This window comes from Salvia splendens, chromosome 17, assembly GCF_004379255.2.
Source record: "Salvia splendens isolate huo1 chromosome 17, SspV2, whole genome shotgun sequence".
Taxonomy (NCBI): Eukaryota; Viridiplantae; Streptophyta; class Magnoliopsida; order Lamiales; family Lamiaceae; genus Salvia; species Salvia splendens.
The window spans coordinates 22,247,349-22,364,721 of record NC_056048.1 but is presented as its reverse complement, the minus strand read 5'-3'; the positions used below and the strand labels follow the sequence as shown (position 1 = coordinate 22,364,721).

Genomic DNA, 117,373 nt, shown 5'->3' with positions numbered 1-117,373 from the left:
TTCTCGTGTTTACTGTTTTCAAGTTCAGTTCAGCTTTTTAATCTTTGACCAAGTGTTTAATCATGTTGAGTGGCAAGGTGTTTCATGTTTTCCGTAGCATGCTTAGTTAGTTGAGTTCTTATTTTCAGCCTGACGTTTACTTGATCCAGTAGTAATCAGTGACTTGATCCAGTATATAGTTTACTTTGTGCCTAGTGTAAACTCAGTAGTTAAAACTCCCAAAATTAAAGCGTGGCAGCAGCCGAACCCTATTCACTACGCACACACTCGATACACTCGCTTCTCTGTGAGATCGACCCCGAACTTGCCGCTTTACTGTTAAAGTAGTGCAAATCGAGAGTTATATAAATTACATTGGTTGGCTGGCGAGAGCGAGATCGCCTTGATCAAGTGGCAACGACATTTGCTAACTGATCCATCCGGTTCAGTTATCTTCCATATAGCTTGATCCACTCACGCGAGAACGACAAAGCCATCCCCAACCAAAATGGCGCCGTTGCGGGGAAGCATGGTGTTATTTTATGTTTGTGTGTAGCGCATAGGTGTAAATAGTTTTGTTTTCTTTATTTTCCCATTTGTTTTTCTTTCTGTTCATGAGAAGGTACCAACACGGTGGACACTGGAATCATCCTTTCGTATACAGAGATACTAACGCTCATTGGAAAGTCTAGGAAGCCGGTGTTGTTACCACGCGATACAGAGCCGCATTAACAGCAGCAGCGGCCGCTGATCAACTGACCAGCGAAGAAGAAGAAGAACAGAACGCACCACCCCAACCACCACCACTTGAACAAGCAAAAGCAGAGATGGCCTCGTCGATAACGACTCAGGAATTGGTTCTCTGGGGGTACAGACAACAGGGCCCCCAATCAAGCAATCAGGGAAGGCAACCGGGCAACCAGATGGTGAGTTATGTCCCGCCACACTAGAGAGGCAACCAACAGCACACCCAGCCGCCATACCAGCAAGAGCAGTACGGACAGTCCGACTACTCACAGCCCAACCACGCAGGGGGCCGCCAAATCAGCGCTATAATCGGCACCCCAACGACGGACCAGGAGATATGATGGTCCCGCACCAGCCAAATGATGCAATGAGGGAAATCCAAGAGGCCCAGAAAGAGCAGCGAGCGGCGTTGGATATGCTTACAAAGCAACTTTCTCAAGTTGCGATGACGCTGGGAGAGCTGAGGGGAAATGAGGGAAAAATTCCTGCTACTGTGCAGCCACCTGGTCGTGAAAACATCAGCGAAGTGTCCCTAAGATCAGAGAAAGTCTACCAAAGCCCTAGCCCACCTGTGATGTCTCCAGCATCAATGTCTAGACCAAGCCATGAAGAGGAAGGAGAATCCAGTGGGGTGGATCAAGCAAAGGGGACAGACAAGGGCAAAGCAAAAATGAGAGGTGAATCCTCATAAGGAAGTCAAGAAGAAGAAGCAGAGAAAGTAAAGCCATATCCGTACCGAGGAATGGTGACAAGGAAAAGAGACGCCACAATTGACGTGGCTAATATGTTCAAGGAAGTGGAAGTGAAGGTGCCGCTCTTGATGGCCTTAAAGATGCCCCCGATCAGTAAATTCGTCAAGGACTACCTGGCGGGAAAAATCAACGAAGAAGGGAGGCTTATTACAGAGAAGAGACCTCCCCTCCAAGAAGACTGATCCGGGAATGTTCACGCTCCCAATTTCGATTGGGGAAATTCAAGTGGAGCACGTGATGTGCGATTTGGGGGCGTCTATCAACGTTCTACCATAATCCATCTATAGGAAGCTGGGAGCGGCCAAGCTCGTCGAAACTGACATCATGATCCAATTGGCCGACAGATCGTATATTCACCCGGAGGGAATTCTGGAAGACATGATTGTGAAGGTGAATAACTTTCTGTACCCAGCTGATTTTTTCTTAATCAAAATGACAGAGCCCGCAGCAAGGGAATCGAGTGGAGTCCTGTTCGGAAGGCTGTTCCTGTCTACGGCCAGCACCATAATAGACGTCCGTAATGGGACGATCAGCTTGGACTTCAATGGAGAGCAATTCACATTCAATATCGATGAAGCCATGAAGAGGCCAGCCGACAACGAGAACGTGTACTCGGCAGATGTGACTGAGCCCTTAGTACAAGAATAATTGGAGGAAGAGTTCTTGAAGAGACAGTTCACTGATTCCGCTGTTGATGAAGAAATCGAGAGAGAAGTTGCAGAGTGGTATGAGACCATGAATGTCGGAGAAATGGACGACCAAGCCATTGCGAAGGCGATGATGGATTTTTGTGAGCTCCCACGACCAGCTGGGTCAAGTGGGAAGGCTCAAGTGTCTAGCCTAGAGAAGCGGCTTGATCAAGGAAAGCTACTAGAGAGAGAAGCGGCAGAAAATCCTCTGCCTACTGAAGAGCCAAAGCCCGCGAAGGAATTGAAGCCACTTCCAGCATATCTTAAGTACGCCTACCTGGAAGAGGAAGAAAGGAAGCCTGTAATAATCAACAGTCAGTTGACCCAGAGTAGGAAGATAGATTGCTGGAGGTATTAAGAAAGAATCAGAAGGCTATCGGCTGGAAACTGACAGACCTGGTGGGCATCAACCCAGACTTGTCTATGCATCATATCCGATTGGAGGAGGGAGCCAAACCACACTGCGACCAACAACGGAAACACAATCCCAACATAAGGGAAGAGGTGCTGAAGGAAATTGTCAAGTTGGTATCGATAGGAATTATCTACTCCATTCCAGACAGTAACTGGGTCAGCCCAGTGCACATGGTGCCGAAGAAAGGGGGAATCCAAGTAGTAAAGAATGAGAAAAATGAATTGATTCCGGCAAGGCCAGTTACTGGGTGGAGAATGTGCATTGACTATAGGAAGCTGAACGCATCCACGAAGAAGGATCACTTCCCTCTGCCCTTTATTGACCAGATGCTGGAGAAGTTGGCAGGGAAGCAGTACTTCAGCTTCCTGGATGGTTATAGTGGTTACTTCCAGATAGCAGTGAATCCGGATGACCAAGAAAAGACGACGTTCACATGTCCTTTTGGCACATACGCTTACAGGAGTATCCATTTGGCCTCTGTAACGCCCTAGACACTTTCCAGAGATGCATGATGAGCATTTTCTCTGATCTGATAGAAGACTGCATTGAGATCTTTATGGACGATTTTATTGTCTACGGAGATACATTCGATCAAGGGCTGCACAGCCTGAATAGAGTGCTGGAAAGATGCCACCAAAAGGACTTGGTTTTGAATTTTGAGAAATGCCATTTTATGGTTACCGAAGGAATCGTCCTAGGGCATGTGGTGTCGAGCAGGGGAATAGAAGTCGACAAGGCAAAGGTAGCGGTTATTGCTGGGTTTTATAGAAGATTTATCAAGGATTTCGCAAAGATAGCCCAGCCCCTGACGAGGCTACTCAAGAATGAGGTGGAGTTTGAATTCTCCGATGATTGCAAGGCCTCGTTCCAACTGCTGAAGGACAGGCTGATAAGCTCTCCAATTATACGTGCCCCCGACTGGACTCACCCCTTTGAGGTGATGTGCGATGCTAGCGACTATGCTGTGGGGGCAGTATTAGGTCAGAAAATCGAAGGGAAGAGTTACGTAATCCTCTATGCTTCCAAAACTCTAAATCAAGCACAGAAGAATTACGACACGACTGAGAAGGAGATGCTATCGGTGGTCTACGCCTTCGAAAAATTTAGGCCTTATCTGCTAGACTCGAAAGTGATAGTGTATACTGACCATGCGGCTATTAAATACCTACTAGAAAAAAGGAATCGAAGCCGCGACTGATCAGATGGGTCCTCCTCTTGCAAGAATTCGACTGGGAGGCAGTGAATAAAAAGGGATGTGAGAACAGAGTGGCTGACCATTTGAGCTGAATTTTGCAAGAAGACAGCGAAGAGGCTATCTCTGATGCTTTCCCCAATGAGCATCTCTATCTGATCAAGTCAACATCTGAATGTCAGTGGATCAACCAAGTGGAAGGAATTGATCAAGCCAATCAAGGAATGGAGGCATTTGTGGTGGACGAAATTTCACTACTCATGCCTTACTCTCGCCAGTAAGCAGGTAAAAGGAGTGGTCGGGTACTCACGGGTAGTCTGCTTGATCAAGCGACAGTTTCTTAATCTGTTAAACTGATCAAGTGACGTCATACGGGAACCCGGTCAAGTCCTTAGTAATTAGTGTAAATATTTTCATATGTTAGGTTTTAAATCTTAGGAAAATAAAAGTTCAAAGGAAGGAAGAAACTGATCAAGTGGTACTATTTGAGTTGTCATCTGAAATTAATTGACCACTTGATCATATTGAATTTGAATATAATTTATGGGTACAGTGATTGCATTGATCAGGGCAGGTGATGATAGGATGTGCCCAGTCATTGAAAAGAAAGAACTAACTGTTGCATTGGACAAAATGGTACTGGAGAGAAGAGGCGTATCGGAGAAGCTAAGCCAGCTGGCTCTCTGAAAAGGCGTGCCTGTACGTGGGGATTCCCAGGGATCTCAACACTCAGGGATCTCAACAGCCGGGATATCAGTATAAAAGGCGGTTTTCAGATCCGTATATCACTTTTATCCAAACCGCCTACAGTACTTTACATTTGCTTTCATCCGATTTCTCCAAAGAATTAAAACCTTTGCCCAAATTATCATCTTCTCCACCAAGACCCATCACCATTACCAGTATAAATGCAGATCACCCAACTTAGCACTTCATCATCTTCTTCCGATGCCGGCACCGACAGTGGTGACCGGAGATCCGTCGGCCCTTCTACACCAACAACCACCGCCCCCACCACAAACAAGTGCCGCCGCTCCACTGCCTGAAGTGGATGAAGAGGCCCTACGGCGCCTAGATAGAATCCTCCGGAGTATGCCCTCCGAGATGGATACTGCGACGGTTGGTGGACGAGGAGGAGTCAGAGAATCAAGGGGCCGGAGAGGCCGTTGAGGAGAGAGCAGCTATTGAGGACAGCCCCGTGAGAGCCGAGAGAGAAAGGAAGATGAAGGGGAAGGAAAATGTTCTTCCTCTTCCTAAGAGGATACTCCCTGCAACCCGGGGCATTGTTATAGCTGATGCAGACCAACCTGTCCCTCCACAAGAAGGAAATGAGGCAACGAATCTGAGGCTGGAGAGCTTCAATGGGCCCGAACATCCCGTAGGAAACAAGGAAGGATTGCAACACCTCCCACCACCGACTATTCCAAGCAGACTGTGGTACTGACCACGGACCTCCTCCAGCAGATGCTGGAATTCGATGACCCCAAGTGGCAGGAAGAGGTCCACCAAAGGGTGACACCCCAGAAGAGGTTGAAGGCGGGGAGGACGTTACACCAGCCATCCCTAGAAAAGATCATGATGAAAGAGAGGTTTACCGAATATATTGCCAGCATTGGATTTGAATGGTTGCTAGAGGTTGATAAGACCCCCGTACCGGAGGTCCTGGCCAAGGAGTTTTTCACATCTTTCTGGTTCACCGGAAGTTCAGACCCGGAGGCCAGGAGTGTCTCCTTTAGGGTGTTTGGCCAGGACCAACTGATGAGCCTCAATGAATTCTCCATCTGAATGGGCCTCTACACAGAAGGCCAGATGGCTAACGGGGAGTGGCTTGGGCGCGATATCGGCCTCCCTCAAAAGAAACTCGATTTCGATCAGTAGGCCGTCTGGAAGGCCCTATGCAATGGACACGCCCCTGCCTTTACAGCATCACATTGTTGATCCTGCCCTCCGCCTAGCCCAGGTCTACCTAACCTGTAATCTCCTCGGACAAGCCAATACGCTGTCAATCATCACCCTGCCCGAGCTCTACTTTATGTGGAGTATGAGAAAGCAGAGGAAGGTCCATCTTGGGTTCTGGTTGGCCTTCTCCATAAATCAAATTACTACCCGCGCTGTCCGCCATTTGAACGTTTGCCACCTCCTTGGGGCCTATCTGAGGAGAAACTGGATTGTGAAGTATGCCGGAAGTCCCATTCTCTGCCCCAGTCCCGAATTATTTGACCCTGATTTCTTTGTTAGAATTCAGGTACTCGAGAAGACGCAAGGAGGGATGTTCCAATTTTATGCAGCCGGTCGGCGGGAGCAACAGAGAAGCCAACCCAGAAGGAGAACGAGGCATGAGCAAACCTCAGCAACCCCTACTGAAGAAATAGAGGAAGGTACACATTGGGTGCCCACCCCAAGGATGGAGCGTGAGAAGGCTGCACGTGCTGACGACGCATGGAAGCTCCGAGTTGAGCAAATGTTGACGCAGCTGGTGGAAAATTGAACTCTCAACTGGTCCTGCTGGCCAGGTTGCTGGGAGCCACCCACAATCAGACGCCTACCAGGCAACCACCACCTCCCTCTACAAGCTCTCCTCCAACTCGTCGCCCATCGTCCTCCAGGCCACCCTCAGCATCTCCTGGTCAACCCTCCAAGCAGCGCTAGTATACCCCCCTCCTGAACTCATTTAAATTTCAAACAATTTATGTTTTTTTTATTAGTCTGTAAAATTTGTTATTTTTGTTTTATCTTACACTTAGAACCTTGTTGGGTCTAAGTGTGAGAAGGTTATGCATGAATCGTCAGTTTCTGTCTGCCCTTGTGTTTTGTTATTTTCTGTGTTTATCAGCATATTTTGATTGATTGACACTATCTCACACTTAGCCCAGTGTCTAGTCTAAGTGTGAGAAGTTTTCCTTGGTTTGTTTGCCTATGCCTAACCCTTTTTCCACTGCATCCAGTCCTTCGAGGTCGAGTTCATATGCAGTGGGAGAGAGGAGGGTTAGTTCCAGTAAAATCATACGTGTCAAGTTTTTTTGAAAAAAATACAAATATCTGTTAGTAATAATTAGGGCAGTATGCATGAAATTGGATAAGTGGAAGACTTGATTGCTTTGGGAAGAGTTAGAAAACGGACTCAGTATGCTTACGCGAAGAAACTTGATTACTAAAACTTGATCAGTTTGAACGACGCAAGTATGATGGAAATGCTCAATTTTAAAAATCATCTGTGAAGCCTCTTTATACGTGAGTTATAAGCCAAAGTAGAACACTTTCTACTATTTTTACAAAGAAATTTTTTACGAGAGGCTACTTTTTTATATTTAGTTGAAAATCGCACAAGTAGTAAGGACTAAAGGTATTAGGACTTAACCATTTGAGTGTTTTCTTCTTTCGTTTCATGAACCCACCTCATCAAGTAAGGCACCCCCTAGTTAACCAAGTTGAGCCATATACACTCTTACCCGTTCTTTTGAAACCAAAACCCACATCCTTATATTTTTACAAACACGTGAGGAAAAGAGGTCAGAGAGATGAATCAATTTCAAAGGAAAGGGGGATGATAGAAAATTGGAATAAAAGGGTAGCCGGGTTGAGCAATTTAGTCAATCAGGTTGATCAAGTTAGACATCAAGTGAAAAAAAGAAAAATGTTGGAAAATATATGTCGGGAAAAAGAATTGAGAAAAGTTTGGGAAAAATAAGGGTAGGAAAAAGTTGTAACCTGACCCAGTAAGTCGAAAGTTAGAGAATAAGCCAAAAGGGTCGCGACTTGACCCAGTGAAATATCTAGAGGCAGAATTAATAATTCCGACTGATCCATCAAAGTTTGTTCAAAATCTTTGGTCTCTTGACTCATGTTTTTTTTCCTTCTACAGTATATAATTTTAACTTATAACCCCTAGGACCCTACCCTAATACATTAATCCCTTAAGCCCCATTACGCCCGAAACAAAGACCTTAAGGAACTATCTTGTGCAGTCTGATTCAAGGTATTAAACTTGTGGCAATACCGAGTGAACAGTCCTAACATCTCTGGTGAGAAATGAGTGACTGGGTGAATCCAACAGTTGTTTTAAATTAAGCAATCTTGACAAACTGGCACCTTGATCAAGTATACGCGAAAGAGAAGAAACATAAGCTGCTGGCAAATGGATTGACCTCGACCTCGGGTATGATTGTTGGAAGTTTATTCGGTCTAATGCATTTAAGTGAATATGTGTTTTTGTTTTAAGTCTGTTTTCCCTTTTCGTCTTCTTTTACTTTTTTGAAATGAGTAAACCATGCCTGAAATTTGCCTTATCTTTTTCTTTTCTTCTTCTTTATACTTGGGGACAAGTATGTTTTAAGTGTAAGCAGTTTGATAAGGCTTATTTCATGCATTGGTTTAGGGGTAAAAAGTACGCTACTTGATCAGTTTATCGCGCAAAAGCAAGTGTTAATTGTGCAGGAATGCCGCTTGACCAAGGCAACAAGGCCAAACTGATCAAGCTAGTACTACAGACAAAAAAGGCCAAAAATCGGGGAGTTGATCAAAGGGAGTAATCAAGCAGTTAAGGAGGGGACCACTGGATTCTAGAAGGAGGACACGTGAGGCTAATGAGCTGGATGGTGAGCATCATTCTGTTAGCAAGGATGACGTTCTAGAAGAGGGACACGTGCTGATACATGAGACGCAAGGACGGAGATGAGTCATGAATCTGTTATTGAAAAGCGACGTCATTCTAGAAGGAAGGCACGTAGCAATCGCTGAGTTGCTCGCTCACAGCGTGAGCGAATATCCTCTGCCAAGATCGTTATCCAGCTGGAGATTGTGTGAAGTGCCTATAAATAGAGGATGTGCCACCATAATAAAAGGATCTCTCCTTTACTTTTTAGTTGACGTTTTAGTTTAGTTTACGTTTTAGTTTAGTTTCCCATTTCGAGAGATAATTTAGATAGAGAAATGTTTAGTTAAAAAGGGCGACCGAAGGAAGCGCTACAGAATTCTCGATATCTGTCAGTGTTATCTCAAGTTTCCCGCCGAGGACCTGTAACGACCCGCTAAGCCGATATTATTAGAAACAATTTTATTAGCTAAATTACTTATATAAGTAACTTTTACTGCGATTAAATCCGAGCCCCGAGCTTGCGCCGTTTGTACCTACACCAAAAAAAAAAAAAAAAAAAAAAATATATATAATAATAATTAATTAATATATTCTCTGATAGCTTATCCGAGAAGGGCATGACAATGCATTTAATGTTACTTGATGAGTAGTAAAAGTAATAAATGCTGCATTTATGAATGCATTAATGAAGTATGGAAAAAAAAAATTCTCATTCTCTGACAAATGGTGAACATTCTCTCCAAGAATAATTACCGCTTACGTGGCCATCTTTTATTGCCATCTTCTATAGATTAGTATATTTCCTCACTTTCTTTCACCAGAAAAACGTTACCATCACATATCCTAATCACCCCTTCCCAACCCCACTTAATTCCTTCACAAACCCCACATACTATTTCCTCTTCCTACTTCAATTCCACATCGGACAGAGCCTAAGGAGGAAGATTTACACACACTTGTAGAATCAAGTCACCAATCCAACACCACCTCTTTTTCCCCCACATAAAAGGTAATTCCAAGTTTTTTTATGCATATACATCAGATTATAGTAAGAATGAAAATGGAAACATGCTAGGTAACCTTTATTTTCCACATATTACATCAGGGACTCCAAATTTCACCCAACACATACAAGTAGCATGCCAAAACCAGAATTTTTCCCCAAGCTATTGAATGATAGACATAACATAGGACTTTTAATGATGCTTAGACAACACCAAAAAGCCTGTGACTCTTATAACAATTCTATGTAGACCTCTGAAATAAATATAGAAACTCATCTTGAACCAATCTGTAAATCTGCCGCGAGGAACTTCCGGCAGCGAGCTCGGCGCTCCGTCGTCAACAATGACAGCCCACGCTCCAAAAACGCATCCTTGCTTTCTTTCCATGAATCTAGAAATCTTGGAATGAAATTAACAAAGTCTATTATCACAAAGGTATTTAAAACCTAAATAAAAAAAAAGGGGGAGGGGATGAAGAAACCGATCACCTACCTGTCGGAAACGGCGTCGGCCGCTGGAGATGAGGGTCTCGACGGCGACGGCGCTGGAAGGGAGGGGAGGGCTGATGGATACAATCCCCTCCGAGTTGAAACCTCGGCAAGAGCCGAGCATGGTCCCCGCCGAGCTGAAACCTCGGCAAGAGCCGAGCATGGTCCCCGCCGAGTTGAAACCTCGGCAAGAGCCGAGCATGGTCCCCGCCGAGCTGAAACCTCGGCAAGAGCCGAGCATGGTCCCCGCCGAGTTGAAACCTCGGCAAGAGCCGAGCATGGTCCCCGCCGAGTTGAAACCTCGGCAAGAGCCGAGCATGGTCCCCGCCGAGCTGAAACCTCGGCAAGAGCCGAGCATGGTCCCCGCCGAGCTGAAACCTCGGCCAGAGCCGAGCATGGTCCCAGCCGAGCTACAACTTCGGCATGAGCCGAGCAGGGAGTAGGAAACGATTCCGGCAGACCTACAGCCTCGGAAAGAGCCGGTCAAGGAGCAGAGTGTAGCAAGGGAGGAAGTATCCATTGCGAAGACAGGGCCGGCGAGGAACGTGAAGCCTCCGAGCCGATTCGGCGACCTTGGGGCTGTAATGCATATTGATTTGAGGTCCATTCCGAAATTAAAGTATTCCGGGCCTAAGAATGAAATGGTTAAGTAAGCTAAAATAAATAGTTGTGACCCAAATTGTTTTTTTTAGGAGTAATTAGTAAAGTATAGAATATCAAATTTTGGTTGGAATCTAACTAGCAAACGAACTAGTAATAAATAATGTAAGTTCAAATAATGTAAGTTTAGAAATTTCGTAGTAGTAGTAATAATAATATTAATAATGAAGTGCTATTAATTAAATTTCCCAATTTAATTAATATGCAAGTTTCTAAAATTTTCTAACGGTGAGCAAATGATAAAAGAAATAAAGTAGGGGCATGCATTCCTATAAGTATGTGAATTTCTCGAGTCTTATTAGTACGTTGTTTGTTTTCAAAAAGGTTGTCTCCGCAAGTAAGGTCGGAGTAAGAATTCAAGATAAGAAAACTAAGCGATCAAGGTGAGCTTTCTTATACTAAAATACAAATCGTATTTTATGAAAACAAGAACACATGTTCGTGATTTTAATGATGTTGTCATGCCATAAATGTTTTGTGTATGATGCCTATCTGTTGGCTACGGCCAAGTGAATTATGAATGATGATACAAGTCGAATTCGGGTCCCAGTGAGGGTGGTGTCCCCGCTCGGACTAGTGTACACAAGCTCCCTCTGTCATGTTGGGCAGAGCAGGTGACCGAGGAAGGTGGCCACCTTCCCGGCACATGCATGTAAGGTGACCGTGCGAGAACACCATCTCGACGGCACAAGGTGATCAGATATGGCTAAGTACAGGAAAAAGGGCCCAAAGTGAATATTTTAGTAAGCTTGGGTCTTTTCAATAAAACCCCGAGTATTACTGCGATGATGGCTTGACAATATTTTCAAATGTATATTTGTAATTTTCGGCATTATGTTCACTGAGTACTTTTTGTACTCAGCCCTGCATTTTTTTCTAAACGTGCAGGTTGAGTCGTGGAAAGGGGAAGGGATAAGAGCTGTGGAGAGTAATCTAGTAGATAACTATGAACAAAACTCTCGGAGGTTCATGTCTCCATACATGGACCGCGTTCTTTCGTTTCCGCTGTGCCGGTTAAGAGGCAGTGTCTATCTTACTCTTTACTCTGATAATCAGAACTTGTATGAACGGTCACTCGATTCTACATGATCGAGTGTATTTTGGTTATAAGTATTTCCGTATTTAAGTTGTTATGTGCGTCTCGTTTTGCTTTGGCTTTAATTTCCCCTAAATTCTATCCCCGCTTCTTATAATCCCTCCTTAGTCGCGAATTCCCGGGTTATGCTATCCTTAGCTAACTGCGGTCGTGACAGAGTGGTATCAGAGCGTTCTTTCTCGCTTTGAACCCGAGAGTCTTTTTCAATAATCCTTGGTCTAGCATTGATTCGCTGGGCTTTTCGACTAACAAAAGAGACTCCCAGCACCTACCCCCAACACGCTCAACCAAAGCAACGGTAAGTGAGTATATTTTGTTTTAAAAGCAAGTGTGTATAATTTTTACTGATTTATGTATAGAAATTTTTTTTTTTTTTTCCTTTTTGTATACATAGCCCTGACAGAACAGCAATTGTTAATTTGCCAACTCTTTCCTGAGCTGGGCAACAATACCAGAAACATTATAACAAGTAGTTCGAACTATAGTGAACGTGCATGATGGGACGTAGAAGTGACTTTTAGGACTGCTTCTAGTACCCAAATATAACATAGTTGGATACGACTCGTAGGAATGACCAAGCATCCGCATCACATCACGTTTACTTCTTTATGTTTTATATGCATATTTACGTACCGCGATACGAGGGGGGGGAGGCTGATCGATATAGGTTCTTTTGCAGATGGTCTATCCTACAGTCGAGGACATTCTCCTTGAGTACGTCACATTTGTGATACTCGTAGGAGAGGATCTTGGGATATCTCTAGCACAGTTTAGGTGGCTATGGGAGAGAGCGCACCCCTTTGGAGTGACTCACTATGACGGGATACAGCGACTTATCAGACTTCTACCCTCGGATTGGGTAGGCTTTGCCATCGATCGATCCCGTGATTATATATTTTCTGTAGCCCCTTTCTTCGACTCTTTTGGTGATTTTCCCGAGTTCATCGGGGAGATCCACTCGTGTTTTATCCTACATGGTCAGGCACCGAGGGGGCCATATATGCGGCCGGGCGATCTAGCCCCGGTAGGAGACCCAGGGGTCCCGCAGCCAGCAGACCTTCAGCCCGAGCCGGTCATTCAGCAGCCCGACCTGATTCTCCCACCTCTGCCCTCTCCACCGAGGCGTCGGACTCGCGGAGAGTTTGAGGCTGGACCATCTCGTTTCCCTTTGGGGGATGAGGAGGATCTCTACCTAGTCAGCCCTGACCCCGCACCGAGCCTAGAGGGAGTAGGGTCGGAAGGCACCGAGGCGAGAGAGTTACGAACTGCAGCAGCCGAGAGGTGTAGGAGGGGCAAGGCCCCCGCCACTCTTTCAGACGGGGATGAGTCAGTTGAGCAGAAGATCATAGTAGGTACCAGTCGCCTACAGCCATTGCCCATTCCCTCTGAGGCATCTCCCGACGCATTGCCAGGAGCGACGAGTCGTACTATTCCGAGTCGCCACGAGCCTATATCACTAGAGCGTGGACCCGTCGCATGGGCTATACGCCATTGGGGAGCTGTGACCAGTGGACCACATCCTCCGGGTAGCACTATTGAGTCAGCTATTCGCCTTGATGAGAGTTCGGACGAGGAGGAGCCAGAGGAAGGTGAGGAGGACCCAGGGACCGGTGCGAGTGCCACTGAGACACCAGCCTGATCGTTGACTAGATAGGGATGTCACCTTTGTATATATGTGTGTACTCCAGAGACGGATTCGTTATGAGACCGTTCTGGTTTATGTTTTGACTAGCTATAGTATTTTGATATCACAGAAACATTCATGTGAGTGTTCTGTGGCTTGACATATTTTGACTAACATCTGTTTAGTAACAGATGTGATATTTTGCGACACCAAGAATGGTTGTACGAAAGTCCTCCGTGGAGGCAATTTTTCCCTGTACATAAACTTTATATGTATATATATACATGTTTTACTTCCTGTCTCTAGCAGAATTTGATAATGATTGGTTGAATAAATTGAAGTTCTCTACTCTCCTAATCTTTAATATCTTTCCAACAATAGTAACTTATAAGGAAGTGTTTTATCAATAGAAAATGCCGCCAAGGATAGCTGGGCGACCCCGAGGAAGAGGAAGAGGACGTGGTAGAAGGCCGCACCCTGAGCCCGAAAGACAACACGTAAACCCTCCGCCACCATCTCCACCTCGATCACTTTCACCCCCCCCTACCCCGACAGTAGATAGAACTGTCGTTAACACCTTTCTGAAAAAGAAGCCGCCAACATTTGACGGAAAAGGCGACCCCACTGAAGCGGAATCGTGGATACGTGCGCTCGAGCGCCTGTTTGACTTACTGCAATGCACAGACGATGAGCGTTTGGTTTGTGCCTCACTCCAACTGACTGGGTCAGCAGATTATTGGTGGGAAGCCCGCAAAAAGATAATGACCCCGCAGCAGCTAGAGGACCTAACCTGGGAACAGTTCAAGACAGGAATCTATGACAAGTACATCCCTAAGAGCTATAAAAAGCAAAAAGAAACAGAGTTTTACAACTTGAAACAGGGACGAATGTCAGTGACAGAATATGATCGCGCCTTCTTTGACCTGTCCAGGTACGGAGCTGATCAAGTGGATACGGATGAAAAGATGTCCGAGAAATTTTGTACGGGCTTGAGGCACGAAATAAGAGTAGCATTGGCTAGCCGTGGCGGAATACCATATACCGAAGCTCTAAAACTGGCCTTAGACATTGAAGCTGCATTGCCTAAGGAAAGACCTGCACCAAACCCTACAAATATGTCACTGCAGACCTCGTCCCAAGCCCCAAGGGACAAAAGGAAGTGGGAAGGAAACCAGAACCAGTGGGGACAAAAGAAGCCATGGCATGGACCACCCCGCCCACAAAACTTTGCAAGGCAGCCTATCTTTAAACCGACAGGAATCACTCAACCAAGGCCCAATCTTTGTCCCAAATGTAACAAGCCCCACAGCGGAATCTGCAGGGCCGGAGAAATGATTTGTTTTACTTGTGGAAGGTATGGCCATATCGCCAGGAACTGTCAAAATGGACCCCAGAGAAGGAGTGCACCAACTAACCAGCCAGCACAACGTCAACACTTGCGAGCTCTACATGCAGACACCCAGAACCACCAGACCCCGCATCCACAACGACCGAGCCTCTCAACTCAAGCTAGGGCATATGCATTGGGACGAAACCAACAGAACAACAACCATGGGAATTTGGCAGGTATGGGCACTCTATTGAACGTACCTATTGTCCTATTGTTTGATACTGGTGCCTCGCACTCCTTCATATCAACCTCGTGTGTAAGCACTTTAGAACTCACACCAGAACCAGCCGAACCTAGAGTAACGGTGTCTTCACCAGTAGGAGGAGTTATAGAAATCACACAAAAGTGCTCGAACCTAGAAATCACGCTCGGAGAACGTAAGGTTATTGCTAATAACTTGGGGGTCATGAAAATGGAAGATGTCGATATTATACTAGGGATGGAATGGTTGGCCAAGAACCACGCCACCATCAAGTGCAGTGAAAGACATATTTCCTTTCAAACTCCGGGAGAAGGGCAAGTTGAGCTCCATGGAATCACTATGAACAAGCGCAAATCCATAATTTCGGTCCTACAAGCAGCCGCGCTGGTGAAAAAAGGGTGTCCCGCCTACCTCGTCTACTTAAGCGAAGAACATAATGAAGAAAAGAAGATTGAGGATGTGGATATTGTACGTGAATTTCCAGACGTATTTCCTGACACGCTGCCCGGGTTACCCCCAGACAGACGACTGGAATTCACCATCGATTTGGAACCAGGAGCCGCGCCAATTTCAAAAGCGCCATACCGAATGGCCCCAAAGGAACTGGGAGAACTGAAACTACAACTGCAAGAACTTTTAGACCTGGGTTTTATCAGACCCAGCGTGTCACCATGGGGAGCTCCTGTACTTTTTGTCAAGAAGAAGGATGGAACGTTGAGGATGTGCATAGACTACCGAGAATTGAACAAGGTGACACTCAAGAATAAATACCCATTGCCAAGGATAGATGATTTATTTGACCAGCTTAAGGGGGCCAGTATATTTTCTAAGATTGACTTAAGGTCCGGGTACCACCAATTGAAGATCCGGTCCGAAGATGTACCCAAGACAGCTTTTCGCACCAGGTACGGTCACTATGAGTTCGTAGTAATGCCTTTTGGATTGACCAATGCCCCTGCGGTGTTCATGGATTTGATGAATCGCATATTTCACCCATATCTCGACAAATTCGTCCTGGTCTTCATAGACGACGTCCTCATCTACTCGAGGAATAGATTGGAACACGCTGAGCATCTAAGAACTATCCTCGAAACGTTGAGGACCGAGAGACTCTATGCTAAATTCAGCAAGTGCGAGTTTTGGCTCAATGAGGTTAATTTTCTTGGACACATAGTAACGGCAGAAGGAATTCGGGTAGATCCAGCAAAGGTAGAGGCCGTACAAAACTGGAAATCACCAACCAACCCGAACGAAATTCGGAGTTTTCTAGGACTGGCTGGCTACTACAGAAGATTCATCGAAGGGTTCTCAAAGATTGCCAGGCCAATGACGCAACAACTCAAAAAGGGCATCAAGTTTGTGTGGACCCCTGAATGCGAAGCTAGCTTCCAACTGCTAAAAGAGAAATTAACCACCGCCCCCGTGTTAGCCGTGCCAGAACCAGGAACAAATTACGTGGTCTACACAGATGCTTCGAAAAATGGACTCGGGTGCGTTCTAATGCAGAACGGGAAGGTGATAGCTTATGCGTCGAGACAACTCCGACCCCACGAACTGAACTACCCCACTCACGATCTGGAATTAGCAGCCGTAGTGCATGCACTAAAAATTTGGAGACACCACCTATATGGGGTTAGATGTGAGATTTTCACTGACCACAAGAGTCTAAAATACTTCTTCGAACAAAAGGATCTAAACATGCGGCAGAGGAGATGGCTCGAGCTGGTGAAGGATTACGATTGCAGCATAAACTACCATCCGGGCAAAGCAAATGTGGTAGCTGACGCACTGAGTCGAAAGTCTCAACAACTAGCTTGTCTGGCCACCCGGGAGGGAATACTGATACAAGAATTTGCCAAGATGAGGATAGAAATAATACAAGCACCGGAAACAGTGGAAGCTAAAATCGCAACTTTGGTGCTGCAGCCCGACCTGAGAAAACGAATAGTTGACGCCCAAAGACACGACGAAGCTCTGGAGAAAATACGAATGAAAGTGCGAACCGGTGAGCAAAGCAATTATAGGGAAGAGGCGGACAATGCCCTCACTTTTGAAGGAAGACTGTGTGTACCAGCCAACCCGGACCTTAGGAATGAAATATTAATCGAGGCACATGACACTCCGTATACCGCCCATCCGGGAAGCACAAAAATGTACCAGGATCTAAAAAGAAAATTTTGGTGGGACGGCATGAAAAGAAGCATCGCAATGTTTGTCGAGAGATGTTTAACTTGCCAGCGAGTCAAGGCATTGCACCAGCGACCTTACGGAAAATTACAACCCTTGGAAATTCCCCAGTGGAAATGGGAACATATCGCCATGGATTTCGTGACAGGCCTGCCCAGATCCAAGCGTGGAAATACTGCCATTTGGGTAATTGTTGATCGACTCACGAAAAGTGCTCATTTCATCCCTATTCCCATCACGTATGGATCCGAGAAGCTAGCACAGTTATACGTAAGGGAAATTGTGCGTCTGCATGGAGTACCTGTGACAATCACGTCAGACCGAGACTCGAAGTTTACATCCAGATTCTGGCAAAGCATGCAAAGGGAAATGGGTACGAGATTAAATTTCAGCACCGCATTCCACCCCCAGACCGACGGACAATCCGAGAGGACAATCCAAACTCTAGAAGATATGTTGAGGGCCGTCGTACTCGATAGAGGAGAAAACTGGGAATCCATCTTGCATCTGATAGAGTTTGCCTATAATAATAGTTATCAAGCCACCATCGACATGGCACCTTATGAGGCACTATATGGAAGAAAATGTCGGTCTCCACTCTATTGGGACGAAGTAGGGGAGAAAAAGGTATTAGGCCCAGAATCCGTGGCGGAGATGATTGAAATCGTGAGACGAATCCGGGGTCGAATCAAGGAAGCGCAAGACCGACAAAAATCCTACGCCGATGAGCGTCGAACGGATTTGAAATTTAACATCGGAGAGAAAGTCTTTTTGAAAGTATCTCCTTCCAAAGGGATAACCAGATTTGGACTCAGAGGAAAGCTGAAACCACGGTTTATTGGACCCTATGAAATTCTGGAAGAAGTGGGCCCGGTAGCATATCGTTTGGCATTACCACCCAATTTTTGTAATGTGCACCACGTATTCCACGTCTCCCAACTTCGGAGGTACGTGTTCGACCCGAAGCATGTCATTCGTCACGAGGAAATCGCTTTAGAACCTGACCTGAGCTACGAAGAAAAGCCGATAGAAATACTAGACCGAAAGGTGCAACAGCTTCGGAACAAGTCGATTACTACAGTGAAGGTTTTGTGGAAAAACCACGGACAGGAAGAAGCAACATGGGAGCTAGAAGAGAAAATGAAGGAGAAATATCCCGAGCTTTTTGTTTAAACACATCCTAAATTTCGGGACGAAATTTCTTTTAAGAGGGGTAGTATGTAACGACCCGCTAAGCCGATATTATTAGAAACAATTTTATTAGCTAAATTACTTATATAAGTAACTTTTACTGCGATTAAATCCGAGCCCCGAGCTTGCGCCGTTTGTACCTACACCAAAAAAAAAAAAAAAAAAAAAAATATATATATATAATAATAATTAATTAATATATTCTCTGATAGCTTATCCGAGAAGGGCATGACAATGCATTTAATGTTACTTGATGAGTAGTAAAAGTAATAAATGCTGCATTTATGAATGCATTAATGAAGTATGGAAAAAAAAAATTCTCATTCTCTGACAAATGGTGAACATTCTCTCCAAGAATAATTACCGCTTACGTGGCCATCTTTTATTGCCATCTTCTATAGATTAGTATATTTCCTCACTTTCTTTCACCAGAAAAACGTTACCATCACATATCCTAATCACCCCTTCCCAACCCCACTTAATTCCTTCACAAACCCCACATACTATTTCCTCTTCCTACTTCAATTCCACATCGGACAGAGCCTAAGGAGGAAGATTTACACACACTTGTAGAATCAAGTCACCAATCCAACACCACCTCTTTTTCCCCCACATAAAAGGTAATTCCAAGTTTTTTTATGCATATACATCAGATTATAGTAAGAATGAAAATGGAAACATGCTAGGTAACCTTTATTTTCCACATATTACATCAGGGACTCCAAATTTCACCCAACACATACAAGTAGCATGCCAAAACCAGAATTTTTCCCCAAGCTATTGAATGATAGACATAACATAGGACTTTTAATGATGCTTAGACAACACCAAAAAGCCTGTGACTCTTATAACAATTCTATGTAGACCTCTGAAATAAATATAGAAACTCATCTTGAACCAATCTGTAAATCTGCCGCGAGGAACTTCCGGCAGCGAGCTCGGCGCTCCGTCGTCAACAATGACAGCCCACGCTCCAAAAACGCATCCTTGCTTTCTTTCCATGAATCTAGAAATCTTGGAATGAAATTAACAAAGTCTATTATCACAAAGGTATTTAAAACCTAAATAAAAAAGGGGGGAGGGGATGAAGAAACCGATCACCTACCTGTCGGAAACGGCGTCGGCCGCTGGAGATGAGGGTCTCGACGGCGACGGCGCTGGAAGGGAGGGGAGGGCTGATGGATACAATCCCCTCCGAGTTGAAACCTCGGCAAGAGCCGAGCATGGTCCCCGCCGAGCTGAAACCTCGGCAAGAGCCGAGCATGGTCCCCGCCGAGTTGAAACCTCGGCAAGAGCCGAGCATGGTCCCCGCCGAGCTGAAACCTCGGCAAGAGCCGAGCATGGTCCCCGCCGAGTTGAAACCTCGGCAAGAGCCGAGCATGGTCCCCGCCGAGTTGAAACCTCGGCAAGAGCCGAGCATGGTCCCCGCCGAGCTGAAACCTCGGCAAGAGCCGAGCATGGTCCCCGCCGAGCTGAAACCTCGGCCAGAGCCGAGCATGGTCCCAGCCGAGCTACAACTTCGGCATGAGCCGAGCAGGGAGTAGGAAACGATTCCGGCAGACCTACAGCCTCGGAAAGAGCCGGTCAAGGAGCAGAGTGTAGCAAGGGAGGAAGTATCCACTGCGAAGACAGGGCCGGCGAGGAACGTGAAGCCTCCGAGCCGATTCGGCGACCTTGGGGCTGTAATGCATATTGATTTGAGGTCCATTCCGAAATTAAAGTATTCCGGGCCTAAGAATGAAATGGTTAAGTAAGCTAAAATAAATAGTTGTGACCCAAATTGTTTTTTTTAGGAGTAATTAGTAAAGTATAGAATATCAAATTTTGGTTGGAATCTAACTAGCAAACGAACTAGTAATAAATAATGTAAGTTCAAATAATGTAAGTTTAGAAATTTCGTAGTAGTAGTAATAATAATATTAATAATGAAGTGCTATTAATTAAATTTCCCAATTTAATTAATATGCAAGTTTCTAAAATTTTCTAACGGTGAGCAAATGATAAAAGAAATAAAGTAGAGGCATGCATTCCTATAAGTATGTGAATTTCTCGAGTCTTATTAGTACGTTGTTTGTTTTCAAAAAGGTTGTCTCCGCAAGTAAGGTCGGAGTAAGAATTCAAGATAAGAAAACTAAGCGATCAAGGTGAGCTTTCTTATACTAAAATACAAATCGTATTTTATGAAAACAAGAACACATGTTCGTGATTTTAATGATGTTGTCATGCCATAAATGTTTTGTGTATGATGCCTATCTGTTGGCTACGGCCAAGTGAATTATGAATGATGATACAAGTCGAATTCGGGTCCCAGTGAGGGTGGTGTCCCCGCTCGGACTAGTGTACACAAGCTCCCTCTGTCATGTTGGGCAGAGCAGGTGACCGAGGAAGGTGGCCACCTTCCCGGCACATGCATGTAAGGTGACCGTGCGAGAACACCATCTCGACGGCACAAGGTGATCAGATATGGCTAAGTACAGGAAAAAGGGCCCAAAGTGAATATTTTAGTAAGCTTGGGTCTTTTCAATAAAACCCCGAGTATTACTGCGATGATGGCTTGACAATATTTTCAAATGTATATTTGTAATTTTCGGCATTATGTTCACTGAGTACTTTTTGTACTCAGCCCTGCATTTTTTTCTAAACGTGCAGGTTGAGTCGTGGAAAGGGGAAGGGATAAGAGCTGTGGAGAGTAATCTAGTAGATAACTATGAACAAAACTCTCGGAGGTTCATGTCTCCATACATGGACCGCGTTCTTTCGTTTCCGCTGTGCCGGTTAAGAGGCAGTGTCTATCTTACTCTTTACTCTGATAATCAGAACTTGTATGAACGGTCACTCGATTCTACATGATCGAGTGTATTTTGGTTATAAGTATTTCCGTATTTAAGTTGTTATGTGCGTCTCGTTTTGCTTTGGCTTTAATTTCCCCTAAATTCTATCCCCGCTTCTTATAATCCCTCCTTAGTCGCGAATTCCCGGGTTATGCTATCCTTAGCTAACTGCGGTCGTGACAGGACCTCTCGATTTTACTTGCTTTATTCTCCGAAGAGTTAGCTTAGTTTAAATCTCGCATTGTAGCTAAAGTTTCGATCTTTTTACATTCCGCATGTTCCCTGTAATGTTATGAGTTTTTAGTATAAAATCGTGTTGTTTTGTTTTCGTTCTCGTGTTTACTGTTTTCAAGTTCAGTTCAGCTTTTTAATCTTTGACCAAGTGTTTAATCATGTTGAGTGGCAAGGTGTTTCATGTTTTCCGTAGCATGCTTAGTTAGTTGAGTTCTTATTTTCAGCCTGACGTTTACTTGATCCAGTAGTAATCAGTGACTTGATCCAGTATATAGTTTACTTTGTGCCTAGTGTAAACTCAGTAGTTAAAACTCCCAAAATTAAAGCGTGGCAGCAGCCGAACCCTATTCACTACGCACACACTCGATACACTCGCTTCTTTGTGGGATCGATCCCGAACTTGCCGCTTTACTGTTAAAATAGTGCAAATCGGGAGTTATATAAATTACATTGGTTGGCTGGCGAGAGCGAGATCGTCTTGATCAAGTGGCAACGACATTTGCTAACTGATCCATCCGGTTCAGTTATCTTCCATATAGCTTGATCCACTCACGTGAGAACGACAAAGCCATCCCCACCACACCGCCACGGTGATGGCGGCGTTGCCCTTGAAAGACGATGGCTCCGGCTACAAGGATGTCTTCGACGAGACCTGTTGGAGTCCTCTCAATCTCACCTATCAAATGTTCTCTGTAAGAAAAAATTAATCTTCAATTCATTATATTTATTTTCTCCAATTTTAAGTACTCTCCTCTTTAGTACGGTATGGTCTTAATAGTGGACGATATAAATTTTAATATAAAATTATGTTTAATGGGAAGTACTATTGAATTTATTTATTTTGGTGTTTGGGAAGGATTATATAAACTCAAAGACATTGGCGGAGAAAGAAGTATTGAGGTGGTGAGCCTTGCTTGTGCGCGCGTGGGAGGCGAAAGGATCCAGTCTTTCCTCTCCGGGAGCATGAACGTGCTTATAGCACAAGCCTTGAACGATAAAACATGGTACAAAGGTTTGAGAGAATTGGAAGATTTGGATTCCAAGGTTCCGATTGCGCACGTGCAAGATGTGATTGAAGCACACATTTTTGCAATGGAAAATTCAGAGATGAATGGAAGATTTCTTGTTGCTAGTGACTTCTTGAAATAAGTGGAGATTGCATCTCTCATTCAGAAACATTACCCAGACATAACTATCCCCCCAGAGTGAGTGATTTTTTATTTATATTATAGATAAAAATACTATTGTGTGCTGATTTTTTTGGTTGGGTTTTATTGTTAGGTTTATTGAAGATACAAAAAGAGAAACTAAATGGGGTTCGAGAAAGTTGGAGGATTTGGGATTTGAGTACAAGTTTGATGCTGATAAGATTATATACGATAGCATTGCTTGTGCCAAGAGATTGGGTGCAATTTAATATCTGAGTCAGTTACAAGTTAGCTTCATATATTTGTTGTGATTTTCGACTAAAAGGATATTTGAAATCAAGTTCAATTTGATTGCTGGTTCAATGTGATTGTGTAGTAGCGTCATGCTAAGTGCTACAGACAGTAATAGCCTGTCATTTTGATTTCGTCCTATTCATTTTGAATTCTAACTTATTCTGCATAAACTAATTGGACTTTATCGATCTTATAGCACTTTAATAGATATAACACGTGAAATAGTTACAAATAAACCAATTATTATTCTACCACAAACAAAACTTGTATGAATTCGTAGTGTAAGTGGATTGTGTGGTTCACATTATTCGTAGTGTTTAATTGTCCAAAAATTTCCTTATTCAGAACTATTCCAATTTTAAGTGACTGATCAAAATAATAAACTAATTAGCATATTTTTATGGGACGAAATGAGTATTAAATATAATCAACTTCAATATATTTTTACAATAATAAAAATGATATATTATTATTATTATTCAAATAGCACCACAATCTATTGTTGTGATAACCGACTTCTATATGTATTTATATCTTGAAAGTGTTTCAAGATTATTTTCATTTAACCAATCATATCTCATCTTATACCGTAATTTCATCAATGAAAATATATAACTCTTTCAACAGATGCAATCGTTCTGCAATTTCATAGCAGAAAATAATTTCTAACAGATAGTCCACACATATAAAAAAAAAAGTAGTATCAATTTAATGCTACAAGAACCAATTCAAACTATAATCTTTTTGCAAAAATAATTAACATTTACCTAATCAAACAAAAATATCACACAAATTCATCAACTAAGCAAATAAAAATAGTATTTAATAGAAACCCCAGACATCTCGGTGGTAGATTTCAGGGGTAACATAAATAGATTTATGCCCTCACAATTGTTGGAATTGTGTACTCGGTGAAAGGGTTTTGATCAAGAATAAATATGATGATACATTTAATATTGTGAAATTAAATAATTTAGTGTCGATCTACTCCTGAAATAGATGCCCATGATATATTCATTTTCTCTAAATCGATTCTCGATGAATGAGAAATAATGGAAGGGTCTCATCTATATAAGAGTGAATAAATCTCCCATCTTATAAGGCCTTTTAAGAGGTGAAGGGCCTATTTCTAATAAATGGTTAAAATGGAAAGAAGGTAAAACCAGAGAGAGAATAATGTAGTTGAGAGTATTTAATAAGATGAGTAAATACATGTAACGATTCTAGTGGACCAAGTGGGGCGGATGAGCCCACTCGCGTGCGCCGTTGTGCACCTTGAGCCAAGTGCCCCATAACTTGGATCTTAGATCTTGAGAATTGGTCTTTGGGTGGTCTCTAGGCGTGGACGCCCGGTTAGGCGCTTGGGCTTGTACCGATGCCAGTCTAATCTTTTAGACCTCCTAAAGTCCTAACTGGTGAAGCGGGTTAACGCTAACTAGTCAAGCGAGCCAAGCTCTTACTGGTCAAGTGAGTCAATTGGCTTCAGCACTCCAAGCGGGCAAACCACCTAGTAAGAATGACGCGGTGAAACATACGTGGCTGACACGTAATAAAGTCCACATGTCGTGAAAGAACCTTGACACAAGACGTGTTCTAATATGTCCTAGTCAATGGTCATCCTCTAGCTCATGTAACAGCTAGTAACCCCTGAGGTTATACTCTAGCCAGAATTATAGATTTGAATTCAAATTTAAATTCTGTTGACTCCAACAGCCCACCAGATCAGTGGGCTTAGCCGATAAATCGGAAGGCATTTCTTGCATTTCAGACAACACAACACACATCACATGCTCAAAAGAAATCAATCACTTCCGGCTAGACAAAGAATATATTATTATACCTTAAGTTCAAGATGTATAGAGATAATTTTTAGTCTGTGAAGTGTATGAATTTAAAGGGTTTTGTTCTAAGACCATAACTCTTATTCTAAAAGGGTAAAGCTATACAACCATAATGTTGTTGGCCATAAAATGGCATTTTAGTTGATATAACTCTTATTCTAAAAGGGTAAAGCTATGCAGCCATAATGTTGTTGGCCATAAAATGGCATTTTAGTTAATATATGAGTTATAGATACTATTCATTTAATTATCTCATTTAATGTCCAAATATTTTTACATTACTGCCCTTTCTTACTTCAAAGCAAACGTATTTTTACTATATTATTTTTCTGTTAATAATAATTTTTTTTCACTAATTTATTTTTATTTGTTTTGTATTGTATAATCTCAGTAACAATTTATATAATTAAAGTGTGAGAATATAGATAAGAATGAAATATAACAGTGTTATTATCTCACTTTTTAAAATAAATCGATTCAACATTCACTTTTCCATACTTAATATGAATATTACTATAGCTTAGATTGATCAAATTTCCAAGTCTTCCATTGAATTCATATTTATTCCCCTTTCCCAATTAATCGATTGAACATCAAATGCTCTTTAATCAATTAAATGAACCTGCTAAAATTTATGAATGGTAATAAATTTAACTTTATAACAAATTTATGCAACAATTCATTTAATATACGATTTTAACTTATTTGTAAATAATTTATTAGTTGTTCCGTTATAAATCAAAAAGTCACAACAAGATCAATTAGTATTGGAAATTCCAATGAATATTTGTTTAGCCAAAAAAAAAAGGAAAAATGGAATTCAATTTCAAAACTCATTTTTTTAAAAAATTGCTAAATTATAGAAGTCGTAATTTTTTTTTTGAAAAATAGACGTGTCCGACCTACTACACTTTGGCACCACTCTTACACATACATGAATATTATCGTATTGTTGGTTTGTATTTTTTGTGTATTTATTTGAAATTTTAGGTATGAGTATTTGTTATATTTCTAGATGTTGGACTATTATTTTTATAGTATTGAACTATTTAAAATTATAAATAAATTCGAATTAAAATTACACATCGGTTCCGGTTCGAAACCGGAATCAACCGGTTCTTAACCGGCCGTTTTCAAACCGGAACAGACCGGTTTCGGTTCTAGGATTTATGAAAATTAAAAACGGTAAACGGATCAACCGGTCCGATTAGAACCGGAACCGGCAGAATAAGCAGGCCTAGTATAAGATTAATTAGAACCCAATTTTTTAGAAATATTTTAGAGAAACTGAAAAATAAATAGAATATCTAAAATATTTCAAACAAATTAATATTCATTTTTTAGAACATACTATTATATTTTATTTAATTCTATCAAAGAGAAACTAAAAAAATCAGTCAAATAAAAATGAATCATAAAATATATTAGTAGAATTATATTTTAATATTATGCGCATAACTAGTTAGAAATTAATTACGTCTTACGTAAATCTATATTTTTTAGGTAGATATTATTTTAAATATTCCATCCTTGTAGTAATATTATAAATTTCTACATGTTTTTTCATGGAAAATCTATATATATTTAGTGAATTAGCATATATAAAATAAATTATTATTATTATTATTATTGTCTTTTCCAAAATTTATAGACTATTTAATACGAAAGAACATAAAAAGTAAATGTTGTGCCCGTCCACACTGTGGACCTTTTGACGTACCTCACGATTTCTTCTGATGGCTAGGATTTAATTACCTTACCCAACTGAGCAACTATAATTGAATAATTAATCTCTACCATTAATACATGGAGCTATATATTTAGGGAAATTAGCTCCCAAACTTTGACAAATTTTGATATTTTTCATGAATTTAAAAATTGGTCAGAAAAATCATGAATTAAAGTTTTGTATTAGGTTTCCTAGGAAAAATATAGTTTTTCCTCAATTCATGCGAAATTCACTACAATAGATAAGTTCAGGAATTTTGTGACCAACTTTTAAATTCATGAGAAATACCAAATTCAGATAATTTTGTGCTATTATCATCAACCAAATAACTTTTTTAAATTTATTGTGTATCATTTCTCAAATAAAGTCTCTTATGTCAAACATTGATATTCATTTCTATTTAGTTTTTGTGTTATTTAAAATGTGTGTAAAATACTCCCTCCGTCTATGAATAGGAGTCCCATTTTTTCGATGCATGTTTTAATAAATGTTAAGAAAAGTGGGTAAGAATAATTTAGTGGCATATGAATCCAACTTATATGTATTAGTTTTAAATGAAATGTGAGTGAAATGGGCTTGATTTCCTTATAAGTCCATCCATCCCATAGAAATAGGATTACTTTTCTTTTGGTCCGTTCCATATAAATAAGCTTGATTTCCTTATACGTCCGTCCCATAGAAATACTAGTCCATAATCATTTATGGAAACTTTTTCTCATTTTCTTTTACTTTATTATTTATAGGTCCTACCATTGACTATATTATTTCAACTATTTTTTCTTATTGTCTCTTACTTTATTAATTATATATTAAAATTTGTGTCAATTCCAAATAGCATATTTTTATTGGACGAAGGGAGTATATATTTTTTACCATAGGATTCAAAATCCTAAAGTGATACTCATTTATTTAATTAATACTCCTTCCATCCCTTAAATTTTGTCACACTTTGACCGGACACGGGTTTTTAAAAAATATAATGGAAAATGAGTTGAAAAAGTTAGTAGAATGTGGATCATGCTTTTATATATTAGTTTTATAATAAAATGTGAGTGGGAATGAGTTAGTGGAATATGTGGTCCACTACCAAAAATAGTATAATTTGTGGGACGAACGAAAATGGAAAAAAGGTGACAAACTTTCATGAACGGAGAGAGTATTACTTTTAAATATTTAGTGTGTAGCAAATATTATAAATAGGAGAGTAGTAACTTTAATTTTACCTTTAAATCAGAAACTTTGACCAAAATTGGTGATTTTAGGCGATTAATATTGGGTACACACATTCATCTAGTAGGCCAAAGTTTGTGTTTAGGTACAATTAATTTCATTGATTGACCTATTTAAAATATTTGATGCACACACTAAATATTTACAAGTAATATTAATTAGATAAATTAATGTAATTACTGCAAAATTTTAAATCCTATAGTAAAACAGATAACATATTTGATTACACACATTTCATATAACACAACTGTTTAAAATATGAAATTTTATGTGAGAAATGACAAATATGGAGTATATATTATATGGAGTATATAATTTATTTTATTTTATATATACTAATAGAATATAAATATACTCCCACCGTCCACAAAAAATAGGACATATTGTGAATGATACGAGTTTTAATGTGGAACTGGTAAAGTAAGAGAGAAGAGAAAAAAGTAAGAGAGAAATATTGTTAGTGGAATGTGGGGTCCATATTAAAAGGGAAAAAAGTAAGAGACAAGTAGTGTTAGTGTAATGTGAGATCCATATTATTAGTAAGAGAGAAGTTGTTGAAAACTTTCCTTTTTAAATGTGCTCTAGCTATTTTTTGTGGACAATCAAAAATGGCAAATGTGCTCTATTTTTCGTGGACGGAGGAAGTATATAATATAAAATTAATAGAATATATAATGCATATTATATAAAATATATTAAAAGAATATATATTATACTCCCTCCGTTCCCGATTAATTGTCACTCTTTGACCGAGAACGGGTTTTAAGAAATATAAAGAAAAGTTGGTTGAAAAAGTTAGTGGAATGTGAGACCCACTTTTTTATATTAGTTTTATAATAAAATGATAGTTAAGTGAGTTAGTGGAATGTGGACCTACTTACCATTTATGGTAAAAATGAAGTGTGACAATTGTTGAGGGACGGACCGAAATGAAAAAGAGTGACAATTAATCGGGGACGGAGGGAGTATATGATATAATTCGGTTTTTCGGGGTTTTTTTTGCCCGAATCGAACCGAAAAACCGAAAAAATCGAACCGAATTTCAAAATTTTGGTTTGGTTTGGTTTGATTCGAATATTCGGTTTTCTGTTTTTTTCTCCTATATTTATGTGATATACTCTATTCGGTAAATTTTGATGGATAGATTGGTACTTACTCCATTAAAAATCCCACTGCTTGATAGGCTGGGGCATAAACCTTTGCAAAAGTTATCAATTTTTATTTGTCAAATATATTTAAAGGCTTGTGAACACTGATATTAATACACGGATATAGTCAAATAAATCAAGTGGTTCGACTAGTGGAAAACCAGTTCATATATATATAATTTCAATTTAGGTTGTTTTGTTATAGATCAAGAAATGGAGAAGGTGCTTGTGACTGGCGGTGAAGGCTATTTAGCTTCTTTTCTTTATCAAGAATCTTTTAGAAAGGGTTACATAGTTAATGTTACTCTTCGAAATCTAAGTATGTTATTTTAATTTTTCATTCAATTTATTCTTATGGAAATTAAACAAGAGTATGGTTATCTCTATTTATGTAGTAGTAGTAGTACTTATAATTTATTGATTGATTGGAAGGTGATGATGCAAAGGTAGGATTAATAAAAGGGCTAACTCATTCACAAACAAGATTGCATCTATTCGAAGCTGATATATATAATCCCAATTCAATGATTTCGAAGTCGCTATTCAATGCTGCGCTTTTGTGTTCCACTTAGCCACGCCTTTGCAGCACGATGAGAACAGTATTCGGGTTTGAATTTTTACTTAAACTCTGTCTTTGTAAAATTAATTTGTAATTTATGATTATTAATGTAAAATGGTGTGAAATAATTAATACAAGTGAGGCAGCTGTGGATGCGGTGAAAACGATAGCTGAAAGCTGCCTAAGATGTAAAACGGCAAGGAAATTGATCTATACCGCCTCGGTGATGGCGGCGTCGCCCTTGAAAGACGACGGTTCCGGCTACAAGGATGTTGGTAAGGGTGGAGTTCCCTTAACACGATAAACGGTAGTCGCGGGAGCTTTGCCCGTCGATCAAACCAAGATTTAAGATTACAAAACAAAGTAAAACACGATAAAAGGAAAATAAGATAATTTGATATTTCGATCACAATGTCTACTATTTATAATAATGGATACTAACTTAATGAGCAAGACAAAAGATAAGAAAAAGATATGCACTCCCTAAATATCTAACTAAATAATGCAACCAAATAATAATGCAAGATATGAAATATATATTGAATAATGAACGTATCAACTCAACTCCCCCACGATTGAAATCCACCTTGTCCTCAAGGTGGGAACCACGAAGCAACGAAGAGAGTCGAAGACAACAAAAGCTTTGATGTATCCCCTCCTGGATCAAACGTTCCCGGTCGCTGCGTTGGAGCAATTGCAGCATCATTCGACAGTTGCTTCATACGTGCAACTATGAATACTTCGGACTTGTGAGCTTCTACTTCTGTTGGATGAGGCGAATCCAACTCCACCTTGATGGGTTTTCCTCCATTATGCGAGTACATAAGCCACTCTCTATTCCATCCACACCAAGTAGTGATGGGCATAAACTCAACAAACATCAGTCGAGCATTGCTAGAAATTGTTTGATGCTTTAACCGACTTGCCTGCAACCTTTGCGTCAGTAGCGCACACAGAATTCGCCTCACTATTCCCAGAAAATTCCCCAAGAACGTCCCCGCAAATCCCACTCGTGAATCTGAAATTGAAGGAGGGACGTCGAACAAAGCGATCTTGGGCACGTCGCAAATCCCCATTCGCTAGCCATGACCCCAAAACTGCTCTACTCTTGCTGGGATGGGTCCCATGTATAATCTGCGGATTTCAAGAGGAGGTGGCTTCGACATAATCACGATGAAGTCTAGTGCAGACGAAGCTTGAACCTGCGTCTTAAACATCTCGATCAGATTCATTAAAAGTGTATAGAATAAGAAGAAATCAATCCAGCCAAAGTGACCAGCTCATCAGTCTGAGTTCCCCAGTTTCCACGGTCAGCATCTTCCCTCTTTAACTCATTACCGTAATCAGTTCCGCTATGACAAACCAGCGACCTACAAGGGTGATCTCTTTTTCCTCCGTCTCCGTTGGTAAAACCAGCTCTCTTTCCATAACATTTTCCAGCATCAGCACCATCATATGCCACTTGTCCAGCAGAAATCTCCCCGTTTCCATAAGAATTGTCGTTCTCGGGAGAGTACTTGTATGACCCACGGTCTATATCATGATTGAATATATAGAACCTCTCAGTATTACCGCACTCCTCCCCTATCACCGGAGCAGACCACATATTCACCAAAACCTCCTTTTCCTTGTCAGCGTCTAACAACTCCTCTTCGTCCCCAATATCGGGGCTGCCAGCTCTAATTTCCCCACCATTATGAGAATCACTTGGCAAGTCAATGGCCGGGATAGTTACATCTTCTGTATCTGAAGTAGCCACATCATGAACTAAGGCTTCCTTTGCTTCTGTCTTAAATATAGAGTCCGTGGAATGTACTCTTTCCCATTCATCACAACGCTCTTCTCCCACCACAGAACTATTCAGATTGGACTCCAATTTAGGAAAATGGATGTGAGTGGAGTCATCTCCATAGCATCCGTAGTCAGTAGCCTCATATGCTTGGTACTCTTGTAGATGTGATACTCAGGAGGGAATTTCTGATCATATGCTCGGTATCCTTGTTGCGTGCGCAGTCCCGGTGGGTCCCTACAAGCAGGCGGTTTAGGAGGTGGTCGGTCGAAGGGTGGGTAACCCTGATGATGGCACAGTTCCGGTGGGTCTCTTGGTTGAGCATATGGCTGATATGCTTCATGCCGATCTAGTTGGATTGTGGAGGGAGTAGGCGTTTCCCAACCGGAGGGCTGGCGCGCTTGTGGTGGGTCCCAGCTCGTCGGGTGTCGGGTCCGAGTTGGTTGTAGATGTTAAGGCGGCGCAGGCAGATACCCATAATTGTTACAGTTTCGACTAGTAGGTTGTGGCAAAGTGTATGGTGCAGGTCCGTGCGTGGCCAGCCGCTGGTGGGTGTCTGGAGGCGGCGGCTGGTGGTAGGTGATCTGGAATTGCGGCTGTGCGGCGGCGTACATTAGAGGTCCGTCAGGTGGGTCAGGTTCCTGGCGCAATGGAGGGAGCGTGGCGGCTGCCCTACGCTCATGCTCAAGCAATCGGGACTCGATTCTGTTAAACCTAGCGAGAATATTCTCCCACGTTGCTGCTGTTGAATTCAATTGCAAGCCTTCAGGTGCTTGCAATATCTCCCCCCATGAACGAAGATTAACTTCAGCTATGAGTTCGAGAATGAAAGCACAAATTGTTAAGGGTGAAGTTCCCTTAACACGAATCAAACCAAGACTTAAGATTACAAAATAAAGTAAAACACGATAAAAGAAAAATAAGATAATTTGATATTTCTTGAATGATCGAAATGAATAACAATGTCCACTATTTATAATAGTGGATACTAACTGAATGAGTAAGACAAAAAATATGAAAAAAATATGCACCTCCTAAATATCTAACTAAATAATGCAACTAAATAATAATACAAGATATGAAATATATATATTGAATAATGAACGCATCAGATGTCGTAGACGAGACCTGCTGGACTCCTCTCAATCTCACCTACTATCACTCCGTAAGTACAATTAATCTTCAATCTACTACTATATTTATTTCACCAAATTAAATGATGAATTATTATACAATTTTACCAACCTTAGAATTAAAATTTGTTCTTAGTATTTTTTTTTTCCAATTCTTAAGTACTCCCTCGGTCCCGCACTACTCGCACTTATTTCCTTTTTGGGCGTCCCAAGTTACTTGCACTCTTTCCATTTTTAGTAAAAAATTTCACCTACAGCCGTCATTTTTGACTTTCCTATACACTCATTCCTTAACCTCCGAGCCGAAAATGAAATGAGCGAGTAGCCCGGGACAGAGGGAGTACTTTTCTTGTTCACTGCCGGTGGTCTTAGTGGATTTGGATCCCCTGCTATGGATGATATATAGCTCAGCAGGGGATGATGATGCTATTACACCTATTGAATATTATATAATAAAAAATTTATAATTTAAGAATAAAATAATTATATATGTGCAACAGCATCCCCGGTTATATTATCAAGTCACAACAGGTTATCAAAACTCGTGGTATTAATAGTGACCGGTTCAAATTTTAATAAATAAAATTGTCACAACAGGTTATCAAAACTCGTGGTCTTAATAGTGACCGGTTCAAATTTTAATAAATAAAATTAGTATAGTAACCCTATGGCGTATCTAGAAATTATGTGTTGGGGGTCGTGAATTTTACAGTACATATTTACTCCTACATAACACATAAAAATAATATAAGTAGTATAAAAATAGTAGTAGTACATTTTAAAATAACGATCAATTTTGAAATCAAACATATTAAAATACAAAAAATAACACTTAGTTTTATAGCACAACTAAACTAACGATTTATATAACATAAAAAATGACTAATATAACCACAAAACAAAACAAAACAACGTTGAAAACTCTTCCATATCTTAAAAAAGGAAAACTCAGCGACAGTCAAATTTTCAAAAATCATACTACCAAATTATCAAGAATATGGAGTAACTAAGATAAATAAGATTCATTAAAAATATAAACTAATATAGATTTAAAAAAATGCAAACTACCTAAGATCTAAAAATATCTAGAAAGAAATTATTATTCATACCAACCCATTAAAAAATAGAATGCATTAAATATACTACGTCTAATATCTACGAAAGAAATTAGAAGAAAATAAAAAAAAATTAAAAAAAACCATCTAAATGATAGTAGTACAAACGATAAAACAATGCATCTTGGAGGATCGAACTCAGGTCACTCAATAGGAGAGGCTACTCCACCAATACTAGTCATTTAGTTGTAATAAATAATTATTCTATAATAATACATCTAGGATTAAGTTATGAGATTATTTTATTTGGAGATGCTGACTATGACTTATTATCATATGATTATACATCTAGGATTAAGTAGTGAAAATCAATCTCATAAACCAAACATAATACATATTTTAATCATGAGATATAATCTTATAAACTCAACAATCCCTCAGTGGCTCATATAGCTATTGCTTTTGTTTAGGATAATCTCAATTATACATTAAGCAATGAATTTTGGGGCTATTGTTGTTAACACTTAGATATAGCCCGGGTAGAACCTCGTTACAAACTGAAGCATTGACCATCGATAAAGTTATCAAATAGTAGTATTCAGTGGCGGATCTAGGGGGAAGGAGGGGGCGGTCGCTCCCTCCCGACCATTTGGAGAGCCAAAACTTTCCCTTGAATCGAGCCGAAAATAGCATATCCGCCCCCTCCGTAGAGTGTAGAAATATACTTTGTTTTCAATAAATGTTGTATAAAATGGAGTAGTATAATGGTTTGGGTTTTGGTTTTGGTTTTTTTCTAAGAGGTCTATGGATCTACCCTCAACAAGAGCATATTTTTTTCATTTTTTACTCTTTTAGTTTATCAATTCATATTTCTTTCTTATCATCAAAATAATACCTTTAAATACTTTATAAAATCTAAACTTTTACTAATTTCATATATTATGTTGTTATATTTATTCTTTAGTTAAAATTATTTGTAATCTTGTGTTAATGTTTTTTTGTCCTAAAGTACTTATAATTTGTGATCCATGCATCTTAATTATTATCTATGTAACAAAATAAGCATTAAAATATTTTTGAAATCTAAATATTTACTGCTCTACTTATATCACTTTTGTATATAATATTTACGATGATTTTGAATGTATATAATATTTACAATAATTTTATATTTTTAAATGAGTAATACATATTTGCAAGCTAATGCATGTTTATATTTTATTAACGAAGCTAGTGCTACTTAAATATTAATATAATTTTATTTATTTTATTATTAAAAATAATATTAAATTAAATATTTAATATTTAAATATTAAATTTTCGCCCCGGCCATTTTCGGGGTCCGGATCCGCCACTGGTAGTATTACTTATGCGTTTAAAGAGTAGTAATGAAATTATTTTGTTTTGGTGCTTGGAAAGACTTATATAAACTCAAAGGCATTGGCCGAGAAAGAAGCATTGAAGTACAAGAAGCATGGAATCGAGGTGGTGTGCCTTGCTTGTGGGCTCGTTGGAGGCGAAACGATCCAATCTTTCGTCTCCGCGAGCACGAAGATGCTTATAACACAAGTCATGAATGATAAAACATTATACAAAAGTTTGAGAGAATTGGAAGATTTGGACTCCAAGGTTGCAATAGCACACGTGCGAGATGTAATTGGAGCCACCGGCGGATCTAGGTGGGGTCGAGCGGGGTCGGCCGACTCCACCACCGGCTAGGTAAACTGATAGATTTGGTCTTTCTAGGTCTCTCCTACCCCAAGGTTCAGACGCTCTGACCCAACGACCATTTTCAGAAGACGATTGGGCAGGAAGATTGGAGGAAGATGAGGACCTGAGTTGCAGAATGAAGGCTGGGAAGATTGAAGAAGACGATGCGAATTGGGAATTGGGATTATAGGTATTGCCATATTGGTAATAAATGGATATACAGTTAGTCCATTACTTTGTTCTCTAATGAGCCCAAATTTTTAACATGAGCCAATAAAAAATGTAAAAGTAAATGGCACTAGCAATCTGTCGACCACTGTTATATCTAAAATTTCATTTTCAAATCCTAATAATATTCAATCGAGATGAATAATTACCATAAATATATTTTAATATTATAATTTCACTGTCCTTTAATATTCCATCCATATGTAAAATATTGTCTATTTTTGTCATTTACATCCGTCCGCAAATTATTGTCGTTTTTTTTTCTTTTAGGTAAATGAAATGTACTTTCCACTAACTCATTACAATCACATTTTATTATAAAATTATGTGGAACCAACATTCCATTAGTTTTTTCCATTCACTTTTCTTTACATTTCTTTAAATCCGGGACGAGTCAAATATGGACAATAATTCACGGACGGATGAAATATAGAAGAAAGTGAGTAGAAAATGTTAGTGGAATGTTGAGTCCTCCCATTATATATTAGTTTTAAAATAAAATACGAGTGAAGTTAGTCAGTATAAGTATAATTTATAGCCAATTGTTCCACCCTTTAAAGTGGCTACGAATCAGCATGAAAAATAGTCATCATGTCCACTAATGGATATCCTTGGTCTAATAAAAAAAATATGGGGTTTATTAGTAATTAATATGGAATGTTCTAAAATGGAAAACTGAGACACATAATAAAGGATGATAGATGAAAGTAGTATTTATTAGTAATAAGTTCGACCCCAAGATAATGGCTTTCTGGATCCGCCATTGATTGGAGCACACATTTTTGCAATGGAGAAATCAGAGATGAATGGCAGATATCTTGTTGTTAATGACTTCTTGAAGACAGCAGAGATTGCATCTCTCGTTCAGAAACATTACCCAGACATAGCCATTCCCCCAGAGTGAGTGACTTCGCTGAAAATATATTTTAAAAAAATATTATTGTGTGATGATTTTTTGATTGGGCTTTATTGTTAGGTTCATTGAAGATACAAAAGAAACCAAATGGGGTTCCAGAAAGCTGCAGGATTTGGGATTTGTGTACAAGTTTGATGCTGATAAGATTATATATGACAGCATTGCTTGTGCCAAGAGATTTGGTGCAATATAGTATTAATAGTACTACTTTGCCACAGACAATAATTATGTGCAAATCAAATAAATTATATAATAACCAGTCATTTTGATTTCGTCTTATTCAGTTTCTACTTGCATGGTTTTATTAGAACGTGACTTCTCCTATATATATTGTACTCCATAATTAAAAAATTCAATTACAGTGATTGTACATAATTAAAATTTGAAATGAAATGTATTGTCCTGCATATTTCAAAAAGTTCAACCTCCTCTAAATTTAAAGATACAAATCATGAATCTTAATTCATGCAATATCAGCAACACTAGGCTCAAACCTACTACACTTGTAAGAAAAAATCAAAATGGCCAACTTGAGAGTGAAAGCAAGAGAAAAGAGTGATTACAAGTAACTCTTGCAAATCTATCTAGTTCTTGAAAAAAAATTTCCTTGGTCAGCATCACCTCTTTCTACTATCAATCAACTATCAACAACTTAGATTTTATAAGATGCTGGCTAAAATCACTATGATACAATATCAACTGCATTATGAGATCTCTAGGAGAATTCGATGGCATCGAGGAGGTGAGATTCGAAATCCACTTCATCAATGGAGATATCGAAATCTCCTAATGAGAAGTCTGTGATTGGTGTTAGATTTGAGATTATCTCACCAAAATCAGACTCCAAGCTGTGGCCAATGTCAAAATCATTCACAAGGCATGGCGATGGCGAGAAATAGGACTCGGAGGTTGTTGGGGACAGGAACGAGGGCGAGTAGCTCGCTGTGATCAACCTATGAGGCTCTGAGAAGAACTGAGGTTCCACATTTTCACACCCAATTGGAGTGGAAGGGAATGAGAAAGTTGGAAGATCCTCCTCTTTGGGATCGTTTAGATCCCGGTTCTCAGTTTTAACAAGGCTCGACACATTGCTACACGTTAGGCTCTCTTGCTCCTTCCTTTCTTTGTGCTGCCTCAGCCTCTCCTGCCTGCAGCTGTGCTTCCCTCGGTATATGACCTCAAACACTGTCGCGTCCTCGTCTGCTCGCTGCACGTGCTTCGTGGCCAAGCATCCTTGCGTGTTGCGATGCGTGCATCTATAATAAGCCCTACAAAAGCCATTCCATCAAGAAAATCAACTCACTCCCATCCAAATTGACTTCATCATCACAAAACCACAATCCTCAAAGTCAAAACATCCCTCCCCCCCTTCCCCACAAAAAGCAAAGAAATAGAAATCATAAACTAATAAAAACTTCATCTTTAACCTTAGATGTCCAAAAAAGACATACAGTACATCAATAAAAAGATACCACTTCCTCAAACTCAGAATCTAAGCAATCTTTGTGAAATAATCAAAATTACATAGCTAACCTTGGATGATTAGCCCCCAAAATATCTTTCTGCCCATATTTCCTCCAATTATAGCCATCATCAAGCTGGGCTTCACCCCTTTCCCCAGAACAAATACGCACGTGCTCACTCCATCTCGGCATAGTCTTCCTACACAACACAAAAAAAATCGATTAAATTCTATCACACAAACCTTCAAAACAAAACTAAAAGGCCCAAATAATCACAAGACTCCAAAATTCAAAAGCAACAAAGAAAAAAGTTTCCTTTTTTTAGAATTGTGATGAGAGCCTTCTTCACTTGTGGGAGAGGCGCCGTCTCCGATCAGAGCAAGAAGCGTTATTGCATTATCGTAGGCAGAGAGAATGCTATCCACCAAAGCATCGCATGTCTCTCTTGAAGTTGTAGAGGGGTCGAGCTTCCACTTTAGCTCATTCGCCAGCTTCTTTCCCTCAGCTAACACAGTTATTACAGTCTTCTCCGGAACTCCAACCTTCTCCATTTTCAAACAAAAAAGTGTTTTTTTTTTGGGCTAGATTGCGTATTGTGTGATCTGGGTTTCAACTTTCAAGAGTGTTAAGTGATGAAGATCATAATGGAAATTGGGTTTTGATCTATTTGGAAAAGGGGTTGTGAAATCTTTGTAAAGTTTTGATCTTGATCAAGAATCTTGAGATTTTGGACATGGAATTGGGAGATGGTGAGGTAGTATGTGTAATGTATAGTTGTGAGTTGTGAAGGAATGAGTACACAGAGGTGGAAACTGGAAAGATATGATCTTTATAGGTAGTTGTGTTTATGTTTTAAAGTGTTAATAACGAGGAAGAAATGGATAGCAAGATAGTATGAATCGTGTAGCTGACCGTTTCAATTCAATGTGTGGCGCTGTGGCCACACATTATTGCGGGAGTCATCATGCGTTTTGCATCAATTTAATAATTCAATTTGTGTTTAAAATTTTATTATTGAAATTGGGATTAATGTCATTTGTTAATAATTATTATTTCCAGATTTAAAGTGAATTTCGTATAAATGTCACATCAAATAGTGATTTTACGCTGATAATTTATACTAAACTTAATTTTAAAGAATATTCTTTGTCCTCTATTTATTTTATTCATAAAATTTGAAATAGTGATTTAGGTTTATTTTAGTGGGAGGAGTGATCAATTGCTAACTAATTAGCCATCATAAATTAAGATCAAATCTTAGCTATTAGATTAGGAGATCTAGTAGTTGAAATAATACCACATGGATTATATTTTAAATTTAAAAAATTATTAAATAAATTTAAAGGTATTAATGTCAATTCTCTCTCATCAAAATCATCTAAAAACTTTAAATTTACGTAACTCTCTCGATTTAAATTATTTTTGGCAAAAAATATATCAAATTAAAGATAATTTTATAAGGATTCCAACGGATCTCAATTGCATATGTTCCGACGATGTTCGGGTGATGAAATTTGATAAATTATATTTCAATTTCCGTACATGTTGATACTTGATAAGCAGATTTTATCAACAAATAAAAAAAAATCTCAATATAGTGTATGCAAAATCTCAATATAGTGTAGGTAAAATATCAATAAAACTGTGTTGATATTTTCATGTACTTGTGTAGATATTTTCATGTCATATTGTTGATATTTGTAATACACTATGTTGATATAAAAAACACCCGCGGAAATTATCATATGATAACATAATGACGATATTACCTTTTTGTTGATATTTTGTCTGCTATTTATTCAAATTTGTGAGTTTTAATCTCATCCACTTATTTCAAAATCCAAGGGTGTAGATTTAGTCTTAGTTTTGGATTATGGTGTTATAAGCATTAGAAGAGGACCATATTTCAGTGTAACCTAAAGATAGTACTCCATCAGTTCCTTGTCAATAGAAGCGCTTCTTTTTCGGCACAGGAATAAGAATAGCGTGTTAAATGGATAGTGGATAAAGTAGGATAAAATAAATAAGAAAGATGAGGAGAGAATAAAGTAAGAGAATGTTACTTTTTGCCAAAAGTAGAAATGACTCAATTATCTTAAAAATTTTTAAAATAAAAAAATGATTCAATTAAGATGCAACAAATGGAGTATATTTTACTCAAAAACTAAAAATGAAATTATTTTTAAAATACTATTGGAACTAATTGTCTACTCCATTTTGGGTTTTAGAATATCATTATAGATTATTTTAATAATTACCGGAGCTAAATCTAAAAGGCTTATAAATATTTACATAGTGGAACCTTTTTAGAGATGTTATACATTTAATGATTAAGAAAGAGAGTCACAATCTATAAAGTGAACACTTAAAGCTTAAAATTCAAAACACGCTTTCATATTCGAGGAGTCATTAATCATTATGTAAGCCAAAAACAATTTTCGCATTCAATGTGGAATATAAAGACATGTTCATTTTAAACACCAAGTTATGTCATGTTTGGAGAATGAAAATTTAAGAAATCTAATTAGGGAGTATCTTCTAAATAAATTGTGTTCAATTTCTTGTTTTTCATAAAGCTTTTAAAAACACTTGATAAGATGTGGCTAAAGTCGTTGCATTGGAACGAAAATTTGGCAAATAGGACAGAGTCATTTCGAGACATGAATCCCCTGTCCTGATTGAGTAATTTCAAATCATAAAATTATATAAAGTCATGAAATATTAATATGATCGCTCACGAATATTATTATTATTATTATTATTATTATTATTATTATTTGTATCCCCGCATTAAATGTCGCTGATATTATTATTTTTTGTGTAATGGTGATAAGAAGAAATTTTAAATAAACTAAAAATAATTTGAGCAAACTTCGTTACTACACAAGCAATTAACCCTTTTGATCTCTTCTCAACTACAAATATCGTTATATGGTTCGATTTTTGACCTACATATTATCATCCACTACACATCATAGAGCATATATCAAATTTCATCATTCTAGAGGTCTGGGATTTTGATCAAGCAATCAAGGCAAGATTTTGAGGAAGACCGAGCAGACAAAAATAGTCTGTATTTTATTTATTTTTCTAATTTTGTGTTTCATGTTGGACATGAAAATATTTTGTTATTTAACTTAATGAGTAGCTAAACATAGAATTCAAGGTTTTGAGAATAACTAATTGTAGTGTTCATTTGACAATAATCTAATGTCTAGACTTTATTTTACTTAATTTGTTCTTCTTAGGCCATCCGCAATGGCGCCTAGCGCACCGCCTAGCCGAGCGCCGGTGCTAGGCGGTCCATTGCAACCGCCCAACGGATTTCGGAATTAAAAACCGCTGAGCGCTCGGCGGTTTCGCGGCGCTAGGGGTGCACTGGGCGATCCGCTCGGCGCTATTGCAGCGCTCCGGATCGCCGAGCGCATCGCCCAGCGGATTTTTTAATTTTTTTTATTTAATGTTTTTTTATGAAACTCATTCTTGGTTATTTCTCTTTTATAGAGACATCCATGAATGTTTTATGTTCCACTTTCGATGTGGGACAAACTCATTCTTGGTTGTTTATCTTTTATAGAGACATCCTTGAATGTTTTATGTTCCACTTTCGATGTGGGACAAACTCATCCTTGGTTGTTTCTCTTTTATAGAGACATCCTTGAATGATTTATATTCCACTTTCGATGTGGGACAAACTCATTAATGAGGATGTTGTAATGTTATTTTAATTTTAATGAAGTGTGTTTTTTTAATTAATGTACTTTTTAAAATTTTAATATTATTATTGAATTTTCCCGTATCTGTGTGGTAAATTTAATTCCGTATTTTGTGTGATTGTTAGTTATTTGTTTTATATAATTTTGAGTGATGTGGCTAGGCTATGGCTGGGCTATTTGCTTGTTTTGATGATGTGGCAGGAGAATTTTTAGTGTTGATGATGTGGCATGAAGAGTTTGTGGCTAGGCTATGGTTGGGTTATTGCTAGGCTATTCCTATTGTGAATGGCCTTAATACTTTTGGTTGTAGCCAATAATTAAATAATCTGTCATGTTGTTGCGAGATTCGAGAGATGTGTGTCATGAACTATTTTTATGGATGGGAGAATATAAACTACCCCTGAATTATGATTTTGTTGTTAAGCATGTATAAAGTTCAGGATAATTGCATGAATTCAAAATATAATTTTTTTTTTCTCACATTTGATATGAATTCGCTAGGAAATTGTATGAAACCAATTCGTTCAACAAGATGAATTTATTGTAAACTTCCGTGATGTAATGAGAGTAAAATTTTTACTTACTCATATTTTATTTCTCAGAAAATCAAACACAAAGGATATGGACAATTAATATCCTGCTCGCCGAACTAATTGAAATTAATGCGTTTATAATGTTTGTTTGAAATTAACACCCTTGTCTGAAGAAAGATACGTTTTCATTGCGAATACCACTTTTTCTATCTTTCTTGGAAATTTCTTAGAGAGACAAAATTCATAGCCACGAAAATTCAATAGAAATTGAGGGGACAAACTACGGTATGAGCTATTCTATTACTCCTCTTATCTAATATACTAACTTTCTATGAAATGAATTAGAAAATTAAAAATAAAATTCAAGAAAGTCAAGAAAATGAGACATTCTGCGAATGTTCAAAGATCTTTCCGCGTGGTAGACATGAAACAAGCCTCGCAAAAAATATCGGTAAGTGTGGGGGCCACTGTGATGACGTTCAGTATAATGACATCATGTAAGCTTAAAAATAAAGTCATAATAATAAATTAAAGATTGAACGCAGCCACTCACGATCCCTCTTATTTTTATAGGGGTGTGTTAGGGTCCTTACGGCCCACAGCACAAATCACAGTCGTTGGATCCTTAAATCGGATGGTTGTGATAAGCTATATCTTATATACTAGAAATCAACATTATTAGCCGAGGTACATTATAATACGAGACATTAATGTCATATCTTCCATATTTTTTATTTAGTTATCTTTTGATTAATAATATCTTTCCATATATTGTTTTCTTGTTAGATAAGTTAGCGTAGTAGTATACTATTATAAACATGGTACATTATTAGTATCATTTTATTCAATGAAGAAATACAATATTATTTGAGCCCTAAAGAGTCTCACGTTTTTCTTTCACATCTGACGTCGCTGCCCGAAGGAAGCCCCACGCATAGCCGCCCAGATTATCTCTCCGCCGACCCTCACGGGCTCCGGATTTATCTTTACGTTGTAAATTTCGTTCTGCTGGTACGTTAGGGATATATGATCCTTAATAACTAGTGCTTTCATCGTGATCTCACCCTCCCACCATCTCGAATCGAAGCTACACCGCTGCCTGACGGAAAACATGCGCACAACACTACTTTGGTTGCCGAATCCGGCCTATCCACCGAGCTCTAGCCGCCGGACAAATCTACTTCTGCAACGCCCAACGAGAACGATTCCCGCACGCCGCGTCGAAGTCAGACCACCATCATGTCATCCAACTACTCCAACTATCATCATCGCCATTTCAATCACAACCATACACAACCACTGCCCGATCCTGACTTCTCCTTCCGGACAGCGCTACCACACAAAATTCAACCACCACATCTCCGAGTGATGCCTTCTTGGCGCGAGATGCCACAACAACGCACTGAAAATAAGCCACCGCACTACACCGGAACGAGGCGTTATGAACAACTGTTCGATCAATTGGATGCCGCTATCTCAAGGTTGGAATCACATTGGGAACAATCGATCGACGTGTGACAAAATTGTAGGCATCAAAAGCAACATATGGACAACAACATTATGTGGACATCGATTCCAGACGGCCCAGGTATCACCTGACTTGCTGGGATCCGCCCTCCCGAACATCCGCTCGTCGTGTGGGAGAGATTCGCGCTCCTCCGCTGCCGGAACTACCACCACAGCCGGTTCCATAACTGTTTTAGGTCCGCCGCCTTGTGGAACATTGGATTCTCCCACGTCAAAACACACGACGCACCCCTCTTTCTGGCCCCAGGGCTTTCTTCCTAGTGATTCAGTCGCGCCGCCATAATGCGTGTATACTGGCTGGCAGCGAGACTGCCAACAACCCCAAAATCGGAACCAGCCCTTCATGTTCCCCAGCTCCCATACGTCAACACAACCGCAACTCGTGCTCGACCAGCAGTCACCGCCAAGTCACCGCTGCTCAGCAGTGCCACCACCCGCTGCTGCTGCACCACCGCCACCTCTACGATCAGATCTTCTGCTAAAGCAGCCAAGTACAACATGTACTATTGAGCTGCTACACCGAGACCGTGTCAGCCCTTGCTACCGCTATTGGTGAAAGCTCCATTATCGACCTCTACTCGTCAACCGCAAGCTGGTGTCTCAAGCTCGAGTCAAAAGGAGTTGGAGACAGATTTGCACGAGAGTGCAGAGAAGAGGGAAGAGAAGTTGATCGTACTTAATAATGTGTTGAATCAAAAAGAGATAGAGAAAGGGAATGACTTTACTGCCAAAAGAAAAGAAGAGGTCAACCACACTTTTCTGAAGACGGAGAAAGAGATAAAATTTGAAGCTCTTAGATCTAGTTTGGAGACTAAAGAAAATATTTAAGTATGCTTCCTTGAGAAAGAGATAAAATTTGAAGCTCTTAGATCCAGTTTGGAGAGTAAAGAAAATATTTAAGTATGCTTCCTGAGAAACAGAGCAAAATCGAGAAGATGGAGATTCTATTTCTAAGCCTTGTTGAGGGGGGCACGGCTGCATTTGAGATGAGAAGATTATTTGAGCATGAGATTAGAGTCAAGACTGATAAATTGGTTATGAAGAAGACTGCAATCAGCAATACGATGAAAATATTGAAACAGATTTTAACCGAGGGAAAGTTGATACGAGACATTAATGTCATATCTTCCATATCTTTTATTTAGTTATCTTTTGATTCATAGTATCTTTCCATATATTGTTTTCTTGTTAAGTAAGTTTGGGTAGTAGTATACTACTCCCTCCGTCCCACTTTAGAAGTCCCGGTTGAGTTCGGCACGGGTTTTAAGAAATGTAAAGGAAAGTTGGTGAAAAAAAATAGTGGAATGTGGGTCCTACTTTTTTGTATTAGTTTTATAATAAAATGTGAGTGGAAAAAGGTTAGTAGAATGTGAGACCCAATACCATTTATGGAATATTCCAACCGAGACTCCTAAAGAGGGACACCCAAAAATGGTAAACCGGGACTCCTAAAGTGGGATGGATGGAGTATTATAAATAGGATAGATTGTTAGTATGATTTTATTCAATGAAGAAATACAATATTATTTGAGCCATAGAGAGTCACGTTTTTCTTTCACATCTGACGTCGCTGCCCGACGGAAGCCCCGCACACAGCCGCCCAGATTATCTCTCCGCCGACCCTCACGGGCGCCGGATTTATCTTTACGTTGTAATTTTCATTTTGCCGGTACGTTAGGGATATATGATCCTTAACACATTATTAGACTGGAAATCTACATTATTAGACTAAAATGCTACAGTATTAGGCTAAAAATCTACATTATTGGATGACATGTGACACTAATCTAACCGTTAGATCACAAGATCCAATGGACAACAAGTGTTTTGTATTTTCCTAATATTTAGTGTAAGGATATGAATACATCCCTATTTTGATAATAAATAAACATGTGTGTTTTTTAGGATTGCAATGTTGTTTATGATTTTGTTTAGTATCCTTCGAATTCCAGTACTATTGCTGTTCATTTCCAAACGAAAATACAAAAAGGGAGCGTTGAAGAATAAAAATGGCTATTTTATTTATTTTAAAACTTGATGTAATAAGATATTGTTATTAATTGAATATGAGATGATCATATACTTTTTTTAGATAAATATTACTACTATCTCACACTCAAAGAGGCACATTTCAGTTTTAAGATATCCAGTCAAAATCACTCACAATGACATATTTCGAAAATGAAGACATCGTTCTCTATATTTTATTTTTTATTTACTTTATTTTCTTTTTTTAATTTATCTTCACTTAACATATTAAACAACACTAAATGTAAAAGAAACATTTCTCATTTGAATGAAATTGAGTGATTGAGTGAAGACTTATTATACCATTTGTCATCAATAACAAATTAATACAATGTTTCAAACGTACAGAAATAGGTACTCATTAATTATTTATGAAAAATTATGTTAATTGTGTCCAAAAAATCGGTCCTCAAATGATGGTGAGACATGCCAAAAGTCACATGTACATATAAGATCTTACATGTCCACGAATATATTCCACAATCATAGTACTATTAATTTGATCGTATCTGAAACCTAGCTACTTATGTTACTAAGTGAAAATTATATTTTCAAATTATACTATTTTTATATAGAACTACATGTGATATATTCGGCTGCATGCGAATTTTGGTGTGACAGTATCATTTGGATTTTAATTAGGAGAGTAATTTTTTAAAACATTACGTACTTTTTTGCAAGTATAGTTATATTGAGACATAGTACTGTACTTGTTATCAGTAGTAACAATAAGTATATACATCCTCCGTCTCACTTTAGCGGTTCAAGTCACTTTTCTACACCCATTTTATAAAAATGATAATAAATAGTTAAAGTAAAAAAAATTGTAAAGTAAGAGAGAATAATGTTGATAAGACTTTTTTCAACATTATTCTCTCTATTACTTTAAAATTTCTTCATTTTAACTATTTATTATCATTTTTATAAAATAGGCGTAGAAAAGTGTCTTGGACTCGTAAAGTGGGATGAAGGGAGTATAATATACTCCATTTTATATTCAAAACCACACATCGCCATCGTTCTCATATTGAATAGTACTTTATATCAGTAGGAGGAAGGATTCATAATAGATTTTTGACCATTGATTTAAAACTAGCTATCGCCATCATTCTCTGAATTGGTTATTTTCTTGAAGTGCTTAATTATACTCCATTAATTATGAATCAAAATTGTATAACTACAATTGATTAAAGCAAGTGTCTATTTGTACTGAAAATGACTTTTTGATTTTCGACTTAAATATCTCAATTTTAATTTTTAAAATATGATTGAATTCTTAGCCCAATTTTTCTAGAAGCTCTACACTTTGAGTTAAAACTATCTCAATTTCAATATTTAAAATATGATTTAAAATACTACTTATGTCCTATTCAAAATCGTATATTCTTATTTTTTTATAATGTCCACTCAAAATATTATATTTCTAAAAATAAAAATGCCACTCTTATACTTTAATCTGTATCTACTTATTTTTTTCCATCTAAACAATAAATAACAATCTATAAACTCTTATTTGTAAGAGAAGTGTTTACACTTTGCATAAGAGTGAGGAAGTATTTGGAAGAATATTTGATGCTTATCAACAATGATTTACATACTTTATTATTGATGATGTGATCTGACATGGTTCTAGATAGATTTGCTTCTAGATCGGAATCAAATAGTCTATAGTTATGTCAAAGTATTAATTTATAAAGCAGGATTATTATACGATTCAACAAATGTCTATTTTTTTTACTCAATAAAAAAGGACATGTAAGTAATAGGAAAGTGAATGGCCTTCATTATTATATCGACGACGAATTGATTAACTAATAAGTTTCCCACTTCGAGGAAAATGCAAATTGAAAATTCTGGAAATTATTGGGATGAAATGTATTCATTGATGGAGACACATTTTGTGTTTGCATACGTGTGTGGCTTCAATCAAAATTCATTTCAATTCAAAAGAAAGTGCAACTTCCGTAACTACAAGGGCACAACACAGCCCTCAGATTTTGGATGTTATGTTCAAAAAATATATACATCCATCCGCAACAAATAAGCCCTACTTGTAATATATACATTTCCCAAATTTTTATTATCTTAAACTTTTTGTGTTTTATTTAGAAGTACTTAATATAAATAACTTATCTTTTATTACTATTATTTAGGATTATGTTGTGTGATTATTTTAGTTGAAGGGGGTGGCTACGACTTATTAGCATATAATTATTCATCTTGGATTAAGTTGTGATCACAACTTAATCCAAGATAAATAATTCTATGCTAATAATTCAATCTCATTTACTGAACATAGTATATATTTAATCATGAGATACAATCTTGCAAACTAAACAACCCCTAAAGCATACACTAATAGAGAACAAGCTTCGGAAAAATTTGAAAACTAACTACTGTAAAATTTAGGACGCAAAAGAAGACATTCTTATATTGAAGATAGATTATCTTAATCATTTTCTAAACTATGACACATGCATTTGCGTCCCCTAATTTTAGTTGGAAGGCCAAGAATAGAGATATTTTTTGAAGTATTGATGTTATATTTAGAAGCACCAGTTAACATTCTTGAATGTATTAAAAACATTCGTAGCCTTTTTTTTACTAGTATACTAAAATTAAGAATATACTTTAAAGAAAATGCTGAAATCTAGAGCGTGGCATTTTATATAAAAATAAGCTAAAATTTCCGAATATAAAACAATAATTCGTAAAATGAATTTAAAAAAATAATAAATAAAAGGTAGGGGCCGAGAAAAGACCAATTATTGGATTGGAATTCAAAATCTAATATTGCAGAAAATGATGTGAACATAATTCTAAAAAGTAATAATCATTGTAAACTAAAGCGCGTACAATTTAAAGGTTCAAATATGACTTGGTCCAAATTTTTACTTAGTTAAACCTACTTACTAATCTACTTACTCCATTCATCCAGCATTAATTGTCTGAATTTGCTATATTTATTTGTAAATAATGATCTCATTTGCATTTTACTATTTGGTATAAGATTCCATATCACCCTAACTTTATTCCCCACGTTTAATTATAAAACTAATACTATAAAAATATAATTTACATTTCACTAACTTTTTTCACTCACTTTTTATTATAATTTTTATAACCCGAATCATGTCAAAGTGATATTCTTATTGGCAAACAGAGGAAGAACTAGTTGCACTTACAACTTTTTATTTCTTTACTATAAATCCCAAATCATTTTTTACTATTGGACTTTAACCTAAGTTTCTGCTTGTACCCAATAAAAAGTCTACAAATAAAAATTAAATAGACGAACCACATTTATTAATAGAGATAGGGGTAAGCATGTACTATTCACGACCAAAAATTCATGTACATGCGGCCTGCCTAATTGTTGGATTAAGATATTAATTTAACTTATTTCAATAGTTCTGTTGATTGTTATTGTTAATAATTTTAATATTTCGAATGCAGCTATTTGAAAAAAGTGAGACTATCTAGCTAGTTTGTTTGACAAAATTATTTTACAGTTTTATTAGTTTAAAGTTGCAAGTACAATAGTCTTAGTTATAGAGATAATTCAAACATATATCAAACAAAAATGAATATACCCTTGAATCATAGTATTACACAAAAATTAAGTATTTCTTGGTAAGAATCAAAAACACCTTCATCTCTACATGTTTTTCTTTGAGTAAGGGCTGAAATTGTGCACAATTCTGTCAGTTAAACTGTTAGCAAAACTATCTTGTCATCAGAGAGTAACTAGAGAGCTTCAATCAGTAGCACGCTCGTATTTTCTCGATCATTTTGGTGGCCGCAGACTCCCGAGCCTCACGAGGCGTGGGCCCCGCATCGCCCTCTGAAGTGAGAGTAGTATTATCTCTGCAATACACGGTCACATTTGCCAGGAACTTACCTGAAAACCACATCACATAGTTGCTGGTGTTATATGTTACCCCTGATGAGGTCAAATCCACAACCGGGACAAGTAATAAAATGGTACACGATGATGATGGCTTACCATCGGAAGGTTGCACCATGAATCTCGGCAGCCTCCAGTTGTTCATGCGACATACATATTCCAAATCCTGAAAAGAGAGCACCATCAAAACTAAATGCAGTGTAGAGATGATAAATCACAAGCTCAAAGCATTTGTCGATCCTCTCTCTCGCATACACACATGTCTAGAGAAGAAAGCTCACTTGACATCATGACATCCTAGGGAGATAGATTTTGGGATTTCTGGTTTGCTTTTGAGGTTGAGAGTTGGTGGAATTTTCAACCTGCAGCAGCAAGTTATATTTCCCATTCATGATATTTTCGATACACTGACGAGCAAAACCAGCTTCACCACCTAAAAACATTTCACATTTATTTTCACTGAATTCTTACAATGGTGAAGATATCTACGGAAAAAGGCCAGGGAAAGATGGCATACATACCATCTCTCACGCGATCAGAAACATGCTCGTATAGTGCTAGTGTGTCTTCTATAGTGCAGAGGCGAGAAAACTGCCAATACGAGAAAAGTTAACTTCCTTTTCCAGACGTTATGCGTATAAAAGAACAGTTGAGAAAAAATGTTTTTACTTAAACTGAAGCATAGTAGTTACCAGTTGTTGTTTTTTCCAATTGAGAAGTGCCAATGCATTCTGAGGATCTTCTGAATGCGTTACATTGTTTACTTCAGCGCCATTCCGTGCCTCACTATGAACCACCATGCTGTAGTTTTCTACTACCGCAGCACCGCTTTGCTTGCTCGTCTCCCATATTAACTTCTCCTCTTTGTACAGACCATCATTCAGTGCCTCACTTTGAACCTCCCTGCAGTTCTTTTCTACTGCAACACCACCGCTTTGCTTGCTCGTCCGACCATCATTTGATTTCAAACGATCCGTAGTTTTCACCGCCTAGTGAATGTCATTCAGCACATCAATCAGTCGAATAACCAAGTGTTGTACCACGGGATAAGAAAACCAGATTCAATCTTATATGAGAAAAATTTATGCATTGGCTCCGATATGTTAATTTAAGATTTTCAGCAAGAGTTCATACCAAACAGATATTGGAGAAAAATGAAAAGATAGAGACATAAAATAATTTAGAGATAGCTATTTATAATCATCATTCTATAAATATTTGTCTGCTTTTCTCATACGAGGCATTAAAAAAAGTGCACACAGAACACACAGTAGCATAAAGAAAACTTGGATACAAGGGGCCTGTCTTAAGATGGTTGTACGAGATTGCCGTAGAAGATATATTAATCTTACCTTCGAGCTGGCACCATTTTCAGGATCATTTGTTGCGTCAAGCTGTGGAGAGGGAATGTTCTTATTCTGATGATCTCTTCTCACGCTTGCATTCGTCTTCTTCTCTCTTCTCTCACTTGAAACGGAAATTTTGAAAAAGTCGGCGGCAGTTTTTGTTGCATCAACCTGTGGAGAGGGAGTGTTGTTATTCTGATAATCACTTCTCATGCTTGCGTTCTTCTTCTCTCTTCCCTCACTTGGAACGGAAATATTGAAAAAGTCGGTGGCAGTTTTTGTCTGTCGCGAGGCACAAGCATCTACAGCTGCACGTTGAGACTTCCGTCTTGAATGGCCAGACAAGGGACCTTTCATGTGGTTGTTTTCACTGCCTTTATCAACACTTTCACGTCTGGTCTCAGGCACATCGGTGGCACACCCAAGTTTATCTTTATTATCGGAAATTTGCTCTTTGCCACCAGAAATACTCTTGCGTTTCCTTTGAGAGGCTTTGCCGTCACTGTTATCCAAGTCTTGAGCGTTGTTTTCTACACGAGGCTTAGCAGTTTTCTCTGCCTCCTTGTTCTTGACGATCTCAGTAACAATGTCGCTTAGAATAGGCACTGACGAATCTTTCCTGTACACGACACACCAAAACATCGAAGGCAATGTGACAGATTTCCACTTGAAATTTATGAAAACGTAGAAGTAATCAATCACAGCCAATACCATCAAATCAAGAATCAAGATGAAACCACTATCCACAGATGACATTATTAATTTATTACCTTGGAAGCCAGCTAGAGATCAACTCTGCATAAGGAAGCAAGCGATGATACTCAACGAGTGAGGTAGTCACCAAAGAATCAAGATAATTTTCTACAAAAGGGCCCTGCAAACTGCAAAAGTTGCCTAAAATATTTAGGATCATAAAATAGAAGCATTGTAATCAAGTCAAGAAATAGTTAATAGCTCTGACCTCTCAACAAGAGAATCGAGATCATAATTCTTGTTTTTGTCAAACAAGTGATTGCACTCCATCATATAAAACTGAGTAGCTGACTTCTCCTTGCTTAATGAATACACAACATGAGCCTCCAACACGACAAGGTCAGACACTTCGATGCCTAAACCATGCAACAAAACAGTCAGAGTCAAATAGGAATCAAGCTTCAAATCTCATTGTTGCACTAACTTCTATTATTCTAAACATATCTTGAATGATGAGTTAACGATGGATGGCAGACCTGCGACGTCCTTCACAGCATCAAAACCGATCTGCAGAAACTTAGCATGACCAGTCAATGGCTGCTGATCCTTCACTTTCCTCTTCTCACCTACTCTTATATCTTCATCTGTACCAAACACGTCAATCTCTTTTTCAACAAGTGACCACACGCCTTCAGTGACAGAATCCAATTGAAGCATGCAATTTTTTTTCTCCAAGTCAATCAACAAGACTGCAACCGTTGATATTGGATATCCTTCTATGCTTGGAGTATCCTTTGATGCATCTAACGATAAAGCTATATCACATGCACATTTGACAGCTCTCTCGGTCAATGAGAGATGAACATCAGAACCATTTAAAACCACGACTTCACTTCCACATATGGTTTCCAGAAATGTGGTTTCCAGAAATGGTTTCAAAGTTGGCCTCAGTGATAAAGCCAGCATACAGAAGGATACAAAATCAAGAAACTTGAACTCCAGTATCTGTTTCCTGTGGTAGTAGTTGTAAAGCAAAACAACTGCATGCATCTAATAAATCAGGAAAAGAAATCAGAAATTTTGAAATAGATTAACAGAACTAACAAGTACTCTAAATTTGAATGCAATGATATAATGGAGTAGCAAATTCCCCTTTCCTATAAACACAATTATGATCTTAAGAATGCTACCATCTTGTAGCCATATTTCGATGCCATAGTTCTATTACTTTTCTCAAGTAAAATGTCACATTATATTCAGAAAAATTACGCAAAATATAAAATCAAATACAACTAAAATTCCTTCATGAACACAAATGAAAGAGGAAGATCCCTCTAACACATCCCACTTTGCCATTTTTTGTTTGTATTCAAAGATTTCCTTTTCTTTCAGCAGTTGCAAAGTCGAGAAAACTCCCAAATCAAAAGTTTAAGATCAATCCTTCATTACTTATTCCAAGATGTCCTACTCTTTAGGCAACTATAGCTTCCAAAGACAGAATGTAACCCAAGTTAAAGACCAATCCTCAATTTATCAGAAGGAAAATAACACACACACACACACAGAGTGAACCTGTCTTGCAATAGATTTATGTGCCTCTTCGGAAGGAGGGTCGTTAATGGAGAACTTATAGGGCAACCTTGGATCAACCAATTTCTCAATAAATGCAATTACCACATCATTTGCAGGGCCTCTTTCCCATTTTGATTCCCCTTCTACAGCTGTTACAGAACACAAAGCCATCCCCAAACCTTCTGTGGTTACAGAACAAACACTTCAAATTAACAACACACATGAAAAAAAAAACAACAATCAACCTAAAATAAACCACCAATAAATAAATAGGCAGAAAAAAACACCTAAAACAGAGAAAACAACAAGAAAACACATCAAGGGTTCAGTTTTCTGCAGAAAGATACGGAATTTCACAAGAAAAGCAACATCTTTTCCAAGATTAGAGTGAATCTCATGAAATGCTCAAGCTTGCACATAAACAACATACATACATGCTGCATGCATGATCAAGAAAACACAAACACACACACACACACCAATGCTGATATATGTGTGAAGAACAACATATCAGAAAGCAAAAACAACAAAAAAAACACCTAAAACAGAAGACACTCACTCACCACCACCCAAAAAGGCAAAAACTTCCGGCTATTGAAGAAAAAACAAAGCAAAGGGAGAAAAGCAGCTGTCTTTTTTCCTACCAAGAAAAAGGTATTTTACTAAGAATTAGCGCTGACATAAATTGGTAGAAGACGAATCGCCAAACAGCACAACTCAGAGCTATTTTTAGCACACAGTGTGTGTGCACTGCGTGTGATGGTTTCTTGAGAAAAGGCTGCGTCTGTAGCAGCATGTATTCAAATTTTGTCCAACTCTCTATCTAGTATGAGTAAAATCATCAGTATTATTAATGGCGAAATGCATTTTAAAAAGAGTGATTTTCCATTAATAAAACTAGACTTGAATATCAGTACTTTTGTGTACTGTGGTAATTCAAGTCGATTTTCGTCGATGATTATATTTATGCATGAATAGACGATGCGCAATACATTAAATATACTTTATTGCGTTTGAGTAAGTGGCGTCCGATATGTGTGACTTATTTTATTATGCTTGTGTGAGTGGAGTTCGGCCCAATATTTAAGGTCCGCATTTAATGTTTGAATTGACGGAACTTGGTAGTTTTGAAATTTCATTAGAATTTTTTTATTTGGTTTAGAGTTATATTGTAAGATCCATACTCTACATTTTGTATCACATAAAAAAATTGCACGATGTTGAGCAAGATACTTGCACATCTTCGAGTACTTGAGCATGCCCACCCAAACGTTATTCAACAGGGGAGAATATGAAGTCGTGGTTTGAAATTATACTCCCTCCGTCCCACAATAAGAGTCATATTTTGTCATTTTTGTCTGTCTCATAATAAGAGTCATATTTCATATTTATCATAAATGGTAAGTAGACCCCACATTCCACCAACTTATTTCACCACACATTTTATTATAAAACTAATATATATAAGTGAGACCCTTATTTCACTAATTCAAGTCTTTTTTTTACTTAAATATCCAATCTTACTTTTGCCATGCTTAAATTTATAGCGATGGTTTAATTTTTATTTGTCTTTATCTATTTTTTCATTGTTTTTTCCGTTTACTTTAAAGTTGTTGTATTTATGTCCGAATAAGCAATGTCCAACACATTTAATATGCTTTACTGTGTTTGGGTAAGCGGCTTTGAATGTGTGTGACCTATTTTATTATGTTTGCGTAAGTGGAGCCCGACCCGATATTTAAGGTCCACATTTTATGTTTGGATTAACGAAACTTGGTAGTTTTAAAATTTCATTGGAAGTTTTTTATTTGGTTTAGAGCTGTGTAGAGATCCATACTCTACATTTTGTATCACATAAAAAAATTGCACGATATTAAGCACGATACTTGCACATCTATAAGTACTTGAGCATGCCCACACAAACGTTATTCAACTGGGGAGAATATGAAGTCGTGGTTTGAAATTATACTCCCCTCGTCCCACAATAAGAGTCTTATTTTGTCATTTTTGTTCGTCCCACAATAAGAGTCATATTTCAATTTTTTCTTAAATGGTAAGTAGACCCCACATTCTACCAACTTATTTCACCTCACATTTTATTACAAAACTAATATATATAAGTGGGACCCTTATTCCACTAATTCAAGTTCTCTTTTTTTACTAAAATATCAAATCTTAATTTAGCCATGCTTAAATTTATAGACATGGTTTAATTTTTATTTATCTTTATCTATTTTATTCATTATTTTTTTTCGTTTACTTCAAAGTCGCTGGTTGTTGTATTTATGTCTGAATAAGCGAAGTTCAACACATTTAATATGCTTTATTGTGTTTGGGTAAGCGGCGTTCAATGTGTGTGGCCTATTTTAATATGTTTACGTAAGTGGAGCCCGACGCAATATTTAAGGTCTGCATTTTATTTTTGGATTAACGGAACTTGGTAGTTTTGAAATTTCATTGGAATTTTTTTATTTCGTTTAGAGTTGTGTTGAGGTCTATACTCTACGTTTTGTATCTCATAAAAAAAACTTGCACGATGTTGAGCACGATACTTGCACATCTATGAGTACTTGAGCATGCCCACCCAAACGTTATTCAACTGGGGAGAATATGAAGTCATGGTTTGAAATTATACTCCCTCCGTCCCACAATAAGAGTCTTATTTTGTCATTTTTCTCCGTCCCACAATAAGAGTCATATTTCACTTTTACAATAAATAGTAAGTAGGCCACACATTCCAACAACTTATTTTACCCCACATTTTATTATAAAACTATTATATATATATATATATATATATAGAGTCTCATTATTCACAAATCCACTCTTAAAGACCGAACCACCGAACCATACCAAATTAGGGTTTTTAGATCTAGTTTTTTATGGATGAGAGACACAAATTTATCAATTATTTTCTCCTTCATCACGAGCCTATTTTAATTCATCCGAAGGTAAATAAGTCATACTAACATGTTACGAAGATTTAACTTTATTCCAGTAGGTTTTTACTTCATTCCAGTAGGTTTTTACTTCATTCCAGTAGGATTATTACTTCATTCAGTACGTAAATGCAATTTTCCCGTCGCGTGCCGTTCTTTCTCTCCACAATATCTATCACCACCGCCACAACGCTGATATGGTGTAATAAACACATGGAATGATGTAATAAATTATTGGAATGAAGTATGTGTAGAAGCATTTGAAGTCCTACTGGAATGAAATAAAAAAATTATCCAATGAAGTAATAACGTTTCTGAATGAAGTAATAAACGCACTTGAATAAATTGCATTTTTTAATGTAAATAAAGTAAAAACTCAGGTCAATGAATTCAAATGAAACATATGTTAAATCATTTCAAAACTTACTAGAAGAAAGTAAAAACATGTTGTAGTTTCAAGGTATTACGTACGGAATGAAGTAATAAACATATACAATGAAGTAAAATGGACTTGTAATGAAGACCGAAAAAATTACACAGCAGCACATCTCATCAGAAAAACTAGATCTAATGGCCCAGATTTGGTCTCTAGTTCGGTCTTTAAAATTGGTTCGACATTGATCACAACTCTATATATATATATATATATATATATATATTTTCCTATATAGGGTTTTGATCCATGCAAAAGCATTCTTAATACAAAAATGCAGAACCAAGCACACAAAAGTCATTTTTAGGTCATTGTAAGCTTATTTTTACGTCATTATAGTAAGGATGACATGAAATGATCTTAACATGACCTCAAATCCAAAGTTTATAATATGACCTAAAACTGCTTTACAATGACCCTCCGTGTTTTTGTTTAATTATTGACCATTGGATTGTCAAATCTCATGGTCAGGATTTGGTCTGGATTTTGTATTGAGATCAAGTTTTGTATTGATCATTTTCCTATATATATATATATATATATATATATATATATATAAGTGAGACTCTTATTCGACTAATTCAAGTCCACTTTTTTTTACTAAAATATGAAATCTTACTTTTGCCATGCTTAAATTTATAGCCACGGTTTAATTTTTATTTGTCTTTATCTATTATTTTCTTTGTTTTTTTCGTTTACGTTAAAGTCGTCGGTTGTTGTATTAATGTCTGAATAAGCGATGTCCAATACATTTAATATTTCTTTACTATGTTTGGGTAAGCGGCGTTCAATGTGTGTGACCTATTTTATTATGTTTGCGTAAATGGAGTCCGACCCAATATTTAAGGTCCGCATTTTATGTTTGGATTAACGGAACTTGGTAGTTTTAAAATTTCATTGGAATTTTTTTATTTGGTTTAGAGTTGTGTTGGGATCCATACTCTACATTTTGTATCACATAAAAACAATTGCACGATGTTGAGCACGATACTTGCACATCTATGAGTACTTGAGCATGCCCAGCCAAACGTTATTCAACTAGGGAAAATATGAAGTCGTGGTTTGAAATTATATTCCTTCCGTCCCACACTAAGAGTCTTATTTTGCCATTTTTGTTCGTCCCATAATAACAGTCATATTTCACTTTTACTATTAATGGTAAGTAGACCTCACACTCCACTAACTTATTTCACCTCACATCTTATTATAAAACTAATATATAAGTGGGACCTTTATTCCACTAGTTCAAGTCCTTTTTTACTAAAATATCAAATCTTACTTTTGTCATGCTTGAATTAATAGCCATGGTTTAATTTGTATTTATCTTTATCTATTTTTTTCTTTGTTTTTTTCATTAACATTAAAGTAGCCGGTTGTTGAATTTATGTCTGAATAAGCGATGTCCAATACATTTAATATTTCTTTACTATGTTTGGGTAAGCGGCGTTCAATGTGTGTGACCTATTTTATTATGTTTGCGTAAATGGAGTCTGACCCAATATTTAAGGTCCGCATTTTATGTTTGGATTAACGGAACTTGGTAGTTTTAAAATTTCATTGGAATTTTTTTATTTGGTTTAGAGTTGTGTTGGGATCCATACTCTACATTTTGTATCACATAAAAACAATTGCACGATGTTGAGCACGATACTTGCACATCTATGAGTACTTGAGCATGCCCAGCTAAACGTTATTCAACTAGGGAAAATATGAAGTCGTGGTTTGAAATTATATTCCCTCCGTCCCAAACTAAGAGTCTTATTTTGCCATTTTTGTCCGTCCCATAATAAGAGTCATATTTCACTTTTACCATTAATGGTAAGTAGACCTCACACTCCACTAACTTATTTCACCTCACATTTTATTATAAAACTAATATATAAGTGGGACCCTTATTCCACTAGTTCAAGTCCTTTTTTTACTAAAATATCAAATCTTACTTTTCCCATGCTTGAATTAATAGCCATGGTTTAATTTTTATTTGTCTTTACCTATTTTTTTCTTTGTTTTTTTCGTTAACATTAAAGTCGCCGGTTGTTGAATTTATGTCTGATTAAGCGATGTCCAATACATTTAATATGCTTTACTGTGTTTGGGTAAGCGACGTTCATTGTGTGTGACCTATTTTATTATGTTTGTGTAAGTGGAATCCGACCCAATATTTAAGGTCCGCATTTTTTGATTGGATTAACAGAACTTTGTAGTTTTGAAATTTCATTGGAATTTTTTTTATTTGGTTTAGAGTTGCGTTGAGATCCATACTCTACATTTTGTATCACATAAAAAAATTGTATGATGTTGAGCACGATACTTGCACATCTATGAGTACTTGAGCATGCCCACCCAAACGTTATTCAACTAGGAGAATATGAAATCGTGGTTTGAAATTATACTCCATCTGTCGCACAATAAGAGTTTTATTTTGCCATTTTTATCCGTCCCACAATAAGAGTAATTTTTCACTTTTACCATAAATGGTAAATAGACCCACATTCCACCAACTTATTCCACCTCACATTTTATTATAAACTAATATACTATAAGTGGGACCCTTATTCCACTAATTCAAGTCCTTTTTTTTTACTAAAACATCAAATCATACTTTTGCCATGCTTGAATTTATAGTCATGGTTTAGTTTTTATTTGTCTTTATCTATTTTTTCTTCATTTTTTAATTTACTTTAAAATCGCCGGTTGTTATATTTATGTTTGAATAAGCGATGTCCAATACATTTAATATGTTTTACTGTGTTTGGGTAAGCGACGTTTAATGTGTGTGACCTATTTTATTATGTTTGCGTAAGTGGAGCCCGGCCCAATATTTAAGGTCTGCATTTTATGTTTGGATTAACGGAACTTGGTAGTTTTGAAATTTCATTGGAATTTTTTTATTTGGTTTAGAGTTGTGTTGAGATCCATACTCTACATTTTGTATCAAATAAAAAAAACGGCATGATGTTGAGCACGATACTTGCACATCTATGAGTACTTGAGCTTGCCCACTCAAACGTTATTCAACTGGGGAGAATATGAAGTCGTGGTTTGAAATTATACTCCATACGTCGCACAATAAGAGTTTTATTTTGCCATTTTTGTCCGTCCCTCAATAAGAGTAATATTTCACTTTTACCATAAATGGTAAATAGACCTCACATTCCACCAACTTATTTCACCTCACATTTTATTGTAAAACTAATATATATATAAGTGGGACCCTTATTCCACTAATTCAAGTCCTTTTTTTACTAAAACATCAAATCTTACTTTTGCCATGCTTGAATTTATAGTCATGGTTTAATTTTTATTTGTCTTTATCTATTTTTTTCTTTGTTTTTTAATTTACTTTAAAGTCGTCGGTTGTTGTATTTATGTTTGAATAAGCGATGTCAAATACATTTAATATCTTTTACTATGTTTGGGTAAGCGGCGTTCAATGTGTGTGACCTATTTTATTATGTTTGCGTAAGTGGAGCCCGGCCCAATATTTAAGGTCCGCATTTTATGTTTGGATTAACGGAACTTGGTAGTTTTGAAATTTCATTGGAATTTTTTTATTTGGTTTAGAATTGCGTTGAGATCCATACTACACATTTTGTATCACATAAAAAAAATTGCATGATGTTGAGCACGATACTTGCACATCTATGAGTACTTGAGCATGCCCACCCAAACGTTATTCAACTAGGAGAATATGAAATCGTGGTTTGAAATTATACTCCATACGTCGCACAATAAGAGTTTTATTTTGCCATTTTTATCCGTCCCTCAATAAGAGTAATATTTCACTTTTACCATAAATGGTAAATAGACCTCACATTCCACCAACTTATTTCACCTCACATTTTATTGTAAAACTAATATATATATAAGGGACCCTTATTCCACTAATTCAAGTCCTTTTTTTTACTAAAACATCAAATCTTACTTTTGCCATGCTTGAATTTATAGTCATGGTTTAATTTTTATTTGTCTTTATCTATTTTTTTCTTCATTTTTTAATTTACTTTAAAGTCACCGGTTGTTGTATTTATGTTTGAATAAGCGATGTCCAATACATTTAATATGTTTTACTGTGTTTGGGTAAGCGACGGTTAATGTGTGTGACCTATTTTATTATGTTTGCGTAAGTGGAGCCCGGCCGAATATTTAAGGTCCGCATTTTATGTTTGGATTAACGGAACTTGGTAGTTTTGAAATTTCATTGGAATTTTTTTATTTGGTTTAGAGTTGCGTTGAGATCCATACTCTACATTTTGTATCAAATAAAAAAAACGGCATGATGTTGAGCACGATACTTGCACATCTATGAGTACTTGAGCTTGCCCACTCAAACGTTATTCAACTGGGGAGAATATGAAGTCGTGGTTTGAAATTATACTCCATACGTTGCACAATAAGAGTTTTATTTTGCCATTTTTGTCCGTCCCTCAATAAGAGTAATATTTCACTTTTACCATAAATGGTAAATAGACCTCACATTCCACCAACTTATTTCACCTCACATTTTATTGTAAAACTAATATATATATAAGTGAGACCCTTATTCCACTAATTCAAGTCCTTTTTTTTACTAAAACATCAAATCTTACTTTTGCCATGCTTGAATTTATAGTCATGGTTTAATTTTTATTTGTCTTTATCTATTTTTTTCTTTGTTTTTTAATTTACTTTAAAGTCGTCGGTTGTTGTATTTATGTTTGAATAAGCGATGTCCAATACATTTAATATGTTTTACTATGTTTGGGTAAGCGGCGTTCAATGTGTGTGACCTATTTTATTATGTTTGCGTAAGTGGAGCCCGGCCCAATATTTAAGGTCCGCATTTTATGTTTGGATTAACGGAACTAGGTAGTTTTGAAATTTCATTGGAATTTTTTTATTTGGTTTAGAGTTGTGTTGAGATCCATACTCTACATTTTGTATCACATAGAAAAAATTGTACGTTGTTGAGCACGATACTTGCACATCTATGAGTACTTGAGCATGCCCAGCCAAACGTTATTCAACTAGGGAAAATATGAAGTCGTGGTTTGAAATTATACTCCATACGTCGCACAATAAGAGTTTTATTTTGCCATTTTTGTTTGTCCCTCAATAAGAGTAATATTTCACTTTTACCATAAATGGTAAATAGACCTCACATTCCACCAACTTATTTCACCTCACATTTTATTGTAAAACTAATATATATATAAGTGGGACCCTTATTCCACTAATTCAAGTCATTTTTTTTACTAAAACATCAAATCTTACTTTTGCCATGCTTGAATTTATAGTCATGGTTTAATTTTTATTTGTCTTTATCTATTTTTTTCTTTGTTTTTTAATTTACTTTAAAGTCGTCGGTTGTTGTATTTATGTTTGAATAAGCGATGTCCAATACATTTAATATGTTTTACTATGTTTGGGTAAGCGGTGTTCAATGTGTGTGACCTATTTTATTATGTTTGCGTAAGTGGAGCCCGGCCCAATATTTAAGGTCCGCATTTTATGTTTGGATTAACGGAACTTGGTAGTTTTGAAATTTCATTGGAATTTTTTTATTTGGTTTAGAGTTGCGTTGAGATCCATACTCTACATTTTGTATCAAATAAAAAAAACGGCATGATGTTGAGCACGATACTTGCACATCTATGAGTACTTGAGCTTGCCCACTCAAACGTTATTCAACTGGGGAGAATATGAAGTCGTGGTTTGAAATTATACTCCATACGTTGCACAATAAGAGTTTTATTTTGCCATTTTTGTCCGTCCCTCAATAAGAGTAATATTTCACTTTTACCATAAATGGTAAATAGACCTCACATTCCACCAACTTATTTCACCTCACATTTTATTGTAAAACTAATATATATAAGTGGGACCCTTATTCCACTAATTCAAGTCCTTTTTTTTACTAAAACATCAAATCTTACTTTTGCCATGCTTGAATTTATAGTCATGGTTTAATTTTTATTTGTCTTTATCTATTTTTTTCTTTGTTTTTTAATTTACTTTAAAGTCGTCGGTTGTTGTATTTATGTTTGAATAAGCGATGTCAAATACATTTAATATCTTTTACTATGTTTGGGTAAGCGGCGTTCAATGTGTGTGACCTATTTTATTATGTTTGCGTAAGTGGAGCCCGGCCCAATATTTAAGGTCCGCATTTTATGTTTGGATTAACGGAACTTGGTAGTTTTGAAATTTCATTGGAATTTTTTTATTTGGTTTAGAATTGCGTTGAGATCCATACTACACATTTTGTATCACATAAAAAAAATTGCATGATGTTGAGCACGATACTTGCACATCTATGAGTACTTGAGCATGCCCACCCAAACGTTATTCAACTAGGAGAATATGAAATCGTGGTTTGAAATTATACTCCATCCGTCGCACAATAAGAGTTTTATTTTGCCATTTTTATCCGTCCCTCAATAAGAGTAATATTTCACTTTTACCATAAATGGTAAATAGACCTCACATTCCACCAACTTATTTCACCTCACATTTTATTGTAAAACTAATATATATATAAAGGACCCTTATTCCACTAATTCAAGTCCTTTTTTTTACTAAAACATCAAATCTTACTTTTGCCATGCTTGAATTTATAGTCATGGTTTAATTTTTATTTGTCTTTATCTATTTTTTTCTTCATTTTTTAATTTACTTTAAAGTCACCGGTTGTTGTATTTATGTTTGAATAAGCGATGTCCAATACATTTAATATGTTTTACTGTGTTTGGGTAAGCGACGGTTAATGTGTGTGACCTATTTTATTATGTTTGCGTAAGTGGAGCCCGGCCGAATATTTAAGGTCCGCATTTTATGTTTGGATTAACGGAACTTGGTAGTTTTGAAATTTCATTGGAATTTTTTTATTTGGTTTAGAGTTGCGTTGAGATCCATACTCTACATTTTGTATCAAATAAAAAAAACGGCATGATGTTGAGCACGATACTTGCACATCTATGAGTACTTGAGCTTGCCCACTCAACGTTATTCAACTGGGGAGAATATGAAGTCGTGGTTTGAAATTATACTCCATACGTTGCACAATAAGAGTTTTATTTTGCCATTTTTGTCCGTCCCTCAATAAGAGTAATATTTCACTTTTACCATAAATGGTAAATAGACCTCACATTCCACCAACTTATTTCACCTCACATTTTATTGTAAAACTAATATATATATAAGTGAGACCCTTATTCCACTAATTCAAGTCCTTTTTTTTACTAAAACATCAAATCTTACTTTTGCCATGCTTGAATTTATAGTCATGGTTTAATTTTTATTTGTCTTTATCTATTTTTTTCTTTGTTTTTTAATTTACTTTAAAGTCGTCGGTTGTTGTATTTATGTTTGAATAAGCGATGTCCAATACATTTAATATGTTTTACTATGTTTGGGTAAGCGGCGTTCAATGTGTGTGACCTATTTTATTATGTTTGCGTAAGTGGAGCCCGACCCAATATTTAAGGTCCGCATTTTATGTTTGGATTAACGGAACTTGGTAGTTTTGAAATTTCATTGGAATTTTTTTATTTGGTTTAGAATTGCGTTGAGATCCATACTACACATTTTGTATCACATAAAAAAAATTGCATGATGTTGAGCACGATACTTGCACATCTATGAGTACTTGAGCATGCCCACCCAAACGTTATTCAACTAGGAGAATATGAAATCGTGGTTTGAAATTATACTCCATACGTCGCACAATAAGAGTTTTATTTTGCCATTTTTGTTTGTCCCTCAATAAGAGTAATATTTCACTTTTACCATAAATGGTAAATAGACCTCACATTCCACCAACTTATTTCACCTCACATTTTATTGTAAAACTAATATATATATAAGGGACCCTTATTCCACTAATTCAAGTCCTTTTTTTTACTAAAACATCAAATCTTACTTTTGCCATGCTTGAATTTATAGTCATGGTTTAATTTTTATTTGTCTTTATCTATTTTTTTCTTTGTTTTTTAATTTACTTTAAAGTCGTCGGTTGTTGTATTTATGTTTGAATAAGCGATGTCCAATACATTTAATATGTTTTACTATGTTTGGGTAAGCGGTGTTCAATGTGTGTGACCTATTTTATTATGTTTGCGTAAGTGGAGCCCGGCCCAATATTTAAGGTCCGCATTTTATGTTTGGATTAACGGAACTTGGTAGTTTTGAAATTTCATTGGAATTTTTTTATTTGGTTTAGAGTTGCGTTGAGATCCATACTCTACATTTTGTATCAAATAAAAAAAACGGCATGATGTTGAGCACGATACTTGCACATCTATGAGTACTTGAGCTTGCCCACTCAAACGTTATTCAACTGGGGAGAATATGAAGTCGTGGTTTGAAATTATACTCCATACGTTGCACAATAAGAGTTTTATTTTGCCATTTTTGTCCGTCCCTCAATAAGAGTAATATTTCACTTTTACCATAAATGGTAAATAGACCTCACATTCCACCAACTTATTTCACCTCACATTTTATTGTAAAACTAATATATATAAGTGGGACCCTTATTCCACTAATTCAAGTCCTTTTTTTTACTAAAACATCAAATCTTACTTTTGCCATGCTTGAATTTATAGTCATGGTTTAATTTTTATTTGTCTTTATCTATTTTTTTCTTTGTTTTTTAATTTACTTTAAAGTCGTCGGTTGTTGTATTTATGTTTGAATAAGCGATGTCAAATACATTTAATATCTTTTACTATGTTTGGGTAAGCGGCGTTCAATGTGTGTGACCTATTTTATTATGTTTGCGTAAGTGGAGCCCGGCCCAATATTTAAGGTCCGCATTTTATGTTTGGATTAACGGAACTTGGTAGTTTTGAAATTTCATTGGAATTTTTTTATTTGGTTTAGAATTGCGTTGAGATCCATACTACACATTTTGTATCACATAAAAAAAATTGCATGATGTTGAGCACGATACTTGCACATCTATGAGTACTTGAGCATGCCCACCCAAACGTTATTCAACTAGGAGAATATGAAATCGTGGTTTGAAATTATACTCCATCCGTCGCACAATAAGAGTTTTATTTTGCCATTTTTATCCGTCCCTCAATAAGAGTAATATTTCACTTTTACCATAAATGGTAAATAGACCTCACATTCCACCAACTTATTTCACCTCACATTTTATTGTAAAACTAATATATATATAAAGGACCCTTATTCCACTAATTCAAGTCCTTTTTTTTACTAAAACATCAAATCTTACTTTTGCCATGCTTGAATTTATAGTCATGGTTTAATTTTTATTTGTCTTTATCTATTTTTTTCTTCATTTTTTAATTTACTTTAAAGTCACCGGTTGTTGTATTTATGTTTGAATAAGCGATGTCCAATACATTTAATATGTTTTACTGTGTTTGGGTAAGCGACGGTTAATGTGTGTGACCTATTTTATTATGTTTGCGTAAGTGGAGCCCGGCCGAATATTTAAGGTCCGCATTTTATGTTTGGATTAACGGAACTTGGTAGTTTTGAAATTTCATTGGAATTTTTTTATTTGGTTTAGAGTTGCGTTGAGATCCATACTCTACATTTTGTATCAAATAAAAAAAACGGCATGATGTTGAGCACGATACTTGCACATCTATGAGTACTTGAGCTTGCCCACTCAAACGTTATTCAACTGGGGAGAATATGAAGTCGTGGTTTGAAATTATACTCCATACGTTGCACAATAAGAGTTTTATTTTGCCATTTTTGTCCGTCCCTCAATAAGAGTAATATTTCACTTTTACCATAAATGGTAAATAGACCTCACATTCCACCAACTTATTTCACCTCACATTTTATTGTAAAACTAATATATATATAAGTGAGACCCTTATTCCACTAATTCAAGTCCTTTTTTTTACTAAAACATCAAATCTTACTTTTGCCATGCTTGAATTTATAGTCATGGTTTAATTTTTATTTGTCTTTATCTATTTTTTTCTTTGTTTTTTAATTTACTTTAAAGTCGTCGGTTGTTGTATTTATGTTTGAATAAGCGATGTCCAATACATTTAATATGTTTTACTATGTTTGGGTAAGCGGTGTTCAATGTGTGTGACCTATTTTATTATGTTTGCGTAAGTGGAGCCCGGCCCAATATTTAAGGTCCGCATTTTATGTTTGGATTAACGGAACTTGGTAGTTTTGAAATTTCATTGGAATTTTTTTATTTGGTTTAGAGTTGCGTTGAGATCCATACTCTACATTTTGTATCAAATAAAAAAAACGGCATGATGTTGAGCACGATACTTGCACATCTATGAGTACTTAAGCTTGCCCACTCAAACGTTATTCAACTGGGGAGAATATGAAGTCGTGGTTTGAAATTATACTCCATATGTTGCACAATAAGAGTTTTATTTTGCCATTTTTGTCCGTCCCTCAATAAGAGTAATATTTCACTTTTACCATAAATGGTAAATAGACCTCACATTCCACCAACTTATTTCACCTCACATTTTATTGTAAAACTAATATATATAAGTGGGACCCTTATTCCACTAATTCAAGTCCTTTTTTTTACTAAAACATCAAATCTTACTTTTGCCATGCTTGAATTTATAGTCATGGTTTAATTTTTATTTGTCTTTATCTATTTTTTTCTTTGTTTTTTAATTTACTTTAAAGTCGTCGGTTGTTGTATTTATGTTTGAATAAGCGATGTCAAATACATTTAATATCTTTTACTATGTTTGGGTAAGCGGCGTTCAATGTGTGTGACCTATTTTATTATGTTTGCGTAAGTGGAGCCCGGCCCAATATTTAAGGTCCGCATTTTATGTTTGGATTAACGGAACTTGGTAGTTTTGAAATTTCATTGGAATTTTTTTATTTGGTTTAGAATTGCGTTGAGATCCATACTACACATTTTGTATCACATAAAAAAAATTGCATGATGTTGAGCACGATACTTGCACATCTATGAGTACTTGAGCATGCCCACCCAAACGTTATTCAACTAGGAGAATATGAAATCGTGGTTTGAAATTATACTCCATCCGTCGCACAATAAGAGTTTTATTTTGCCATTTTTATCCGTCCCTCAATAAGAGTAATATTTCACTTTTACCATAAATGGTAAATAGACCTCACATTCCACCAACTTATTTCACCTCACATTTTATTGTAAAACTAATATATATATAAAGGACCCTTATTCCACTAATTCAAGTCCTTTTTTTTACTAAAACATCAAATCTTACTTTTGCCATGCTTGAATTTATAGTCATGGTTTAATTTTTATTTGTCTTTATCTATTTTTTTCTTCATTTTTTAATTTACTTTAAAGTCACCGGTTGTTGTATTTATGTTTGAATAAGCGATGTCCAATACATTTAATATGTTTTACTGTGTTTGGGTAAGCGACGGTTAATGTGTGTGACCTATTTTATTATGTTTGCGTAAGTGGAGCCCGGCCGAATATTTAAGGTCCGCATTTTATGTTTGGATTAACGGAACTTGGTAGTTTTGAAATTTCATTGGAATTTTTTTATTTGGTTTAGAGTTGCGTTGAGATCCATACTCTACATTTTGTATCAAATAAAAAAAACGGCATGATGTTGAGCACGATACTTGCACATCTATGAGTACTTGAGCTTGCCCACTCAAACGTTATTCAACTGGGGAGAATATGAAGTCGTGGTTTGAAATTATACTCCATACGTTGCACAATAAGAGTTTTATTTTGCCATTTTTGTCCGTCCCTCAATAAGAGTAATATTTCACTTTTACCATAAATGGTAAATAGACCTCACATTCCACCAACTTATTTCACCTCACATTTTATTGTAAAACTAATATATATATAAGTGAGACCCTTATTCCACTAATTCAAGTCCTTTTTTTTACTAAAACATCAAATCTTACTTTTGCCATGCTTGAATTTATAGTCATGGTTTAATTTTTATTTGTCTTTATCTATTTTTTTCTTTGTTTTTTAATTTACTTTAAAGTCGTCGGTTGTTGTATTTATGTTTGAATAAGCGATGTCCAATACATTTAATATGTTTTACTATGTTTGGGTAAGCGGCGTTCAATGTGTGTGACCTATTTTATTATGTTTGCGTAAGTGGAGCCCGACCCAATATTTAAGGTCCGCATTTTATGTTTGGATTAACGGAACTTGGTAGTTTTGAAATTTCATTGGAATTTTTTTATTTGGTTTAGAATTGCGTTGAGATCCATACTACACATTTTGTATCACATAAAAAAAATTGCATGATGTTGAGCACGATACTTGCACATCTATGAGTACTTGAGCATGCCCACCCAAACGTTATTCAACTAGGAGAATATGAAATCGTGGTTTGAAATTATACTCCATACGTCGCACAATAAGAGTTTTATTTTGCCATTTTTGTTTGTCCCTCAATAAGAGTAATATTTCACTTTTACCATAAATGGTAAATAGACCTCACATTCCACCAACTTATTTCACCTCACATTTTATTGTAAAACTAATATATATATAAGGGACCCTTATTCCACTAATTCAAGTCCTTTTTTTTACTAAAACATCAAATCTTACTTTTGCCATGCTTGAATTTATAGTCATGGTTTAATTTTTATTTGTCTTTATCTATTTTTTTCTTCATTTTTTAATTTACTTTAAAGTCACCGGTTGTTGTATTTATGTTTGAATAAGCGATGTCCAATACATTTAATATGTTTTACTGTGTTTGGGTAAGCGACGGTTAATGTGTGTGACCTATTTTATTATGTTTGCGTAAGTGGAGCCCGGCCGAATATTTAAGGTCCGCATTTTATGTTTGGATTAACGGAACTTGGTAGTTTTGAAATTTCATTGGAATTTTTTTATTTGGTTTAGAGTTGCGTTGAGATCCATACTCTACATTTTGTATCAAATAAAAAAAACGGCATGATGTTGAGCACGATACTTGCACATCTATGAGTACTTGAGCTTGCCCACTCAAACGTTATTCAACTGGGGAGAATATGAAGTCGTGGTTTAAAATTATACTCCATACGTTGCACAATAAGAGTTTTATTTTGCCATTTTTGTCCGTCCCTCAATAAGAGTAATATTTCACTTTTACCATAAATGGTAAATAGACCTCACATTCCACCAACTTATTTCACCTCACATTTTATTGTAAAACTAATATATATATAAGTGGGACCCTTATTCCACTAATTCAAGTCCTTTTTTTTACTAAAACATCAAATCTTACTTTTGCCATGCTTGAATTTATAGTCATGGTTTAAATTTTATTTGTCTTTATCTATTTTTTTCTTTGTTTTTTAATTTACTTTAAAGTCGTCGGTTGTTGTATTTATGTTTGAATAAGCGATGTCCAATACATTTAATATGTTTTACTATGTTTGGGTAAGCGGCGTTCAATGTGTGTGACCTATTTTATTATGTTTGCGTAAGTGGAGCCCGGTCCAATATTTAAGGTCCGCATTTTATGTTTGGATTAACGGAACTTGGTAGTTTTGAAATTTCATTGGAATTTTTTTATTTGGTTTAGAGTTGTGTTGAGATCCATACTCTACATTTTGTATCACATAGAAAAAATTGTACGATGTTGAGAACGATACCTGCACATCTATGAGTACTTGAGCATGCCCAGCCAAACGTTATTCAACTAGGGAAAATATGAAGTCGTGGTTTGAAATTATACTCCATACGTCGCACAATAAGAGTTTTATTTTGCCATTTTTGTCTGTCCCTCAATAAGAGTAATATTTCACTTTTACCATAAATGGTAAATATACCTCACATTCCACCAACTTATTTCACCTCACATTTTATTGTAAAACTAATATATATAAGGGACCCTTATTCCACTAATTCAAGTCCTTTTTTTTACTAAAACATCAAATCTTACTTTTGCCATGCTTGAATTTATAGTCATGGTTTAATTTTTATTTGTCTTTATCAATTTTTTCTTTGTTTTTTAATTTACTTTAAAGTCGTCGGTTGTTGTATTTATGTTTGAATAAGCGATGTCCAATACATTTAATATGTTTTACTATGTTTGGGTAAGCGGCGTTCAATGTGTGTGACCTATTTTATTATGTTTGCGTAAGTGGAGCCCGGCCTAATATTTAAGGTCCGCATTTTATGTTTGGATTAACGGAACTTGGTAGTTTTGAAATTTCATTGGAATTTTTTTATTTGGTTTAGAGTTGCGTTGAGATCCATACTATACATTTTGTATCACATAAAAAAAATTGCATGATGTTGAGCACGATACTTGCACATCTATGAGTACTTGAGCATGCCCACCCAAACGTTATTCAACTGGGGAGAATATGAAGTCGTGGTTTGAAATTATACTCCATCCGTCGCACAATAAGAGTTTTATTTTGCCATTTATAAAACTAATATATATAAGTGAGACTCTTATTCCACTAATTCCAGTCCCTTTTTTCTAAAATATCAAATCTTACTTTTTCTATGCTTGAATTTGTAGCTATGGTTTAATTTTTATTTATCTTTATCTATTTTTTTTCTTTGTTTTATAATTTACTTTAAAGTCACCGGTTGTTGTATTTATGTTTGAATAAGCGATGTCCAATACATTTATTGTGCTTTACTCTGTTTGGGTAAGCGGCGTTCAATGTGTATGACCTATTTTATTATGTTTGCGTAAGTGGAGCCCGACCCAATATTTAAGGTCCACATTTTATGTTTGGATTAACAGAACTTGGTAGTTTTGAAATTTCATTGGAATTTTTTTTATTTGGTTTTGAGTTGCGTTGAGATCCATACTCTACATTTTGTATCACATAAAAAAATTACATGATGTTGAGCGCGATACTTGCACATCTATGAGTACTTGAGCATGCCCACCCAAACGTTATTCAATTGGGGAGAATATGAAGTCGTGGTTTGAAATTATACTCCATTCGTCCCACAATAAGAGTCCTAATTTGCCAATTTTTGTCTGTCCCGCAATAAGAGTCATATTTCACTTTTACCATAAATGTTAAGTAGACCTCACATTCCACCAACTTATTTCACCTCACATTTTATTATAAAACTAATATATATAAGTGAGACTCTTATTCAACTAATTCCAGTCCTTTTTTTCTAAAATATCAAATCTTACTTTTGCCATGCTTGAATTTATGGCCATGGTTTAATTTTTATTTGTCTTTATCTATTTTTTTCTTTGTTTTTTCATTTACTTTAAAGTCGCCGGTTGTTGTATTTATGTTTGAATAAGTGATGTCCAATACATTTAATATGCTTTACTGTGTGTGGGTAAGCGACTTTCAATATGTGTGACCTATTTTATTATGTTTGAGTAAGTGGAGCCCGACCCAATATTTAAGGTCCGCATTTTATGTTTGGATTAACGGAACTTGGTAGTTTTGAAATTTCATTGGAATTTTTTTATTTTGTTTAGAGTTGAGTTGATATCCATACTCTACATTTTGTATCACATAAAATAAATTGCACGACGTTGAGCATGATACTTGCACATCTATGAAAACTTGAGCATGCCCACCCAAACGTTATTCAACTGGGGAGAATATGAAGTCGTGGTTTGAAATTATACTCCCTCCGTCCCACAATAAGAGTCTTATTTCACTTTTACCATAAATGGTAAATAGACACCCCATTCTACCAACTTATTTCACCTCACATTTTATTATAAAACTAATATATATAAGTGAGACCCTTATTCCACTAATTCAAGTCTTTTTTTTATACTAAAATATCAAATATTACTTTTGCCATGGTTTAATTTTTATTTGTCTTTATCTATTTTTTTCTTTGTTTTTTCGTTTACTTTAAAGTCGCAGGTTTTGTATTTATGTCATAATAAGCGATGTCCAATACATTTAATATGCTTTACTGTGTTTGGGTAAGCGGTGTTCAATGTGTGTGGCCTATTTTCTTATGTTTGTGTAAGTGGACCCCGACCTAATATTTAAGGTCCGCATTTTATGTTTGGATTAACGGAACTTGGCAGTATTAAAATTTCATTGGAATTTCTTTATTTGGTTTAGAGTTGTGTTGAGATCCATACTCTACATTTTGTATCACATAAAAAAAATTGCACGATGTTGAGCACGGTACTTGCACATCTATGAGTAGTTGAGCATGCCCACCCAAACGTTATTCAACTGGAGAGAATATGAAGTCTTGGTTTGAAATTATACTTTCCGTCGCACAATAAGAGTCCTATTTTGCCATTTTTTTCCGTCCCACAATAAGAGTAATATCTCACTTTTACCATAAATGGTAAGTAGACCCACATTCCACCAACTTATTTTACCTCACATTTTATTAGAAAACTAATATATATAAGTGAGACTCTTATTCCAATTACATTTCTTAAAATTCGTGTCATAACTAAATAGGACTCCTGTTGTGGGACGGAGAGAGTAGTACTTATTTTATGGCATAATCCTGCAAACGGGCTTACATACTTGCCACTGTAGCACTTCAAACAAGCTTAATTCGACCACTTAGTTGATTTTTGGCTTCATTTTTTAAGTCTTTGCAAATTTTCAAAAATTACGAAGTTACTACTAGTTTGCAAAAATTTTAAATTTCATACATTTTATTATCAAATTAATATATTACGCACTAACATTTTCCACTCACTTTTATTTATACACCAAAAAATTTAGAACTCAATAAATGAGATTTCCACTTTTTAGAACCTGAAAAATGAAAAATATCATTGTATAACTCTTCAAATTTAGAACCCAATAAATGAGATTTCCACTTTTCAGATCATGGAAAATGAAAAATATCATTGTAAAACTCTGAAAAAATGAAAAATATCACTACAACACTCTAAAATTGAGAATAACACCAAGTAATCTTTTTGCCCTGAACCCGTTAAGAGCATATCGTTTTATTCTCTAATTATTTTAAGTTGAAGATGTAATTAAGTATTTGGTTTTCAATTATGAAGAAAAAAGATTGATTTGTTCTATAATTATTATTTTATAACTATAGAAATCAAGTACTTTATCATTTAAATTTGAATGATATTCTTTCGAATTACTTCAATATTTATTGTATTTTGAAGCTATTTTTCAAAATAAATATAACTATATTTCAATTCTAAGTATCGAATCAATTCTAACTTTTAAGTATCGAATTAATTCGAAAGTATATCTTTCAGCTTTTACTTTATATAATACTTATATAATTTTTATAATTGTAAAATAATTAATTTTTGAATAAATTAACTTTTTTCATAATTAAAAATCAATAATCTTCATCCTAAAATAATTAGAGAATAACAAACATGCCCTTGATGAGTTTAGGTAATTGTTATGGGACCTATGATAATATGCAAATCTAATTTTTCAGCGATTAAATTTAAAGTTTATTCTTCTTAAAATTCATGCAGAGTCAAAGTGGAACAATTAATTTAAACAGATGGAGTATTATTTTATATATGGATCCATTAAATTCTACTAACTAATTTTAAAATATTTTATTATTAAATTAACATATATATAGAAAACTCACACTCTATAAACTTTTTTCACTACTTTTGCATATAATTTTTAAAACTTGTGACAAATCAAAATGGAGTATTTATTCATAGAAAATTATGGAGAATCTAGTACTTAGTACAAAGCATGACAGTTGCCTTTGTAGTGGTAGGCATTAGAAATTTAAAATATTTGTGAATGAAATCCAAATACGAGATAAGAGGCACAACTACATAAGATATCCATCTCTTCTCTTTGGCATTATTAATGTCTGAATCATACGTGTCAAGACTTGGTCTTAGGGTTTCTGTCACGATCATAACTCCCTAGTAATAGTGAGTGTAGCTATTTTGCAACTAAGTTTAATTCATTGGTCACAAGCTCGTCATAAAGAAGTACTTAATTCAAGGGACAATATCTTAGAGTGAAAAGGGTACAACCACATCGAAATCAGAGTACTTAACCAAATGCGATGTCTTGCTAGGATAATTCTTAAACATGCAACAGAAGGTTCCAAGACGAAGTAAGTATGAAGACATATTAAATCAGCTACCTAGCTACTTATTTATAAGTCTCTCCCCAACACCTCCTCGCTCCAACCACGCTCAACCTGCACATTAAGAAAAACAAACATGCAGGGTTAAGTATTTGATATACTCAGTGGGCTCATTGCCGAAAACATTTCTCATTTAGTTGTCAGCCATACACGAGTGATCGCGGGGTTTTTCTTTAAATAACTCTCCGGTCACTAAATCCTTTATCTTTTCATAACTTTGACTGCGCAGTCACATATCATAACATAATACCATATCTGATCTTGTGTGAACCGGGAATGAGGCCACATTCCACGACGGTCACTGGACCGGCCAACTCGAAGGCTAGCACCTAGTCCCATATGTGTACACTAGTCCGAGTAGGGTTTGCGGCCCTACTGGGACCCGAATTTGATTTAACATGTTTGGCATAACCAACAAATAGATAATCATAACATAAAACGTGGCATGACAACTCATTCAAAATATTCACGTTTTCACATAAAATCACATTTTGAAAGAAAAGTCCACCTCGTTTGCTTAAACTCTCAAACGAGTGTTCCTCGACTTGCTTTTTACTTGTCGTGCGATAACGTCCCTTATAAAACAAATAATATGCTTAAATTAGGCTTAAGTAATTATTTATTTAGCGTGTATGCATTCTTAAGCGGGTGATCCTTTTTATTTCCCTTTTCCTTATTCATAGGAAAGTCCTTAAGTATTACTTAAATCCAGTGATTTAATTTATTCGGGAATTTGCAAAATTATTCGTTTAACACGAGAGTGTTTCGCCACCTCCTATGAAATTTATTCAACAATAAAAGTCCCAAGTCCATCCGTTAATTCGGGATTAATTAACGTACCATTTTCTAACATTAAATTTTAGTGTATTAAACTAAAGTTCGGGAATTAAATTCACCATTGCGGTTAATTAGTGGACTATCAATTAATTGATTGGGTAGAACATTAAGGCCTACCATTTAATTTTTTTCGCATATCAGGCCCCAAGCAAGCAGATTTTTCTTCCTACCTCTTTAAACATTTTGGGCCCAATGTGGAGTGGCCCAATTAAGATTAAATTAGGAAAAGAATTCCCCTCTCCCATCACCGTCGGCTCTCTCCCTCATTTCCTTTTCACAACTCAAAATCCCCAAAATTGAAACCAAACTCTAGATCCTTCTCTCTCTTGGCGACTGCTCCGTCGCCTTCCCCGGTGAGCGCCGAGACTCCAGCAATTTCACTCGCGGTCGGCGCCCTACGGAGACCTCTCCTCTTCCGCCGCGGTTGCTGTCACGCGGTGATTTTCTCGGCCGCCGTTCTGCCTCCGCTACTCGTTCGGTTTTGGTTCCAAAGCTACGCTCTTGATTCTTTTAATTGAGTTTCCTTAAGTTTATTCCTTTCTAATCTTCCGTGGGAATTAAGTTTGTATATCTACGATGGTGATATAATTATGCTTGGTCACTGCTGGTTTAATTCCTAACGTGCTGGACTAAGTTTTTGCATATTCCATCTTTGAGTTCTATTGTAGCAGATATGAAAAGATTTAGGCTTAGCATGCTGTGAAGGGTTTGCCTATGCTATGTTTCTATGCTTTAAGTGTTTCTAATAATGAATGAGAAGTTTAAAAACGAGGAAAACGTATGTGATTACCTGCTGGAAAGAGTGTTGGAAGAGATAACAAAGTTGGTCAAGCCGCTGCATGCCAAGTTGATCAAGCTGTCGATCAAGCCGCTGCATGGCGAGTTGATCAAGCTGCTGCTTGCAATGTTGAGATTACGCGTGATAAACAAGTCATCAACTCCAGACGAGCCAAGGCGACAAAAAAGATAAAAGAGACGACAAAGGCGGCTGCACCAAAAGAACCAATCCGAGAGCTTACACGAGCTACAGCTGTGATTGAGCCAAGCATGCCAGCTAAGGTGGAGGACCACCGTTGTACTTGGAGAGACGTGTTGCTCAATGGAATGAAGAAGAGAGAGATTTTGCAGAGTTTGTTAAAGTAGACTAGTACAATGTTCAGAGTTTGTTAAAGTAGATTAGTACAATGACCTAGAGTGAAGAATATATGTATTGTAACTTGTTACATTTGGTGCAATGAAAAATGCTGATTTGAGAGCTCTCTCTAAACATAACTCTAGCATGTGTATCTTCATAGCTTCCGTAACTTCTTTTCATGGTATCAGAGCAGGATCTCTCTGATCCTGGCTTTCTTACTCTTGTTTTTTGTTTCCTTTTCTTCACTACTCAAAATGGCAGAAGCCAATGAAACTATTCCAGTTGCAATACTGCCACCAATCTTCTCAACTACCTCCAATCTCAGTGAAGCTAACTGATGGTAACTTCCTCATGTGACAGCAACAAGTTGATGTTGCTATGTATGGCTACGACCTTGAAGGTTTTTATCACAGGGGACACCGATCCTCCTCCACAACTGATACCAGATCAATACGGAGAGTCCATGGTTTCAAATCCAGCTTACATAAGTTGGCAGAGACAAGATAGGAGAGTAGCTGGATGGCTCTTGTCTTCATTATCAGAGAATGCTCTAACATTGGTTGTAGGGCTCAGATCTGCTAGCGACATATGGTGTGCACTGGAGACTAACTTCGCAAGCCGCTCCACGGCTAAGGTGATGCAATATCGCCAGCAAATGCAAAATTTGAAGAAAGATGGAATGTCTATGACAGATTATCTGAGCAAGTACTCCACATTCTTGGAGGACTAGGACAGGACTATGATCCAACAGTATGTGCAGTAACTTCAAGGTCAGATCCTTGGAGTCTTGGAGATGTTAGTGCTTTCTTGCTCAATTTTGAGTCAAGAATGGAATCAACTAGAGCCAATTCCATCAGCTCAGTTGGATCTCAGCCATCATTGAATCTTGTCCATCAGCAGTCTGGGCAGAAGAGGGAGTCTCAGAATTTCAACAACAATAGGTTTGAAGCAACGAATGGAAGAGTTTTTGGAGGAAGAGTTCAGAGAGAGGGAAGAGGTGGTAGAGGTTTTGGCCGAGGAAACAACAAGATTGTTTGCCAGCTGTGTGAGAAGCTTGGCCATTCTGCAGCAAAATGTTTGCATATATTCGAGCAAAACTTCACACCACCTCAAGTCCAGTTCAGAGGAAGTACTCCACAACAACATAATCAAGGATTCTTTAATCCTTCAGCTCATCTTGTGCAGTCAGTGCCTAAGTCTCCTTCAGCATCCTTCTCTATTGGAACTCCATCAAAGTTTAGCTATGGATCAAATGCATCTTCAAGCAGGTATCCAGACTCAGGAGCAACACACCATGTGTCCAATGACTTGATCAATCTCAACATAAGCACTGAATACACTGGAGGTAAGAATCTCTTGCTTGGAAATGGATCTGCTGTTAATATTGCAAATATTGGAGATAGTGCATTTAAATCTCACTCAGCTAAATTCTCTAGAAAGCTTCATCTTAAAAATCTTTTGCATGTGCCTAACATCACTAAAAATCTTCTGAGTGTCTCCAAATTTGCTCAAGACAACTCTGTCTTCTTTGAATTTCATCCAAGTTTCTGTTTTGTCAAGGACCAGGGAGGTTGTGCTCAAAGGAACTCTTGAAAAAGGCCTATATCATTTCCTAGTAGATCATACCCCAATCAAGCGTGGCACTGTCCCCATCTCTCATTCCAGTCCAGAGAGTTTAGCTGTCCATTCCCTGAGCTTGAGCAACTCACATTCCAGCTGAGTTTCTAGTTCTGTTTTGTCTTTGTGGCATAGTAGACTAGGGCACCCTACTCTAGATGTTAAACTTGCTCTTAACAGTTGTAATATTCCCTATAATTCAATGGAAACTGCTTCTCTTTGCTATCCTTGTTGTGTGTTCATAGATTATCATATTCACATTCTGTCTCTCAACACAGTGCACCACTAGAACTTGTTCACAGTGATCTTTGGGGGCCTTCTCCAGCAGTGTTGTTAGGGTCGCGGGGCGCCCCGGGGCGATGAGGGGGGACCCCGGGTCGCGGGGCGATGGGGCGAGAGACCCACGAATCGGGGCGCCAGAATAGCCGAATGATGATTATATTTGTGTCTCTTTTATAAGTTTGTTCCTTGAATGTTTATCACATCCAATAAATCTAAATACATCATTACTCCATATCACATCTGAATATGGACCCACGAATCAGGGCGTACTATTAGCCTAATTAAGCTATATCTATACTTTTAATACAGGTTAATGAAATACATTGTGCGAAAAAGACTTCTTGGTGTGAAAGTACCATTTTCTAGATTATTTATCATTTATGTAGTAATATTTAAAGGTATTTAATCAATATAATGAATATTTTAATTAAAAAAAACTAAATTTTTTACTTTTCTAACTTGTAGAGTGGGTAAAAAAAGAATTATTGAGTAATAAAATAACTGCACTAACTAATGCATTGGAATCGATACAGACTCTAACTTGAGTGGGTGAATAAGAATTAATAATTTAATTAGACTAACCTAGTGGTATAAAAACTAATTAATTAATCTAGGGAAATATCAAAAAGTGGGTCGCAGAGATGATGAGGCTGAGAAAACAATTAATTAATCTAGAATAGAGGAAAAGGTGGATTAAATTAATGAATGCCTCGATTCTCTACCCATAAAGCACATCTCCATTTTCAAAACCCAAAAAATTTTGTTAACACAACAGGAAAACCTCTTCGGCTTAAATTTTGTTAACACAACAGGATTAAATTTTGTTTACTTTTCTAACTTGTAGAGTGGGTAAAAAAGAATTATTGAGTAATAAAATAACTGCACTAACTAATGCATTGGAATCGATACAGACTCTAACTTGAGTGGGTGAATAAGAATTAATAATTTAATTAGACTAACCTAGTGGTATAAAAACTAATTAATTAATCTAGGGAAATATCAAAAAGTGGGTCGCAGAGATGATGAGGCTGAGAAAACAATTAATTAATCTAGAATAGAGGAAAAGGTGGATTAAATTAATGAATGCCTCGATTCTCTACCCATTAAAGCACATCTCCATTTTCAAAACCCAAAAAATTTTGTTAACACAACAGGAAAACCTCTTCGGCTCGCCCCAGTCGCCCGTCGCCCCCACCGCCCCCGCCGCCCCAACTACGCCCCAACTGCGCCCCATGAATCTCGCTCGACTCACCCATGTCGGGGCGAAGCCGGTCTCGACCTGAGCGCCCCACGCCCCGAGCGCGCTCGGGTTGCGTTTTAACAACACTGTTCTCCAGTTAAATCTAGAAATGGATACTCTTATTATGTCTCTTATTATGTCTCATTTGTTGACCATTTTTCTAAATTTACCTGGATTTACTTACTCAAGAATAAAAGTGATCTCACTGCTGTTTTTAAGCAGTTCAAGGTTATGAGTGAAAACCTGCTCGGATCAAGAATTAAGATTCTTCAATCAGATTGGGGAGATGAATATCAGGGATTAGTTCCTTTTCTAAAAGAGAATGGGATAGTGCATAGAGTCTCATGTCCATACACCCCACAACAAAATGGTTTGGCTGAGGGAAAACACAGACACATTGTAGAAACTGGCCTAGCTTTGTTAGCTCAATCCTTCCTCCCTCAGAGGTTCTGGGATGATTCATTTGTCACAGCCGTTTATCTTATCAATCTTATGCCATCTAAAATTATCAACAACATTTCTCCACATGAGGCTCTCTTTCTCTCCAAACCTGATTACTCAGCTTTCAGAATCTTTGGTTGTCTGTGCTTTCCTCTTACTAGGCCTTATAACAATCATAAACTCCAACTGGGATATAGTACCTCTCACAAACTACAATTGTGATTGTGCCAAGTATGCCAGTTAAGGTGGAGGACCACCGTTGTACTTGGAGAGACGTGTTGCTCAATGGAATGAAGAAGAGAGATTTTGCAAAGTTTGTTAAAGTAGACTAGTACAATGTTCAGAGTTTGTTAAAGTAGATTAGTACAATGTCCTATAGTGAAGAATATATATGTATTGTAACTTGTTACATTCGATGCAATGAAAAATGCTGATTTGAGAGCTCTCTCCAAACATAACTCTAGCATGTGTATCTTTATAGCTTCCGCAGTTTCTTTTCAATTTGTAAAGGTGTTGAAGGGTTCTTCTTGCTAGACTTCAACTTAAGCTCATTTTTTTATAACAACCTCCTCTCACTCTCAAACTTACTATTGATGTTTTGGTATGTTGTGGTAAAGGGAGTGAGGCCGGGGGGTACACCCCATATATAAGGATTTTGTAACTGAAAACCTGTAAGGCAGATTTTTGTGCAGGAATGAGATCTCAATTTGTTATCCTACAGTAGATGTCCTTCTTCTTAGTACCTTGCAGCACCTTTAACTGATTTTAGTGGTGATTCGCAGGTACACAAGGTGGGGCAGTGGCGGTTGGAGCTGGGGTGCAGGGTTGCTGCAGCTGTGCTGCAGTTTTCTCCCTTTTTCTGGCTCGTGGCAGCCTCTCGGCTGGTGGAGGAAAGGCTGTAGGAGCTGCCATCTTGCCTTGCCTTGCCTTGTATTCTTGGCAAGTATTCTTGGTCTTCATCAAAGGTAGTATTGTCTCTTTCCTTTAGCTAGAAGTCCCCACAATCTCTTGTTCTTTTGCAATTAAGAGCATTGTCTTATTGTGTAGGTGTGTGAGGACGGCTGCCATTGTCGTTGCACTGTGGCTTTGTTGCTCTGGCCGGCGGTCCATTTGACTCGGCTCATAACACGTGTGATTTTCCTTGGGTTCGAAGGACGTCGGGCTAATATCTCACATTCCTAACTTGTAATAGCATAGTGCTTCTCCAAGCTTTCTTTTCTTTCAACATGTACGAAATATTTATAGAGTTAGCTGTATTGTTTTCCCTTCATTTTCATTGTCATACGCCTTGTAAATTAAGACATGGTTCGGAAAGTAATGCGTCGTATTTTATTCACTTAAGGAATAAACGAACACGCTTCCATTTTATTCGATCCTTGCTCGTTTCTTTAAATTTCCAGATTTGTGTTATTTCTAAAGCGTGAAATTCGAACATAGGAATTGTAAAATTATCGTACTGAAAAGTATTTTGGAAGTGGCATTCGCTTCACGTCTCTTTAATTATTTCATAAGGTTCGGGTAATTAGATCGTGGTTATTACAGTTTCTCATCAACCAAAATCTTTCAATTTCTGCTGGACTTCTTCCTGGAATTCTTCCAGCTATTAAAACCCACCTAACAAAAAAATAAACACATATAATTATTTCTCTTCATACAAAAACAGCACTACTAAAACATTACTAATATAAATACTTAGTAGTATTACTTGTCCCCCACAAGCTTGTGCATTCTACATATGATATCTTCCTCTTGCTCTGACATATTTATGAACTTCCATTCAAGACTGCTTTCCTCTGCACCAAACAAAAATTAATAAGCATTTTAGAAAGAAAGACAGAATGAATGAATGAAAGAGGGAAGACAACCATTTTGAATGGTTGGATGATTGTGAGTGCTACACTTATCCATGAATATGAAAAGATAATTTATGCTAGTACAAGCTTGGAGAGCCCCCAATATTTATAGGAAGAATATATTTTCTAGTACCAAATTTTTAAATCTTTGAAGAGAGAGAAAAAAAGTATTTGGTGGGATTTGAGTAGAAAGGGAGTTGCTGCTGATGCGACCAACCAAAAATGAGGTGAAATTTCATTGACTGACTGTTGCTTACCATCCCATTCTGGTTCACGAGCGTACATGTGTTACTAGATAGAAATGCTAGCGTCTAGACTCAGCCCCCTAGCTATCAAACTAGCCTTCATAACTATCATTCAATCTATATGTTTGTTTGTTATCAATATTTATAGAATAAAGCTATACGGCCACATTATGGCCAACCATAAATTAATTAAATAATAAATAAATTGATTTTTTTTCAAATTTTTGGTTTAATACTACTTGATTTTACTTTTATATCATCTTCATTGTATGTTGCTCAACATGTTAGTGTTGCTCTTTCGTAGTTTTTGCTCAACTTATTACTACTGTCATTTCTTGATTATTGCTCAACGTATACAGTAATTCGTGATATTAATGTGTTTTACGTAATGGAATTCAAAGATAAGTATCAACTCACAAGTCCATTCACACACATATAAGTTTATATCGGTAATTCTAATTTTTTATACATGTAAATGGAATAAATTAACTCTTTATGGCCGGTCACATTATGATCATTTAGCATCACTCTTATTTATAATGTTTGAATATCGAACGGCACAAGTTTTAAATATAAAAAATAAATTATATTACAAAATTAAAAGAATTAATTTTAATGAACGAAATAAAAATAAATAAACCAATAACTATGGAGAAAGAGAGTATATAATTATTTGCCTATCATAAATATATGAACTTTCACCCATTTCTCATATTTCCTCTCATCCTTTTTTTAACCAAGTCCATAGAATTATTGATTCATCTGAATTTTTCTTTAAAAAAATTTGAAGGATTAATATAACATTATGGGTCAGATTAAAATATACTCCATAGCAATAAATACATGAAATTTCAAGTCTTTTTCATATTTCTTATTAACCTTTTTTAATCCAAATATACATGAATGTTTGGTTTATCTATATTTTCCTCAAAAAGATGGTGGATAAATCGAAAAGGATTGGTCAAATTAATACTAATATCTAGAACAATAGTAACATTTAAGTAACATAGGTCAATCATCCGTGAAATAAACAAATTAAAATTTATTAGGAATGCAATTATATGTCAATGGGGAGTAGTATATAATTAATCTATTTCTATATTTCCATTATTGATCTATGAAACACAAGCTCCTCAAACATCAACAAGGTTACAAGGGGCAGCATTATCTGGATGCCATGAAACACAACATTTCTCCTCAAAACAACAAATCTTGCAATCACAAACCTACCCATAAAGCTGATGATGCGATAATCTTATCAAAGCAAAAACAACAAGAGGCACCTTCTTTTTCAACACTATCGCACCTAAAACTATGCACAAGTGAAGCTAGAGCATACATAACATGTTAACAACCCTCGCCATTCAAGAACCTCTCCGTAATACCCACTATTTAATTTTCTTAGCTTTTAAGATTTTTATCAAACTAAGGAGTGCATACCACTTTCTAGTTACCTTAAAATCTGAGAAATTTATAACTTTTGTGTTTGGTTTGCTTGAGTAATGATTATTTACGATCTAAATGAAAAATGAGCAAAGTTTGAATTAAGGATGAATGGCCGTTCGAACGAGATACAATGTAGTTACATTCCAAGCTATGGCTTAGCTTACAAAAAATAATACACATGAATGTCAAAATGGAAATGCTTTGAGTCTTTTTCTTACAATCCCAAGCCACCCCCTCTTCGAGGCCTGTGAGTTCGACCTGTTGGCGGAGAACTGTCGGCCCGAAGGTTGGCCCAAGAGTCAGCCCAATGGCAGCCAACAACCCTCCCTCCAATGACTACCACCTACAAGATACAAACAAAGCTAATAAATCAAATGCCCGCACGGGCTTAACTCAGTTGGTTCCTGAGTGGTAGATTGTCCCTAAGCAGACAGGATCGAATGCTGGCAGCCGCAGTGTGGGAGTTTCACCACTGTGGTGGCTCCTTGTGTGCTGGTTACCAGTGTAAGTTCCTCCCACCTAATGGGCCGCTGAGGTACCGTGTTTGAATCCCTCCATAGCGATGTCGGGCCGGGTTATGGGGGCGCCTGGGGTGAGCGAATCACCTTTTTGTCCCTAAGCTAATAAATCAAATGAGGTACCAAGAGGCTAGCAACCAAGTTAAGTAAGAGTAAGGGACAACTACACTTTTAAAGGAGACTTGGAGTTTTGCCTAAAATGGCAGGTATGCTCCTGCACTCCCACTCCCACAACCGAAAACTGCATAAGAAAGACAAGGCCATTAATTATTCTATGAAACAAGCCAAATTGCGTTAAAATTTGTGCATAATAAAAAGAATGGTGCTAAATGGCCACATTATGGCCAGCCACACAAGGCTAAATTAGTAACTTTAAGTGTTAGTTATTAAATAAAATATTAGTTAGAGTTAGTGGATAAATGAAAATTACATATATCCTTAATCTTATTTTTGTTTTTCTAATTTCCTTAATCCCTTTATCTCGTTTCACGCTAATGAGAGAGAATTCACATGTTTCAAATTTTGAATTAAGACACGTATTTAATAGCCTCATGTTGGAATTTGAATCAAAACAGACCATAATTAATTGATTTTCTTATTAAATGCCCATACATTAATACAAGTATAAAGGCGTATTAAAGTTACCACTTATTAGTGAAATTTAATCCATGAAAATGTGATCTATATTCTCTCATGTACCCATCATTACACGCCCTAATAAAGCTTAATTATGGTACAATCAGTTTGACAAAAAAATTATGGATTAATAAAAAAATATGAATAAACCCCCAAAAAAGAATATAGTTCATAATGAAAATGTAAACAAAAAATAGAATATAAAAAATAATGTTCTTCATTCGGAATGAGTATTCTTAAAATAAATAATGAATGATAAGCTTAAAAATAGAATTATATATATATATATATATATATATATATATTGGATCCTTGAATTGGATGGTTGTGATGATCTGCATTATTAGTCGGTGTGTATTATTCAACTGAAAATCTGCATTATTACACTATAATGGTGCATTATTAGTCGGTGCGCATTATTCAACTGAAAATCTGCATTATTAAATGACACGTGGCATCAATCTAACCGTCGGATGACAAAATCATGGGGCTGAGATTAAAAAGAACAATAGAACAAAAAAATTATGGATTAATAAAATAGAATAAGCTGGGCATAAGGAAGAATGAACCCAAAAAAAACAAATATGGACTCATTTTGGCATTTATATAAACTTATAGTACAAATAAATAAAATGTAACAATTGACAATTTTGCATAAACTTATAGACAATTGACAATTTTACATAAACTTATAGTATAAAATCTAGTATTTAAAATTTTTAAAGAAAACAAAAAAAGTGAAAGAAGATTTGAGAGGCAAGGAATATGTGGGAGGGATTGGAAGCGAAGGGATGAGAGAGAATTTGAAAATGAAAAAACAAAGGGAATGAATACAATGGTAGGGGCGGGGAAATTTGAAAATGGAAAAAAAAGAAGCGCCCCTTTTGAGCAAGTTGGCAGGATAAAAATAGGAATATAAATTTAAAGTGCATTTTATATTATAGGGGCATAAGAGTAAGAATAATTTGAGTTGAACCGGAACTTATAAACTAACCGGTTCTTTTATCTATTAAACCAGATTATGGCTGACCATAATGTGGCCACATAGCTTTTCCCTGATAAAAAAAGAGGATTTGCTGCAAGAAGAGAACAAAGTAATACAACAGCTCCATTTAATTCCGCGAGTACACCCCTGTACTACCCCAAGAGAACAACCAACATATAGCAAAGTTACAGATTCACTCCTGCACACAATCTGCTTTACATATTTTTTTTTCAGTTACAAAACCTCAACCTCTATATATGTATGCCTCCACCCAATACCACTACTTTACCTCAACACTGCAGTAAGAAACCGAGAGAGAGTGAGTTTGTGTGAAAGGGGCAGTGAATGGACTAAACTAGCAAGAGCACATAAATTTCTCTTCCAGTTTCATCACCACAGCAGGTAACTCACATAAAACCCTCCTTGTAACTCATTTTCACCCATGTAGAACGATAGCATCTATCTCATGTTGCCATGACATGATTTTTGAACCATAGAGCTTTAGTTCACTTCTAATAAACACCACCATACCCTCTACATCATATAGATCAAGTAGAGAGCACAAGAACATAGAGTTCCAATAGGATCCTCACATCAACATATGAAACAGTAACAAATCCATCCAAATCCTTCCACAGTAATTCATGTATAGGGTGAGAACTCACCACAGTGTGCTAAACGCTCCCAAAGGAAAATCAAAACTTTAATACTAATTGTTAAAACTTTTAAATCTTGTCCCACATCGACTTGGTGATGATCCTAGCTTGTCTATATAAGTATGGATAACCCTCCCCCTTATGAGGCCTTTTAAGGGGTGAGTGACCCATTTCTAATATGGTATCAGAGCGGACCCAAGTCGATGATGGATTTTATCTCTTTATCTCTTCTCTTGCCTACCCACGTGATGGAAGTCCGATGTGTCATTCCGGCCCACACGTGAGGGGGCGTGTTAAAACTCTTAAATCTTGTCTCACATCGATGATCCTAGCTTGTCTATATAAGTATGGATAACCCTCCCCTTATGAGTGGCCCATTTCTAATACTAATAGCCATTATCGATGAAACCCTGTGACCAAAACAATAAGAACAAACTCTTCTCCAAGATCACAACTTTAGAATACTCAATACCCCAACACCACATGGATACTGCCATAACTTATAGAAATTGAGTGAAAAGGGAAAGGGGAAGAGGACTTAGCTTAGGCGACGGGATGTCCGGCGTCGAGCAAGCGCAAGCGGCGGAGGTAGCGCAGGCAGTGACTCTGCTCGCCAAGACTGACTGCGTGACGCAGCGCGCGACGCTGCTGTTCGCAAGGATGTTCCTACCGTTGCGAGAAGTTCCCATTGTCGAGGGAGAAAACTCGACGGGGACAGGGACCGGCATCCGGTGGCGGTGCTGCGATCGCCGAAGAAGAGGGGTTTGGCGGAGGAGAAACCGCCGTTGTTACGTTCAATTTGGGACTCCCAAAGTTGGAAATTGGGGATCTTCTAATTTTCTCTAAGAGTGAGAAATAGAGAAGGGAGAGAGACGCCGGAGGAGGGCGTGAACGGCGGTGGCGATTTCGCTGAGAAGAAGGTGAGAGAGATTGGAATGCGCGGCTATTTTTCTTTTTTAGGGATTTCAATTGGTGAGGAATGTGAATTTGAGAAAGAACTGCCGATGGGTTAGAGTCAAAGGAGAAGGAAATGAGGCTATTTTTTTTAATTATTGGGCCATAGTGATGAAATAAGACAAGTGGGCAGTCTCCATTTTATGTTCGAATGGGGCCAATTAATTAAGTATGGGTTGTTTTAATTAATGAGTTGAGCCTTTTAATTAGTTGGGAATTTGGGCTATAATGTAATTGAAGAAGCGTGCTTGTTTGGACCAAGATTTAATTATGAGAAGTTGGAATTAATTTAAAGAAATTGAGCTTGAACCTTTGTTAGGTTTGTGACCATGTGATTAGGCTCGTGGCTGGTTCGGATGTAGGCTCAGCTCAGAGGCTCGGATGCAACAGAAACTAAGCCATGCAGTCGGTTGAAAAATGGTTGTTATAACAGAAAGCAACTAGCCGTTGTTTGACCGATCTTGGACGTTGCATGAAGAGTATAAAAGCATGAGTAGTTATTCAGTTCCAGCAAGAGAGAGAGCATATGTGAGGAGAATCAAAGAAGAAGAGAAGAAAGAGATGTTATAGCTCATATCTTGAGAGTAGATAGCGAAGTGTGCATTGTTCTTCATTTTCATTTGTGTTTCCTATTATAAACCATCTTTAGCCGTGAATAAACATCTCTCATATAGTTTCCCATCGACGTAGGTTTGATTAAACCGAACCACGTAAAATCCCTCTGTGTCATTTGTTCTTTGTTCTTGATCGCAACCTCCATCGCTATTTCTACAATTGGCGCCGTCTGTGGGAACCGAGGAAGAGGATGGCGATGGCGAGATTCGAGGCAGAGAAATTCAATGGCATGAACGACTTTGGTCTCTGGCAAGTCAAGATGAAGGCGCTACTCACTCACCAAGGGTTAGATGAAGCCTTGGATATGGAGAAGGATGACAAATCAGATGTTAAAGTGACCGAGATGTTGAAGAGGCAATAGGAGAGTCTTGGATAATAGACTCTGGATGCAGTTTCCATGTGAGCTCTCACAAGCAGTGGTTTGAATATTTTAGGCCATCAGATGGATCAATCATTCTTGGGAATAATCAGACTTGCAAGATCAGAGGCATGGGAAACATCAAGTTGAAACTAGCAGATGGTTCCATGATATTGCTCACTGATGTGAGATTTATACCAGAGATCAAGAGGAATTTAGTCTCTCTTGGACTTCTTGAGACAAAAGGCTATGGTTTCAGGTCAGAAAATGGAAAGTTGATCATCTACAAAGGCTCCAATACAGTAATGAGTGTTGTGAAGAAACAGACACTATAATATCTTGAAGCAACTGTCATCACTGGTAGCACAAATGTTGCAGAGAAGCAGGTAGATCTGCAGACATGGCACATCAGATTAGGCCACCTTGGGACAAAGGGAATGATGCACCTTGCAAAGAAGGGTGTATTCAACATGGAGAAAGACCAAGTTTTCAGCAAATGTGAGCAGTGTATGATGGGAAAGAGCAAGAAGCTTCCATTTCCAAAGGGGAAGTACACTTCTGGATCAGTTCTTGATTATGCCCACAGTGATATCTGGGGACCTGCTCAGCCACCAACCATGAATGAAGGTATTTCATGACCATAATAGATGATTTTTCAAGAAAGCTTTGGGTCCAAGTTTTGAAAGAAAAGTCAGAGGCTATTAAGTTCTTCAAAGAGTGGCATTTGATGGTTGAGAGGGAAAATAAACTGAGCCTTAAGTGTTTGAGGACGGATAATGGTCTGGAATATGTATCTCAAGAGTTCACTGACTACTGCAAAGCAAGGGAATACAAAGGCACAGAACTGCTCCGAGAAATCCACAACAAAATGGAGTGGCCGAGAGGATGAATAGAACCATCATGGAAAGAGTGAGATGCATGCTTCTATCATCTTGTGTTGACAAACGGTTCTGGGGTGAAGCAGCTGCTACTGCTGTGGTGCTGATAAACAGATCACCTTCTTCAGTAGTGGATTTTCATGTCCCAGATGCAAGATGGCATGGACATTTACCTGACTTCAGCAAGCTTAGGTCATTCGGATGCAGGGCTTATGCTCATGTGAAACAAGGGAAACTAGAGTCCAGAGCATTGAGGTGTATATTTCTTGGATATCATACTGGATCCAAGGCCTACAGACTCTGGAGCACTGAGCCAAGGGGTGAAAAACTCATAGTAAGCAGAGATGTCATATTTGATGAAACTATTATGCCTTATCTTGCTGGAGGAAAAAGGGGTACATCAATTGAGGTGGAGCCAGCAAGGAGTGTAGGTAATGATACATCAGATAATGAGCAGCAAGAAGAAGCAGATAGCTCCACCACTCCAGTTCCAAACCTTTCCAATGATAGACCAAGAAGGGCACCAAGACTCCCATCAAGATTCTCTGATTATGAGATGGCTTATTTTGCACTTCATGTGGGTGAATGCATAGAGTTTGATGAACCTGGTACATATGAAGAAGCAATGAAGGGAAATGAATGGGAGAAATGGTTTGAAGCTATGAGAGAAGAGATAGAATCTCTCATGAAAAACAAAACTTGGGTGTTGTCTGACAGACCTTCCTCCCAAAAACCAGTGGGGTGCAAGTGGTTTTTTAAGAAGAAGGTGGAGGTTTCTGAGGGAAACAAGATCAGATATAAGGCTAGGTTAGTTGCTAAAGGATATTTGCAGAAGGAAGGAGTGGATTTTAATGAAGTCTTTTCTCTAGTTGTGAAACACTCCTCTATTAGGATATTGTTGTCTGTGGTTGCTCAAAGGAATTGGGAATTGCACCAACTTGATGTAAAGACATCGTTCTTACATGGAGACCTAGTTGAAACCGTTTACATGGAACAGCCGAAGGGTTTTGTTGCTCAAGGGCAAGAGGACAAGGTTTGTCTATTGAAGAAAAGCTTATATGGTCTTAAGCAATCTAGTAGGCAGTGGTATCTCAAGTTTGACTCACACTTAAGCAGCATTGGATTCATGAAGTCGGCTTATGATAATTGTGTGTACATAAAGAAGGATGGGAGTAAGGCAGTGGCTTATCTGGTATTGTACGTTGATGATATGTTAGTTGCTGCGGCTGACATTGATGTAGTAAGATCAGTGAAGTCAGAGTTAAGTAAGGAGTTTGAAATGAAAGATCTTGGGGAGGCTAGGAGGATCCTTGGAATGGATATTCAGAGATGAAGAGACAAAGGAGAAATCTATCTAGTGCAATCTGATTACATGAGCAAGGTTCTTAAAAGGTTTCAGATGGATAAATCCAAGCAAGTGACTACCCCATTAGCTCAACATTTCAAGTTATCTCTGCAGCAAGTGCCTAAATCAGATAAGGAAAGGCAGGAGATGTCAAAGATCCCATATGCAAGTATAATAGGGAGCATTATGTACAGCATGATATGCACAAGGCCAGACCTAGCACATAGTGTGAGTGTGACAAGCAGATACATGAAAGAGTTTGGAAGGGAACATTGGATTGCATTGAAATGGATTCTCAAATATCTGAAAGGCAGCAAGAATCTAGGGATTTTGCTCAAGAAGGTTGACTCTGATAATGGTGATCCATTGATTGGATATTGTGACTCAGATTTTACTACGAATTTGGACAATAGAAAGTCTCAGACAGGATACATATATAAGTTGTATGGTGCTGCTGTAAGCTGGAAATCCACATTACAATCGGTTGTTGCTCTATCCACTACAGAAGCCGAGTACATTGCCCTCACAGAGGCAGTGAAGTAAGGAGTCTGGTTGAAGGGAATCTTAGAGGATTTCGGAGTGAAGCAAGAGAAGGTCAGTGTGCTATGTGACAGCACTGGTGCAATCAGTTTGGCAAGACATCAAGTATTCCATGAGAGATGTAAACACATAGACATCCGACTACATTTCATCAGAGATATGATTTAGAAGGGTGAAGAAGAAGTATTGAAAGTCGGCACTAAGGATAATGCAGTTGATGCAATAACTAAGAGTTTACCAGCATCTAAGCTTGAGTATTGCTTAAGGCTGGTGAATGTGATTGCGCAGTGAGGTGGAGTTTAAGTTGGAGACTGAGTATGCGGAGATATTCACATGGACAAGGTGGAGATTGTTAGGTTTGTGACCATGTGATTAGGCTCGTGGCTGGTTCAGATGTAGGCTCAGCTTAGAGGCTCGAATGCAACAGAAACTAAGCCATGCAGTCGGTTGAAAAATGGCAGTTACAACAGAAAGCAACTAGTCGTTTCTTGACCGATCTTGGACATTGCATGAAGAGTATAAAAGCATGAGTAGTTATTCAGTTCCAGCAAGAGAGGGAGCATATGTGAGGAGAATCAAAGAATAAGAGAAGAAAGAGATGCTAGAGCTCATATCTTGAGAGTAGATAGCGAAGTGTGCATTGTTCTTCATTTTCATTTGTGTTTCCTATTGTAAACCATCTTTAGCCGTGAATAAACATCTCTCATATAGTTTCCCGTGGACGTAGGTTTGATTAAACCGAACCACGTAAAATCCTTGTGTGTCATTTGTTCTTTGTTCTTGATCGCAACCTCCATCGCTATTTCTACAAGCTTGATTAATTTCCGGATAATTTATTTAATTTTCGAAGATGGAAGATATTTAAGTTGGAGGCACGAAGGGCCCGACCGGCGTCACCCCGCGACGCCATGGGTGGCCTTAAGAAAATTTAAAGGAGAGAATTTTAATGGATTTTTCAAGAATCCATATTTAAAAAAAAAGAGTGCACAAGAAATTGTGTTAGAGAAAATAGAATTTCTCGGATTTAATTAAAGTAAATAATTAAATTCTGCAAAGTAGTAAAGCCGAGGTAGGATTAAGAAAAATCCTATATGACTAGACTAAGATATAAGTGCTATCCAATAGGATGCATGCATTCTTTTCTAAAAAAAATAGTTCAAGTACTAATTAGCGTACTACGCTATTTATTTTCAAAGGATAAATTGCTCAAGGGCAAGTGAGGTCAAAGCGAGTAATTGAGTTGAGGAATAAGCATATCAGGTGGGCATTCTTTTCATAAATGTGATTTTTAACATGAATATGTGAAAATTTCTATACATGTTTGTCATGCCATGTTTTGATCTTTTATGAATACCTATCTCCATGTTAAATCGAATTTGGGTCCCAGTATGGCCAAAAACCCTACTTGGACTAGTGTACACATATGGGGATCGTGAGCTAGCTTTCGAGTTGGCCGGTCCAGTGACCGTCGTGGAATGTGACCACATTCCCGGTTCACATACGTTTCAGATATGGTATCTATGTTTATGTGATTGAGCAATCAATTTTATGAACTAAAGGAATATTTTAGTGATGCGGGCCCTTTTTAAGTAAAACCCCGTGTTCACTCAACTGTGGCTGACAAAACTTTAATGAAACGTATGACTTTTGGCAATATGTCCACTGAGTATATCAAGTACTCAGTCCTGCATGTTTCTTTTCTAACGTGCAGGTTGAACGTTAACGAGGGGGCGAAGGTGTTGAGAAGTGGTAATAATAAGTAGCACTAGGTAGCCCAAAGAAGTGTGTCTTCACACATACTTCTTTGTTTTGGTTTCTTCCGCTGCATTAGGAATTTTGTATTAGGAGCTTATAAACCTAGTTAACGTACTCTGATTTTTTTTGTTTTGCCATGTATCACTTTCGCTTTTCGAACCTAATGTTTGAACTTGACCTTCCATTTATGCTTACCTCTTTTATCTTCAAGTTTATTTAGTCACGATATAGCAACACTCACTATCAATAGTAAGATGTGGTCGTGACACTCTCGGGGATGAATTCATTTGGATTTGTCCAATTTTCGCGGTCCCTATCTATCGCCACACGTTCACAAACGTGCGGGCTTATGTGTACCCTGCAATGATGCAGGGCTTACGCGGGCAATGGGGCACCATGAGTGGAAGCGACGGATGCAACCGTAGAACTTCCTTCATCACCGCGTTAATTACGCATGGCAATTTGTTTGGTGTCGGACTCCTCCACCGCCCGATTCTTACCTACAACGGCGTCCACCTCCCGTTGTGCCTAGCTTGTGCATCACCTCGGGCTTCTTCATCATCTCAGCCATATGATTTACGTATAACTTACTATTGTGTATATATATTAATTCTGCTATATGGTTCTTAAGATTAAAAAATATACTCCCTCCAGTCCCTCAAGAATATGCACTCTTTTCTTTTTAGTCTGTCCCACGAGAATATGCACTTTTCAATTTTAGAAACTCTTTTCTCTCTAATGAGGTGGGATCCATTCCCCACTAACAATACTTTAATTACTTTTTCTTTCTACCTCTCTCTTACTTTATCAATTTTGTATTAAAATCTGTGCCGAACCCAAAGTGTATATTCTTTGGGGACGGAGGGAGTAGTACATAATATTTTCCATTATTTGCTTTTAACCCGATTATCCAATTGGGCTAGCCCGAAACCCAAAGATAAATTTATAACCCGATAAAATTCCAACCCAATTAACTCGTAACCCAAATAGGACTAACCCGAAACCCATTAGGTTGGCCCGATTAACATCCATGCCTAATTTCATGATACCGAACGAAGTCATACCATTAGAAGCATAGTAAGTTTGTTTACTCATAAAACTTTCTTTGAACTTTTTCAATTTTGCTTCTTGGTTTTTCTAATATATGTTATAACATTAAATCTTACTTATTATAATATTTAACCAAAAATATTTTTTCTGTAGTTATAAAATAATTATTTATAGAACAAATCAAATTTTTATCTTCATAATTTATAATCTCAACTTAAAATAGTTGAGAATAAAAAGATACTAAGTTCTTAATGGGTTCGGGGACAAAATAGGAAGAAACAAAAGGCCTCTAGTGAGTAATTTGAAGTTCAATCATTTAGAGGTGATGTATCTAGATCCCGTGGCTTTGTACCAAAAAAAACATGTAATAGTTCACCACAATAGTTAATGACATACTCCTCCATGTCCCACAAACAAAGATTTTGGGAAAAGACATAGATTTTAATGTTAAATTAATATACTTAATAAAGTATATGAAAGATAGAAAAATGATAGTAATATTTGTAAATAATAAGACTCATATAGTCAATAATGTACTCCAAAATATATACTAAAATTATTTCCAAAATAAAAATAGGCTAATTTTGTGGACATATAATATTGACAAAAATAAACTATTTTTTGAAGAAAAGGAGTATAATTATGTCGAAATAAATAATACAAAGTATATTTGGAGACTTATTAAATTCTAATTTTATCATATAAATTTATTCATGTGGGGTGTGATCCGTTGCTAACTTTTTCTTAAGTCGCTAACTCATTAATGTAATGTATTAAAAATGTCAACACGATGATACTGAAATGTCAACATAAACTTAAGTTGATATTTTAATACATTATGTTGATATTGATATTTAAATGTCAGCACATGTTATTAAAATGTCAACACAAATATATGTTGACATTTTAATATGACAGTGTTGACATTTTTAATTCACTACGTTGATGAGTTAGCAAGTTAATAATTTAAGAAAAGTTAGCATTTTAACGCATCTCTATTCACGTGCATATATGCAATATATTAGAAATATAACAAAATTACATTTAATTTAATAGTATATAATTTTAAAAATAATTTAATTTGAAATATCAAGTAATATACTCCATCGTCTCTTAAAAATAGACAACTTTTGTCATTTTAAGATGTCCCTTAAAAATAGACCAATTCTATTTAAGGAATTTTTTTTTCTCTAATGAATTAAGTCTCATTCTCCGCTAACTTTTTCTAATAACTTTTTCTTTCTCTCTCTATTACTTTATTAATTTTGTATTAACACTCGTGTCATTTTAAATGTTGTCTATTTTCTAAGAGACGGAGGGAGTACTGTATTTTCAAAGAGAAACACTTTCGACAGGCGTCATGTCTCGTGATCTCATCCATCCAAAATTCTTATCCATGAGCCAAAATTTGATTTTAGTTATACAATAAGAGTAGTTCATATTTAAATATATTTATATGTTAAATGAAATACTAAACATAAACTCTATGAATGTGTCTTTTAGTACTCAGGATTAACCATAATATGTCGAAAGATGATCCGAGCTTCCACTAGTGGCAATTGCATCAAGGTGGTGATGGTGTGGGCGATGAAGGAGGCTTATAATCAGGATACTGCAATCACACACAAATACTCCATAATAATGCCTTTAGATCAAAATTATACACGTGACATGTATGGATGAACGAAGGCTACAAAAAATACGAAAAAACAACTCACATTAGGATATGGCGAAAGTGGCCTTGGTAGTGTAGGGAGGGACTCTTCTTCAGGGACAGAATCTACTGCTTCTGCAGTAGGTATAGGGTTTGGCTCGGCTTCAGGTGAGACATTGATAGCCTCAACGACAGGCTCGGATTTCATGACATCGTGCCCACCAAGTGCAGGATCCCGAAGGCCCTTGTTATTAGCAGGCAGTGCAGGTAGAATTGCCTTCCCAATTTGCTACAACAGTCGAGCCAAACAAGGTGAAGCGTGTTAAATGACCATATCGAAGAAGGGATGAAACACGAAATGTAACATGATCACTACCTGGATATCGTCCACAAGCTCCTTTGGAGCAACCTTGGTGTTTAGAAGCTCTTCAAATTGCTTGATAGTTACCTTTCTATCCTGTGAATTAAAAGAAAAAAATCCCACAATTAAAGATGTTTGAGTATTCAAACTCAAATCATGAGGAAGTAAGGTTACTACCTCCGCAAATAGGAGTTTCTTGCTGACAAACTGCACAAGAGCAGCTGAACCCAGAACTTGGAGAATTGTTTCAGCCTACAAGAAAAGGGAATTGAAGACCTTACATCATTTTTTTGATCAAGCATCTATCATAAAAAAAATTCAACTTTTTTATGAATTTCAACCTCTGCAAAAGCAAATAAACCAAGACCAGCAGCAGCTGCAGCAATGCCAAGTGCCACAGGCACACCCTCCTACATATGCAAAACATGAAACAAAGCTATGACTTTGAAATTAAACCATCATCAGCATTCATTCTTGTAACAAGTGATGGTGTGGTTTGGAAATATTCACCCCAAAGGTATCAATGACACTAGTGATATCAAACGTTGTCGTCGGAACTATCCAAGGGAGGCCGCTATTCTGCATTTCGAAGATATTGCTAAGTTTCATATGCTTCACGTTCATTCTATTTCTAGCTAGAGAATGAAAAGGTGTCCGAAACTAACCACCCATCCTCTTGATCCTTCTGCACCATCTTTGATTGCATACGCAGCTTTGAAGCCATTCGACGTCACCAGCTCCGCTACAATCTCAGCATTCCCATCAAATCTGGCTTCAACAAATCTCTTAAAACATTAAAATACAGATTCACAGAGAATGATCATTGATAAATCCATGGCATAATAACAACTATAGTCTAGCAAGGGCTCAAACTAGTTAACTCTCAAGTAACATTCCACTAATACTTCCAACAACATCAAGAATCATACTTTTTCACAACTCAAAATTGATTGAATATGAAAAACACAGGGGCTTTGGGGCTAAATACATAACTCATACGTAATGTTTCACTTGTGTTTCATATTAGTACAGAAAGCTTGAAGTTTACATAAATCATATAAAAATGTTCCATCCATATTTCAATTTAGTACATTCCATTATATGTGTTTAAACGGCATTAACTCTTTGTATACAAAATGTTTCATCATTGTTTCATGTTGGTACAAAAAGAATTTATGATTCTTTCATATTAGTACAAAAAATTTCATATAACGAAATGTACTAGATTAAAACACAATGAAACTTTTTGTATGATATATGTAAACTTCAAACTTTTTTACTAATATGAAGCAAAGGTGAAACATTTTGTATGAGCTACGTATTTACCCCGAAAAACACATACTTGTCCAATACAAACAATGTGGTAGTCTGTGGCTCCTTAAACTTGAGATTCAGCTTGTTCAAGAACCCCAGCTTGTCATCGCTGCTGTACGGAACCGCCACCACCTTCTTCTTAAGGCCTCTGAGATTGGGGCTTCCCGTCTGCTTGATCTCAGCCGTCGATCTTATATCAAGCAGCTGAGCATTAGCACCATCCCCCAATTTGGCATAGGCCGCCTTCGCGCTCTCCGCTCCCCACCGCTGCGTATTGCGGAGAATCTGAGCGACCACCACCGGCACCGCCACAACCGCCGCCCCGCCGCCGGCGATTATGGGATTCTCGGCGGCGAAACGGATCACACCGTCAATTACTCCGCCGACATCGAAATCGGTCTGCTGCTGCAGCGCTTCAGCTGAGCCGGAGGTGAGAAGCGAAGAGAGCAGAGCTAAGCCGGCGCCGAGAGCTCTTGAAGCGGAGGTTGAGTGATTTGAGGTGGTGCATTTTGGGAAAGGTTGATTCTTGGAGGGAGAAAGGGTGAGAGATGTGGGAGTCTTGTTGGGGTCTGTTTGGTTGGCTAGAATTGGTATCGGTTTCACTCCAACTGCGTTCAGGGCTTCCATTTTGCAGGCCAAAATTCTTCGACTTGAGCTTCCAACGTTCTGGAAAGTTTTGAAGAGGCCAACTTTTTGGGGGGTGGAGTGCTGAGGTGGAATGCAGTGGAGGAAGATGACCAGTTGCAGATTGCCACGTGGCACAGTGGATGATCAGTTGTTTTGAGATTGTGTGGCTGAGAAACCATGCTTGGGTTTCTTATCTTTACTTATATGGGAGAAATTTGTTTTTGCGGTAATAGTAGTAAGAACTGAAGAAAATGGGAAAAAGAAATTATGAAAAATGGTTAAATTTTAATGCTTCATGTTATATTTTTAACAAAATTCAAAGAGTAAATTATGAAAGATGGAATTTTTTTAATAATTATCTTATTTATTTATGTGCAGATATGATAACCAATTCAAGATATGTGAATAAAAGACAATGTCCAATTGAGTTCGAAACAATATTTTGCTAACGTGATTTAAACCAGCTGACGCATCAATGCATAGTTATTTCTAATTTTGAAAAGTGTGAGATGGACCAAATTTGACCATCTATATTAATTTATTTAATAATTTTCCTTTATTAATTTATTTAATCTTTTCTCAAATCATTTTTTTTTATTTAATCTTTTCTCCAACTATTAACTTGTACTAAAACATAACAAATAATGCAAATGTACTTAGTTTTGGTACATCAAAAGCTACACCTAGTTTTGGTAAAATCTAACAAATTATGCAAATGGACTAAGTTTACATATTCGAATATTCCTCCGTCCCATTCAAGATTTCCATCTTTTCTATTTAGTTTATCTCATTTGAGATGTTCACTTTCTATATTTGAAAATAAATCTCACTCATTAAAATATTCAACTATTTTTTCTTCTATTTATTTTACCTAACAACTTCTCCTAAAATATCTTGCTATTAAAAAATGTGAAGTAGAGGAAGGAAGTACTAAAATTAAAAGATTTTTTGTGCAGGGGTAAATTTGGAAATGTGCATATCCATCAATCTATTGCCGGATGAAGATAAAATGGAAAATGAGAAATATATCTTGAAAGAGGGGTTTTGTGATAAACCCTAGCTAAACCTCCCAGGTCAGTCATTCCACGAATTCAATTCTCTTCTCGACTGATTCGTGAACACATCACACATAGATTCGATTAGGGATAATTTCTGGTGTTAATTGTTGCGATATATTGATATATGTTCCCTGCTAGATAGTTTCAAATTGATTATGAAGCCTAAATTCTTACTTTCCTCCCCCAAATTGCCACCATCACCTTGTGCTGTCCCATTTTTTCTTTCCTGTACTTCACCCCCACTTCTGAAATGTAAACCGTATGTGAATTTCAGTTTATCAACTACCTGTGGAAATTTAAGCAAGACTCCGTTTTTGGGCCAGAATTTAGTTTTGAAGGGAAATAATGAATCTCGGACAAACTCGAGGAAATATTTTCCGGTTATCAGAGCTGGTGTTGCGAAGAGGAGGAAGGAGCTTCCGTTTGACAATGTGATTCAGAGGGATAAGAAGCTGAAATTGGTGTTGAAGATTAGGAAGATTTTGATGAGTCAGCCGGATAGGATTATGGCGCTTCGTGAGCTGGGTAGATTTAGAAAAGCTTTAGGGCTGCAAAAAAAGAGGCGGTTTATCGCGTTGTTGAAGAAATTTCCGGCCGTGTTTGAGATTGTAGAAGAAGGTGTTTATTCACTTCGGTTCAAGTTGACTCCTGAGGCTGAGAAGCTTTACCTCGAGGAGATGAAGATTAGGAATGAAATGGAGGATTTGCTGGTTATTAAGTTGAGGAAATTGTTGATGATGTCGATTGATAAGCGGATTCTGTTGGAGAAGATTGCTCATTTGAAGACTGATTTGGGGCTTCCGTTGGAGTTTAGGGATACTATATGTCAACGATACCCACAGTATTTCAAGGTTGTTGCAACAGGACGAGGGCCTGCGCTGGAGTTGACTCATTGGGATCCTGAGCTTGCTGTGTCTGCAGCAGAGATTGCCGAAGACGAGAATAGGCTGAGAGAAGTGGAAGAGAGAGATTTGATTATTGATCGTGTGCCTAGGTTCAATAGAGTTAAGCTACCAAAAGGGCTTCATCTTTCGAAAGGTGAGATGAGAAGGATTTCTCTGTTTAGAGATATGCCTTACATTTCACCTTATTCTGATTTTTCGGATTTGAGGCCTGGTAGCCCTGAAAAGGAGAAACATGCTTGTGGTGTTGTTCATGAGATCTTGAGCCTCACTCTTGAGAAGAGAACACTTGTGGATCATTTAACCCATTTTCGGGAGGAATTTAGATTCTCCCAACAGCTAAGAGGCATGTTGATAAGGCATCCGGATATGTTCTATATCTCTCTCAAGGGGGATAGAGACTCAGTTTTCCTCCGTGAAGCTTATCGTGATTCTGTGTTGTTAGATAAAGACAAGATGCTGCTTATCAAGGAGAAGCTTCGCGCACTTGTTAATGTTCCAAGATTCCCCAAGAGAAATGTTCGAAGGACTGACTCAGGTGAAGCTGAAGGAACAGGGCAAGAAGACATGTCAGATGAAGATGATTTAGATGAGTGGTCTGACATTGACAATGTGGGAAGCGATGAAGATGGCGATGGAGAAGATTATGATGATGAATGGAGCGATGATGATGACGACGACGTGCCTCCAGACTTCAATGATGGACAAGATGAGCCATTGCCTAGTTTAGAAATGAGCAAACCAGCTGGTAGAGTTAATGGCGCAACGAAGAAGAGTGATGATAAAGTTCTTGCTCCTGTTTTCCCAGATGGCACACTAAGAGAACGCTGGTAAATATGAGGTTTATTATGTCTACAGATCAATAGGTCCATCTCAAGGTACTGCTCAAGAATAAAAGGAATTAATACACAGTCATTGCTTGTTTTGATCTTGTTGTATCTTTCTTTCAATTAGTTTATATATAAGATGTATTATGTAGAACTTCTTATCCATGTGAAAATGCATCTTACTTTTCTTATATGTAAACATATGATCTTGAAATTTCAGTCTACCTTCTTTTCGAAACTCTATGTGCTTTTATTTTGCATGGTTGCATTTTCACATTATGCAGTGTGCTACATTTCCTTGTTCATATAACTATTCTTATTCTAAAGTAAATGTCCACCTCATTGTTCTCTATATGCTATAATGGGCCAAAGTCGTACTACAACATGGATGTATGATTTTCACTTTTGTTAAAAAGAAGCAGAAAGTATATCACCAGTGGAATTTCATTTATTGAGGATATGGTTCAATAATTGAAAGGGCAAGCTATCATCCCGGTTGAAGTTTGATGGAGTACTTGATATGGAAGTTTCTGAGAGATTTCATGCTAACTCAGATTACCATGCTAAGTTACTAACAGACATATTTCCTCTAGAGTGAAACGTACAGTGTCTGATGCTCTAGCTTGATGTTTTGCACCCATCTTCTTAGTTTTGTAGCTATGATCTTGATGAGTCATTTAATCAAGCTGATTATGGTTCTTATGTCATATATATTGCTGTTTCCTTTTTTATTTGCTCCTCACAAAATGGATACGATCTTGTAATAAAAAAAGATAATTTTACATTGGCTGCTCTACTTGCTTGTTCTGTTGCCCTACTTTATATGCTTTATGTCAAAAGTAGACAGTAACATCCATTCAGAATAAGATATGAAATGTTTCTCTGTTTATATGGTACATCTGGCACCAATAATGCACATTATCTATGTGTATGTGTTAGTAAATTCAAATGGGGGGGACCTCAGAATTTGATAACATGGTTTTTCTGTTAGTACCTAACAAAATTTGCCGTGATTATTAATCTTATAATCCCCCAATAATCCTTCTTTCCTATTTGCTACTCTGTTGTACAAAAATCATAAATCATAAATTGATGAGCAAAGCTTATTTTGGCTCTGTATATGTCTTCTTTAGTTGAATGGAGATCAAACATACTTCCATGGATTCCTCAATACCATGTGTTTCATGTGTTACTAGTTTACTACTGATATCTCTGTGAGGAACACTACAAATCTTTTTTGTTTGTGAAAGTGTGGGGACCTCAAAATTATGGACAAGGGTGAATACCAGGTAAATAAAATAACCTACTTCAACTTTCTTTTTTTCTTTATAGTGCTAACAATGTTGGTTATGTTTGTTCAGGAAAAGTTTTTCCAGAGTGAATGTGCGTGCCATGCAGACGAGGTATTACAAATTTACACGTATTTATTCAACAGAACACAGATTTATCAACCAAAAGAGCTTATCTTTCTATATATCACACTATTATTGAATCTTTTTATGATGGGATTTCAGATCTTAGATTTGTTTAATATTCCCATACTCAACTTATCTGTTGCTTTCAACAGCAGGCAAAAGTATGAGACGCGGCACCTCTGAATTTTCTCATATTTAGGTAAATGTAGGTAAAAGCAAATTATATATGTACACCTATCCAAAAACATGCGAGTTTTCTATTTATATAATGACTCATTGACATACATGCTTCAACCCAAATTCTTTCAAATGCATCCATTCACTCATGCTAGATCAAGGGGTCAAAAGGAATCGAACACGATAAATAATTGAGATAGATGCCTGAGATGCTTCATTCTTGGTTTGGAGGGTTGACTTCTGTGTCTGAGGGCCATATCTTTTTTCTGCTTAGATTAGGAACATATATCATGAATCAATCGAATCTGGTTTGGCCATTCATGTCTAGTACCTAAGATATTTAGGTCCCACCATACTTTTTATCCGAGCCTTCGCAATTTCTCTCGACTTGTGGCTATAAATAGGCTTCTACATTATTGCATAATGTTTATACCCTCATCCATAGCTTACTTCCGATGCATTAGGTATATCGTTCGAAAGCTACGATTGCTATTCTCCCTCAAGGGCTTCTGGCCCTTTGCATGCTTAGTTTCTTCAAGAAACGGTATCTAAAAGAATGGTAGTGACCAGTGATGAAACTTGGCCAGGAGGCATTGGGGGAGATGTAACAATCCAAGGTTTTGCAGCTTTGCTTTCACTTGTTTTCCACCACTGGAGCTTTTGTTGTCTCTCTCCCTCGAGGGTTTCTGGTGTAGTCGTAATGAAATTACGCCCAGACCCTTGAGGGTTGGAGACAACAGAATCTTTCTGTGGTTCTCTGCAGCCTAGGAGATCAAGTTGTATTTCTCATCTTTCGGGTTTGTGTGTTGCGTGCATGCCTGCTTTTCTGCTGGATGTTTATGAACAACTGTTTTTTCAAGAACTGACCGCTGTTTGTAGGAATCGTTGTTGGACCGAGTGCAGAGATTCATTCATGGATGATCAAAGATGGAGATTGTGTGGAAGTTTGTTTCTTAGATTGTGGGACTGAGAATTGAGAACTGGCCTACCTTACTCTCTGTTGATTCTTGTTTCCTTGATTTTCTTTCTATGCAGAGAGGTTAATTAGAAGTTGGAACAAGGAATCTTGTAGCTTTTGCAGATTTGGTATAATATCCCTGCAAAGGAAATTTCCCATTTGCTCTATGCTTTAATTATTTATTAGACGTCCGTTGTGATTGTACGCAAAAATAAATAAAATCTATACAGTTGATGAATCTTAATAGCCGTACAATAGGTAGTAAGCACATGGATCTTTAAATAATAGGGTAACTTGATAAAAGAAATTATAAAAGTTTTGTCAAATTCTAATCCATCCTATCAAAAATTGATCTGTTCTCAAAATATATTATAATGAAAAGTTCTACTAGTCTACTAATGTTTTATTATTCATATTATTCAATTAAACGATGTTACTAGTATTTTATTTATATTATATACTCTTATATAATACTCCATATTATTTATTTTATTGGAGATGATATTAATGTAGGGGTATAATTTTTTGACTATATTAATACAATTTTACTACGGAATAAATAAGAACGAATCAAAATTTCATAATTTTTCTGGCTAATTATAAAAGTTGCTTCCTTTGTCCCCGATCAATTGTCCACTTTGATTCCGGCATGAGTTTTAAGAAATGTAAAAAAAAGTGGATTAAAAAAGTTAGTGAAATATGAGTCTCACTTTTATTTATTGGTTTTATATTAAAATGCGAGTTTTATAAGTTAGTGGAATATGAGGCCTAAAGTGGACAAATAACAGGGACCGGATGAAAATAGCAAAAGTGAACAATTAATGTGAGACGGAGGGAGTCCATGATACACCAAATTTTTTTATCAAAATTTATAATTTTTCCGATAAATTACTAGATCCATTGTTGTTCACTTTTAACGACAATGTGGAGTATATAATTTTTAATTCTATGTAGTATTAAAAAGTTGAATTTTATGTGAAAATACACTCCGTATATCAAAAATCAAGTACTTGTACACTTTGGAAAAAAAATGTGTTCAATTTAATTTTTAAAAAATGCTAATTTTGTACATTTAGAGGTGATTATTCCCAAAAGTTAGTAGTAATTCTAAATTAGCATCAAACAAATCATTAAAAGAGAATAATAAAGATCTGAGAGTGATTCTTCACTTCAGTGATTCATTTATCTTTAGTTGGGATAACCTTATCCACAGACACAGACAAAATCTCTATTACAGCACATCTCTCTCTTTCCATGTTAACTCCCTCCAGATTTCTTTACCAACCGCCATGTCTTGAGCTGCAGACGACTCCTTGCCAATAAAGTACAGATTCTGAGCTTAAATGGAAGCCATAAATACATTTCATCACTTACCACATAGAAATTTCACCACCAAATTCAGCCAGCTAAAATCTGCAGCAGTGTGTGTTGTTGACACTGCTTCTCCTCCGCCTTCATTTCCCAACAAATTGTCCAACCTTTCTTCACTCGGTACAGCCAAAGCAAGACATGCCCATATCATAAAAATGCCAAACGAGGAAGATTCAGACATCAAGGTGCAGTCTTTGATCACATCCTATTTGGAGCTCCAAGACTTCCACTCTGCAGCCATGGTGTTCTTCCTTGATTTGGAGCACAACTACTTGCACTGGAACACTTTCTTGGAGGATTTCAAGAATAAAGGTGGAGACCCCACTGAGATTCTCCAAGTTTCTGCTGAATTACACAATATGGGAGTGGTTTTTGGGAGTGAAAATCTAACCATGCTTCTCAAAATGTGTGCAAACCTGAGGGATTCATGGCTAGGTCTGGAGATTCATGTCTGCCTAATCAAGAGAGGCTTTGATAAAGATATGCATGCAAAAGCTGCATTGATGAACTTCTATGGGAGCTGTTGCGGTTCGGATTCAGCTAAAAAGGTGTTCCATGAAACATCGGATCACACATCTCTGTTGTGGAATGAAGCTGTTTTGGTGGCTCTGAGGAATGAGGAATGGTTTAAGGGTGTCGATGTCTTTCGACGTATGCAGTTTTCGTCCACGGAGGTTGACAGCAATGCTTTCACCATTACTGGAGTTGTTCAAGCTTGTGGGAAGATAGGAGCTCTTGATGAGGGGAAGCAGCTACATGGATACATCCTGAGAAAAGCAATCGAATCGAATTTATCCATATGCAACTCACTCATCTTTATGTACTCAAAAAATGGTAATGTCAAACAAGCACGAGCTGTATTTGATCTTGTGCAAAATCGAAACCTATCTACGTGGAACGCAATCATCTTTGGTTATGCAGCACATGGTCATCTTGAAGACGCATGGGAGCTATTGCGTGAAATGGAAACTTACAGTATTAAGCCGGATATCGTCACTTGGAACAGCCTTCTGTCTGGGCATCTTCATCATGGATCATGCCAAGAAGTGCTCAACATCTTACAGCATATGCAGAATGGGGGTTTTAAGCCAAACAACAGGTCCATGACCACGGTTCTTCAAGCTGTGAGTGAGCTTCATTACCTCCACCTTGGACAGGAAATTCATTGCTTTGTTATAAGAAATGGGATTGATTCTGATATTCATGTAATCACTTCATTGCTAGACATGTATGTGAAGAATGATGACTTAAATAGTGCTCGAGCTGTTTTTGATGGCATTGAGTGTAGAAACATCTTTGCTTGGAACGCGATGATTTCTGGATATTCATTCAAGGGGGATTTTGAGAAAGCTGACAAACTCATGAAGCTTATGAAGGGAGAAGGAGTCGAACCAGATCTAGTCACATAAAACAGCATGGTGTCTGGCTACTCAGTGGCAGGGCGAATTGATGAAGCCCTCGACGTGATGAAGCAAATCAAGGATTCAGGGTTAGCTCCCAATGTGGTTTCATGGACTGCTCTTATATCAGGCAGTTGCCAAAACGGATACCACAGACAAGTGCTAGACTTCTTTTACCAGATGCAAGCTGAAGGTGTGAAGCCAAACTCGGCTACTATTGCAAGCTTATGTAGAGCTTGTGCAGGCTTGTCTCTTCTGCAGAGGGGAAAAGAGGCGCACTGCATTAGTATAAGAAATGAATATGTAGAAGACGTATTTGTGTGTACGTCCCTCATCGACATGTATAGCAAGTGTGGCAGTTTGGAGACTGCTTACCGTGTTTTTCAGGCAGCCGAGAACAAAACATTAGCTTCCTGGAACTCCATGATAATGGGATTTTCTTCGTATGGCCATGGGAAGGAAGCGATCTCTCTGTTCCACAGAATGCGGGAAGAAAAGAAACTCCAGCCAGATCCCATAACCATGACAGCTCTGCTCACAGGATGCAAGCATTCTGGTTTGATTGATGAAGGATGGAGACTCTTCGACAGCATGAAGACAGAATGCGGGATAACTCCAACCATTCAACACTATTCCTGCATGGTGGATCTTCTTGCAAGGGCAGGATATCTTGATGAAGCATGGGATTTCATCAGTCAGATGCCAGTAGAGCCCGATTCAACAGTCTGGGGCGCGATTCTTGGATCTTGTCGAACCCATGGCAGCCTCCAGCTGGGAGAGATTGCTGCAAAACAACTCTTTAAGTTAGAACCAGAGAATCCTGCTAACTATGTGCTGCTGATGAACATGTATACAGCTTCAGAAAGATGGGATGATGTAGACAGGGTCCGAGATTTGATGGAACGTCGTTCCCTGAAAATAGGAAATGTCTGGAGCTGGATAGAAATCAACAACACAGTATGTTTTTTCAGCATCAGGGATGCCACATCAAAGAGATGGAGAAGTCTATTTTGAACTGTATCATCTAGTATCTGATATCAAGAGCATGGGATACTTACCAGACACCAAATGTGTGCATCTGAACACTGACGACAAGAGAGAGAAGGAGAAGGCACTGCTTTCTCATACAGAGAAAAGAGCAATCACATTCGGCCTGATGCAAACGAAGACCAATACACCAGTCAGGGTGATCAAGAATACAACAATTTGTGCAGACCGCCACACCTTTGCCGAATACACTTCCCTGGCAAGAAAGCGCGAGATCATCCTCAAAGATGGCATACGGTTTCACCATTTTAAAGAAGGCAAGTGTTCCTGCAGAGAGTTGCTGCGATAAAACCTTGTAAAATTGTTAACTGAAACGAGCAAGAGACAATGAGTTGTTGCGCTGAAACCTTGTAAATTGTTAACTGAAACGAGCATGACAATTGTCTCTGTACATACCAAGAGGTGGAGATTACAGCAGTAAATATACAAAATTCTTTGTATCATTTTTGAGATGATGACATTGTTCCCATTTCCTGTGCTTTTACGCAAGTTCAGTGCCAAGTAAAAACAGAAAACGAAAATGGCAAAACCTGAATTGTAATCAAATTACAAAAAGTTTGGGGTGATTTTTTGAATAATTAAGAACAGAGTAACAGCAAGGGCATCCGTGCTGAATCGAGGTGTGTGTGAGAGAGAGAGAGAGAGACTGAAGAAAACATTCAACATGGCAATTAATTGTGAAGACTCTTCTCTGAGAATACATGACTAATTGTTCAATATACAACAGTATCATCAAAAAGGAAAAGTCGATACATGCAATAAAATTGATTTTACAATGAGAAGACAAAACAAACAGAATTTTGCCAATGCATTATTTGAGATGTCATTTTCCTTCGGCGGCCTTTCTCTTGCGTATCTCAAAGGCCGTATTGAATATCCCAAACGTAGGCTCGTTGCAAACAAAGCACTTCTTATTTTTTGCATGATGCTGTGTGAAAAAAAAACCATCATAAGCAAAAAAGCAAATTCATTTTGATTCTCTGTTATTTTGTAGAGATAAGATAAAAGCATAAACGAGCAAGGAAAGATCAAATTATAGTACCTTCAACGCACAATGCTCGCAGAAATAGTGCTTGCACTTGGTTACGACAGCATCCACAAAAGGCTCCCTGCAAATGAAGCAAGCAAATGGCAGCGCGTTCTCATCTTCCTCATCACTTGTTGCAGGACTGTCATCATCATCACCACCCTTATTTCCCATAGCCATTTTTCTAGCCCTCACCTTCTCCTTTTCGTCCCACTCCTGCTCAAGCTGCCAACCTGACTTGTAATCGCCTCTATCGTGCATAAACTTGCACGAATCTCCATAACCACAGTAGCCAGTTTCTTTATAGTCTTTACAAATGTCAGGCTGATAGTCAAACCTTGCCGACACTCTTATGTGGGCAGATGCCCTCAGAGGTCCGTGAGCTCCACCGGCTTTTTCGCTAGCAACAGTATGCTCTCTCCGGAATCCAGCCTTATAATCTGTATACCCATGTAAACCTTTATACAACTTCTCGTCTCCAGCACTCTTGTTCTTTCCCTTCAGTGCCGCTTCAGCTTGCTTCAGAACACGCTCTCTAATCGCCCGGGCATCCCTTGAGAAGTCGGTCTCTGTCTCTAAAGTGGCAGTCGCCCTACTATCATTTTGGACCTGAATTTCTCTGGATGACTCATACTCAAAGACAGATTCTTTCTGTTTTTCAGGCTCAGACCCTTTCGAAGTCTTCAACGGACCACTAGAAAATAGCAGCTTGTTGTCAGCTGCAGCCTGTTTCTTCTTATACACCACTGCGCTCCCAGAGTTAGAATCTTCTTCTTCGCCTTCCGCATCTTCAACGGCGGTTCGTTTCCTAATGTTCTTCCCCTTTGATGGCTTCCTAAAGAAATTGCACACTGGAAACGAGATCATTTCAGCATATGAATATCTCTAATTTGGGAAGAAATTGTCAAATCTATTCGGATTTCTCACATGAATACAGCTGACTTTAGTTTTAGACCAAAAAACATCTACTCCATTATGCATCAAAATCAAATACTCTGAGAATTAGAACTTCAAAATCGAACTCAGTGAAACCAGTGCATAAAATTTGAGGAAATAATCATACAGTGTCATTCCCCTTTAACAATTACAGTACCGAAACCCTAACTGCGGAACAAAATACTGAATTCACTCGCAATTCCCACACAAACTCCACATTCAAAGCGAATTACACCAAGGTAGAATAACAAACGAAATTCGAGCTACTAGATAACGATCCAAATCAACTTGGCTATGAATTAGAAACATAAATAAACGAACAAAATCAAACATAAGCATTGAATCTAGGCAAAAAAAAAATAGAAATTCAAACACACACCTTCGAGCATATAACTCTAAATTGCTACTAGGGAAAAAAAATTTCAGAACTCACCGTTAGAACCCTCACCGGTGGCGGCGGTGCCTCCATCAGCTTCCTCTCCCGACATAGTAGCGATTTCCTCTTTGTTTTTCGTTGCAGTTTTCACTCTTGTTGTGTAATGGGCCTGGGTTACTTTAATTAAATAATAATGGGCCCAAGGATATCCCAAACTAGCAGTTGTGAAATTACTATAAAGGCGTGCGCATTTTTACACAGCTGTCAAATTGAGCTTAGGAGCATCCACAACGGCGCCTAGCGCACCGCCTAGCCGAGCGCCGGTGCTAGGCGGTCGCTAAGAGAACCATTGGAGGAGCCGAAAACCGCCGAGCGGTTTTCCGGAAATCAATTTCGCCTAGCGCTAGGCGATCAAAATCCGCTGGGCTATGCGCTGGGCGATCCGCTCGGCTCCATGGCAGCGCCCGGATCGCCCAACGCATAGCCCAGCGGATTTTTTATTTTTTATTTTTAATTTTCGAAACACTATATATACGCAATTTGTACTTCATTTTCATTCGCACCACTTGTATTAACGAGTACTCTCTCTATCTTAATTTCTGTACAAGATCAACACCGAGAAATGGATCTGAACAACGAGCCTAGTTCAGGGACGAGCGGTTCTCAAACTCCCCCAATCCCCGTTGGAGGCGAATGGAATCAGATGCCTGGGTACTACAACATGTACCCGTGGCAGCAGATGCTACCCGGGATGCCGACCGGAGGGAGTCCGCCGGGGGGGTTCCCGACGATGCGGGGTTGGGCACCCAATATGCAGATGATACCCGGGGGAGGTTCGGCGACGCAGGGGACGCCGGGGGGCGTAACGGCGACGCAGGTGACGCGGGGGGACGTCTATCGCCCCAATTTTGATTTTTTGACTGCTTCGTCGCACACATCGACCCCAACGGATGCGCAGTTCACGCCGAGCGGTTTTGATGATTTTGCGTTGTCGGATTTGGGGTTTGATAGTCTCGGAGTTCCGGAAACTCCCGTTCAAACGGGGGGGAGCAGTGCAGGGTAGTGGCGCCCCAAAGAAGAAGGGCAAGGGAAAGAAGGTCGGGGAGTCGTCGCAGCCGGGTGGGGATGACCCCACGGTACAGAGAAGGTGGACGGACGAGGAGAACGTTGCGCTGTCAAAGGCGTGGGTGAGTGTTTGCGACGATCCTCTTGTTTCTAATAACCAGAGGATCGTCAACGTGTGGGGCAAGGTAGCAGCAGCCTACCAGCTATTTTGCCCGGAGGGGAGGCCACACAACGGGGAGGATTGCCGGAAGGCGTGGAACCGAATCAGGGTTGCCGTCTCCCGATTTTCGGGTTAGTACGCCAACGCCCTCCGCATGCAGAGTAGTGGCCAAACGGAGGACGACTGCAGGAGGATAGCGGAGAAAGCCTTCCCCCAGCCCGGGTTGTATAAGGACTTTACCTACTGGAACTGCTATCTTGTGCTGAACGACTCCGAGAAATTCCGAGTAGGTGTCGACGCTGGCTGGCCGAAGAAGCAACGATTGAACTATACCGGGGATTTCAGCGGTAGCAGCGGTGGTTCCCACGACCTCCCCGAGACGGACCAGGTGCTCCCCAACCATCGTTCGTTCGGCCGCCGACCTCACCCCGTTGGGCAAAAGCGGGCGCAACGGGAGGCGAGGGGGGTCGTCGGGGGTTCCCAGGAGGTCCAGTCGGCATCCCCCTTTGACCGCCAGTCTACAGAGGATCTCAAGTACTTTGCGCGTCAACAAACGCGCCAGATGATGGTGAAGACGTTAGCCGAATGGCGAGCGGCGACCGACCCCCAGGAGAAGAGATTTCTCTTCACATTGCTCGAGAGCATGAATGACGATCTGCGTGGAGGCGGCAGCGGCGGTGGCAGTGGAGGCGGCCGTGACAGTGGCGACGGAGGCGGCGGTGGCGGTGGCGACGGCGACGACGGAGGCGAGGGAGCCGGCGAGTGATTTTTTTTAAGTAATGTACTTTTTGCGATTTTGAATGTAATTTTTTTATTAATGTACTTTTTAAAAAATTTTGTACTTTTTTTAATTTATTGTACTTTTTTTTAAAAATTAAAATAGTATTATTAATTTTTCCCGTATATGTCTCGTAAATTAAATTTCGTATATTGTGTTATTAGTGATGTGGCTGAGCTATTTATGATATGACTAGGCTATGGCTGGGCTATTTCTGATGTGGCAGGAGGATTTTTAGTATTGATGATGTGGCAGGAGGAGTTTGTGGCTAGGCTATGGCTGGGCTATTGCTGGGCTATAACCACTGTGGATGCTCTAATTGGAGTAATGCTGGTCGAATGAAATGATAGCTTCCAGAGTAAGTTTTGGAATAATTCAAAAGCAGTGCACTATTGAGTCTGTAAAATGAAACATAGATAGAGAAAGGTGAGAAGAAGAAGAAGAAGAAGAAGAAGAAGAAGAAGAAGAAGAAGAAGAAGAAGAAGAAGAAGAAGAAGAAGAAGAAGAAGAAGAAGAAGAAGAAGAAGAAGAAAGAGGGAGCCGAGAGGTCAGTGGCGGTCTCGACCTATTTTTAATCATGGTAAGTTGCAAATTATATTTTCAAGAGTCATGAGATTTTAGTCTACAATGACGAGGTTGATGTTACTTTTGATTTGTTATTATATTATTTACTAAAAAGTTTTCTAGAGTTTAGGAATTATAATTGATTGGTTCAAATATTTTTGGACTTTGTATATATTTTTAAAATTAAATTCTATTGAATTAAGTAATTAGATTTATATGTTCATTTATTATTTTTATAACTATTTGGTATATTGTTTAAGATTTATAGATTTTTCATTTATATTTAATGGAATTTATATAAGAGTTGTGATTAATGTCGAACTCTTCTTAAAGACCGAACTATAGACCAAATTTTTATGTGAAAAATTACTTCATAACATACTTTCATTTAATTCATTATTTAGTGAATATAGTTCATTATTTACTCCAGAAAGTTTTTATTGAATAAAAAAAATTTAAAAAAATAGTAAAAAAATATTGAATAAATTATTAAATTAATCTTAACCACAAGATTAAGAAAATAGATGATCCTAATTTGGTCTCTAGTTCGGTCTTTAAGACTGGATTTGTGAATAATGAGACTGATTTATTGATATATCAATATTTAAATTACTAAAGATAGTGTACAATTGAGTTGACTTTGATTTATTCTTTAGATAATATATTATAGTTCAATATTTTTACTTATTTCGATTTTTTTAGGCTTCTCAAAATATTATAATATTTGAATAAATTATCATATATTAATTTTTTAAAATTTGGCTAAAATGAATAATATATTGATTGTGAAAATTTTATTTCGGTGTTAGTTTGCTCCTGTTAGTCCATTTTTGAAAAGATATATTTTTGGTTATGGTCAATTGTATGTTGTATTTTCAAAAGTTACAGAAAATTTAGTCTACAATGACGAGGTTGACGCTTGCTTTTGATTCTCTTATTATGTTTACCAAAAAGTTTTCTATAGATTAAAACTATTACTATAATTTATTGATTTATGATATTAGTATTCTATCTTGATGGATGTAATGTTTTGAACATTACTTACTAATTGTCACTATTTATAATAAAATTTAACTTTAATAATTAAAATTATAATATTTAATTATAGTATAATTAAAGTGTGGTTGAGCTATAGTACTTTAATCTATTTTTTTAAAGAATTAATTATTTATGAAACCGTTTAATTTTATTAATACTCTACTCATTGTATCGATGAAAATAAAAATTAGCGAATTAAAATTGACACAACGTGTAACCCTTTTTGAAAAAAATCAGTCTTCAGTTGTGGACAATTGTATGTTGCTATATCTAGAGTCACGAGCAGTGAAGGTCTAAAAATTTTAGTTTGTGGAGATGAAAATGATAGTTGAGTGATTCTACTATTAATGTTGTTTCCAAAGAACTTATTCAAAATTTATGAATGTTTGTTGTTGTTTTTATAAGTTTTTTTTGTTTGCACTTATAAATACATATCTTTTGTTGATCGAACGAAATCATGAACTATTCATTATTATTTGATTTTTTTTCTTTTGGATTTAGTAGAACATTTTCCTTTATTAGTATATCTTATTCTATTTCATTCACACATCTCCTATTTTTTTATTTCTTTTATTTAATATTACTACACTCATATATTAAAATTATATAAAATGTATGATGAGTATGAAAAGTTTCATTTAGAGTATGTCGAGAGAAGTACAAATTTATTTTTATTATTGTTTATAATGTTTTTAATTGTTTATAATGTTATGAATAATTTTTATAATTAGTTTATATTCTTATCTGTAAATATATTTTTATATTATTTACTCTATATTTTTTATTTTAATATATTTATCTATTAATATATCTTTATTATTTGAAAATCTTTTGTCCCGTGCATAGCACGGATATTAACACTAGTAAATTAATTAATGGTTACGATGTCTCTATTCTTTTTTTTTCTTTTTGAAGAGTGTCTGAAATCCATTTTCAGGCATCAATTTGTAGTCATATACTCATATGGATCTGATTCGGCTTCCTTGTATAAAGACGATATAAAAGATGTGGTCTACTTTAATTGACAAATTTGTATCTCATCATTCGTTTGGGAATGAGGCAAACATATCTTTCGGGGCTCGGGTTCAAGTGGTTCTTCGAGGCTAATGGATTCAAGTTTAAGTCTACCATGACACAATCTTTAAGTTTCTATTTACTTACTAATGAAAAAATAGAAAAATCCCTCCCTTTCAATTCAAATCATTCCTTCTTTTTCATCATGATACAAAAACAATGGAGTAAAAAATGATGAATTTATTTTATAGATAAGATTGAGACTGAAATGATGGATTTAAAGGAATATTTATAACAGTCTTTTCAAGTAATTAAATTTTAATATTGTTTAATCGATAGAAATGAAAAAATTTATACCCCCGTCGGTGCAGTAACATTATTTTCAATTTGAATTAATTTTCTTATCCCTCGTTTTTCAAGTAATTAAATTTCAATATTATTTAATCGATGAAAATGAAAAAATTTATAACCCCCGTCGGTCCCGTAGGATTATTTTCAATTTGAATTAATTTTCTTATCCCCCGTTTCCCTATACCCTTTGAAATGATGGTTTGGACTTTGGATTGAGGTTATGTTACAATTGCTTAGTTATATATATGCATACATGTACTTCTCAATCAACTACATAATCATGTGATTTATACTTTTTCATTTACTAAATCTATGAAAAATAGTAGAGTACATCCTTATCTACGAAGATACTGAATTTTATGGAAAACGACATTAGTTCACGAGGCAACATCAAGTCATTAAAAACAAACCATTTTACTATCTTACTATTTGAGGCCAAATCAATAAAGCGATTTAGCTAATGGATTACCCAAAAATGAAGAAGCAAGATGAACCAGTCAAAGAAAACGACACTAAATATCTATCTTTATCCTAGCATGTTATCTCCACCTACAACTACATGAAAGTGATACAAGCCAAAAACAAAACGATAAAAGATTATCATGATAAACGAAAGAAATCATTGACAATACGAAGTTCAAACATTTGGGCCGACCTAGTAGGTCGAGTGAACGATCCCAGGACTGAGAGAAACACAGTTCGACAAAATTCACCTCAGAATCGCCCGATCCCAAGAAGCACAAAACATGTACATTTCACATATACATATACACATAGCCTTGAAATTTGCAAAGAGGCAAGTGATTCACAAACAATTTGTACATACATGGATGCATTCTTGGTCTACTAGGAATAACTTACTCCATCAGAAAACATACAGACTCGCAACAAGAGGAGAGGCAAACTGTCCTAGGGTGTCCAAGAAAACCCGACAAAATCTTGATGGCAACGAAGGATTTCGTTGGAATGGCATATCAAAGTAGAGTAGGTGGTTGGCTGGTGGAAACTAGTCCTCTCATTGCCATTCTTTCGGAGACATCAGCCAAAGACTTGAGGTTGCAGTTGATTAGGGCTTTCACGAAGTAGCACGTTTCGTCTTGAGTATTCCCATTGGGCACATCCACAACAAATGATTCAATAACTTTTGTCCCTTCAGTCCCATCAACTACATCGGGATGGACTGTGATTATTGACGAGTAATTCTGCAAGATCCAGCAGTTTTTAAGCATTTGGATTATGCAAGGTTATAACAAAACATATTTAAGTGTTCTAATCAATCTCCTACATATTGATAGTTGTCATCGATCTTCCACAAGTTGTTCGTTTGTGAGTTATTATCGAACAACCATAGAGCTACATACTCTGAAATATGAGCAGAACAGAGCAAGATTGTACCTTAAGTCTATGATCACCACCAACAAACTTGACTCCGAGTATATGCTCTTGATCATCGAGCATTTCTAACCTCTCGGTGCTCGTTGTTGCAGGGAGTCCCGACTTCACATTGACCTCTCTAACACTCCCAATCTTCAGATCACCTTGCACAATGCACCGGCTAACAAAGGGCTTGTACTTTTGAGGCTGATCGAATCTCCTCACCAACGACCAAACCTAAACAAACACATAGAAGTCAGTCTTGATACCTTAGTCAATTTAGAAGCCATCTAACCATAAAACAAGATGAACCGCATCAATTCACATTCAAACGAAACATAAATTTCTCAGCAGTCCAGTTTTGTATAAGAGCTGAGGCTGATTTTCACCCCTTTTCTTCTCATTCTATGAATCAGCTATCCTGCTTCTATCACCAAAACAGATCTTTCGCTAAAGATTTGAGCTTTTCACCATTAATCTTTAAATTAGCAATACACAAGATCCAAATTCACCAATATTTTACATTTTGAAACTAGTATCCCAAAAAACGCAAGGGATCAAGATCAAATTTTGAACATCTGAGGCCTGAGCCTAAATTAGATACCAAATCAAAAATTCCAAGAAATAGCAGTCAAGCTATAAGTTTTCATCAAAGCCCACATCTTCAATCTCACACAAATCAGATAAAAGTGGGCTAACATATATCAAGAAAAAAAAAGAAGAAAACAAAAACAGATAAAAAAAATCCATAGACACAGAGGCCCACAACTCATCACTGCAATTCAAAGCTAAAAAATTACCAAGAAATTGAGAAAATAAAGATCTAATCTTTACAAAAAAAAACACTGTGTTGTGAAAGAATTTACAATGTCAACTGGCGCTTTGATGTGCTTGACCACGCAAGAAGAGCACTGATGCTCGCAGGGCTGATGCCGGTGGTGTCTACTCACACACTCTGCCTCCATTTTTTCCCCCCGAAATTCCACAAATTCAAGAGTCAAGATGAAATTGTGGGGATGGAAAATGGATTATCTAAGTCTTGAATTAAAAGTGTGAAAATGCATGCATAGTGTGTGTTGTGCGTTAATATTAAATGAGGAATGTCACCATCAGCGTGCACCGACCCGGCCCACCACGGGATGACCAAAAGCGCTTTTAAGCCAAGCTTTTTTCATATACAAAATTATCTTTCAATTAGATTTTTTCTCAACCATTGACAATTATGGTTCTTGTCTTGACCTTTAGTGTGGAAAATGATTTGGATAAATAATCGGGTTCAGTTATTGGTTCATTAATGGGGAACAGTTTTGTTGGATAGCTTTTCTAGTGATTTCTACAATTTAATTACTGTCTTTCATGTGATAGCATTTATGAAGTTGTGGAAACTTCATTGTATTTAAATATTCAATCCACTTTTATGAAAAGTATGTATGTTTGGTAGTGGACAATGCAAATTTAAATGTAAAATTAACGTAGATATTAGAAAGATTTATAGAAATATATTGGAATATTGTAGTAGAAAATGTGACATGTCTTATTAGAGAGAAATTTACCAAAATTAAAGCTGGAATGATTTATTTTATGAATCATATTGAAAAAAAATAAAATTATTGGTCGCGGAGATGCAATATTTTCTACAAACGATTTCATATTATGAAATATTGGTGAAAGCCTGAAAGGTGCTGAAGATGTATGAGTAGTGTAAAATAACGTATTTTTTTATATGAGGAAATTTACCAAAATTGAAGTTGGAATGATTTTAATTATGAAACAATTTGAAAAGAAATAAAATTATTGGTCGCAAGGGATGCAATATTTTCTATAAACGATCTCATATTATGAAACATTGGTGAAAGCCTGAAAGGTGTTGAAGATGTTTGAGTCGGGTAAAATAACAATTTTTTGTTTATAAGAGGTGATTTTTTTTCTTTAATTTTTGTTGTTAATGTTGCTCAATTGAAATTTCTATATTTTATAATTTAT

The 117,373-nt window shown here is 37.1% G+C and overlaps 6 protein-coding genes, 2 long non-coding RNA genes and 2 pseudogenes across 8 annotated transcripts; 4 read left to right on the top strand and 6 right to left on the bottom strand.

The window, feature by feature from the left end:
- Positions 1-21,868: 21,868 nt before the first annotated feature.
- LOC121774475 lies at positions 21,869-36,248 on the top strand (annotated as a pseudogene).
- Positions 36,249-36,430: 182 nt separating this feature from the next.
- LOC121773464 (transcription factor WRKY19-like) lies at positions 36,431-38,437 on the bottom strand. Its single transcript, XM_042170330.1, has 3 exons — positions 37,834-38,437; positions 37,589-37,717; positions 36,431-37,323 (listed from the first exon to the last, which is right to left on the bottom strand). The coding sequence occupies exons 1-3, from the start codon at positions 38,067-38,069 to the stop codon at positions 36,771-36,773; spliced, it is 918 nt and encodes a 305-aa protein (XP_042026264.1). The 5' UTR covers positions 38,070-38,437; the 3' UTR covers positions 36,431-36,770.
- Positions 38,438-49,011: 10,574 nt separating this feature from the next.
- LOC121774090 lies at positions 49,012-53,016 on the bottom strand. Its single transcript, XM_042171015.1, has 10 exons — positions 52,841-53,016; positions 51,805-52,318; positions 51,537-51,684; positions 51,346-51,456; positions 50,582-51,194; positions 49,922-50,218; positions 49,751-49,820; positions 49,511-49,662; positions 49,329-49,395; positions 49,012-49,223 (listed from the first exon to the last, which is right to left on the bottom strand). The coding sequence occupies exons 1-8, from the start codon at positions 53,009-53,011 to the stop codon at positions 49,517-49,519; spliced, it is 2,070 nt and encodes a 689-aa protein (XP_042026949.1). The 5' UTR covers positions 53,012-53,016; the 3' UTR covers positions 49,012-49,223; positions 49,329-49,395; positions 49,511-49,516.
- A 25,501-nt stretch (positions 53,017-78,517) lies between these two features.
- LOC121773485 lies at positions 78,518-81,044 on the top strand. Its single transcript, XR_006044758.1, has 2 exons — positions 78,518-80,727; positions 80,810-81,044. It is a non-coding gene; the product is annotated as an uncharacterized LOC121773485 (long non-coding RNA).
- A 218-nt stretch (positions 81,045-81,262) lies between these two features.
- On the bottom strand, positions 81,263-81,675 carry LOC121773484. Its single transcript, XR_006044757.1, has 2 exons — positions 81,468-81,675; positions 81,263-81,376 (listed from the first exon to the last, which is right to left on the bottom strand). It is a non-coding gene; the product is annotated as an uncharacterized LOC121773484 (long non-coding RNA).
- Positions 81,676-94,959: 13,284 nt separating this feature from the next.
- On the bottom strand, positions 94,960-97,634 carry LOC121775337 (rhodanese-like domain-containing protein 4, chloroplastic). The gene is made up of 8 exons (XM_042172414.1): positions 96,954-97,634; positions 96,277-96,379; positions 96,122-96,190; positions 95,953-96,021; positions 95,789-95,863; positions 95,627-95,707; positions 95,315-95,539; positions 94,960-95,208 (listed from the first exon to the last, which is right to left on the bottom strand). The coding sequence occupies exons 1-8, from the start codon at positions 97,550-97,552 to the stop codon at positions 95,161-95,163; spliced, it is 1,269 nt and encodes a 422-aa protein (XP_042028348.1). The 5' UTR covers positions 97,553-97,634; the 3' UTR covers positions 94,960-95,160.
- Positions 97,635-98,572: 938 nt separating this feature from the next.
- On the top strand, positions 98,573-100,538 carry LOC121775290 (protein WHAT'S THIS FACTOR 1 homolog, chloroplastic-like). The gene has a single exon (XM_042172346.1). The coding sequence runs from the start codon at positions 98,766-98,768 to the stop codon at positions 100,344-100,346; it is 1,581 nt and encodes a 526-aa protein (XP_042028280.1). The 5' UTR covers positions 98,573-98,765; the 3' UTR covers positions 100,347-100,538.
- A 3,530-nt stretch (positions 100,539-104,068) lies between these two features.
- Positions 104,069-107,147, top strand: LOC121774182 (annotated as a pseudogene).
- Positions 107,148-107,354: 207 nt separating this feature from the next.
- On the bottom strand, positions 107,355-109,254 carry LOC121775561 (zinc finger CCCH domain-containing protein 1-like). Its single transcript, XM_042172647.1, has 3 exons — positions 109,104-109,254; positions 107,750-108,585; positions 107,355-107,635 (listed from the first exon to the last, which is right to left on the bottom strand). The coding sequence occupies exons 1-3, from the start codon at positions 109,156-109,158 to the stop codon at positions 107,531-107,533; spliced, it is 996 nt and encodes a 331-aa protein (XP_042028581.1). The 5' UTR covers positions 109,159-109,254; the 3' UTR covers positions 107,355-107,530.
- Positions 109,255-114,596: 5,342 nt separating this feature from the next.
- On the bottom strand, positions 114,597-116,463 carry LOC121775508 (abscisic acid receptor PYL3-like). Its single transcript, XM_042172586.1, has 3 exons — positions 116,257-116,463; positions 115,412-115,627; positions 114,597-115,218 (listed from the first exon to the last, which is right to left on the bottom strand). The coding sequence occupies exons 1-3, from the start codon at positions 116,353-116,355 to the stop codon at positions 114,991-114,993; spliced, it is 543 nt and encodes a 180-aa protein (XP_042028520.1). The 5' UTR covers positions 116,356-116,463; the 3' UTR covers positions 114,597-114,990.
- Between the last annotated feature and the right edge of the window lie 910 nt (positions 116,464-117,373).

Excerpts from the sequence above, each read along its gene's own strand:
- LOC121774090 (XM_042171015.1), bottom strand. The coding sequence starts at position 53,011 with ATGGCTTTGTGTTCTGTAACAGCTGTAGAAGGGGAATCAAAATGGGAA. Across the intron at positions 52,319-52,840 it reads ATAAATCTATTGCAAGACAG|ATGCATGCAGTTGTTTTGCT; the intron begins GTTCACTCTGTG and ends CTGATTTATTAG. Across the intron at positions 49,821-49,921 it reads ATTGGAAAAAACAACAACTG|TTTTCTCGCCTCTGCACTAT; the intron begins GTAACTACTATG and ends TCGTATTGGCAG.
- LOC121775290 (XM_042172346.1), top strand. The coding sequence starts at position 98,766 with ATGAAGCCTAAATTCTTACTTTCCTCCCCCAAATTGCCACCATCACCT.
- LOC121773464 (XM_042170330.1), bottom strand. The coding sequence starts at position 38,069 with ATGGAGAAGGTTGGAGTTCCGGAGAAGACTGTAATAACTGTGTTAGCT. Across the intron at positions 37,718-37,833 it reads CATCACAATTCTAAAAAAAG|GAAGACTATGCCGAGATGGA; the intron begins GAAACTTTTTTC and ends TGTGTTGTGTAG. Across the intron at positions 37,324-37,588 it reads TTGGGGGCTAATCATCCAAG|GGCTTATTATAGATGCACGC; the intron begins GTTAGCTATGTA and ends TGGCTTTTGTAG.
- LOC121775561 (XM_042172647.1), bottom strand. The coding sequence starts at position 109,158 with ATGTCGGGAGAGGAAGCTGATGGAGGCACCGCCGCCACCGGTGAGGGT. Across the intron at positions 108,586-109,103 it reads CACCGGTGAGGGTTCTAACG|TGTGCAATTTCTTTAGGAAG; the intron begins GTGAGTTCTGAA and ends TCTCGTTTCCAG. Across the intron at positions 107,636-107,749 it reads GCGAGCATTGTGCGTTGAAG|CATCATGCAAAAAATAAGAA; the intron begins GTACTATAATTT and ends TTTTTCACACAG.
- LOC121775508 (XM_042172586.1), bottom strand. The coding sequence starts at position 116,355 with ATGGAGGCAGAGTGTGTGAGTAGACACCACCGGCATCAGCCCTGCGAG. Across the intron at positions 115,628-116,256 it reads TCAAAGCGCCAGTTGACATT|GTTTGGTCGTTGGTGAGGAG; the intron begins GTAAATTCTTTC and ends GTGTTTGTTTAG. Across the intron at positions 115,219-115,411 it reads GTGGTGATCATAGACTTAAG|AATTACTCGTCAATAATCAC; the intron begins GTACAATCTTGC and ends TGGATCTTGCAG.
- LOC121775337 (XM_042172414.1), bottom strand. The coding sequence starts at position 97,552 with ATGGAAGCCCTGAACGCAGTTGGAGTGAAACCGATACCAATTCTAGCC. Across the intron at positions 96,191-96,276 it reads AAGGATCAAGAGGATGGGTG|AATAGCGGCCTCCCTTGGAT; the intron begins GTTAGTTTCGGA and ends TTCGAAATGCAG. Across the intron at positions 95,864-95,952 it reads GTTTATTTGCTTTTGCAGAG|GCTGAAACAATTCTCCAAGT; the intron begins GTTGAAATTCAT and ends CTTTTCTTGTAG.